The sequence below is a fragment of the Cibotium barometz genome, chromosome 27, assembly GCF_041138505.1.
Source record: "Cibotium barometz isolate CiBa-2024 chromosome 27, ASM4113850v1, whole genome shotgun sequence".
Taxonomy (NCBI): Eukaryota; Viridiplantae; Streptophyta; class Polypodiopsida; order Cyatheales; family Cibotiaceae; genus Cibotium; species Cibotium barometz.
This window is the reverse complement of record NC_141072.1, coordinates 5820016-5952515: the sequence shown is the minus strand read 5'-3', so window position 1 is coordinate 5952515 and position 132500 is coordinate 5820016. Positions and strand designations below refer to the sequence as shown.

The 132500-nt window shown below is 43.1% G+C and overlaps 2 protein-coding genes across 6 annotated transcripts; one reads left to right on the top strand and one right to left on the bottom strand.

The window, feature by feature from the left end:
• Window positions 1-20289: 20289 nt before the first annotated feature.
• On the bottom strand, window positions 20290-102864 carry LOC147623025 (uncharacterized). 5 transcript variants are annotated; one of them, XM_086821049.1, is made up of 5 exons: window positions 102434-102864; window positions 22439-24408; window positions 22223-22367; window positions 21999-22079; window positions 21511-21721 (listed from the first exon to the last, which is right to left on the bottom strand). In XM_086821049.1, the coding sequence occupies exons 1-2, from the start codon at window positions 102760-102762 to the stop codon at window positions 23325-23327; spliced, it is 1413 nt and encodes a 470-aa protein (XP_086677175.1). In that variant the 5' UTR covers window positions 102763-102864; the 3' UTR covers window positions 21511-21721; window positions 21999-22079; window positions 22223-22367; window positions 22439-23324. The 5 variants fall into 5 exon arrangements, with proteins under 5 accessions (XP_086677174.1, XP_086677172.1, XP_086677175.1 ...); XM_086821048.1 differs by adding an exon at window positions 20290-20572 and having other exon boundaries at window positions 21674-21721; window positions 21999-24408; XM_086821046.1 differs by having other exon boundaries at window positions 20290-21721; window positions 22223-24408.
• Window positions 102865-118227: 15363 nt separating this feature from the next.
• Window positions 118228-121176, top strand: LOC147623024 (uncharacterized). Its single transcript, XM_086821044.1, has 2 exons — window positions 118228-118486; window positions 118616-121176. The coding sequence occupies exon 2, from the start codon at window positions 118790-118792 to the stop codon at window positions 120764-120766; it is 1977 nt and encodes a 658-aa protein (XP_086677170.1). The 5' UTR covers window positions 118228-118486; window positions 118616-118789; the 3' UTR covers window positions 120767-121176.
• Window positions 121177-132500: the final 11324 nt, after the last annotated feature.

Genomic DNA, 132500 nt, shown 5'->3' with positions numbered 1-132500 from the left:
ACATTTATGGTTATGTAATGTTGAAAGAAGGCTTGCTGTTAACCATTGGATAATAAATCCCCATCAATCTATTACCCAAGGGGTAAAGCAAGGTGGAAAACCATTAGTGGGTTTGAGAAAAACCACAAACCACCTTTAATCTCACTAATCCTCTTCATAGTCTGTCTGCATAGATTAATTCAGCAAGAGATGGAGACTATACCTCTGATTTCAGTTTTGCAGAAGATTCATCATCCAAGTTTTCTATATTGGACCATGAGGGAGTGTTTCTTCAAAGAAATTATATAAAAAAAGAGAGAAGAGGAACTGTGCGCCTAATTCAACAAGGGTAGAGTTTAAAATTTTACATTAGATATATATATATAAATTCTCTTCTCCACCCTCGACAGCTGCGGCAGTTTTAGCACAAAAGGCAAGCGAAATTTCTTTTTTCTCTTGGACGGGTAGCGCCAATTCTCCGTTACGCGCAGCACGGACAACCGTGTAGGTGTAGTTTAATTTTCCTTTTTTTTAAAGCCTAGTGTATAAGCTTTAAAGCTTATATATTAAAAAAAACTAATAAAAAGCTTATAAGCTTTAAAGGCCAAGTGCTACACGTGGAGAGGCTTGTTTCAAAGATCAATGATATATACATATATATATATATACCTGTTCATTGGCAGCTAAGCTTGTTATAAGCTTTTAAGGCTTTAGTTGCAGCACAGCATACATATACATACATGTGTGTGTGTGTGTGTGTGTGTGTGTGTGTGTGTGTGTGTGTGTGTCTTTCTATCCTTTTAAACTGCCTTAAGGACTGGCCATCAGTAGCTAGCGGTGATAAAAGTTTTAGCTTTAAAATTAAGCTTTGTAATAAAATCTTTGATTAAAGCTTTTGAAAGTAGATTTGTTGTATTTGCCTTTTATCGAGAAAGAGAAGAGATTTGTTGTATTTGCCTTTTATAGAGAAAGAGAAGAGATTAGAACTTAGTTTAAAGCTTATAGAGCTTAGATCAAACCTTACATTAAACTTTAGTCAAAGCTATAAAAAAAATTAATCTTTGGGTATTTTTAAGAGAGACACTCCTTTTTTTGGGATGCTTTTATAAAAGCTTAAACAAGCCTTAATTAAGCTTAAATTATTAAAAGTTTCTAACTTCAAAGTATACGTTCAAGAGGGCCATACGACTTTAGCACAAGGTTCAAGCGAATTCAACACCATGGATTACAAGGAAACACAAATTTGAGCAAACTCAAGATCTTCAAAGCATTATCCAAGGCTCAATATCAAAACTCTATAAAATCAACAATGTCTCATACTTTTGTTAAGACTTACTTTTTGCAGATTAAATCAAGGCTTTCTATGAGCTTCTGACTTCTTACAATATACGGGTGAAAGGTAAGTAATAACTACACTTTCCAAATTGTATAAATTAACAATCCAAGTTTGATATTATATTGAAACTAACCTGGAGATTAATATATGCAAAATCTCTAATGATTTACCAGTTAAGTATTCACCTTGTGTAATTTGATAACTTGCATAAAATAAAATTATTAGTTGTCGATTCATTTTGTTCTAACTTATATTTTACAATCCAACCCAAGTAAGTTTCTCTATTTTCCATAATTTTAATCATCACAACAAAATTAAAACATTTGTGTCCTTCTAATAGTATATTTATAGCAAAGCTATCCAGTAAGTTGCTACCCTCTATAACTTAGTAAATAATTCCTCCAATATTTCTATGTAAGTTTTACCTTAAAACAGTGATTCGAGCACCTTTCAAAACATCATTGCAATCGAATATATGTAAGGTGTGTCTTTCTTACGCTTGACTCAACGTTATGATGGCTAACTTTCTTATTTATTACTCAAGTTATTTCAACTTCAAATGCAAATTAACCTTTTCAGTATCATCTCGTTTGACATTAAGGTAAATACATAGATTTAAACTTGTTTATTCTTTGCAATTATGCAAATGGATTATTGTTCTTTCTCTAGTAACTTTGCATCACTGCACCATTTAGAGAACTAGTAATAAGTGAGATGTATGCTCCTGCATATATGGGACATAGAGGAATTCAATCCATATTAGCTACATGTAAAAAATATTTCTTTTGACCTGACATGAAACATGACATTGCAAAATTTGTGTCTGAATTTATTATTTGTCGAAGAATTAAATGCCATCATGATAAATCTTGTATTTGCCCGTACCTATTTCCCAAGGTCCATGGGAAGATGCAAATTGGGATCAGTATTTGCATCTTTTGCAATTTGCATATAATAACACACCTCATACATGTTGCCATATATATAGGCAGTGATGTGTGTGAACACACTTAGGACCGCCGGGGCACTTTTTCCCTCTTTAGGAGGTTTTTTCCCCCGGCTTGTATATACGCCCATCCTTCTAGGGCTAACTTATCTTTGTACATTGACACAATCTTATACACTTTGTGTTGTGTGCATTCTTGCTTTATCTTCTCCAAGCTTTGTGTGCTTTCCTGCAACCCTAATTCCAACAATTGGTATCAGAGCAGGCATCGGCTCCCAGGGCTACGCCGCCAGCACCCTCCGACTCACGTTCTCCGATTGAGGTGAGTTTTCACGACAGCTTCCAGGTCCCTATACTCTGCAAAATAGCCCATAGGGCTGTGCGTTCTCAGAATTTGCATCTGAGGTCGTTTCGGGCTCCGTTTTTGCATTTCAAGTTCTGCACAGGTGTTCGTCATTTTCTGCAGAAATTTTGACAGTGCAGTTTTCTGCAAAACAGGCATACGTACTCTATTGTGGACCGTGCTACATAGCACGAGTTGTTTTCTGTTCAATCTTTGCTTCATTACAGGCAGCTTTTGCATCAGTTTCAGTCAGTGGCCATGGCTGATAACAGCAATGATGTATTTCGCATGTTGTCTGCTGAAGACAAACTGGATGGAGATAGCAACTACCCACTTTGGGCATACATGATGCAGCATGTTTTGGTTGCAAAAGGAGTGTGGAACATTGTGCAGGGTATAGATGTATGTCCAGGTTCTGTGGATGTAGGATCTGTTGAGGATGTTGCAGGTTCTAGCAGCTCTACTGTTGCTGCTGTTTTACCCACCGCTGAACAAGCTCGTTGGGATGGTAAAGATGCGCAGGCTCATGCCTTGATTGCACTTTCTGTCAAACGTAACATCACCCCACATATTCGTTCAGCTAAAACAGCAAAACAGGCTTGGGATATTCTAGCTGGTTTGTATGCAGGTCGTAACGAGGCAAAAATCGCTTACCTGCGTAAAGAGCTAGAATTGAAGATTATGCAAGAAGATGATGACATGAATGTTTTTCTTGCTGAGATTAAAGATCTCAAAGAGCAGTTGATTTCTGCAGGTGAGATTATTCCTGATCATTCTCTTGTGCAGACTGTTCTTGATGCTTTACCTGAGACATATCAGACTTTTGCTTCCACGTGGAGACTTCTTAATGAGGACAGACCCGATGCTGTCAAGTATGATACTTTAGTCAACAAGCTCTTGCAAGAAGCGCAGTCCAGGCAAAATAGGGCCAGGCAGCGTGCAGTTGATCAAGCATTTATTGCTGCCCAGCAGCAGAGAAGAAGTGGCAAGGCAGTCCCTTCCACTGTTTCTTCTCCTATTAGTAGGTCTGCAACTTCTTCTCCTTCCACAGGTAGCAACAATAAGTCTGAGAAGGCTCTTGATAAAGGCAAGAAAAAGACCAGGTGCAACTATTGTAAGGCAAATGATCATGTCATTAAGAATTGCCCTAAGCTAAAGGCTAAAGAGGCAAAGAAGAAAGAGTCAAATGCAGCCACAATAGCGGATGCTTCTACAAATGCAGATTCTGCAAATGTTGTGCAGGATACAGAATGGGCGTTTAGCGTGTATTGCCAGTATGACCCATCTGTACATGATGCATGTTTGGCAGTTTCTGTTGACTCTCATGTTTGGTATTTTGACAGTGGTGCTACAAAGCACATTACCTCGCATCGTGATATGTTCACTTCTCTTGAGGCTGTCCCTAATGGGAATACTGTCACATGTGCCAATAATGCTTCTTACCCAGTGAAGGGCATTGGTAAAATTATGCTTACTGCTGCAAATGGCAGCGCTTTCACACTTTCAGATGCTTTGTATGTGCCAGGGATAAAGAAGAATCTATTGTCTGTCTCTACGCTTGCTAGACTTGGATTTGTAATCAAATTTGTGGATAACAGATGTACTGTTCATGATTTGACTTCTGGTGATACGATTATTGTATCTGGCACCTTGTTTCGTGGGCTGTATAGGCTCAATTGTTATGACAAGTGTGTGGAAGATTCAGCAAATGCAGTTTCTGATGAAAAGGCAGTTTCAGATGCAAAACTATGGCATGCTCGTTTTGGTCATCTGAACTTTGCTAGTTTGCTGCATTTGCAGAAATTTGATATGGTTGCTTCATTGCCCCCTCTTGAGGCACCATTGAAACATGTTTGTGAAGGCTGTATTTTGGGCAAAATGCAGCGTTCTGCGTTTCCAAAGGATGGTTCTGTGCGGGCCACTCGCAAATTGCAGCTTATACATAGTGATGTATGTGGGCCTATGCAAACTCCGTCATTTGGTAAACACTTGTACTTCGTGACTTTCATTGATGATTACTCAAGGCATGCATGGATATATCCACTGAAGGCAAAGTCCGAAGTGTTTTTGTGCTTCAAACAGTTTTTTCTTATGGCTGAAAATGTATCCAATTGTACTGTGGGCACCCTCCGTACTGATCGAGGGGGGGAGTACATGTCTAAAGAGTTTGATGCATTTCTGGCTAGTCGTGGGATAAAACACCAATGTACAGTGCCGTATACCCCTCAGCAAAATGGTGTTGCTGAGAGGAAGAACAGGTCACTTATGGAGATGGCACGATGTATGGTCAAGAGCCAAGCTTTGCCACATGCGTTTTGGCTTGAGGCTGTCATGTGTGCTGCATATGTACTCAACAGGTGTCCCACTAAGGCCTTGCAGTCTATTACTCCATACGAAGCTTGGCATGGCAGGAAGCCTTCTATTGGTCACTTGCGTGTCTTTGGTTGCTTGGCCTATGCTTTAGTGCCTGTGCAACAACGCAGAAAATTGGATGATAAGGCTGTCAAATGCATTTTTGTTGGTTATAGTGCTGAGAGCAAGGGTTACAGATTGTATCATCCGCAGTCAAAGCGTATCTTGATTAGTCGAGATGTTGTTTTTGTGGAAGATGCTGTGCAGCCCTTGTTATCATGTACCAAAGAGACAAGTGTAAGCTCACGGGATGTATTTGATACGTTGTTGCCTCTCTTTACAGGTGGGAATTCAAATGTAAGTCCTAATGAGGCAAATATTCAGCCTATGCAGATTTCAAACGACATCATAGATCAGCCTATTTCTGATGCAGATTTACAGGATGTAATTCATGAGGATAGGGCTGAAAATGAGCAGGCTAGAGGTATGCCTAAATGGCTGGTGCAAACCTTGCGTGATAGTAAGATTGATGCACCTATGACTAGTCGTACTCGTTCAGGTTTTCAGCATGCCTCTTATGCATCAGATTGTTATGCTTTGGCTGTGTCTAGTATGTGTGAAGAGGAAGAACCTCTTTCATTTGATGAGGCACAAAATTCAGAAAATTGGTTGGCTGCAATGCAAAGTGAATATGATGCTATAATGAAGAATGGTACATGGTCTTTGTGTGATTTGCCTATTGGTAAAAAGGCCATTGGATGTAAGTGGGTTTTTAAATTGAAACGAAAGCCAGATGGTAGTGTTGATCGCTATAAGGCTAGACTTGTTGCAAAGGGTTATGCTCAAGAAAAGGGCATTGATTTTGATGAGACCTTTGCTCCCACTTGTCGTATGACTACCATTCGTAGCATTTGTGCATTGGCAGCTCATAATGGTTGGAATGTACATCATCAGTTGGACATAAACACTGCGTTCTTGAATGGAGATTTGCATGAGGAGGTGTATGTATCGCAGCCTCGTGGTTTTGTTCAAAGAGGGCAGGAAAACAAAGTGTGCAGGTTGAAAAAGGCTTTATCAGAATAGTCCAACAGAAAGCACTTTGTATGTTAAACGTGTGGATGGTGTACATCTAATCATTGCTCTCTATGTCGATGACATGCTGCTCACAGGACCAAATGAGAGTCATATTGCTGATTTTAAGGCTGATTTGAATGCCTCTTTTGAAATGTCAGATTTGGGGCATTTGCATCATTATTTGGGGATACAATTTAAGCAGTGTGATGGAGGTATTGCTTTGTGTCAGACAAAGTATATTGAAACATTGTTGCGGAGATTTGGCCTTGAAGACTGCAAGCCTATTGCTACTCCAATGGAGACAGGTTTGAAGTTGAGTCTTCATGATGCTGGAGATCACTTTGATGTCACACTCTATCAGACAGCTGTTGGTTGCCTCATTTATGTATGCATTACGAGGCCAGACATTCAGTTTGCAGTCTCACAGGTGAGCAGGTTTATGCATAGCCCAGGGTCTCAGCATTGGAAGGCAGTTAAACGCATCTTTCGCTACTTGAGTGGCACCATACATCTTGGGTTGTTTTATCCCAAGGGGGGATCGTTGCCGCCAGATTTACATGCTTTTTCGGACTCAGATTGGGCTGGTTGCTATGACACAAGAGTGTCCACAAGTGGTTTTTGTTTCATGCTCGGTAGCTCATGCATATCTTGGTTGAGCAAGAAGCAACCTACTGTGGCCACTTCTAGTTGTGAAGCTGAGTACAGGGTAGCTTTCACAGCTACGGTTGAGTGTGTGTGGCTCAGACGGCTTATGGCTGACTTGGGTGTTGGACAGGAGTCTGCCACCTCTATCTTCACTGACAATCAGAGCGCATTGGCAGTTTCGAAAAACCCAGTTTTTCATGCTCGCACAAAGCACATTGAGGTGCATTATCACTATGTCAGGGAGAGACTCTCAGCAGGAGAGATCAGCTTGGCCTATGTGCCAACACAGGACAACCTCGCCGATCTTTTCACAAAGGCGCTTCCTCGTGAGAAGTTCGAAGCTTTCCGCAAAGCTTTGGGCTTGCTCCCCTTTGTGGATTGATCTACTTCGGGCATGGCACTCCCCTATACATGAGTGCCAGCTCTCGTTCACACCATCACTCCCAGGAAGGATTTGTTGCCATATATATAGGCAGTGATGTGTGTGAACACACTTAGGACCGCCGGGGCACTTTTTCCCTCTTTAGGAGGTTTTTTCCCCCGGCTTGTATATACGGCCATCCTTCTAGGGCTAACTTATCTTTGTACATTGACACAATCTAATACACTTTGTGTTGTGTGCATTCTTGCTTTATCTTCTCCAAGCTTTGTGTGCTTTCCTGCAACCCTAATTCCAACAATACAACCATTGGCAAAGCTCCTTTTGAGATTGTCTATGGTAAGAAACTTCCAGCTCCAATTACTAGACTTTCTCATGAAGTTCCAGCGGCCAATGATTTTGCTATGACTCATAACCGAATTTTGGTTGACGCTCGTGAGTCTATTCTTAAGACTCAACAAGCTTACACTAAACATGCTAACAAGAATAGAAGACCAAAGACTTTTGAGGAAAATGATATAGTTTGGCTTCGCATAGAAAACCGCCATTAAATTATCTCCATGATTTTATGGGCCTTTTAGAATAATTGCTAAGATCAATGACAATGCTTATCGTTTGTCCCTTCCTGACCATTGGAATATTCATAATTCCTTTCACATTAGTCTTCTTAGACCCTTTAAAGATACACCACCTTCTACCCCTATTTATGATAACCCACCTCTTAGAGACTGATTACAGAAATTTTAGTTCCAGAAGCAATTCTTGATCTCGTAAGCAAACTACAACTCGCAATGACAATGTTTATGTCAGATATTTGGTCAAGTACAAGAATCTCAGTGGATTCCAAACCATGCCCTTGCTACACACTCTGCCCTGATTGACTCCTTTCATAGACAATTGCAAACCTTAGAGTGTTCACACTGTTGTATTTAGGCTTATGCATGTCCAATGTGGAGATTCATATTTTTGGCTCTTGCTTTTTCTACAAGGAAATATATTTAAATACACCAAAAGAGAACATGAGCCACTCTCATGGTGGGGGAGATTTAACCCATTGTTGTGTCGAGTGCATAGCTTTCTTCTATTTTTAAGCTTACGTATTTCTTTCAAGTTGATTTTTAAAATAGAGGGCCAACCTTGAGCTTCCAATACACACACACACACACACACACACACACACACACACACACATATATATATATATACACATATACAAACATACACACACACACATGCATATGCATATGTATATGTATATATATATATATGTTTGTGTGTGTATATATATATATATATATATATATACACATATATGTATATATATGTATACATATGTATACATATATGTACATATATGTATATATATATACATATATGTACATATATGTACATATATATACATATATATATATGTATATATGTACATATATGTATATATATATATATATACATATATATGTATATATATGTATACATATATATACATATATGTATACATATATATACATATATGTACATATATGTACATATATATACATATATATATACATATATGTATACATATATGTATATATATATATACATATATGTATATATATATACACAAACATATATATATATATACATGTACATATACATATATATATATGTATATATATATATGTTTATATATATATATATATATATATATATATATATATATACATATGCATATGCATATGCATACATACATACATACATACATATATATATACACATATACATATGCATATGCATATGCATACATACATATGTATATATATATATAACACACATACATAGACACGTGTGTATGCATACACATACATATGTATGTATGTATGTATAACACACACGTATGTGTGCGTGTGTACATGTATATATACATACATATGACAACTCCACACCTACCCCATTGGCATGGTTGGTGAGATTATAGGTAATATGCTACCAGCTGGTTTTGCAGAGCGAGAATGCTCACCATTGATTTTGAGGAGGATGCATTGCATGTTGTTGTAGATAAGCATTGTTTTTGTTAAAGTGGATAATAATTTTGGGCCTTGAAAGATTCAAATGAGTCTAGCAAAGGAGCTCATGTCATCTTTGATTAGAGAAGACACTATGGAAGGATCTGGTGTACTAGGGATGCCAAGCTAACCAACTTTCTTAAAGAGTTGGTGCCCCTTGTGGAGAACCAAAGGTATAGTGGTTTTAGAAATAGAAATCATGGGCAGCAAAACAACGACAAGAATCAAATGTGCAGATGGGTGGAAGAGGCAGGGGAGTATGTACGTATACACACACACATACATATGTGTGTGTGAGTGTGTGTTATACATACATACAAATGTATGTATGTATACGCATACACGTGTGTGTGTGTGTGTTATATAAGTACGTACATATATGTATATGTGTGTGTGTGTATGTATATGTCTCTGTGTGTGTGTGTGTGTGTGTGTGTATATGTAGACACACATGTACAAACACGTATACATACATACACATTTATATATGTATATATGTATACACATATGTATATGTGTATACACACGCACATATGTACACACATACGCACATGCACACATATATGTATACGCATATACATATATAGATGTATGTATATGTGTACACACACATATACATACATACATACACACCCACACCCACACACATATATACACGTACACACACACATATAAATACATACACACATATATATAATATATGTGTGTATGTATGTATGTATATGTATACACACATGTACAGACACACATATGTATACATACATACATATATGTATATGTATACACATGTATATGTGTATACATATGTGTGTGCATGCGTGTGTGTACGTGTACATATGTGTATGTATGTATCAATGTATATGCATATGCATACATGTGTGTGTACATGTGTATGTATATGTATATGCATACATGTATACATATATGCATACATGTATGTATATGTATATGCATACATGTGTGTGTACATGTGTATGTATGTATGTATATATACACATACACACACACACACACACTATACGTGTGTGTTATATACGTGTATAGATATATGTATGTATATATACACATACACACACACACACACTATACGTGTGTGTTATATACGTGTATAGATATATGTATGTATGTATGCATGTATATGTGTGTGTTATATACGTGTATAGATATATGTATGTATGTATGCATGTATATGTGTGTGTGTGTGTGTGTGTGTGTGTATACACACACATATACATACATACATATGTATGTATGTATGTATGTATATACATATATACATACACACACACACACACACATATATTTATTTATTTATATACAATATTATGTTTCTATACACACACATATATTTGTATGTATGTAGAGATAGAAATTACTTGAGTAGTGGATAAGTATTTGGTGAACTTTTTCAGTTAGCTTCCAGGGTTTTTTATGATTTGTATTTATCAATGGATGCTAAGATTAAGATAAGGCCACCAATTCCTCAAAGTGATAATGATATAGCAAGCAACTTACATAGGGGCATTACAAATCAATTTTTATGTTAAGAGTGTGAGAAGCCCACCAAAAGCAACTTACATAGGGGCATTATATTCATCAATGGATGCTAAGAGTGTGATAACCTCAAAGTGAGAATGATATAGCAAGCAACTTACATAGGGGCATTATAAATCGATTTTAAAAACTTTTAGTTTTTTTCCCCAACAAACCTCAAAATTTAAAAACTTTTTTTTGGGTGCAAAATACTATGGTTTTGACATGCTAAGTGGACTCATTAGGCCTCTTTTAGTCAATTTGAGTATAAAAATAATCATTTTTGGGTGAGTATTAAGAAACTTAAGCTTGTTTAGTAAGTGGATGAGCTAACATGTGAGTATGTAAATACAATATGTGAATCACGTTTGGTCCAAGCACCCTCTGTGGTCACCATGTAGTAGGTGTAGACTAGTCACCATGTGAACCAAGCTTGGTGTAGACTAGTCACCGTGTGAACCAAGTTTGGTCCAAGTACCCTCTGTCACCATGTGGTAGGTGTAGATTGGTCAACTTAACAATTTCACATCCATTGGGCCAATAATGCTAATCATAAAGAACTAGGGTATTGTTGTAGCTTTTGAACTTATCAAAGATTACATCAATCTTCTTTGGGATCAACAAACAAACAAGGCAACACCTAAAGAGATCCTTGGGCTTCATTTTCCAAAAAACACTCAAGTGCTACGATTACCAATGTTAAACACAACATATGATTAGAGGGAGAGCATGCTAGGATTACCAATGTTAAAACACAACATATGATTAGAGGATTTCACAAGCATTGATCTTAGAGAAGAGTACACATTACCAATCTAGAAGAACAAAATGGTGTAGTGACTTAAAATAAGAGTATGCCATACCAATCCATAAGAATGAATATGCATACCAATTTAAAGAAGGAAGGGTATATCTGCTACCCAAAGAAGAGTATGCATACCAATTTAATGAAGGAAGGGTATATCTACTACCCAAAGAAGTGTACATACACAAACCTCCCAAAGAAAGGGTATGTTTAATGTTAGAAGTAGAGTTCTCTCAGAGGAAGTTATATGTTGCCAAAAGAAGAGTATGTGTGCCAACCCACTAAAGAAAGGGGACTTCCATTGGAAGATAAGTACACATGTTCAACCAATTGAAGATAAGTACGTCCATTCTAAGTGAAAGAAGGATATGTCTTTTTGTCAAACCAATTGAAGATAAATCCTTCCATTCTAAGTGAAAGAAGGACACATCTTTTGACCAACCAAAGCCATGTAGATCGAGTTATCATTATGAATGTCAACCAATTGAAGATAAGTACTTCCATTCTAAGTGAAAGATGGCCATGTCTTTTTTACCAACCAATTGAAGCTAGTACTTCCATTGTAAGTGAAAGTAGGACACATGTTTTTGACCAACCAAAGATGTGTAGATCGAATTGATTTAATGGATACACCCACATCTTTTTTTTCCTTTTTTGGAATGACACACAAACACACATATATAGATTAGCTTGGATCATCTAAGTAAACCTAAATGTTATCATGGAGAGAAGACATAATCTAGAGAGGAGAAGGCCACATGCTTTCCCAATAAGAGAGGGACCCACTTCTGTCCACCCACTTTTGTCTACCGTAAAAAACAAAAAGATTAAACCCAACCTCCATGAGCCCATCAGATCTGGGCACTATGTAACTTAACAACACATGTTGATCATAAAAAACATGGAAGGCACTCCTCCTCTCTGGCACCTCTTTAAAGAAGTCCTCTTCCAAGTTGCTTAGAAATATCCATGTGTGGGGTTGCCTATTAGGCTAGATCTTGTTTAGTAATGTGGACCTAGTGGCATTGGGGGCTAGTATGACTTCGTCCAGCTGGTCTCTACACTTTGGGACAATCTTAGTTAGGTTTGGTGCTAGGGGGAATTGGTCCGTGAAATATTATTAACTGTACATAGGTTCATAAAGCTTGTGTTATAGGAATAAACATCTGTATGATTGTTTTAAGTTCGTAAAAGTTGGATTATCACCACTAAAATCACGGTGTAACCCAATATAGGGGATTTGAGCCTACTCCTCATTTAACATCTTAAAATAAAATACCTTCAACTACTCAAATTCACTTCCCAAAAAGGGCTTGTCAGACGTCAACATGACAAAAATGTGGATGTCTTCTAAAATAAATAACATGACCCCTTTACCACTCCCATTCCACTAAATAATGAAAACAAAATTTCTAAAGAGAACCAAATAACTTGTATCCACCAATGTCCACCAATGGGGTGTGTTACATCAATGAAGAAGATAAGCTTTTTTTTTAGGTTTTTCTTGACGAATTGTGTGAAGAAGAGTAGAGATTCCATGAGAATTCAATTCAAATATGAAAAAGATCTTTGCAACTATGAATTTTGATAGTTTTCTTGAAGATTTTTTGTCTATAACTTTCTCAAGACATTGTGATGATTTTTTTTTGTGGTAAAAACTAAGATTCCAACAACGGGGTGTGTTACATCAATGAAATAGAGCTATTTTTTTTATTTTTCTTGATGAACTGTGTGAGGAAGGCTAGATATTCCACGAGAATTTGATTCATTCAAATGTGTGACATGAACTACAATGATTAGGCAAATCAGTTTTGAACTGAGACTGAACCGAATTAGGCTTTACTCATAGAGTTTACCCTCTTTGTACAGATATTCCAATTCGATTCAATTGTGATTAAAATTTTTGGTGGTAAAAAAAGCTCTTCAATCTTTGATCATTGTAGTCTTGTATTTTTGAACCTATGTGGAGGTATTTTTAACCCTTTCTGGGTTGCGAGTGTGAGTGAAAGTGAGTTCTTTGTAAAGGCAATTTGAGGTCCTCTATAAAGGCGAATTTGAGACACTTTGTGGTTGTAAGGGCAAGCATGAATGTAAGTGTAAGTGAGAGTGCAAGTGAGAGAGTCATCTACAGAGGAAGATTTATGCTTGGGGGTCATTGGATGGGTTTGAGATCTTTCAAGAGTGCATGGTGTGCCTTCTACTTCTAACAATTCAAGTGGTCATGAATTGTCTCTTGGAAGGCATCTCCATCTTCCATGCTTTCTTTGGATATTGCAGATTTAATATGTTGAGAACTAAGGCTTCAAAAAGTGTGTGTGTATGTGATATTTTGCAAATTCTTTAGATATTGCAAAATTCTTTAGATAACGCAGATTTAATATGATGAGAACTAAGGCTTCAAAGTGTGTGTGGATGCGATATTTTACAAATTCTAAATTCAATTCTAAAGTCCACTATGTAACATATAATATATTGATTTGGAGCCTCACATGCCAAGTGGACTCAACCTTTCAAAGATTTAAAATTTAACACAAGTCTGTCTTACCTTGCTAAGCCTAGGCCTGGAAACGACCTTAACATGAACAACTTATAAACAAGTGGAACCTAACCTTGAGATAAGATGCTTTCTCACAAAGAATGAGTGAATAAGATTTAATGTAGCCCCTATGATGAGATTTTGTCATACATTAGGGGTTATGAATCCTAACCCTAAGAAAAGATGCTCTCTTAAGGCCTTGCATTAGGGGTTATGAATCCTAACCTTGAGAAAAGATGCTCTCTCAAGGCCTTGCAAAGAATGAGTGAATAGGATTAAATGTAGTCTATGATGAGATAGGACCTCACCATACATTAGGGGTTACGAATCCTATGGCTTTTGAGAGAAAAAAAGCTTTATTTCTTACATCTTCGTGCTCTAAAAGATGAGGGTGGTGCTAGTCCATGTTTTGGTACTGACCAAACCTTCTCATTGTTGTTGCAAACCAAACCTTCTCATTGTATTAGTGTGTTACCCACCACCTTTTTAGGTTGTTTTTTAATTACAATAGCATATTGATGGTTTGAAGCAAAAAAATTATTAAGGCCAAACATCACTTTGAATCTTCTTTTTGTGGACTTGTCCACATTGCATGTAAAATGCAATGGGGGACTCATTGTCCTCTCTTTGTTGTCTCTATTGATCTCTCTCTCTCTCTCTCTCTCTCTCTCTCTCTCTCTCTCTCTCTCTCTCTCTCTCTCTCTCTCTCTCTCTCTCACACACACACACACACACACATTTTCATTAGCAACAATAGGGATGCAACTACGAACTTCAAAGCCCCCCTCCCCCCCTTTCTCTCTATGTGGATCTGAATGTGGAGAAGGACATCCTTAGTCTCTCTCTCTCACTATTTTTCTACCACCCATTCCATGTCTATTGAAACATGGATAAGAAGCGTTGGATTGTTTGATCAAAATATTTACATTGGCAATAACCTTGTGGAGTGTAGATTTCATGTGATTGATGCAGGTGCACTCCAAGGCTAGGTAATACTTGGATTGATGCCACACAATACCACATCAATCAGCACGAATGCCTAACCATCCTAGCACTAAACACCAAGGAGGTACTTGCGTGAGAAAGAAGAGTCAAGATTTGAACACTCACCTTCGCAACTTCCCTTCGTACACCAAGGAGGTACCTATGTGAGAAAGAAGAGTCAAGGTTTAAACCCCCACCACTGACTGCCCTTCATATTGAAGTCACATCCTCTATATTAGCAGTCCTCCCATCTCCCCAATGAGTCTTTCTAACAAGGAAGTTTGGAGCTTCAACATAATCAACACCCCTTCTCATTAAAAATCTAAATGCCATCGATGGATATCCAACTCAAAGATGTCTTCAACCAAGGCTCCTTCCTCGACAGCCATTAAGAAAATTGATCAAGCCTAAACTGCAAAGTGCGCCCCAATTTTATACCATAGTCAAGAAAATCAATGATGGTTATAAACACCATTATGAGGTCTCCACAACACTCTAGATTCCCAAGAGGCTATCAAAGAGAATCAAGAGGCATTCTATGAAAGGGAACACCTATGACAATCCCACATTATAATAGTGATTGGTTTTCAAACAATTTCCTCAAGACCAAGGTTACTATGAGGGTAACACTAACTTCTAAATACCAAAGGGAGTTACACCTCGTGCCCTCAACAGTCCTCCCAAAGGAACCACCAAAGGCCACAACAACAAATGATATGACAGCCTCAAGCAAGAAGAAATGGCCACTTTGAGCTGTGAAGCTAAGTACAAGGTAGTTTTTACAACGATAGTTGAGTGACACTTTTTGGCTGATTTGAGTGTGTATGGCTCAGACACCTTTTGGCTTATTTGAGCATCCTCCACTTGTATCTTTACTGACAAACAAGCACATTGGTAATTTTGAGAAACCTAATGTTTCATGCTAGCACTAAGCACATTGAGGTGCCCTATGCAAGCGTCTCTACAAGAGAGATCAACTTGGTCTATGTGTCTACACATGACAACATGGTAGATTTGTTCATGAAGGCTCTTCCTCGTGAGAAGTTCAAAGCTTTTGTAAAGATTTGGGCTTATTCCTTTTGGGGATCAATCAAACATATCCCTGTACATCATCACTCTAGGGGGGTTTATAGACATGTGATGTGTGTGAACACAGTTTGCCGAGGCACATCTTCCCTCATTAAGGAGGTTTTTCCCCTTGTGCATGTGTACACACTCTTATCCACTTATAACGTGTACTTGGGCACATTTCCCTGTCATTCAATCTATATCTTTTGTAATTGGTCACATTTCCCTATCATTCAATCTATATTGAGTTATGTCTCTCTCTCTCTCTCTCTCTCTCTCTCTCTCTCTCTCTCTCTCTCTCAAGTCCATCATTGTGTGTGCTTTAATGTTGTAAACCCTAACGATAAATCTACAGGTCCTCCTCCAACACCTTGTTCTTGGGAATCCAAATGATAGAGTTTCCATCAGAAGCCTTGATCTTCTAAGAAATTCTTGGTAATCATTGTTGGTGCATGACACAGGTTCTTTGTTAGCTAGTGACACCCCATACTGAATGTCTAGCTATGTATGAAGCATCTAACATCTTAGTGATATAAAGTCTAATGAAAAGGCTCTCCAAAATCCGAAATTATAATCATGGCACATGTCTCAATTGGTGTAGACACACGCTTACAATCCTCAAGATTAAACCTTTTAAGCAATCTATATATGTCCTTGGATTACATCATGACAATCCCATCATCACATTGTAAGAACTAAATGCCTAAATAGTGATGCAAAACGGACTTATATCTGACATGTCAAAAGATGCCTCTAATTCAGTCTTGAAGGTTCAAATATGGTCTTAATATCAGGTCTTGTAATTAGCATGTCATCAATGTATAAAATGATGGCCTCCTCTTTTGTCTTCTTGACACATACGATGCTCTCTATTAGACTATTTGCAAAACCCATGTGCAACCAAGTATACATGTATCTTCTCATACCATGTTGTGGGAGCCTGCTTAAGGTCATACAAAGCTTTTTATAACATGTACACTTTGTTCTCCTCTTGACCATTCTAAAAATAACCATGAGGCTAAGATACATAAACCTCCTCATGCAAATCATCGTTCAAGAAGGCGGTTTTGATATCCAACTAATCCACATTCCATCCATGATGTGCAACATGGCAATAATACACCTGATGGTTATATGAGAAGTCGAAAAGGTCTCATCATAATTGATGCCCTTCCGTGGTTTTGATATCCAACTAATGCATACTTCATCCATGATGTGCAGCATGACATAATTAGAGGAGAAGTAGCAAAGTTCATTAATCGATGCCCTTCTGGTGAACCCTTTGCAACAATAAGCCTCACCTTGTACCATTGCAACACTACCATATGCCTTACACATGAGCGCATTTTGTATCAATGGTTTCCTTGCCTTCTTGCCATGAGGAAAATCAGCCAAATAGTGTCATTCTTGATGATTGAGTCGTACTCATAATGTATGGCATGCATCCATTTATCATCTTCATGTGCTTCCTCAAAGGAAACAAGTTCCTCATCGTTGCAAGTGTGGTGGCAATGAGAGCATGATCCACACAATAACCAGATGCATAATGAGAACTTGCATGTGTCCTATTGGACAGAGGACCTATGATCTTGCTATCTTGGAGGGTATATCAACAACCATCTTGGCACTCGTTTGGACGTTTGAATGGTAGTCACTGCATCATCCACAATAGTCTCATCTAAGGCATGATATGTGGGTTGTAAAAATGGGTTGACGGTGACCAAACTAATCATGCCATAGCTCAACATCTATCATCCTAGATGTGGTAACAAATGCCTCTCATTGTCACTCTTATCAGCATCTTGCCAGAAGAGGCAGCTGATCCACTTTTTGGCTTATAGCCATTGGCACTAGACGCTTTGCCTTTTCCTTTGCCATCAGCAGAGTAGCAAAAACATGATCACCAATCCTAAAAGCAAACCTTGTTCTGGATTGTTCCTCTTGCAGAACCAAGGAAACAAGCTCATCAAAAAAAAACATTTGTATTACCTTTCATGAGCAATCTGAGAGTGGTATAGCAAATCACTAGTACGAGTCAAGTAATGCATTAAAAATAGTGATAAGCGAGATGTCCGGAATGATCTCATCAATGCTACTGTCAAAGGTCTTTAACCTTCATCAAGTACTCATCCATAGAGGCACCCTCATCCATATACACAACAAATCTAACCGCTTCTTCAAATAGGCCACTCATTTGTATTACCTTTCATGAGCAATCTGAGAGTGGTATAGCAAATCCCTGATACGAGTCAAGTAATGCATTAAAAATAGTGATAAGAGGCAGCCTCATCCATATACAACAAATCTAATCGCTTCTTCATTTGTATTACCTTTCATGAGCAATCTGAGAGTGGTATAGCAAATCCCTAATACGAGTCAAGTAATGCATAAAAAATGGTGATAAGAGAGAGGTCCGAAATGATCTCATCAATGCTACTCTCGAAGGTCTTTAACCTTCATCAAGTACTCATCCATAGAGGCACCCTCATCCATATACAACAAATCTAACCGCTTCTTCAAATAGGCCACTCATGCCTCATTGTGCACTTGATAAAGTGTGGCAAGTGCATCCCCAGCCAACTTAGTAGTGACATACGAATGGATATGAGGAATGATGCTCCTCTTCATTGAGAGAGCAATGAGCGCATGTGCCTGCAGATTGCTAGCATCCCAACATCATTCATCTGCATTAGGGGATGTGGATACCTGTAAGGATCCAAATGTAGTTGTGCTCTAACCTCGTGCGGCTATTGCACAACTGGCGAAGGAGGACACACCTCATCACCAGAAATCATACCCCATAAGCACTTGGAAACCAGCAAGTGCCTCATTATGTATACCCAATTATGGGTACTTTGTTCCATCCAATTTATCATCAGATGCTGTGAGCATACCAAATACATCATTGTTAGCCATTATACCATGCAAGAAATATATGACCCACACACTACAAGTATCCAAACACGTTGCAAATGCAATGTCAATATGGTTACCAAGTAACCCCCACTGATGGCTATAAACCTGAATATGCATTGAAATTTCAAGTATAGGGATAGAAATTTCTACAAATGGTGGCCGCTTTTCTATGCGCACGCGGCGAGGACGGCGACAGGGCGGGGTCTATGACAAGGCAGCATTAGGCGACGAGATTATGCAGCGCTGGCTACAACTGAGCGGCATTACGCGACGGCTCTACTGGCTGCAGCTGGGCGGCGCTACGTATGCACAGTTATAAAGTAGCAACGTAAATAGCTATGGCGATTACTAACAGTGGAACTAGACAAATCTCTTCAATGAGGAGCACCTGGATAAACAATATTTGGCATTCTCTGTTAGCATTATTCATCTCCTGGTAGTGTGTGCGCCCAAGTTGTGTATCAGGGGTGCCCAGATTTATCCCGGGCAGCACCATATTTTTCCCTCTTCTCAAGGCCCTTGGTTGTAGGGTTGGTCACCCATTTTCACATGTTTATTTTGTCCAGTCGTGGGTCTTTTTTTCTAGAGCAAGTCGGCCAGCTCCAATACTGGCTATATAAGGCCACGCTCTTACTCACTTGTAGACATCTTGACAGGGGCTTCCAAGCCCGGGTCCTCCCTCAGGGGAGTTGCTCATCATGCCCTCACTTACGGGCACCACCCCTTGCACAGGGCTGCTGATTGTATCATTGCTTCTTTTTCATTATGCAGATTCGTTTTATTTCTTTGTGCCTATGTCTCATGCTTTCCGCTGCGTACTTTTGACATGGTATCAGAGCATCAGGTTGAAGCTCTTCTATAGAAGGCGTTCTAGCGTTTTTTTGAGAGAGAAGGATAACTGTGTTTTTTGCAGAAATGGGACAGCGGGTACGGAAGGTACACGTGCTACGTTTTCTGCAGATATGGGGCAGTGGGTAGGGGAGATACACGTGCTACATTTTCTACAGATCTGGGGCAGCCAGAGGAGGTGCTGAAGGTGCTGTGTTTTCTTCTTCCCTCTCTTCTTCTTGGTACACGTGATGCCGGTTGTTTACAGAAGTGTTTTGGTAGATAAATTATTGAAATCACCACTTACATTAGAAATTAAGTTTAAAGATTCATTACATAAATATTTCAAAAATCGATTACAAAATTACAAGAAAAGTACCACAAGATCACAAAATCTGGAAAAGCATCACAAGAGCATGACATTGCAAAGAACACATTTATTGATGGATGAATTTACATGTGGCACCAAAACATTACGTAAGTCAAGAAACCAAACCAACAGCACACTGACAACAAACTACAGAAAACATGCCTCTTCCTTTGTAAGACCAACATATTTACAAATGGATGGTGATAGCAGCACAAAGTCATTGCCATCCATGATTACTTTTTTAAAATTGTGTGTTCTCCCACACAGAGTGGTAAGATGCACTGTAGTCTAGCTATGCATGGGAGCCTCATCATCATTATCTATAATGATAGAGTTACTTTGACTTCCAAGTTGCATATCACCATGGGCTTCATTACTTGTTCCATTCTCATCTTCATTGATGTCTGCATGTTGTTACAATGGATCAAAATATCTACCACCAAGCATGTCAGCAAAGAAAATCTCGTCAATGTCCATTCATTGCATAAGGTGAGATAGTATATCCAAAATGATCATTTTGGAGTGGGAAGGCAATGGACAACAAATACTTCGATAAGTTTTTTTTTTTACATTGAAAAAATGAACATGTTCTCAAGAGGCCAAATCTCCCAAACAATAATCCCCACTAACTTTTTAAAACTTCTCTGAAAACTAAGAGCTTCAACTGAAATTCCTTAACAACCCTGCAAGCTTGTGGCACAAAAATGTAGGCAAACTCTGAGCTCAAAGTGACAACCTATCTGGGAGGCTGATTTGGATGATTCAAGTTTGAGCCAATGAAGCAAAGTTTTCTAGTCAAAAAGATCTACAACTCTCTAGTACATATGTTTTTCAATTTCTGGCTCTAATACGCTCAAAAGCAAGTCACGAAATGGAAAAAACGCTTTAAATGACAAAGAATTCTAACAAAACATGAAACCAAAGCTGGAGCATTATATGATTCTTCAATGTGTTGATTGCATATATGGTTCTTAATATAGACAAAACACCAAACATAATACTTGATTATTATGGTCTATGCTCCCTTCCTTTTGTTAGCTTCATTTTCTCTTGTATTATTGAGACGACATCTTTTGTGGCTTCTATTTAAATTTTCTTGACAGTGCAAGTGGTATATGCTATAAGATGCAAAAATAGATGGAGACAATTCTGTCAACTTCAACCTTCTGATGAAAGCATTGTTTGTCCTTGATCTAGCCCCCTCTTAAAGGAATTTTCCTTCGATTAACATGGTCAATGCAAGTCAAAAGTCATTTTGTGTTAGTCAAGTGCATGGTACAATAAAGAGCAACATAGCATAAAATACAAGCAGTCACCTATTGTGTGTTAAGGTGTGCTATTGTGTGGTCAATCTACAAGGAAAACCATTGGTGAAGCACTGATTCCACCTTTTCACAAATAGAAGGTTGAATAATCATCGTTGGGAAAGGGACTTTTAAAATGCAAGTCACTTTCCTACAAAAGCAAATGATGAACACAAGTGCCAAGAACCTCAAGTCAACAACACGCCTTTATTATGAAGTGCCACACTTACCATCTACTACTTGCATCATGCTCAGGTGGCCACCATCATAACTTGTACCTGTGCAAGTACAAAAAAAGTTAACAATGAAAGGGTCCACAAAAACAAATGCATGTGTAAACGTGCGTGTGAAGGCATATAGGATGTCTTCTTTCCTTGCTATGGTTTTTCTTTGTGTTTCTTAATGAAGATAATGTATACAAACACACGTATGAAGATGGTGTACACAAACACACATACATGTGTTTGTGTGTGAGTGTGTGCATGTGTGTGTATTTATATTTATATACAGATGAGATTTCTCTTTTTACAAATGCTACTAGACACATGCTCTTACCAACAATAAGGGAAGACAATATTGTTCAAAGTGTTCCCCATTCGTGACCCAATGTGGACAAGAACACGTAGAACCACCTCTCTGTTCTTCATGAAAGAAAGCAAAGTATAGAAACACCTTAGTACATATGGTGTATCTTTGCCATCTATCCTTGCGATTGTCCAATATAATTAATGCATTGTCAATGTAAATGTTATGCCTTACCAAGAGAAATGTGGCCTTACATGTTTATTATATTCTTCTGCCATGTACATATTCCCTCATCTTCATCGAAAGATTCGAGCAGCATTTTGACATGATTAAGGCAGCATTTTAGTTGTAAATGAATGCTTGAAGGTATTTAACCTTTGCTTATGTATTGCTTGACATCTGCAATAGTATCTTACGATCATTTTGGTTGAGTTCAAGAAAAAATTACGAGTTAATCCTCTTCTTTGTACCTCGATTTTTTTGGCAAGTTGGAGAGATGAGACCATTTCCATGGTGGAGAGGGGTTATGACATGCTGGCAAGGTTTTGCCAAGGTGGCACATGGTTGGAACATGGTGCCAAAAGGCGAGGACCGACAAAGTTGCATAATGCCAGATGCACCAACAGTAAAACTGTTTCCATGGGGATGTAACTTTACCCAGAACTATGAAGCAAATTATAGACCATTCAAAATCTTGAAGATCATTATAAAGTTGGGAAATACCAGCCCATCAGGGAATTTACAGATGCATTTCATGTCACTCCTGTGATGAAACATCCACTACAGCATTGCACAACATCCTGTAATAAAACAACCACTGAAGCATTACAACCGTAACACACATCTTTTCATCAAAAAAATTACGACATTAGAAACTTCAGAAAAATGTCACCAAAATTAAGCAGACTAAGTTGAACCAGAACATCCCTAGAAACTTAGAAAAATATGTCACCAAAATTAAGCAGCCTAAGTTGACCCAGAACATTTTAGAGTTGGTCCTCAAGTATAGGTCCTGCAAATGCATATGTACACGTACACACGCATCATATTGGAATATAGAGACTGTCTACACTGTTTAAGCAACATACTTAGCTAAACTGGGCAACCTACTACAAGTTCAGAAAGCTCAACACAGAGCGAAGTGGCGACATAGTACTGCATGCTAAGGAACAGTTAGCACGATGCTTCTGATGCTGCAAAGAGACCTCGCCGTTGAAGGGCAAAAAGCATCAGTGTTGTGGGTACTGCCTTTACAAAAGGTCTTAAGACCTGTCTGCCCAAAATGCTAAAAATATGCACACAATTTCCTTCACAATTTGGATACTTAAGGTCATGATATTAACAAACCCCCTTTTCTTAATCCCGCCTTCTATCATGTGACTTGACTCTCTCAGCCCTCTCTTCTTCTACATTCAGTGATTTGACTCTCTCAGCCCTCTCTTCTTCAATCTTCTGTGACTTCTTCCCATCCTCACGTTCCCTTACTTCTCTCCTACTCACATGAACCTCACCATCACTACCATCAAAGTAAGGCCTTTTCTTACTGTCAGTACCATGCCTTTCTTTCCTTGTATTTGATTCTGCAACTTTTGCATGCCTGTCCCGTGCAGAATGTTGCCTCCACTTCTCACGACCAATTTCATCTTGTCTCTTACTCACTTGGCCCTCCTCTTCACTGCTATCAGAGTAAGGTCTCTTCCTTTCATCTCTTTTCTGATCTTTCATATCTGTTATCCCATGACCCTTATGCTCCCCATCATCAATCTCATATTCCCTTTTACTTCTTTCATCTTTTTTGTAATCCTTTGAAGTTCCTTTCCTGTCACCATTACTCTCCCTCTCTCTCTCTTGTTTTCTTTCTAAATCCCACGTCTCCTTGTCCCTGCGGTGCCTATCTTCCCTGATAGTCCTGCCTTTCTCCTGTTTTCTTTCTGCCTCTTTCTTCTCCTTCTCCCTGCTCTTCCCATCTTTCTCTTGCCTTCTGTCCAAGCCCCTTTTCTCCTTCTCCCTGCCCTCTCTCTCTGCCCTGCTTTCCATACATTGTTTTCTTTCCAGCTCTCTCCTCTCCTCCTCCCTGCGAAAGAGTTCTTCCTCATGCTGTTTTTTTTCACGCTGCCTTTCCTCATCTTTCCTCCTTTTCTCAGCTTTTACCTCTTCTGCCTTTTTTCTTTCTGCCTCCGCCGCCAGTTTTTCCCGCACCTTTTCTTCACGCTTTTTTTGTTTCATTTCCTCTTCCTCTTTCATCTTCTTCTCCTCTTCCTTCAGCTGTTTCTCCCGCTCCCTCTCCTCATATGCAAGAATCCTTTCCTGTTTCCGCTGTTCTTGCAGTTCTCTGTCAAAAGCCTCTCCCTCTTTCACATCACCCAGACCAAGAGCAGATCTCATTATCTCGATTTGTCGTTCTTTCTTAGCAGCAATCTGGTGCGTGTTCTCTGGAACCCTTCAATAACACGCCATATGTAAACCTTGTCAGAGCACTTGTTAGGGACACTGAAAAAAATCACAAAACAGACCATTTCCAACAATCATACATGCTATATAAAATCTCTTGCAATGCAATCTTGCAGCATATACTTGAAAATTTATATGGAGAGCTAACAAAGACATTCAACATGGAACTCCTATGATGTAGACTTGCAGATCTTTGCCTTGAAACAATGGAGATCCTGTCGGAATGCACATCGGAAAATGAGACAACTACTGTGAGAAAGAAAACGCAGAAGTGTAGAGAGAGAGAGAAGCTGTATAAACTCTGCTATATACCACCCTAGGCTGCTGGTCGGCCAGCCCAAAAACAGCCAACAGTACCAAATCATGTCCACGACTGGGAAATAGCCAGTCAGCCAGCAAATATCAGTCGGCTAGGACAGGAGGAGTCGGCCACCAACAGAGGGCCCCCACGACCAAAAACAGGGAAAAAGACATGGAAAAAACGGGAAAATGGAGAAAACTCCTAGGCGTGCACACCCACAACAGAGGCCCTCACTAAATATTATGTACAGATAGGAGATGACTGCTAACACCCCCTCTCAGCTCCTAGATGTGGAACCAACCCCAGTGAGCTGGAGTGCTGCCATAGCATCGCTTGAGGTAGAGACTTCGTGAAGAGGTACACTGCATTGTGTCACCATTTGGTCCATAGAACGTCACCATTTTGGTCCATCTCCATTTCTGGAGCCACTTCTATGGGATTGTCACTCCATAGAGCGGCCAGATTTATATCATGTTCATATGTGGCCAAGCCAGTGCCCCCACATGAAAGGGTCAGTCATCTTGTGTCACATGGACGGGAACCAGTTTTGCTGCCACCGGTGTATGACCAGGATTGCGTCTTATCCATGGGATTGACACTCATGGTAGGACTGATATTTGTGCCGACCTTGTGTGGGATTGTCACTCCATAGGATGGCCCGTGCCAAGATGTGTGTTTTTCCTATGGGACTGTCACTCAATAGGAAAACAAGGACTTCACATTTCTATCACGCCAGTTTTGTGCCTGACAAGAAATCCTTGTACAAGTTTCATGAAAGGGAGATTTCATCCATTACATGTGCACATGCATTTATGTTTGTATGCATAAAACTTGTTTTCACATGACTTGTTTTCGTGTGTTTTCCAGCTATGACGTGCCAGTACACTAGATGGGGCACCCCTAGTGTACCGTGGGTGTGCTTTATGCTGACGAGTTGTTGTGGCGTGTGAACAAGTGGTAAGTATTGCCCTTTTGGCTTTTTCAAACATAAAATCCATGAAGTAATGTAAACCTTAACATTTATAAGGTTGGATGTTCACACACATTTAAAATATTGTCCGGACACTTTCTAGTGTGGGTGCCCAAGAGTTAACCTTTGAGTAAGGTTTAATAATAATTAAAGCATGTATTGCATGGGAAACATTTCCCCTACACATGTGAGTGGTTGATGGAAGGGGGCACCAATTGTATTAGAGGAGAGGAGACTAGATTCACCAACCAGTCGGCTGCCCCTTGTACTTGCCTGTGTGCAACCTTTGTACCCGCCTCCAGCCCTCCGCCTGGCAACTGTTGTATTGTACCCACCTGGCAACTGCTGTGTTGTACCCGCCTTACAGCTGCTGTGTAGTACCCGCCTTACAACTGCTGAATTGTACCCGCCTACAAGTACTGTTCTTGCTGCAACACTTGTACCCACTTGCAAGTACTGTGCTTGCCTACAGCACCTGTGACATGTGGTTGTTGCTGCCTTGTACACGCCTCCATTCAGCTGCCTGGTTGCTGCTGCTTGATCCCGCCTACAACATCTGTAGCTACTACCCCTGGACCTTCTGGTTACTGCATCAGCACCCATCTCCAGCCCTGTTGTTGGCCACTGCATCAACACCGCCTGGTTGCTGCATCAGAACACACCTGTGGCTACTTTTGTACCTATCATTGGATTGCTTCTATTGTACCTGATAGCTTCCACATTTGTACCAGCTGGCTGCCCTGTTTGTACCTACTGTTTGCACCAATTAGGGGGGATGATCTTCTCTCCTGAGATCTAAATTAAAATCTTTGCCAGGTACTTGTTTCTATATTTTTCAAATTCAGATAAAATTAAAGTTAAATGTTATTTTTCCAAGTCTTATGCAGGCAAGCATCACCACCAGTTTCCTTCACCATGGAAGGCCACTGGGATCGTGACTTTTCCCATGATTACCCTGGTCATGTGGGTATGAGGAAAACTGGGAGCAAAGCTTACTATGGAGCACCAAGTATCACTCCCTTTGCAGTGCTTCACCCTGCCAGGTGTTAGTACGAGCGTGCCTGTTGGTGCACAGTCCCGGAAGACCAGTGAAGGCAGGTGTTCACCCAGTGAAGGTGGAAGACTGCCTGTGATTTGGTCTACTCCGATAACTGATTCTACATCGACAAAATCTTATTGTATTTCACTTGTGCTCACTTCATGTTTTGGAGAAATCTGGCTATGAGGCCCGTGAACACTAGTACATATAAATACTCCAAGAAATACAAACTGTATTGAGAGGGGGGGGAGGGGGGAGGGCTCTTTCTGGCCCCAGTGATAGTGTGAAGTGTTCTTGGTCATTTTCAATTTTAACGTTGCTAATAATGTCCATTGTTGGTATTAGTTAGGTGATCTAAAAATGTGTATTTTGTCTTCCGATTTGTATGCCTCCGGTAAGAAGCGGTTACATTGGTATCAGAGCCCGGTCGTCTCTCTTTCTCAAGAGGAGACACGGTGTTTTGAGATCGGAAGCATACAGACACTTGACTCAATGGACAGCCAAGGCAACCCTTTGGAAGTGCCAAATTTAAAAGGTCAATCAAGTGCCTCTCGCGATTCCAATGCATTGCATAGAAGGCACAAGCCTCTTGAGAGAGTCTATGACAATGCTTTGATGGGACAGCCATCCCGTGGAAAAGAGCCTAAGCATGAGGATGCAGCCGACAACAACAAATCATGTCCACGACTGGGAAATAGCCAATCGGCCAGCAAATACACAGTCGGCCCGGACCAAAAACCAAGTCGGCCAGGACAAAAGGAGTCGGCCCACAACACAGGGCCCCCACAACCAAAAACAAGGAAAAGGACATGGAAAAAATGGAGAAAACTCCTGGGCAGGCACATCCACAACAAAGGCCCTCACTGCGTAATATGTATAGAGAGGAGATGACTACTGTCACCAGGAGGTGAAACTTTTTGCAGTTGATTTCCTTATTTACATTTCTTTTTAAATATATATATATATATTTTTCTTTTCTTTCTCTTTGGTTGCTGTTGCTTTTCCCCGGGATCTCTTGGAAGGGCTTGGGCCATTGCAATGTCAGAATGGGTCAGCCAGTGGGACTTTGGACCAGTGGTTGGCTAAGCCTGAGAACTGCACTGAAAGATGAATGACAGTGTCCAGGACATGGGCACTGAAAGATGAATGACAGTGTCCAGGACATGGCCATTGAATGAGGGTATAGGCCAGTTTACATTAGTAAGTGGCCGCCACCGAAATATGAATGTATCTTGAATTCTAAGCAAATTCTGAAGTGACCATAGTGGTCAAAGATGGTCAGGAGACCAGAAGGAATGCAGATGACATCATCCCTAAAATCTAGGGAACTGCTATTTTTGGCAGTGTCGGAATTGAAAAGTGTTCGCGTCAGTTTGTGCGGAATGTCAAGGGGACCAAAAGCTGGCAAAGGACTGTTGTGAGAATGTGAACCAGTCAGGAGATTTTTAGCCTGGAAGATTGCATGTGGAAAAGGCTTAAAAATGTGCCAAGTGTCAAATTTTGGTACATTTTCCTCATTGAGAAGAGGGAAGCGTGGGAAATTGGGAGAGGAGGCTCAATTTGCAGCCATCGTGGTGTTTTGTTGCAGGAAAAACCAGCATTCGTGGTGCATTCCCTTGCCCTAACTCAGGAATTGAGGGTTGAGCTTGCTCCCCACAGCCTCTTTCTCTCTTTCTCTCTCTTGCAGACTATGGAAATGCTTTCATCAGATAAAATCAGGTACAATTGTGTGAATTTCATGCTTTTATGCAAAGGCTAGTTGCCTCCTTGAACAGGAACAGGTGTAGTTGGTTCCTACACCAAAGCAGGGACAGAAGAGGGTAATAACCTCTTCAAAACAATGCTGTTTCAGCACTGTTTAGGTGCTGTTTTTGGGCTGTTATGCTGCCCGGTTGATGCCAAAATGCAGTAGGACTTTGCTTTAGTCCTTCAGGACAGTACAAGGGTTATTTTGGGCTGAAAACAGAGCTGAAAACAGGCCTGTGCAGAAAATTACAGCAAGCTGAATTGTGATGTTTTGGACTCCATTGGGTAGCTTGATGCCTATGGAAGTGTGCCTGTCAGTTGGGATTCATTCTGAGATGTTATGGAACAGTTTTACTGCAGTTATGCTGGCAAATTTCTCCTAGAATTTGTATAATTCAGCTGATGCAAGTAGAGTGCTTTGTTGCACTTGTGCTTTGTAATTTTCAACCTTTTAACAATAAAGAAATACCGCAAGGGGCGCCGGACTTCGGGGCCAATGTGTTGTTGAGCGAGGGAGCGAGGATTCTGTGAATGTGTGTCTCAGTAAGTCCAGGTTATTTGTGAATGAATTACCGCTTTATGTGTCCATAGACCGGTTTTATGGTTCCATTGCCGGGATAGGGTCCTCTTTCCTGCAAGAGCCCGGACACGGATTGGATTGGGTGAACAGGAGACACACATAGTGGGGTACAACAGATTACAGGTGAGAAAGAGTACGGTCTCTTTCTTTGGATACAGGTTCCCTTAAACTTTCAGTTGACAGTATGACAGACAAAGGGAAAGGCAAGCTCCCTGCCGAAGAGAGTTCCTCTTCTACTCGCAGACAGCATATAGAGGTGACACGTGCCCAGGTGTCAGCCTCTGCTCGGATGGAGCCAGTAGTACAGCCAGCCTTGTTAGAGGAAGAACAGGAACAAGAGGATTTATTTCATGCGCAGCTCCTGAGCATGGTTGGTACCTTTGAACAGTTGGTGAAGAATCCCAAGATGAAGAGGTATTTGCAGTCAAGGACAGGGGATTCCCAGGCTGAATCATCTCAGCATGCAGTTGAGAGGGCACATGAACAAATGCCAAGGATGCCACAGCATGTACAGCAGACACCAGTAGTGGCAGCTGATACAGTGCAGCATGTTACACAGGCACAGGTACATGTATTTAATGCATGGTTAGTTAGTACGAAAGGTACGGTACGGTACGGTACGATAAAATACGGTACTAATTGGTACCTTAAAATTTTTTGAGGTACGGTACGATATTAGTACGTTTTTTTTTTTAAATACTTCCTAAACTTAAAAATTGTAGACAAGAAGTTACAAAATAGTAGAACCATGAACATAATGTCATCATGCCATTAGAGTACAAAATTGCTACAAAAGGATAGGCCAAAAACTCATGGCATGGGCGACCGCCAACATGCGTACATACATGATACTACATACTACAATACATCATCGCTGGGCTAGAAGGAGATAGATGCCCAATGCCTAGAGAGCTATAACATATCAAAAGTCTACATCATCACCAACATCTGCATGATCATCAACATGATCACTACTAGAGTGTCCATCAAGAGAGTTCTCTGAAGAGGACTCTTCGAAGGTGGACGAGACACTCTGGGGATCATTCTCGCTAAGTAGGTTGCCATCATCATCAAACAAGGGCTCTCTAGGCAGTGGGGTATCATCATGAGGGGGCAATGGAATATCATCATGAAGGCGGGGATTGGAGCTCGAGGATCCCCGCCTCACATATGTGCGAAGGCCACCCTTTGCCGATGCCGAAGGCGGAGGCCTATGAACTCCAACTGCTCGGGCCCCCGTCCATGCTGACTCCTGGTGCTGCGAGTATCTGCTGCCACAAGCTCACTATAGAGCTCCATGAAGATTGCCTCGTCCTCCTCATCAGGCAATATGATCGCTTGCCTAATATGGCAATGGCAAGTGCACACGCTGACAAACAGCTCCCTATAGGCTGCAAATGGCGATGAATGGCTCTCTAGAAGACTGAAATTGCTCCACGCAACAGCAACAACAAAAACAACAACAACAACAACAACGACGACGACGACCCCAAAAAAAAAAAAAATCGTACGGTATCGTACGAATCCGTACGGTACCGTACCGTACAGCAAGTACGTACGATTTCAGTCGTACGACGTACGGAACTAAGCCTGATTTAATGGTCAGGAAAGTAATGTGCAAAGGGTCATGCCGACCATTCCTCCATTCGTTGCTTTCCAGCCTGGCTATTTTGGTGGTGGGTCTGTTTTCCAGGCCATGGCTAGACCGCCCACAGTTTTGCCAGGATTGATGTCAAGGGGGTCACCAGGAATGATGCCTATGGAAGCTGTGAACCCTCTTTATGCCAATATAGGTATGCAACCCGGATTTCAAACTTATTTTAGTCCAGTTTTGGGGCCCGCAGCACCTGTCAGTGTGGCTGAATTTTCTCAACCTAGTGGACAAAGAGCAATAAGGACTGATGCAGAAAAGGTGCAAAAGGATTACAAAGAAGGAGGTCAAGCAGTAAAGTTTGAGACTTTCAGTGGGATGCAGGACAAATTGAAAGCGCTGACTTTCATTCAGCAATTTGATGCAGCATACACTGGGGGTAACTTTACAGAGTCTTCTAAGGTACGGAAGGCTGCTACTTTCTTGAAAGGTAATGCATTGCAGTGGTGGACCTCACTGTTGATGCAAGGACAAGCACCTGCTACATGGGTTCAGTTTAAACAGCAGTTCTCTTTTGCCTGGCTTACAAATACTTTTGAAGTGGATGTTATGACAGCATGGCACAAACTTGATGCAGCCAACTGTGTAAATTTGGAAGAGTATAATAAGAAGTTTTGGGATGCACTCTTGCCAGTAACCTCCTACAGAACAGTGCCATTGTCAGAGCAAATAGAGAAGTATTGCTGTGGTTTGCCCAAAGAAATTAGGGATTATTGCATTAAGACCAATGTTTCTAACATGACTCAGCTCATTGAGAATGCAAACATGGCTAATGCATTGCTACAGGGAGGTTCACGTGGCTTTAAGAGCACAGTGAATAAGGAACCTCAGGGCAAACAGGAACCACTTGTGAAGAGGGATTTCCCACCTAGACCATTCTATAGAAAGAAGCCATTTGAGAAGAAGACTTGGCCGTCACAACCTCAGAAAAGTGTTGGTCAAGGCAAAGGACAGAAGAGGCCATTCTATGGCAAGTCATTTGAAGAGAGAAAGGCATTAATGCAAGCTGGGAAATGTTTCATCTGTGAACAAAAAGGGCATATGGCTGCAAAATGTCCACAACAGCCAGCAAAAGATGCCGAGGATAAAGAAGGGCCACTCAAGAAGAAGACAATGCCGAGTGCAGGATTGGTACCTGACATGGTTGGTGACCAGCCATGTGATAATGCTACAGAATTGTGCAGAGCATGGGGTAAAATCAGAGATGCTACAGTGCTGATTTTCTTTGACCCTGGTGCTCGAGCCAACTTTATTTCACCGGCATTGGCAGCCAAGTTGGGAATTCGTGCTGAAGAGATGGGACCAGTTGGACAGGCTGATTTGGCATGCCCTGGGCATTCAGTTCCTGTCACTCCTATACTTGGCAAACTTCGCATGCATATACAGAGTTATGTGGACACAGAGGAGTTTCTTATCATGCCCTTGGAAGGATGTGATGTCCTGTTGGGAATTCCATGGTGTCATAGGAAACATGCAGTGTTGGATGCTTTCAACAAGAAAATCACAATTGTACATAGGGACAAGACTCATGTTTTGGATGTGAAGCTGAAAGGAGAGTCTGTCCCAGTTATTTCTGCTTCTGCTATAACTTCAGTAATGAAAAATCATCTTTCTGCGTACTTGGTTTTTGCAAAGCAAGTGAATGAAGTTGAAACTGATTTGTCTACACTAGACGAAGGTAGAAAAGCTTTCTTGGATACATTCAGAGACTGTTTTTCAGAGTCTTTACCAGGAGAGTTACCTCCTGAGAGGCCAGAGGATCATGCCATAGATCTTATTCCAGGGTCTAGTCCGCCCAATAGGCCACCATACAGGGTTAGTGCAGCCCAGCAGAAAGAGATTATGACACAGGTTAATGAGCTGTTAGAGAAGGGACTAATTCAGCCCAGTAGTTCCCCGTTTTGTTCACCTGTGTTACTAGTACAGAAGAAAGACGGTTCATGGCGAATGTGTATTGACTACAGAGCCTTGAACAAGAACACGATCAAGAATGGATTTCCGATTCCGCGCATAGATGATATTCTTAATCGTTTGCAAGGAGCAGAAATGTTTAGCAGGATAGATTTGAAGAGTGGGTACCATCAGATTAGAATCAGACCCGAGGATGTGCACAAGACCGCATTTCGCACTACATTTGGTCTCTATGAGTTCTTAGTCATGCCCTTTGGATTGACAAATGCTCCTGCCACATTTAACAGAATGATGGACAGAATTTTCCGTCCTTACAGAAGCTTTGTGGGCACATTCTTTGATGACATGATAGTCTATTCAAAGAGTGAAGAGGAGCATAGAGACCATCTGACAGCAGTCTTTAATGAGCTGAAACACAACAGATTGCTCATTAATGGCAAGAAGAGTGAATTCTTTTTGAAAGAAATTCACTTCCTTGGGCACATTGTATCAAAGGATGGTGTCATAATGGATCCTGCTAAGATTGAAGCAATCGTTTCATGGCCAGATTTACAGACTGTGCATGATGTTCGCAGTTTTCTTGGCCTATGCTCTTACTACCGCAGATTTGTAAGGCATTTTGCAGAGATTGCTTCACCGTTACATGCGCTTGAAAAGAAGGCCATTAAATGGCAATGGACAGATAAAGAGAAATCAGCATTTAGATGCCTGAAACAGAAAATGACTACAGATCCTGTGTTGACATTGCCAGATTTGTCTAAGTCATTTGTTGTGCAGTGTGATGCATGTGGGAACAGCATTGGTGCTGTCTTGATGCAGAATGGCCGAGTCGTGGCATATGAGAGTAGAATACTCTCTGACATTGAGAAGAACTATCAGATTTATGAGAAAGAGCTGTTAGCTGTGATCCATGCACTTACCAGTTGGAAACACTATTTGCTTGGTGCTGATTTTGTTGTGCAAACGGATCATCAAACGCTCAGATACTTTCTCACACAGGCAAAGTTGTCAGAGAAACACATGCGCTGGGCAAATTTTCTGTCAATGTTCCATTTTCAGATAGTGCATGTCGAAGGCAAGAAGAATGTGGTTGCAGATGCATTGTCTCGCAAACCACAAGTGTCAGCTGTTTCTATTTCTTATCACCAAGAATTGGATGATATGAAAGAGCAGTATGCCAGTGATGAAGATTTTTCCAGAATCTATGAGCAGCTAATGAATAATCAACATCATGATCACTATGTTTTAAAAGACGGCTTTCTTATGATGCATGGAAAGCTATGTGTGACTAAGCAGTTAAGGCCGAAAGTAATGTTAGAAAGCCATGCTCCACCGTATGCTGGACATCGAGGCATTGATGCTACAGTGAAAGCGGTAGAGACTTTCTTTTATTGGCCAGCTTTGAGACGTGATCTTGATGCTTATGTCAGATCTTGCCTAGTATGCCAGAAGGTCAAGTTTGATAGACAGAAGGCACCTGGGTTATTGCAACCACTGCCTATTCCAGAGAGACCATGGGAAAGTATTGCCATGGACTTCATTTTTGATCTTCCAAGGACAACGACAGGGAATGATGGAATCTGGACTATAATATGTAGATTCAGTAAGCAAGCACACTTCATTCCTGTTAGAAAGAAGATAAAGCCCGAGCACATGGTTAAGATTTTCATGCAGAATATCTTTAAATACCATGGTATGCCACAGTCTATTGTCAGTGACAGAGACCCAAGGATGACTAGCTTGTTTTGGAAAGCATTGTTTGAGAATATGGGCACGACCTTGAAATTCTCATCTTCTTTTCATCCTCAAACTGATGGGCAGTCTGAAGAGGCTAACTCTACTGTCTTGGATCTGTTGAAATGTTATGTGTCAGAACATAAGGCAACTTGGGAGCATTATTTGCCATTAGTAGAGTATGCTTACAACAATACAGTGCACTCCTCTACTGGTAAGGCACCTTTTGAAATTGTTGAAGGTGGCAAGAAAGTACCTCCCATTCTGCAAACAAAGGATAAGATATTTGAAGCAGATCGGTATGTTGAGGGATGGCAAGAAGCGTATAAGAAGGTCAAATATGCCTTGGAAAAGTCGCAAGCTAAGCAGAAAAGAGCTGCTGACATGCACCGTCGAGAGCTCTTGTTTAAAGAGAATGACTGGGTCTTATTGCGTTTTGAAAAGGCACGACTGAGAAAAAGAAAGGGCAAGGAACGTCTGTTTCCTAAGCTAAGTATGCGATATTATGGTCCTTTCCAAGTCTCAGAGAAGATAAGTGATGTAGCATACAGGCTGAAATTGCCAGAAACCTGGAAAATACATAATGCATTTCATGTGAGCCTTTTGAGGCCTTTTATTGGCAATGTGCCAGAAGATATAGTGCCAGAGGAACAGCCTGAAGTGGAGGAATTGGATGAAATTCTGGTTCCTAAGCAGATTCTGGCCCATAAAGACAGAAAAGTGAAAGGACAAGTTGCAAGAAGATACTTGGTGAAATTCAGAAATTATTCACCAATGGATGCTAAATGGATGGATGAGGTTGAACTGGCTGATTCACCTCAGTTGATGCAACTTTACAAGGAAGCCTTCCTGTTAGAACCTGCAGTGGTTTAATATGCTTTTTGAAGCTGAATTCTGAATGACCTGTACATTTGTATTATATGTTTGGCAATGTACAGTTTTGACATTTGTTGTCAATGACTTAATCTATGAATGAACTTTCAGTGCTTTGAAGTTGTATCTGTTACGCTTCAAATGAATGATTTACATGTTGTGACACTAATAGTACAAGATATATGCTATCGCCCTGTGTTGCATCCGGAAACATGTATTTGAAAGGCTTGAACCTGCGATGGCACAAATGGTAGTGGGGAATTCCTATCATCGCCCCGTGTCATCCGTTGGCAGGAGATACATGCGATGACACTAATCACATGGGGAATCTTGTGATCGTCCTGTGTCATCCGTTTGCATGTGGACTTGCAATCGAGGTCGCTTGCTTCTTTCAAGAGGGGGGTATGTCACCAGGAGGTGAAACTTTTTGCAGTTGATTTCCTTATTTACATTTCTTTTTAAATATATATATATATATTTTTCTTTTCTTTCTCTTTGGTTGCTGTTGCTTTTCCCCGGGATCTCTTGGAAGGGCTTGGGCCATTGCAATGTCAGAATGGGTCAGCCAGTGGGACTTTGGACCAGTGGTTGGCTAAGCCTGAGAACTGCACTGAAAGATGAATGACAGTGTCCAGGACATGGGCACTGAAAGATGAATGACAGTGTCCAGGACATGGCCACTGAATGAGGGTATAGGCCAGTTTACATTAGTAAGTGGCCGCCACCGAAATATGAATGTATCTTGAATTCTAAGCAAATTCTGAAGTGACCATAGTGGTCAAAGATGGTCAGGAGACCAGAAGGAATGCAGATGACATCATCCCTAAAATCTAGGGAACTGCTATTTTTGGCAGTGTCGGAATTGAAAAGTGTTCGCGTCAGTTTGTGCGGAATGTCAAGGGGACCAAAAGCTGGCAAAGGACTGTTGTGAGAATGTGAACCAGTCAGGAGATTTTTAGCCTGGAAGATTGCATGTGGAAAAGGCTTAAAAATGTGCCAAGTGTCAAATTTTGGTACATTTTCCTCATTGAGAAGAGGGAAGCGTGGGAAATTGGGAGAGGAGGCTCAATTTGCAGCCATCGTGGTGTTTTGTTGCAGGAAAAACCAGCATTCGTGGTGCATTCCCTTGCCCTAACTCAGGAATTGAGGGTTGAGCTTGCTCCCCACAGCCTCTTTCTCTCTTTCTCTCTCTTGCAGACTATGGAAATGCTTTCATCAGATAAAATCAGGTACAATTGTGTGAATTTCATGCTTTTATGCAAAGGCTAGTTGCCTCCTTGAACAGGAACAGGTGTAGTTGGTTCCTACACCAAAGCAGGGACAGAAGAGGGTAATAACCTCTTCAAAACAATGCTGTTTCAGCACTGTTTAGGTGCTGTTTTTGGGCTGTTATGCTGCCCGGTTGATGCCAAAATGCAGTAGGACTTTGCTTTAGTCCTTTAGGACAGTACAAGGGTTATTTTGGGCTGAAAACAGAGCTGAAAACAGGCCTGTGCAGAAAATTACAGCAAGCTGAATTGTGATGTTTTGGACTCCATTGGGTAGCTTGATGCCTATGGAAGTGTGCCTGTCAGTTGGGATTCATTCTGAGATGTTATGGAACAGTTTTACTGCAGTTATGCTGGCAAATTTCTCCTAGAATTTGTATAATTCAGCTGATGCAAGTAGAGTGCTTTGTTGCACTTGTGCTTTGTAATTTTCAACCTTTTAACAATAAAGAAATACCGCAAGGGGCGCCGGACTTCGGGGCCAATGTGTTGTTGAGCGAGGGAGCGAGGATTCTGTGAATGTGTGTCTCAGTAAGTCCAGGTTATTTGTGAATGAATTACCGCTTTATGTGTCCATAGACCGGTTTTAACTACTAACAGATCTAAATACATACCCTAGAAAGGATGCCCCTTTCATAAAATGCAGCTGAACTTTGCTTTGAAACAAAGGAATATGTATTGAAAAACCTGGCATAATCATGCAAAATAAAAAGAGAACTTTTAAAGCTTGTAGATATATGTTGAAAGTCATGACAAAAACCCTGACACTATCATATGCTCGTAAATGTTGTCACAATTCGAGTACCTATATACGTGAGACTAAGTCTCGTACAGCATGTGCAACTGGTCAGATCACAGGTTCGAAGATGAGTTCATTCATGCTCTATCAAGGTGATGGCCTTCTAGCCCTGGCCCCTCAGCATGATGTGATATATAACCAACGAAAAGTTAATATTGTTTCCCAAACTTAAGTGTGATCTTAACTCCATAAACGCCTACTCAAAAAGCTTCAAATCATCAACTCTCATGCATAGCATAGCCCATGTGCTATGGCATCCCCACTAACATAATCGGCACCCAAGAGTGAGTGCAAGTTCATCGTCACATCTCCCTCTCTCATTTCTTCTCTTCTAAGTGTTAAATTGAAGTAAAGTTAAGCACTGTAAGTCTTAATTGCACGCCTAATCACTCAACTTCCACCAGTGCATGTAATATTGGTATCTAAGCAAAGGGCTTGAAGGCTACGCCAAGTCCAGTGCAAGAAAAAAAAAATCCCTTGTGGATAGTTTGTTTGCACTCCCGGAAAATTATTGAACCACCCACCATAAGCAAATAAGAAGAGAACGTGTAAGTCATCAGAGGGAGCTTCCTCGGACACAACTCCTATGGAGCCTATTGACAAAAACACCAGCTCCAATGCAAAGGTACTTACCACCCCTGTGCTAATGCAAATGATGCAGACAAACACGCTTCAAGAGCCACTAAAGATGTAGAAAACTTATGTGCTAGGGTTTCTAGAGATGGAAAAGAGTGTTGTGGAATCACACATACAGCCCACACGAGTCCTTGACTATTGCTCTCTATTATGTACAACAATAGAAGTAATACAACTTAAATTCACGTTCAAGATGTGGCTGAGGTGAAGACGTTAAATCACAGCCCATGCATTGCCTAAGATCTCCTTGATCAGCCTACAAGACACCCTCTATAGGCTTTGATCGCTAAGGAATGAACATGATTATGGTGATTTTGCTACTCACACATATATATATATATATATACATATATATGTATATATATGTATATACATGTATATACATATATATGTATATATATATATACATGTATATACATACATATATATGTATATACATGTATATACATACATATATATACATATATATGTATATATATACATATATATGTTAGAAGTCATCTCCTGTCTATTTGTATACACCAGGGCCTTTGTTGTGGGTGTGCCCGCCCTTATGAGGTGTTTTACCATTTTTCCACACTCCCCGTATTTTTTCCCTATTTTTCCCATTTTTCCTAGTGGTGGGAGGGCTGCCAGATGATGCCAGGAGCACCCCAGTGCTGGCCGACTGGATCTTCATCAGTCGTGGGCTTCAGGGCTGCTGGCCGACTGCTTTTCATCAGTCCTGGGCATCAGTATGCTGGCCGACTGCATTTATGCAGTCGTGGGATTTTTCTCCGGTCGTGGGCACTCTTGCTGCTGGCCGACTGCCCTATCTGGGATGTATATATAGCCCCTCAGCCCCTACCACTTTCTCATTCAGTTTTTCCGGGATCTTGTGTATAGAGAAGAGTTTACACACCTATCTCTCTGTGTTTCTTGTGCAGTTTATTTTCTGCAGTCTACTTGCTCTTGTCTACCCAAGTTTGGTTATCATTTCCGCTGCATATTCTGACATGGTATCAGGGCCCTGGGCTCTAGGAGATCTTGGGCGTTTTTCTGAGCAAGAGGGGGAGCAACAGGTTGCTGATTGGTGGACTGCGGGCAAAGGTGCTGGACAGCCACTTGCAGATTTTCAGATTTTTTCCCACCCACCCACCCTTTCAGGTTACTCTCCGCGATGGCAGATTTACTCGAGATGGCTGAGAAGCACGTGAAGATTCCGACTCTCCCCACGTTCCCAGTGGATCGTCAGTTGGACGGGTCCAATTACGGCATCTGGAAGGTCATGATGGAGTCAGTTCTGGAGTCATATGACCTTGCTGATTTTATTATCATAGGGGTGCCACGGCCGGAAGCTGAGGAAGGGGAGTTATTATCGACGAGGAAGGACCGAGAGGCACAGGCACACATGTGGGATCGTGTCAACGCCAGGGTCCGGTCGTTTATTTTCCTCAATTGCACACCACAAGTGATCAACCATGTGAAGCATATGACGCTGGCGAGAGGCATATGGGAGCACTTGGCTTCTTTGTATAACAGGGTGTCACCCATGAAACGGATATCCTTGGAAGTGCAGATGCGGGTTATGAACCCTGCAAAGTCTTCGACGATGCGGGAACACATTAACAAGCTGCAGGCCCTTCAGCAGGAAGTCCTTCAAGCTGGGAAAGAGATATCATCCGAAGATATGGCCATCACGTTACTTTCCCACTTGCCTGGTCAGTATTCTGCCTTCTATTCCTCGTTGATCACGAGTGGCAGGCTCAGCACCATTACTTGGGAGGAGCTTGTGCCAATGGTCTTGGACCAGGAGGAACGTTTCACGAACCCTCCTCACGGCGGAGGTTCGGAGGCCTTAACTGGCCAACGGTCGAAAGGCCGTAATACCAACAAGGACAAAGGGAAGGCTTCACCGGAGAAGTCTTCTGAGAAGAAGCCTGATCCAGAACGAGAGAAGCTGAACGCCGAAAGATCTTGTAATGATTGTGGCAAGAAAGGCCACTACTGGAGGAAGTGCCCTAAGCGGACAGGGAAGAGTGCTGATTCCTCAGCCTCAGCTGCGAAGACTCCGGCATTTGTGCACTTAGAGATGGTGGACTCCGATGCTTCATCATCTTCGAGCGAGGAGGCAGTTGGCTTCACCGCGAAGGATACCCGAGAATGGATTCTCGACAGTGGTGCTTCCAGGCACATGACTCCATCCCGTGACTTCGTTCTGGATCTGAAACGGCAGTCAGGTCGTATCTTTATTGGCGATAACTCCACTATTCCGATACATAGTGAGGGCCGGATGGAGATTATTCCCGACGGCAAGGGGGGCAAGCATGCTTCCCGTGTTCTTTATGTCCCTGCTCTGGGTTTTCATCTTCTGTCAGTGCATGAGGTATGCAAGACTGGCTTTCGGGTGGAATTTGAGGAGCATTCAGTTGCTCTAAGGGACCGTGAGACAGGCAAAGTTGTTTGGGAAGGCGGTGTGGAGAATGGCATCTACAAGCTCTCTGCACTCTCCTCATTGACAGGCTCTCAGGTCGGAGATCTGTGGCACTTTCGTTTTGGCCACTTAAATGTGGATGCTTTGCGGCGTGCCTTCCGGGACCAGATGGTGGTTGCCTTGCCAGATGTTGGTAATAGGCAAGGACGCTGCAGTTCTTGCATACGTGGTAAGCAGCACAGGGAATCCTTTCCGAAGCAGGCTTCCAGGCGGGCTTCGAAACCATTGGAGTTGATTCACACTGACTTGTGTGGACCACAGCAGATACCATCCTTGGGAGGATCTCTCTACTTCATGCTGCTGCTTGATGATTGTACCAGATTCACGTGGGTCTACTTTCTTTCCCAGAAGGACCAGGCTTTTGCTCGGTTCAAGGATTGGCACGTGATGGTGGAGAAAGAGTCTGGATTTCAGGTCAAGACTCCCAGAGGCTGACAAAGGAGGTGAATTCTCCTCGGCTGTATTTTTCCGGTTTTGTGCAGATCATGGCATCAAGAGGGAATTGGCCAATACCGGATCGCCTTCAGAGAATGGAGTTGTTGAACGTAAGAACAGGACTGTGGTGGAGATGGCGAGGACCATGCTGGAGCATCGTGATCTTCCTCGTCCACTTTGGGGTGAGGCTGTGGCAACGGCTATCCATACCATTAACCGCTCTCCGACGACTTCTGTACCCCATATGACTCCATTTGAGGCATATTTTGGCAGGAAACCCGATGTCTCGCACTTCCGTGTCTTTGGGAGTGACGCGTATGTACATATTCCGAAGAAGCAGAGGGGGAAGCTTGACTCCAAGTCCCGCAAGCTGGTATTTGTGGGGTATAACTCTCTTTCCAAGAGATACAGGTTGTATGATCCAGAGAGGAACGAGATTGTTGTCAGCCGGGATGTGATCTTTGACGAGCATGTTCCAGCATCCACTGTCGAGGAGCTGCCACTTCTTGGAGATCCAGAGGAGTCTAATGATGATCCCCAGTCTACTACTCCAGTTGATCCACCTCAGTCATCACAGGAGGTTGAGCCCGTAGCTGGAGTTGAGCCCCCGCGACCACAAGAGGCTCCACGATCTGTTCGAGTACCTAGGTGGTTGTTAGACACCCTTCGGGAGTCGGGTGTCACGGAGCTACCCTCCGAGTGGACCACAGAGGACGGCCCTCGAAGATCACATCGAGTCCGAGATAAAAGCAACACGGCGGAGCTTCTTCAGGTAAACTATGCTTTGATGTCTCGTATCATGCGGGACAAAGAGCCCACTTCCGTAAAGGAAGCCCTTTCACAGGATACTTGGAGGAAAGCCATGCAGGTGGAACTTGATGCCATCGAGAAGAACAACACTTGGGAGTTGGTACCGAGGCCGTCGAAGCGGTCAGTCATTGGTGTCAAATGGGTCTTTAAGACCAAGTACGCGTCTGATGGGTCGGTGGACAAACACAAAGCCAGGCTTGTGGCTAAAGGTTATGCTCAGCGGCCAGGCATCGACTACGAGAATACCTTTGCACCGACAGCGCGGATGACCACGATTCGGACCATTCTTGCCCTTGCTTCTTCTCAGAGGTGGCCCGTGTACCAGATGGATGTAAAATCTGCGTTCCTTAATGGTGACCTGCAGGAGGAGGTGTACGTTGAGCAGCCTCCAGGCTTTATTGTTCCAGGATCGGAAGGGATGGTTTACAGGTTACGTAAGGCCTTGTATGGTCTTAAGCAGGCTCCCAGGGCTTGGAATCAAAAGATTGATTCCTTCTTTATTCGGACTGGATTTCAGAGATCGGTTGCAGATCCGAACCTGTATCTCTTTCAGGAACGCGGCATCGTCACACTTATCATCCTTTATGTGGATGATCTCATTCTCACCGGCGGTCATGTGGAGCACATTGGAGTGACGAAGGCTGCCTTGTCAAAGGAGTTTGAGATGACCGACTTAGGCTTACTCCACTTCTTCTTGGGATTGGAGATCTGGCAGACCCAGAGGGGGTTTTTCGTCTCTCAGCAGCGGTATGTTCATGAGTTGCTTGAGGCCTTTGGGATGGAGAACTGCAAGCCTATTACTTCACCGATGGACCCGAACACAAAGTTAACCGTCACAGATCCTTGTGAGCCAGTTGATGCCTCGCAGTACCGGAAGTTGGTTGGTTCATTGATCTGGTTGCTGAACACCAGATTGGACTTGAGCTTCTCCGTGGGGCTGTTGAGCTCTTTTATGCAGACGCCATTGAAGACTCATTGGGACGCAGGATTGCGGATCTTGCGGTATCTGCAGAGTACGAAGGATCTGGGACTCTTTTACACAGGAGGGAATGGAGTCAAGCTCCAAGGTTGGAGTGACTCAGATTGGGGAGGAGATCCAGACACGAGGAGATCTACTTCAGGATACACTTTTACCCTCGGCTCAGGAGCAGTTTCTTGGAGCAGCAAGAGGCAGCCAACTATTGCCCTTTCTTCGACAGAGGCAGAGTATCGGGCTGCTTGTGGTGCTGCTTGTGAGGTTGTATGGCTGCGGAGGCTGCTAGGCGAGATTGGGTTTCCACAGAGGGAGCCCACAGTCATCCAGTGCGATAACCAGAGTTGTATAGCTATTGCTCGGAACCCGGTTTTCCATGCCCGGACCAAGCATATAGAGATATAGTATCACTTTATACGTGAGGAGATCTTGGCGGGTGACATCTTGCTACTTTATTGTTCGACGGAGGACAATGCGGCGGACCTCTTCACGAAGTCTCTACCTCAGGCTACGCTCAGGCGGCACTCCAGCTCCCTTGGGTTGGTTTCACAGCCAGGAGCTGAGAGGGGGTGTTAGAAGTCATCTCCTGTCTATTTGTATACACCAGGGCCTTTGTTGTGGGTGTGCCCGCCCCTATGAGGTGTTTTACCATTTTTCCACACTCCCCATATTTTTTCCCTATTTTTCCCATTTTTCCTAGTGGTGGGAGGGCTGCCAGATGATGCCAGGAGCACCCCAGTGCTGGCCGACTGGATCTTCAAGGCTGCTGGCCGACTGCTTTTCATCAGTCCTGGGCATCAGTATGCTGGCCGACTGCATTTATGCAGTCGTGGGGTTTTTCTCCAGTCGTGGGCACTCTTGCTGCTGGCCGACTGCCCTATCTGGGATGTATATATAGCCCCTCAGCCCCTACCACTTTCTCATTCAGTTTTTCCGGGATCTTGTCTATAGAGAAGAGTTTACACACCTATCTCTCTGTGTTTCTTGTGCTGTTTATTTTCTGCAGTCTACTTGCTCTTGTCTACCCAAGTTTGGTTATCATTTCCGCTGCATATTCTGACAATATATACATATATATGTATATATATGTATATACATACATGTATACACACACACACACACACACACACACACACACACACACATATATATATATATATATATATATATATATATATATATATATATATATATATATATATATATATGTATATATGCATAGACTAGCCTGCTCATAATCTGTCGGCCTGCTTCTCGGACCTACCACATCATCACTTGTTCGACTACCTGTTATCTAATGTCTGGTTGGTCTATGCTTGGGGGTAGGTGTGTCACATTCTCCCCCAATGTCCTGCATCGCATGGTCTCTTGATAAGCTCTCAACAACAGGCGAGACTTGTTTGTGAACTAATCCTCATCAAACTAGACTACCCACTGGATTGGATAGCCCTTGAACTTGAGGAGATATTGTAGTTGCTTCCAACAAGAACCCTCCTTGCACTGGTACCAAGACCTCCTGGAATCCTCCATCATCCACCAACTCAGGTTCATCATCCACATCCTACTTCACGCAAAAAGAAAAGAAAAGACGATGAACTTTTTCAAAGACTCCTTGAAGTTCAGGTCCTTCACATATATTGCCTTAACTATGGCAACTTTCTACGGTATGTACACGGTGTGGCCTTCGACTCAACCGGTCAGCTACCACATTCTCCTTACCAAGCAAATAATCAATATGAAAGGTAAACTGAGAAAGAAAATGCCACCACCAAAACTCGCGGCAAGAGTACAAGTTTTGTTGTTACATGCGGAAGCTCTGAGATGCTTCTTTCAACCCTAAACACCATCTAGAACATGCGGATGCAAAAACGTAGACAGAAGAGAGAGAGAGAGAGAGAGAGAGAGAGAGCTGAAAATTCAGTATTTCATATGGTACAAAAAGATACATAATCCCTTGCAGCCATGGGCTGCCTTCTGGAAAAGGTAAACAAACCCTAACCCTAGTCTATGTCTAGACCCTATATTGTGGAGCATCTTGTGGAAGGCCACAGGGGCTGTCGGCGAGGGAACATTCCTATTGGCTACAGCATTTATAAGATTTATTTGTCCAAGAGCTGGCCGGCCAACAATCGGCCAATCCATGAGGTGTTCTCAAGCCTATATAAGACTTATGTGCTCATTGTTTCATTCATTCAACTCCTTTTGAGTTTGCTCCAAAAATCTGGTTCTCTTCTGATCTTTTCTTCTTTATCTTGTTACCTCCTTAGGGTTAGCCTCTGAGATAAGCATGTGCATGTGTGTGCACATGACATCCCCCTTTGCTAAGCTTGATGACGAGATTCCAATCTACTTCTTGGATGACTGTCATCATCCCATTCTATTCCCGAAGTCCCTCTGTCATCCTTCCTACTCTAGCAACCTTTTCACTGAATGCCCGACCCGGTCTCCAAATCCACAACTCTAAATAAGATCTATGCATCAGTTCCATCCAGTCCTCATTCCGTTCCTGCCCTGTCTCTGAACACGTCTTGGTCTTCATTCCTGAGAAATGAGTCTAGCACTCTCACTCCACCCCTTGCAAGATCATCCTTCCTTGGAACCGTTGCCCGAAAGCCTTTCCTAACTCACAGGACTGCCATCCCCTTTGGGCTTTGTGGAACACCACCAACCAATCTCCTGGAAGTTCTCCCGGTCTTGTGTTCCTTGCCTTGGGCTTCGTACCTATGCACTTTCCTGTACCTTGGACCTGTACACCTTCATATGGGACTGAATCAATGTTTAGCCTTGTTGAGCCTAATGCTCTTATACCAATGTTACATGCAGAAGCTTCTCGGGAGATCGGTAACTTTAATGCTCAAAAATCAGCACACTTGTGTCGCTCGCGACGAAATTAACACACAAAACTGAATGTAGATGTGCAGAAAAATAGAGAGAGAGAGAGAGAGAGAGAGAGAGAGAGAAGAGGACACAGTATTGGGTCCCGAATACCCTCTGTAGGGCCCCCACCACAAATGGTGTATTTGCTTTTATTAGAATGAATGCAAAATCTGAAAATAAAAGACTGAACCTAAACCTTCTTTTGGCTGAGATAGATCTCTGCCCTTGACCTTCAAACCTTCACCCTTGCGTTAGCTTCTCCCTTGGCTGTCCTGGCCCTTGAGTAGCTGCAGCACCTTGTGAATTATGAGATATCTAGGACTGAATCATGCCATGGGTATTTATACCCCCTCAGTATGCTGGTCAGCTGGTTTTAATCCAGGCGGCTAACTAATAAAAGCCTCACGGCTGCATAATATAGCATTTAATGCTAGAAAACCATGCACATTCAGATCTGGCTGGCTGGCCAGCATGCGCATCTGACATTGGCTGCTGGGCAGCCTCTGTGGGCTGCCCCACACCTGGCCAACAGGCCTTTAAGGGCTGGATGCCCTGTCGGCTGCCTGTCCAGAGGCCGTAGGGCTGGCCTACAGCCCTGCCAGCCCATCCCATGGCTGGTGGGCACAGCCAAGGCCCTCCTGGCCCTTTGGGGGTGGTTCTACACCTCCCCCATGCCCACATAACTGTTCTTGGGGCAGCCCTATGGGCTGGCCCCATTCTTACATACAAACCCTACCTGTCTACACAGCGGTTTGGCATCCGGTGTCATACCAGATACACAGAACCACTGACATCATTCCAAAGGGAGACTCACAGCGCGGACTCGCACTGTTTCATGTGCATGACAATGCACACTTGACCTTCGACGCATGTGCTCTTGACAATGCACACCTGACCTCGGACGACTAGAGTGGAACCCTGGCCGACTCGTCCTGGACTGGGCTCACATGGGACCAGTTTTCCACTCCAAGTCCTGCACCTTCTGTACAGATATGTCTACGTGGCATCCAAGTGCAGGATGCACGTGACATTCCTCCCCTTCTGCTTAACATGACGCAAGCTGCATAGCCTCAAAATAATCCGTCAATAACGCCGGATAGTCGTTGAAGAACTCTTTGTCAAGCCATGCCGCTTCGTGGGTCCCTCGGTCCTAAAACTTTGTGAGGAATTGTCTGTCTTCGACCTAAGCCATGATTGAAGCGGTGCAAAAGGATCTGTTCTGGAACCATAACTTCAGCTTCATCGATGATATCTGGTTCCGCCTCATCTTTAACTTCTGAAGGGATCGGACCTGCATATGGTTTTAACCAACTGACGTGGAACACATCGTGCATAGTCCAACTCGAAGGTAGCTTCAACTTCATTGAAACCTCGTTAACCTTTCTCTGGATGGGAAAAGGTCTGAAGCTCCTAAATGACAACTTTGGGCATTGCTTGCCCACTTGTTTCAACCTTTGCTTCATAATCCGAAGATAAACCCAATCACCTTCCAAAAACTTCATATCCCTTCGGTCTTTATTGGCATGTCGAGTGTAGACCTCCTGCGCTTTAGCCGATCTGTCTTTTACTGACTCCAAAAGACTCCGTTAATCGGTTCGCTTCAGTTACTGAAGACGAGGTTCTGGTCAATAGCGACTGGAATGGTCTTCCAAACGCTGCCTCATATGGAGTCCTGCCAATAGCAGAAGAAAAAGAATCATTCAAAACAGCTTGAACTAAAGACAAATATGATTCCCACTTACCTTGCTGATCGTGGGCATAACACTTCAGCACATCAAAGGCCAACTGGTTGTAGATTTCTGTCTGGCCGTCTGTCTGTGGGTGAAATGCACTAGAAAAATTCAATTTCGTACCAAAGTTATCAAACAATGCCCTCCAAAAATGAGGGGTAAACTTGGCATCTCGGTCTGACACTATGGTCCTAGGAATCCCAATCGTGTACCAATGCCGAATGAACAAATGGGCAACATCCTCGGCCATCACATTGGCCCTGCATGGAATAAGCATAACAAATTTGCTAAATCTATCAACTATAGTTAAGCACTGAGTATTATGCATACTCAAATTGAGAGACAGATTCGTGACAAAATCCATCAAAATATCTTAAAAAGGTCCCTCAAGAATTAGCAAGGATTGTAACAACCCTATCTTCTTCCCACGAGGGGCTTTCACCTTTTGACAAATATCACAATGATGTACATATCAAAACACATCTCACCTCATCTTTGGCCAATAATATTGTTGTTCCAACTTCTCCAAAGTCGAATTCATGTCCCTATGATTACCAGTAATGGACGTCATGGAAAAGAGCTTCATGACACATAGTCGGTCTTTGTAGAAAAGCCAACCATCGCATCGTACCAACTGTACCAACCACTGTACCGACTGTACCAGCCATTGTACCTTCTGTACCGGCTGAATGGAAAGTTGTACTTGCTGTACCAGCTCTATTGCATGAAGACCCGTGGTTTTTGGGAAAGAATAGTACCCACACGGAGGTATATGGATTATGTTGTTGGCTCAGCATTTCTACAGCCTATGTTCCGGCTTGGTAGCCTCATGTTGGGCTGTGTTATGGCATTTGTATATGGATAATCCGGCATCTCCCGTGGGGAGAGTAAGGCCCTCAAAGCTTGTACATGATATTATTCTCCTTGGGTAATAAAATACTCCAAGGGGGGGGGGGGGGTCGGCCCATTCCGGCCTCTATGCAGTGTCAGTGTCACACATACTTTCAGCGTTAGTGGATGTTTTGTCCAGCTTTTATGTCTCATGCAAAGTGATGATGATGGATATATATGTTAAGGTTGTGGCCATGTTTAAATGTTTTAATATGCATTGATGGTATCAACAAGTGTGTCAAAGGCCCTAGTCCCCCGGGCACCCGCCGCGAGTTATATTGGTATCAGAGCATAGGCTTTCTTGGAAGTAGAGGCTTCCTTGTATCAATAAGGAAGAGAAAAGATCTCAAGTGGGGACCACACTTACCATCATTGCTATTAAGCATGGCTAGCCACTTCAAAGCCTATGAAGCAAGAGCATGAGCAATAGACAGCTTGGTCTAAGGATTTATGAATTCACAAAATTTTATCTTGGAAGTGTGGAGTTGGCTTTATGTGCACACATTTAGCACTCTTTCCATATAGATATTGTGGATTATATTATCAAGCTTACAGGCAAGCTATATGGAGATATATCTCAGGATATCTTAAGGATATGGTGACGAGATATTTCTTTTGGCTTCATGACCAACCTAGCAAAGAAAAGCTAAGTATACTTTGAGTTTGCAAAGTTAGTGCTTTTACTATGAAGTGTTTTTGATGTTCACTAACCCTTGTATAGCCATGCAAGGAGAAAGGTAGAGTTGTTTGCCTTGAGATGGTTTCAGGGAAACATTGTTTATGGCTCCCTTTATTGGGATGATTATATCTATGGAGATTTCTTTCTTGGACGAGATTTATATGGATATTGGGCTTCACAAGCAATTTCTATGGACGAATCTGTCCGAGTTTATAGAGAAGAAATCTTTGGATATCTCATGGATATGATGCTTTTTATGGATAAAGTCCACCTCTACTCCAAGGTGTGTGGTTAGCACAGAGTATGTGGTAAGAGGTATGGTATACAGGTCTATGGATTCCTGGGCTTCTTTTCTAGGGATTTGGATCTACCCTCAGGTTTATGGATTATTCTTTTTAGCTCCCTTTATTTGGGATGCATTGGACTTACGGAACTCATGGTTCACATACCTTGTGTAGTGTTCTCTTGTCCTACGTGCTCTCCTGAAGATTGTTTCTACCATGTGTGGGTGGAACAATAGAGAGCAAATGGAAGGGAACATGGGCACTTCAGAGGGTAGTGTCGAGCACAACATACCGTGTGTAGTGTTCTCTCGTCCTACGTGCTCTCTTGAAGATTGTTTCTACCATATCTGGGTGGAATAATAGAGAGCAGATGGAAGGCAACATGGGCACTTGAGAGGATAATGTGAGTTGGTGGCTGAAATGCCTACAAACTATTAGTGGCCGAAATGCCTATAAACTATGTGTAGCAGAAATGCTTATGAAACACTAGGTTATCTATGCCTGCGAGTGATTGTTTTATCTTATATTACTTGAGCCCACCTTTCATCCAAGGTGTGTGGTCAGAGAACCAACACGGAGTGCAAGTGGTAAAGTGGACATGATACCTGGTTGGCAAGGGACTTACGTGTACGCCAAGGGTCATGTGGATTGGCACATGTTTGAGCTTGGATTATGATATCTCGACTTATGGGACTGTTTTGTCTCGCCCATTTATTTGGGACATGGATTTATTCATCTTTATGCCATATTACAATCACTATCTCCCCATACAGAGGCCAAGAGGTTCATTGTTCATCTCACCATGCATGTGGATTCATGTTGGAATTGTGAGAGGGCAATTCGATGAACACTCCACCATACACGTGGATTCGTATTGCGATTGTGGAGTTAGTGTTTCATTGTTTCCACACCATGCTTGTTGATCAGAGTTGAGATTGTATGGAAGAACATGGGAACTGTTGGGATTGGGAGAAAGGATTGCAAGAACTACGGAGAACCAACTTTTCTGTCACCATGGTTTGTGCTCTTGAATGGCACTAGTTTGTGTGCATAGCACATGTTTCTGTGCGAGGCACTCTTGTGCATGGCACTTATTTAAGTGTCTTAGCACTTGGCTAGTGATTTTCATTGGCATATGATTATCTCATTGATATTGGTGATTGAGACACAATTGGCTCTTGTGCCTGTGTCTAGCATATCTTCCACGGAATTCTCGCCCGTTTATTTTGGGACATGATTTTGATATTGGTATTATGAAGACTTATTTAGTCTCTCACCCATTTCTTTGGGACATCAATTCTTCAGTTATATTAGATTTTTGAGACTGTCTCGTCTCGCCCACTTAATGGGACATGATTATATCTTGAATATATGGCTTGAAGCTTAAAGTTGCGGACAACTTTTAAGAAACTGGGGAGGATGTCACCAGCTTGGACATTTCCCAATATGAAAGGGATTTGGTGGACTCTAGGATGTCTAAATATTTGGAAAGTACAAGCTTTGGGAATGGGGGATTACCCTAGAATACAAAGGACCACACTCCTAAAATTTAGGAGAGTTGCTATTTTTGGCCCGACTCTGATGGAAATTCTGTTCGCGTCATTACATCTGGAATTGAGCAGATACAAGAGTTGGCAAAGTGCCTATGACAGAATGTCTACCAGTTGGGATATTTTTAGAGATAAAGTTTATGGAAGGACCCATCTCTTAGATTGGGACATGTGGCAAGAAAGTGGACCAAAGTGAGACAAGTGGCCTGACAGTTGTTAGAAAGTGGATCGAAGTGAGACAAGTGGCCTCACACTTGTCACTTCAGCTATTGGCTCTCTTGCTGCACACTAACCTTTACCACTGTTACAGGCTACCCTAATGATGGCTACTCTCTTTCTCTCTCACTTGAAGGCTGCCCACGAAGAATACCGGCTGTTGGGGACTGTTTTGGAGGCTTCCATCGCGAAGAAATACTGAAGGCAAGGGTATTTAATCATTTATTATGATTTCTAGCCATTGTACTTGTTGTACCAGCCTTTGTACCTACTATACCAACCATTGTACTGGCTGTACCAATCCTTGTACTTGTTGTACTTGCTGTACCACCCACTGTACCGACTGTACCAGCTTTTGTACGTGATGTACCAACCACTGTACCTGCTGTACTAGTCACTGTACATGCTATACCAGCATTTGTACTTGCTGTACCTGTTGTACCAGCCACCGTACCAGTTGTACCAGCCATTGTACCTACTGTACCAACCACTGTACCGGCTGTACCAGCCATTGTACTTGCTGTACCGGCTGAATGGAGAGTTGTACCTGCTGTACCAGCTCTATTGCATGAAGACCCGTGGTTTTTGGGAAAGAATCAGTACCCACACAGAGGTATATGGATTATGTTGTTGGCTCGGCATTTCTACAGCCTATGTTCCGGCTTGGTAGCCTCGTGTTGGGCTGTGTTATGGCATTTGTATATGGATAATCCCGCATCTCCCGTGGGGAGAGTAAGGCCCTCAAAGCTTGTACATGATATTATTCTCCTTGGGTAATAAAATACTCAAAGGGGGGGGGGGGGGGGGGGTCGGCCCATTCCGGCCTCTATGCGGTGTCACACGTGCAAGCTCCAGTTTCAGCATTAGTGGATGTTTTGTCCAGCTTTTATGTTTCATGCAAAGTGATGATGATGGATATATATGTTAAGGTTGTGGCCATGTTTAAATGTTTTAATATGCATTGATGGTATCAACAAGTGTGTCAAAGGCCCTAGTCCCCCGGGCACCCGCCGCGAGTTACAGGCTCCCCCTGTACGAACAAGGATGACAAGTTGAAAGGACCCAACTATGCCCATTGGAAGCTTCAAATGCAGATCTGGTTCATCCACAAGGGTTTGTGGGATATTGTTCCGGGCACTGAGAGGAAGCCCGAGCGTCCTCAAAACTCTAGGAGGTGGACTCAAGATCAAGAGGAAGAATTCGTTGCGCAATTACAAGACTGGGAGAATCAAAAATTGAAGGCACATTCTGTGCTTGTGCGGACCATCACGGAGGAGGTCTCACCGGCCGTGCAAACTCTCACCAGTGCTCATCAGGTATGGTCTAAATAGGAGGATCTCTCTGCTCAAGGTTCGTTGATGAGGGTAGTTACCTTGCAAGGGCAGCTCTACGGTTTGTTATTCCCTGAAGGCAGTTCCATGCAATCGTTTCTTATGAAGGCCAAGGTTATCCATGACCAGTTACTGGCTATGGGTGCCACTTTGTACTCTACTCAGCTGGCTGCACTTATCTCTTCACCAAGCTTCCCCTGGACTATGATGTGATTTCTCGATCTTTGTGGTGCCAGGTCACATCCACTCGGTTGGATTTTGATGATCCTAGCTCCCTACTTTTAGAGGAGTCGTCCGTTCTTGTTTCACAGGGTAAGTTGAAGGTGTCAGTCAACAGTTCTGACCAAGCACTTTCCATAGTTCAGACGAAAGGTCGGAGTCGTTGCTTCTCTTGCGGGAAGAGAGGACATCTGTCCAAGGATTGTTTTTCCAAGAAGAAGGACAAGCAAGGCTTCATCTCAGAGAAGGGACAAAGACACGACACGTGACAGTGATACAGATTCTAGTACCACTTCTAGGGCTCCCAGGGCACTTCCAGCTCAAGAGGACGTAGATGGTGTACTTCTCTAGTACACATGCAATTTCCCCCCATGTGCTTCCAACCAGAGGAGGCTTGTGGGCGAGAAAAGGGACTGATTACAGCTCCACTTACTGGTGCATGGGAACCGTGATTCGGAGTTCCAAGCATTAGACATCTAGCAGGACATGGTTATCTTTTGCATAGCAGAGATTATGAACTAGATCTGTTCCGAGTTCATTGTTCGAGGCTTTTGAGACGTGATGTGTTCACCGTCCACTATTGGGGATTATGGGCGCGGTGTGTCCAGCAACTCATAGTCACATGAAAACGCTTTTCTAGAGTGAGAAACTCCAAAACCCCAAAACGCAAGAAACATTTCGAAACGTTTCAGAAACTCCTGATTTTTTTGGTTTCTCAAAAAAAAAATGTTTCTCAAAGTTAAAAGTTTCTATTTTTTGGAACCTTAGCAATGCAAAATTATATAGAAAAATATCGAAAACCTTAGCATTTCTTAGCCGAAGGCCGAAACGTCAAAAACCCCGAAACGTTTCTGGTGACTATGCAGCAACTCATCATCTATTCTTAGAGTTCACTGCACACTTGTGTGGGAATTCATGGCCAAGCAAAGTTCCTTGCTGTTCGTGGTGGCATTTTTGTTTCGAGGAAACAGGTTGGTGGATGCTCTCTCCGAGGTGATTCTAGTATTCGCGGTGCTAGAGGGTCCATGGTTGCATCTTCATCAGCTTATCTTCTTCCGACTCTTGCACACTATGAGTTGTAGAGGAGGTGTTAGAATTTATGCATCTCAGTGTATTGGGGTTGTACCTATTTTAGGGCATTTCATAAATTTCTCCTTGATTTAGTAGGTCATGAGCTGGTTGGACTGTAAATTCTAAGTGTATTTGGGGTTGTACCTATTTTAGGGCATTTTACATATTTCTCCTTGATTTAGTAGGTCATGAGCTATTTTAGAGCATTTTATATATTTCTCCTTGATTTAGTAGGTCATGAGCTGGTCGGCTTGTTTTGGTACAGTCGGCCAGGTCATACATGCACTATATAAGGAGTTCCCCCATTTCTCACTTCAATCATCCATTCCCTTGCACAAGTTCAACATTTCCTTGTTGGCCAATTGCCATTGTAAAGCTTCAAGCTAATATAAAAGATGATCTTGTCCACAAGCTCTCTCTACTCTCTCTCTCGTCTTGTTTATGCTTCCGCCTGTGCATTCTCCAACAGTTACGTCCCGACAGGCCTAGGATTAGGGCAATGTAATTGGTGTGGAACATTTGGTCGAACACAATGCTAATCAATACACTTAAATACAAAATGTAATTTAGCGAATTGACAAGAGACACACAATGAGCCATGACGATCGACCCCTCTCTCAAATAATGTATATTTATCTTGGAAGAATCAAGTACATAGCATCACCGATATTCATAGTTGTCACGGTACGAAAATACGATACCATACGGGAATTTTTGGTACGATATAAAATTTTCGGATACCGTACAATAAAATACGGTTTGTTTTTTTTTTACACTTACAACCTATGGAGCTTCAAGCTTGAATGTGAGGGAAGGTTGGAGGGGAGAGGAGTCTACAATGCTCGAGGAACCAGAACATGGAGATGTGTCTCTCCCAGTTGGATCTCCCGATTGTCTCCAAAAAAGAACCTAGATGGGTAATGCAATACCAAAGGTCTCCAAGTGTAGCGTTTATGACTAAGGGACCATCCTTGCACAAATACCAACAGTGCATCTAGGGTGATAGATTTAGGAACTCCTCTCTAGATCAAAATGGCCATGTCCAAATCTTCTCCCTCGTACATAACTTGAGAATCTAACTGTCTAGCCTACCTATACCAAGGATCTCCAAGTGATGTAGCAAGATTCTCTTATCCTACCAATCAAGTGTACACTACCAGTCTACCTTGCCAGATTTTTTAGGTCTCTCAACTACCCCATATGGAATACTGAGTGGACACGAAAGTTGCGAAGTATTGCATGCATTTGGGATCTTCGTTAGGCAGGGTTTCTATATTTTTTTTAAGCATTTGGAATTTCTTTTTTGAAGTTTTCTTTTTTGGGGGAAGAGGGGGGGGGGGGGGGGGAGGGGCTCGTACCGTACGAACCGTACGGAACGAATGGGTTCGTGCCTGTACGAGAAACAACTATGCCGGTATTCTAATGTCACGTGCATCCCGCACTTGGATGCCACGTAGACATATCTGTACAGAAGGTGCAAAACCTAGGATGGTAAACTAGTCCCATGTGAGCCCAGTCCGGGACGAGTCAGCCAGGGATCCATCCCAATCGTCCGAGGTCACGTGTGCATTGTCCTGCACATGAAACAGTGCCAGTCCGCACTGTGAGTCTCCCTCTGGAATACAATGATTCTGTGTATCTGGTATGGTACTGGATGCCAGATCATTGCGTAGGTAGTTAGGGTTTGCTTTTAGGAAAAGGGGCCAGCCCATAGGGCTACCCCAAGTCTATGTGTGGGCATGGGGATAGTGTGAAACCCCCATGAGGGCCAAGAATGTCATGTTGGAATTAGGGTTGCAGGAATGCACACACAACTTCAAGAAGATGAGGAAGCTTGAGCACAACACTGTAGTGTATTATGAGTGCCAAAAATGAAAGATAACAAGCCCTAGAAGATAATGGGCGTATATACAATGCACGGGGGAAAAAACCTCCTAGTGAGGGAAAAAGTGCCCCGGCGGTCCTAAGTGTGTTCACACACATCACTACTATAATATGGTAACAAATCCCCCCTGGAGTGATGCGGTGAACAAGAGCTAGCACTCATGTATAGGGAAGTGTCTAGCTATGTGGACGAATCCACAAAAGGGAGTAAGCCCAAAGCTTTGCGAAAAGCTTCGAACTTTTCACGAGGCAGAGCCTTTGTGAAAAGGTCTGCAAGGTTATCCTGTGTTGGCACATAAGCCAAACTGATCTCTCCTGCAGAGAGTCTCTCCCTGACATAATGGTAGTGCACCTCAATGTGCTTCGTACGAGCATGGAACACTGGGTTCCGCGCAACTGCCAATGCGCTCTGACTGTCAGTGAAGATGGTGGTGGCAGATGGCTGCCCAACACCCAAATCAGCCATAAGGCGTCTGAGCCACACACACTCAACCGTAGCTGTGAAAGCTGCCCTGTACTCAGCTTCACAACTAGAAGTGGCCACAGTAGGCTGCTTCTTGCTCAACCATGATATGCATGAGCTTCCAAGCATGAAGCAAAAACCACTCGTGGACACGCGTGTGTCATAACAACCAGCCCAGTCAGAATCTGAAAAAACATGTAAATCTGGCGGCAATGATCCCCCCTTGGGATAAAACAACCCAAGATGCCGAGTACCACTCAAATAGCGAAAGATACGCTTCACTGCCTGCCAATGCTTAATGCCTGGGCTATGCATAAATCTGCTCACCTGTGAGACTGCAAACTGAATGTCTGGCCTCGTAATGCATACATAAATGAGGCAACCAACAGCTGTCTGATAGAGTGTGACATCAAAGTGATCTCCAGCATCATGAAGACTCAACTTCAAACCTGTCTCCATTGGAGTAGCAATAGGCTTGCAGTCTTCAAGGCCAAATCTCCGCAACAATGTTTCAATATACTTTGTCTGACACAAAGCAATACCTCCATCACACTGCTTAAATTGTATCCCCAAATAATGATGCAAATGCCCCAAATCTGACATCTCAAAAGAGGCATTCAAATCAGCCTTAAAATCAGCAATATGACTCTCATTTGGTCCTGTGAGCAGCATGTCATCGACATAGAGAGCAATGATTAGATGTACACCATCCACACGTTTAACATACAAAGTGCTTTCTGTTGGACTATTCTGAAACCCATGTGCAGTCAAATATGCATGTATTTTTTCATACCAAGCTCGTGGAGCTTGCTTTAAACCATATAAAGCCTTTTTTAACCTGCACACTTTGTTTTCCTGCCCTCTTTGAACAAAACCACGAGGCTGCGATACATATACCTCCTCATGCAAATCTCCATTTAAGAACGCAGTCTTTATGTCCAGCTGATGTACATTCCAACCATTATGAGCTGCTAATGCACAGATGCTACGAACAGTGGTCATACGACATGTGGGAGCAAAAGTCTCATCAAAATCAATGCCCTTCTCTTGAGCATAACCTTTTGCAACAAGCCTAGCCTTATGGCGATCCACTGTGCCATCAGGCTTACGCTTCAATTTGTATACCCACTTAGTGCCAATGGCCTTCTTGCCAGGGGGCAAGTCACATAAAGACCATGTACCATTCTTCATAATAGCATCGTATTCTGCTTGCATAGCAGCCATCCAATTTTCTGAACTTTGTGCCTCATCAAATGAAACAGGCTCACTTTCATCGCACATACTAGAAACAGCCAATGCATAACAATCTGACGCATAAGAGGCACCATGAGAGCCAGAACGAGTGCGACTAGACAAAGGGGCATCCAACTTGCTGTCACGCAAAGTCTGCACCAGCCATCTAGGCATGTTCCTAGAGCCCTCAATCTCTTGTCTCTCATCCTCAAGTGCATCATGCACATCTGCATCAGATATAGGCTGATCTGTGCCATCATTTAAAACCTGCATAGGCTGAAAAACTGCCTCATGAGGTATTGCACTTGACTGTGCACCACTGAAAAGAGGCAACAATGTATCATAGACATCACGTGAGCTGATATCTGTCTCCTTAGTACATGAAACCAAGGGCTGAACTGCATCTTCCACAAATACAACATCACGGCTAACCAAAATGCGCTTTGTCTGTGGATGATACAAACGATAGCCTTTGCTCTCAGCACTATATCCAACAAAAATACATTTGACAGCTTTGTCATCCAATTTTCTGCGATGTTGCACAGGCACTAATGCATATGCCAGGCAACCAAAAACACGTAAATGGCCAACAGATGGCTTGCGGCCATGCCAAGCCTCATATGGAGTGACAACCTGTAATGCTTTGGTGGGACACCTGTTTAGTACATAAGTGGCACACATGACAGCCTCAAGCCAAAAACCATGTGGTAGACTTTGACTCTTAACCATACATCTTGCCATTTCCATGAGAGACCTGTTTTTTCTCTCAGCCACACCATTTTGCTGTGGTTTATACGGCACTGTACATTGGTGTTTTATCCCACGCTCAGCCAGAAATGCATTAAATTCTGAAGACATATACTCCCCCCCTCGATCTGAACGGAGGGTGCCCATCTTACTTTCTGACACATTTTCAGCCATAACCAAAAACTGTTTGAAGCACAAAAACACTTCGGACTTTGCCTTCAAAGGATATACCCATGCATGCCTGGTAAAATCATCAATGAAAGTCACGAAGTAAAGGTAGTTTCCAAATGATGGAGTTTGCATGGGACCACAAACATCACTGTGAACAAGCTGCAATCTGCGTTCAGCTCTCACTGATCCATCTTTGGGAAAGGAAGCACGCTGCATTTTACCCAATATGCAGCCCTCACAAACATGCTTGACAGGTGCCTCAAGCTTAGGCAAAGAAGACACCATTTCAGATTTCTGCAGGCGCAGCAAACTTGCAAAATTCAGATGACCAAAACGTGCATGCCACAGTTTTGCATCTGAAATAGCCTGCGTATCCATAATAGCACATGCTGAATCCTCTACACATTTGCCATCCATATTGAGCTTATACAGCCCTCGACATAGTGAACCAGATGCTACAATGATGTCACCACAAGAGAGATCATGAACAGTACATCTGTCATCCACAAATTTTACAACCAAACCTGTTTTGGCAAATGCGAAGACTGACAGCAGATTCTTTTTGATCCCTGGCACATACAATGCATCAAAAAGTGTAAAGGTGTTGCCATTTGCAACATTCAGCACAATCTGTCCAACTCCTTTAACGGGATAAGAGGAGTTATTGGCACAAGTGACAGTATTCCCTGTGGGAGCAGACTCAAGGAAAGTGAATAAACTGCGCTGCGAGGTGATATGCTTAGTGGCACCACTGTCAAAGTACCATACATCTGAATCTACTGCAGACATACATGTGTCATGCAAAGATGGGTCATAACTGCACTGCGCATTGAATGCCCATTCTGTATCTAGCACAACATTAGCAGATTCATTGTTAGAAGGAGAGGCATCTGCAACAGCCATACCAGCCTCTTTCTTCTTAGCCTCTTTCGCAGCCAGCTTAGGACACGCTTTGATGACATGATCATTTCCCTTACAGTACTTGCAAAATGTCTTCTGTTTGTCACCCTTCTTCTCATCTTTGTCTTCCTTCTTTGGTTGCGCAGCATTTGCAGATTTCTGCTTACTAGAAGAAAAGCCAGCTTTACCTTTCCCGCTTCTCTGACTAGCAACGAAAGCTTGATCTGCGACACGCATAATATTCCTATTTTGCCTTGACTGGTCTTCTTGCAGCAAAACAGAAACTAACTCCTCAAATGATAAGGCATTGGGATTGCCTTTCATCATCAAGCGAAGAGTGGAAGCAAAACCCTGATAAGAATCTGGTAGACCATTCAAAACAGTCTGCACAAGTGAACTGTCTGACAGGATTTCATCTGCAGAAATGAGCTGCTCTTTGAAATCCTTGATCTTTGTCAAAAAGCTATCCATAGAATCACCTTCGTTCATATGCTCACTCTCCAACTGTTTTCGGAGATAAGCAACACGAGCCTCATTTCTTGCCTGATACAATGTGGCAAGTACATCCCAAGCATCCTTAGAAGTCCTGCAGGAGCGAATATGTGGGATAATGGTACGTTTGACAGACAGCGCAATCAAGGCATGAGCCTGCGCATCTCTACCATCCCAACGAATCTGCTCTGCTGAAAGTGGTGGTTCTCGAACAGCTGCTACAGCACTTGTGCCTGCACCATCATCAACAGTACCTGTTTCTGAGGTGTTTGCAGCATTCCCAGCCACAATAGGACGTGCATCAATACCCTGCACAATGTTCCATAACCCCTTTGCTACCAATACATGTCGCATCATATATGCCCACAATGGATAGTTGGAGCCATCCAACTTATCCTCAGCAGCCAACATGCGGAATACATCATTGTTGTCAGCCATGGCCAATGACTGTACTACTAGATGTAAATGATGTCTGTAAGAGGTAAACCTGTATAAAATCGACCTGTGCTATGTAGCACAGCCCAAAACAGACGAATGGGCACCTGTCCTGCAGATTTTAATCTTGACAGAAAATCTGCACAGTAGGACGATTTTGCCTGCGCAGTACTTGGAATGCAAAAACGGAGGGCGAAATGACTTCAGATCAAAATTCTGAAACTAACGAGCGCTACGGGCTCTCCCACGGCATATACTAACCTGCAGACGCTCGTGAAACCTCGTTGCAATCGGAGGAGATGAAGCGGCAGGTGCCAGTGATGCTGCCCGGGAGGAGGAAGCCTGCTCTGATACCAATTGTTGGAATTAGGGTTGCAGGAATGCACACACAACTTCAAGAAGATGAGGAAGCTTGAGCACAACACTGTAGTGTATTATGAGTGCCAAAAATGAAAGATAACAAGCCCTAGAAGATAATGGGCGTATATACAATGCACGGGGGAAAAAACCTCCTAGTGAGGGAAAAAGTGCCCCGGCGGTCCTAAGTGTGTTCACACACATCACTACTATAATATGGTAACATGTCATGTGCACGCTAGGGACAGGCAGATTGGCGAGCTAGAGTATGATATGTTGTGGGCGGACATATGCTTTTTGTTCCGCTATTGATAGCGTGTGCTTTTTGGGCGTTCCCTCTCTATTTATTGGAGGGAGGGGTACCAGTTGGGTACACACCGACGGATGGAGCACAGTAGTGCAAAGCGCGTGGAGCAGGAGCACCATCGCGCAAGAGGCCGACGTCCTTGGGGGACAGCCCCAGGTGGTAGAGGACACCGGACGAGGACGATGGCATGGCACTCACGAGAGCATGACGCTCTAGCTCGTGGCTCGGTGGGGACAGCCAAGTCTTGTGGGCTTGCCCACGGCTGTCATGGTTGGGTGGCGAGTATGCCTACACCCAGATATGTTTCTTCCGCTTTGTCTTCCAGGGTTAGGGTTCGTTGCTTTGACAGTGGTATCAGAGCCTCTCCGGGAGGAAGAAGCGTGCGGGACACCGCTTTGCCTTCTAGGGTTAGGGTTCGTTGCTTTGACAGTGGTATCAGAGCCTCTCCGGGAGGAAGAAGTGAGCGGGACACCTTCGGGTGAGTTCTTTCTATGTTTCTTGCAGCGTACATGTCATGTGCACAGTGTGTATCTACCGTGTGCTACACGCACGCAAGACTAGCTTCGAGGTTTGGGGAAGCTTGGAGCTAGGCAGGTTGATTGACGAGCTGAGTTCGGGATAAACTAACGGGCGGGCACCCAAGTATGGACGGGCGGGCGTCCAAGTGTGGACGCCCGATGACCGGCCAAGAGCCTATAAAAGGGTGGCCAAGGTTAGTTATTGGGATATAGAGTCTCGCGAGTTTGTGAGAGCTCTATGGTCTTGGAGCCTGGATCTAGTGCAGACGTGCACCTGCTTTACGCAGCCAAGGCCGGCGGCAATCTCGAGGCCCGCGAGGGTAGCTTCGTGGCGGTATGGGACATCGCGAGGAGGAGTTGGTCGGTACGTCAACCTAGTTAGCTGAGCTCGTGGCTCGGTGGGGACAGCCAAGACTGTGGGCTCGCCCACGACTATCATGGTTGGGAGGTGAGTCAGGCCTGCACCTCCTTGTTGTTTGTTTGTTTGTTTGCAGGTTTCGAGTCTCGTACCAAGAACGATCACGAGGAGATCCTTGGGGATTTGACAGTGGTATCAGAGCATGCCTCGTGAACGAGCAAGTCGATAGGTAGAGAAGATGAGGTCGAAGAAAGGTATGTGTTCAAAAAAGCTTGCTGTTTTTCTATGCATACTGTTGTTTTCAAATTCAGTATATTGTGTTTATCATCATAAGAACCCGTCATGATAGCGATTGTGGTCTAGAAGGATCGATTTGCTTTGCAAAGAAGAGGAATGATGTTTGTGCAGTCACACGAACTGCAGAGAGAAAACAGAAAAAAAAAGCACGTTGCTTTGGCGAGAGAGAGAGAGAGAGAGAGAGAGAGTACGAGAGACGGTTGTGGCATGCTGGTCGAACCGGGCAAGGCTGAAAGTCAGCCAGGTGTACGAAGGCGGCCCTGCTGGCGGGCGCCTAGGGCTGTGTAGGCAGGCGTCTAGGCTTGCGTAGCCAGGCGGCCAGGCCTGAGTAGCTAGGCGGCCAGGCCTGAGTAGCCAGGCGGCCATACGCCTGGGCCTATGCAGCCAGGTGGCCATATGCCGGGCAGTCGAGCAAGCCAGGGCGCAAGCCAGCGCAAGCCGCCTGAGCATAGGCGGCACCGGCAGGACCCCGAGGTTGCAGCGAGGTGGCCGACGACGACAGGAAAAGCACACGCCTCTAGCTCGGTGGGTGACGCCAGCAGCACTAATCCAGGAGGGAAGGAGAAAAAAAAAACAAAAAAGCATTCGACGCTTTTGTTTTTTTTAGATTAAATTTTTTATGAAAAAAAGTTTAAAAGCCCCTCTAACGATTAAAGGTGTTGTTTTTTTTTTAGAAAACAGAATATATATATATAAAAAAACACAAAAGCAAAAGCTCAAGAAGCTTTTAAGGCTAGCTATATAAACTCCTTAAGTGGGCTTCTTGCCACACATCTCTCAAGTTTTCAAGCTCTCAAGTTCCCTTGCACTTTCATTGTGCAAAGATCAAATTTTCTCTCCACTTGTCCTCTTCACGATGTCGACCCAAGAATCAGAGTTGGAGCCCCTTGTTGAACGCGAAGGCTTGCCGGCTACGGAAGATACCGATGCCGATCTTTTTGACGATTGTGTGTCAAAATCAAATTTCCAAGAGTTCAAAGTAGCTCTCGAAGCTTCTTCGTCGGAACGTCGGGCACAAATCGCAGCCCAGATGCAAGCTTTGCAAAACTCCATCGCTCTTTTGACCACTGTCCTCTCTACTCTATCGGGTATGGATACCTTGGCTTCTGCTTTGGGCCCCAACATTACTCCGGAACCGTTCGGGGGCGAGCAAAAGCAGTGCACCAAGGAGATCGTGGACACTTGGCTACATAAGTGGCAAGTTCACTTTCAGTTTCATCCATATGATGATGGAAAAAAGATCCAGTTAGCAGCAAGTTTCCTCTCCGGCAAAGCTTTGCTTTGTGGAAGGAACTCAACCCTAAGCCAACAACTTGGGCACAATTCGAAGACGTCTTCAAGAAGGAATTCTTCAAGAAAGAGGATGATCATGATGTTGTTGCCCGGTTTTCAGCTTTGACCATGACTCGCAGCACCTCGCTTATGAGGTCTACCTCCAGAAGTTTAGGGACTTGCAGATGAAAGCTACAAAGATGGATCCCACTACTCTTTTGGGGTTCTTCGTTAGCTGGTTTACCAGACTCATACCGTTTACAGGTTAAAAATAACAAATGCAAAACATTGGACGAGGCCATTCATTCAGCTCGTATCTATGATGATACAATGGTCTCTTCCAAGTCGAAACCCGTTACCGAGCAGGGGAACAAGCATTAAAAAAAAGTTCTCCGCACCTATGGCTAACACGACAAAAGGAAAGTCTTCGGACCAACCTTCGAAGAATTCAAGTTCGACACCAGCAAAGAAGAAACGACTCCTTAGGGCTTTAAAGCTCAAGAAGGAAGGACGACGTTTTATCTGCGAAGAAAAAGGACACATGCGTAACGAGTGCCCAAAGCAAAAGGGTGCAAAGACAAACACACGACCCAAGCCAAAGGCAGCTAACCAGTTGTCTTTGACGAGTACGTCAATTACTGTACTTTCTCGCCCTAGTACTTGTTCTGATTGTCTGTTCAATTCTAAAGTATTTGGCTTGCATGATCTTCTCCGCGTTTATGGAGAAGTGAATGGCCATAAGATTCACATTCTTCTAGACCCTTACAGCTCACACAACTTTGTTAACTACAAACTTGTGCAGAAATTGAATCTTGATACGACACCCAGCGATCATGCCTATAAGGTACGCTTACCTGCGGGAAGGCAAGTATGGGATCGAAAGGTGGAGATGCTTTCAATCCAGATTCAGGACTACAAAGATACTCTGGAATGCTATGTAATGCACCTAGAAAATGTAGACTTGTTATTAGGGATTGAGTGGTTTAAGACTCTTGACGTCCAGATAGATTGGTCTAGTCATATTTTTTCTTTTCAGCATAGGGACACCACGTATAGTATTTTAGGTGATTGTATACATCTCTCTCAGGGACCTCTTGTAAATACAGTTGATTTTGGAAATATAATGGATTCTTCTTTGTATACCGCTTTCCATTGTGTATTGATCCACTTTCTTCATTTCTCATACCTTCCATGGATGTCAATGAATTAAGTGTGTTTGAAAGCACAGAATTACAGAAGATACTTGATTCGTTTCAAGATGTATTTCCTAAGGAATTGCCATCGGGTTTACCACCTGAACGGGCAGTAGATCATCGTATTGACTTGATCCATGGTGCTCATCCTGTCAGTATTCCACCTTACAGGATGAGCCAAGCCGAGGAAGATGAGTTGGCTAAACAACTCGAAGATTATTTAAGGATGGGCCAGATCCGTCCAAGTAAATCACCTTGGGGTGCACCTGTGTTGCTTAGGAGAAAGAAAGACAACACTTGGAGAATGTGTATAGATTACAAGAGATTGAACAAGCTGACCATTAAGAACCGTTATCCTCTCCCTAGATCAAATGACCTGATTGACCGGTTAGCAGGAGCGAAATATTTCACGAAGATCGATTTACGTACTGGCTATCACCAGATACGTATTCATGAAAGGCATGTCGAAAGAACCGTCTTTCGGACTAGGTATGGCCATTACGAGTTTCTCGTTTTACCTTTTGGGTTAACCAATGCTCCAGTCACTTTCCAGCAAATGATGAACGATCTTTTTCGTAAACATTTGGAAAAATTTGTGGTGGTGTTCCTCGATGATATTTTGATATATAGTCGTACTCTTGAGGATCATGTTAGACACCTCATGATTGTCTTATCTATTTTAAGACAAAATCGACTATATGCTAAATTAAGTAAATGTGAGTTTTTTATGACCGACATCATTTACTTGGGACACAAGATCACTCGAGATGGATTGAGCATTGACTATGACCGAGTTCAGAAGGTTCTAGACTGGCCTATACCGCGAACAATGAAACAACTTCGTTCTTTTCTCAGTTTTGTAGTTTTTTCTTCGGAAATCTGTGCGGGAGTACTCTCAGCTCACACTACCGATGACCGACTTATTGAAAGGTCGTGGACGTAAGTCAAATCAGCCAATCACTTGGAATAACGATTTGGATATGGCCTTCAGACTTTTGAAAGATAAGGTCAAGGAAGCACCTATCTTAGCATTACCCGATCCTAGTCGGCCTTATGTTCTTGAAACTGATGCCAGTAACTATGCTATCGAGGCTGCTCTATTTCAAGATGGTAGACCGGTTGCTTTTGAAAGTAAAAAGCTAGACGACACTCAATCTCGTTGGCCAACCCTTGAGAAGGAGCTTTATGCTGTGATTCATGCTCTCAAGGTTTGGAGACATTATTTATATGGCTCCAAGTTTGTGGTATTGACTGATCATCAGTCAATCAAGTATATGTGTGATGCGGATGATTTGAGAGGAAGGCAAGCTCGTTGGGCGGAGTTAATGCAAGATTTTGATTTTGAGATCCGTTATCGGAAAGGGTCCATGAATAGTGTTGCAGATGCACTTAGTCGAATTAGAGAGGTGAATTCTTTGTCGTTCACCGAGATTTCTACTGACTTATTTCAGTCATTGAGAGGACTTTGCAGGACTTATAGTTATTTTGGTCCATTTTGGCAGAAGATCCAAGACGGGAGCTCATTGATTGACCAAGACTCAATGACTGGGCAGTCTACCATTCAAGCTGCAGGAGGCCAGTGGATGATTCGGAATGGTTTACTATTCCGTAATGACAAAATTTGTGTACCACAGATCCCGGACATTAGGTCCAAGATTCTTAAGGAGTGTCACGACGCCCCTTCTACTGGACACCCTGGGATACACAAGACGCTATCGTTAGTGAAACACACTTTTTATTGGCCAAAGATAAAAGGGTATGTATAAGATTATGTTCTCAAGTGTCAAATTTGTCAGGCAAATAAAGTTGAACGCTTTAGATAGGCTGGGTTGTTGCATTCTTTGCAAATCCCAGGTAATAAATGGGAAAGTATTTCCATGGATTTTATTACCAGATTGCCAAGAACACATCAAGGCCACGATTCTATTTGGGTTGTGGTAGATCGCTTGACAAAAATGGCTAGATTTTTACCGACTCGGAAGACTATTACAGCTACGCAATTAGCACGGCAGTTTATCGAGCAATTGTTTAGACTGTACGGGTTACCGCAGGACATAGTCAGTGATAGGGACTCTAAGTTTACAAGTGATTTTTGGAAACTTGTTTTTGAGAAGTTGGAAACAACTTTGAATTTGAGTTCCTATGATCATCCTCGATCTGATGGCCAGATTGAAAGAGTGAATCAGATTTTGGAGGATATGCTTCGAGCATATGTATCCAAGACAGAGTTCATGGGAGGATTATCTTCCTATGTTAGAATTTGCATATAACAGTACTAAGCATACGAGTACAGGTTTTAGTCCTTTCATGCTTATGTATGGTTTTCAACCTAGATCACCTGTTACAGTAGGATTCTCAGGACTTCAGCATGATGCAACACGTAATTTTTTGCAAGATATGCAGGAAATGTTACAAGTTGCGAAGGAATCTATTAGAAGTGCTCACGACCGAGACAGATTTTATTCTAATAGACATTGTTCACCCAGAGAGTTCTCTCAAGGAACGATGGTGTATTTGCGAGTTCCGAAAGATTTCGAGACTTTACAGACACGTCGATCTCCGAAATTATCCCCTAGATATTGTAGACCATTTCGTATTACACGACGGATTGGTTCCGTTGCATATAAATTGGATTTGCCTTCTCATGTGAAAGTTCATCCTGTATTTCATGTCAGTAGACTTAAGGAAATACTGGGTGGAACAAATCAGTTAGTTACTCCTCAAGAAATTATAGATGTCGAGGACATGGCATTTGTTCCGCACGAACCTGAAAAGATTCTTGGATTTCGTGAAAGAAGATTGTGTAATACGCTTATCACGGAATACAAGATCAAGTGGAAGGATCGTGTTGAGGAGGACGCTACATGGGAGACATTGACTACTATTCAGAGAGATTACCCTGGCTTTTTAGTGAGCTCTTAGAGGAAGAGGAGTATGTAATGTGCACAGTGTGTATCTACCGTGTGCTACACGCACGCAAGACTAGCTTCGAGGTTTGGGGAAGCTTGGAGCTAGGCAGGCTGATTGACGAGCTGAGTTAGGGATAAACTAACGGGCGGGCACCCAAGTATGGACAGGCGGGCATCCAAGTGTGGACGCCCAATGACCGGCCAAGAGCCTATAAAAGGGTGGCCAAGGTTAGTTATTGGGATATAGAGAGTCTCGCGAGTTTGTGAGAGCTCTATGGTCTTGGAGCCTGGATCTAGTGCAGACGTGCACCTGCTTTACGCAACCGAGGCCGACAGCAATCTCGAGGCCCGCGAGGGTAGCTTCGTGGTGGTATGGGACGTCGCGAGGAGGAGATTGGTCGGTACGTCAACCTAGTTAGCTCAGCTCGTGGCTCGGTGGGGACAGCCAAGACTGTGGGCTCGCCCACGGCTGTCATGGTTGGGAGGTGAGTCACGCCTGCACCCCCTTGTTGTTTGTTTATTTGTTTGCAGGTTTCGAGTCTCGTACCAGGAACGATCACGAGGAGATCCTTGGGGATTTGACAGTACATGTGTAGGTTTATTGCAAGATAGAGAGAGAGAGAGAGAGAGAGAGAGAGAGAGAGAGAGAGAGAGAGAGCTGGCGGGTGTGCAAGAAAAAGCACCATGGATGCACGTGGTTTTTATGCCCTGGTTGCTGTTCATTAAAAATAAAAATAAAAAAATAAGCCATGTTTGCCCATGATGGCTGCGTGAAGAGCTCCTCGGGATTTGTGTGACATGAACTGTCCTCGATTTGCTACTGCGTTGCTTTTGCTCAGGTGACTGTGGGCGGGTTGGTGGCATGGTGGCCGGCCTAGTGGTGGCCAGCCAACCTTGTGTGGCCAGCAGCCAACCCACGGCTGTGTGGCTGGGCTGCAAGGCGGCCAAAGGCCAGCCCACAAGGCGGCCATGTTTAGGCCTGTGGGCGGCCAGCCCAAGGCACATAGGGCAGCCAGGTGGGACGGCCAGCGAGCAACGGGCCAGGTAGCCTGGCGGCGTGAGCGAGCAACTAGCCAGGCAGCCAGGCGGCGCAAGCAGGCCGAGGTGATGGGCACAGCCAGATCTGGAGGGGATTCCTGTGAGGATTATGTTGTTAATCTTGCATATTGTGTACTAATTACTACTTAAGTAATTATCTTAGAACAAGAACCTTCAGGAGAACACTTGAGACAAGATTGAATTGACTTGTTGTTATTAAACTGAGTACAATAGGTCTCTTATATAGGAGATGAAGAGACACATTTGAAGAGGCATGTCCTTTGATGGAAGGACATGACCTTAGACGAAAGGGTACAACTTTTAGGCTAAGGGATGTGTCTAGTCGATGTAGAGGCACAACCATTCATTAAGGGATACAACCATTCGTCGAAGAGATGTGGCTATTCGATGAACACATTTGAAGAGGCATGTCCTTTGATGGAAGGACATGACCTTAGACGAAAGGGTACAACTTTTAGGCTAAGGGATGTGTCTAGTCGATGTAGAGGCACAACCATTCATTAAGGGATACAACCATTCGTCGAAGAGATGTGGCTATTCGATGAAGAGGTACATCCTTTGACGAAGAGGCGCAACCAGTCGAGGGTAGGGGTTCCCTTTGGCTGGTAACTCTTTGCATCTGCAATAGTAATCAGCAATGAAGAGAGAATCTGATACATAAACACGTCACAATCGTGACATTCCCTCCCATTTAAAATAAAACCCAGGGGTGGTTGTTGAGACTCTGGAAGAAGGGAAATGATTGAATTGCTTCTGCATCCAAAGCTCTAGCTGCTAGATCCCATGTCATGGCATTATTGTTGACCATAACAATCTTGCACATACCAAACTGAATATTAACTGCATCTGCAACTTGTCTCATCTTTACCGAAAGTATGAGAATCATATCTGGAACTCTTTTGTTAACATCATTGGTAACTTCAAGCTTTGTCCAAGAAAAGACTGAATCTTCATCTGCCTTTAGAGAAACCATAAGCAAACTGTCTTGATTCTCCAATATCAAGGATTGTGTCACCAAACTTTGCATTTGGTTAGTGACCATCATTTGGAAATCTGAAAGGGATTCCATTGGCTTGTCTGTAACACGGATGTCTTCAAGGGTTGTCGTAGATGAAGAAGAGGTATTGTTTAAAGGCTCTTTCATCTGCAAAGATAGTGCATCGAGACTAGGACAAGTATTGTCCAAAGAGGCAGTGACTGAAGTCATACTGCAAGAGTCTGTATGAGAATTATTCTTTGTACCATTCAAGGTAAGAACTGGAGCCTTCAGACTTGAAGAATCTTCATTCACCATTGCAATTGCATCGGTTATTGTGTAAGAGACAAAGACTTCATTCTGCAGGGGCGGTGACAAGGCTTTTGTTTTTGCCTGGACCACAGCCAAAGAAGTTGTGTGCATTTGGGATGCCACACATGAACCAGAACCTCTTGAATCGTCAGCTTTATCAGCGGGTATTAAGGCTTCCAGAGTAGGAGGAGCATGGCATGGCTCGCAAGGGGGAACTTGTCCAGCGTTGTGGCATTCACGACCGAGTACTCGACTAGGGTCGCAAATATGTGCCACTATGTGAGCCCACTGCGAAGAGATTGATGACTCTTCAAGGGGAGATCTTCTGAAAGCTTCATATTGCTGCTTTGGCTTCTGCTGATAGTGATTCAAAGACGGATCTTTCTCATAACTGTTGTAATGTTGAGAATGTTTGCGACGAGCATGCAGAGGCTCGAACGAAGTTATTTCATGTCTGGTGGTCTCCACAGAACTGTGCTGAGGACAAGAAACCTGTTGTGGGTGTTGTACGCCGAGAAGTTGCTTGTCGGGAGCTTGAGGAGGCTTTGGCTCTCCAGGGATCAAGTGTGACGAAAAAGGAGCCAGAGAAGGCTTCAAGAGTAGTTGAAATGCCTTCATTTCATGCCCGAGAAGGAAAATCGGTGAAGAAAATGAGGATTTGAGGCCGCTTTCAACACTTTATGCTTGTTGTAATTTCTGGACAGCAACAAAATTCTGCACTGCAGGGTTTGGTGGAAGCCTTACATGCCAAGAAAGTCATTGCCAAGACAAGAGGGGCATACATGAAGAGGGCTGCATCCGGGGGGTTGGGGGTGCCGGTTCACATTAGTGTACGCCCGTTGGTTTTTTTTTTTTTTAAGATTGTGCTGATCGCTGGCCGTGGGGTACTCCTTTGTTTTTTTTTTTTTAATAATCTCTGGCCGGCGGCTTGGGCTTCCTTGCGCTGGCGGGTTTCCTTGCGTGCGCTAGCGCTAGTTGTCGTTGCTTTACGTGGCTGGTGGAAGCCACGTATATTAAAAGGCTTAATGTAAGCCTTAAGTTATAAGGCTTTTGGTTTCGTTTTTTTTTTTTTATATGAAACGTCACGTTTTTAAAAGAAAACGTGAAGAGGCAGGATCGAAAGGTGGCGACCCTGCGTGGAGAGAAATGCAGCCCGAAAAGACGCGATGAGGGCCTCCAGTAGAATACAGGCATACTACAAGCACTTTGATGTGAGTTTCTGCTTCTCTGCTTCTCTGCTTCCCATCGTTTTTTTTTTAATAGAAAATTGGGAAAATGCTTAATCAAGCAAAATTGGCAAAATTGGGTAGAATTAAATGGGGCATTCTCTCCTGCTCTTCCATTCAACACTTGCTACACCCAATTTTAGGGTTTGGACGGGCTGATTTTAGGGTTAGGGTTTGGACTGATTTTAGGGTTTGGGTTTGGGCATCTCACAGGGCGGAAAAAAGTTTGCTGCTTGTTTACATTACTGTGAGCAAGGATTCACGCCAAGTCCACCATCGCTCTGCTTCTTCCATACAACACCGAAAGGAGAGGTGGATGAGGGAGTGTCGCGGAGAGGGTGAGGGCTTCACAACCCACGGGTAGGAAAAAATTTGCTCTGATACCACTGTGAGGATTATGTTGTTAATCCTGCATATTGTGTACTAATTACTACTTAAGTAATTATCTTAGAACAAGAACCTTCAGGAGAACACTTGAGACAAGATTGAATTGACTTGTTGTTATTAAACTGAGTACAATAGGTCTCTTATATAGGAGATGAAGAGACACATTTGAAGAGGCATGTCCTTTGATGGAAGGACATGACCTTAGACGAAAGGGTACAACTTTTAGGCTAAGGGATGTGTCTAGTCGATGTAGAGGCACAACCATTCATTAAGGGATACAACCATTCGTCGAAGAGATGTGGCTATTCGATGAAGAGGTACATCCTTTGACGAAGAGTCGCAACCAGTCGAGGGTAGGGGTTCCCTTTGGCTGGTAACTCTTTGCATCTGCAATAGTAATCAGCAATGAAGAGAGAATCTGATACATAAACACGTCACAATCGTGACAATTCCCCTCTCTCTATGGCACAGGTAGGCAGTCAGGAAAGCAGGCGAGTTGCTTTCTCAGGCAGCAGTTTTTTTTTTTTTAAGCAAGAGTTTTTTTAAAAACTCACCTGGCCATTAAGGAGGAGGATTTTTTTTTTTAAGCAAGGGGGTTTTTTCCTGATCAGTCCAGCAACGAGTGGGTTCCCACGAACCCTTTCTTCTCTCGAATTTTTTCTTTCCCTTGTTTTGCAAAAGTTTGGACTGTTCTTCATAGATTTGGGGGTTAAGTTTTGACTTTCGTCTCAAGGTGAAACAAGACAAGCTCGTGTACGGAATAAAAGGTGTACTTGCACGACTCGATGCACATGCTTTGTCGTATCCTTGATTTGAACCTGTATGTTAAGACGTATGCGTTCGTACCACACATGCTATATGTAACACGCGGAAGCTCTGGGGGTCTTCTTTCAGCCCTAAACACTCCTGGAAACCATCTGATGCAAAACACAGATATGGAGAGAGAGGAGAGAGAGAGAGATGTTCTGGAAATTCAGTATCTTAATATGGTACAAAAAGGTACCTCCACTACAGCCATAGGCTGCCTTATACAAAAGGTGGTAAACACCCAAAATCTTGTCCTACCCTAGGACCCTATGGACCCAATCCCTAGAGGATTGAATGAATCTACACAATGAGCTCCTTGGCCTTTTATACCCTCTTGGACTTCTTGGAGTGCTGGCTGCTAGCCGACCAGCAGTCGGCTAGCCCATTGGACAAAATAAATCATAAAATCTATAAAAGCCTATGCACCTGCAACCGCCTCAGCCGACAGCTCCTAGAGTCCTATCTGGATCAGCCGACAGCTCTGCCATGCAGCCAACAGTGCATCCTTGTCCTTCTCCAGTCCAATACTGCACCTTGTGCCCCAAGTCCTAGCTCTATCTCGTTCATACCCTTTATCTGGCTGCCTCTTCTGGACCAGCACCTGAGAATGTCCATGGCATCTTTCATGCACATGACATCCCCCTCTGCTAAACTTGATGACGGGATTCCAACCTATTCTTGGGTGACTATCATCATCCCAATCTTTTCCCGAAATCCCTCTATCATCTTTCCATCCCTGGCAACCCTTTTCTCTGAAACCCCAGCCCGGTCTCCAAAACCACTCTGTCTCAGGATAAGGATTATGCATCTGTTCCATCTAGTCCACGATCCATTCTTGCCCTGACTCTGAACACTGTCTTGGTCTTCATTCCTGAGAAATGAGTCTGGCACTCACATCACCCCTTGGAGGATAAACCTCCCTTGGGACCGTTGCCCGAGAACCTATCTGGCTCACAGGACTGCCATCCCCTCTGGCTCTGTGGAACACCACCAACAAACCTCCTGGAGCTCTTCCCGATTCTGTGCTCCTTGCCTTGGGCTTCGTATCCGTGTACTTTCCCTTACCTTGGACCTGTACACCATCATATGGGACTGAATCTGTGTTTAGCTTTGCTGAGTCTGATGCTCTGATACCAATGTCACACGCGGAAGCTCTCGGGGTCTTCTTTCAGCCCTAAACACTCCTAGAAACCATCTGATGCAAAACGCAGATATGGAGAGAGAGTAGAGAGAGAGAGAGAGAGATGTGCTGGAAATTCAGTATCTTAATATGGTACAAAAAGGTACCTCCACTACAGCCATAGGCTGCCTTATACAAAAGGTGGTAAACACCCAAAATCTTGTCCTACCCTAGGACCCTATGGACCCAATCCCTAGAGGATTGAATGAATCTACACAATGAGCTCCTTGGCCTTTTATACCCTCTTGGACTTCTTGGAGTGCTGGCCGACCAGCAGTCAGCTAGCCCATTGGACAAAATAAATCATAAAATCTATAAAAGCCTATGCGCCTGCAGCCGCCTCAGCCGACAGCTCCTAGAGTCCTATCTGGATCAACCGACAGCTCTGCCATGCAGCCAACAGTGCATCCTTGTCCTTCTCCAGTCCAATACTGCACCTTGTGCCCCAAGTCCTAGCTCTATCTGGTTCATACTCTTTATCTGGCTGCCTCTTCTGGACCAGCACCTGAGAATGTCCATGGCATCTTTCATGCACGTGACATCCCCCTCTGCTAAACTTGATGACGGGATTCCAACCTGTTCTTGGATAACTGTCATCATCCCAATCTTTTCCCGAAATCCCTCTGTCATCTATCCATCCCTGGCAACCCTTTTCTCTGAAACCCTAGCCCGGTCTCCAAAACCACTCTGTCTCAGGATAAGGTCTATGCATCTGTTCCATCTAGTCCACAATCCATTCTTGCCTTGACTCTAAACACTGTCTTGGTCTTCATTCCTGAGAAATGAGTCTGGCACTCACATCACCCCTTGGAGGATAAACCTCCCTTGGGACCGTTGCCCGACAACCTATCTGGCTCACAGGACTGCCGTCCCCTCTGGCTCTGTGGAACACCACCAACAAACCTCCTAAGAGCTCTTCCCGATTCTGTGCTCCTTGCCTTGGGCTTCGTATCCGTGTACTTTCCTGTACCTTGGACCTGTACACCATCATATGGAACTGAATCTGTGTTTAGCTTTGCTGAGTCTGATGCTCTGATACCAATGTCACAAGCGGAAGCTCTGGGGGTCTTCTTTCAGCCCTAAACACTCCTGGAAACCATCTGATGCGAAACGCAGATATGGAGAGAGAGTAGAGAGAGAGAGATGTGCTGGAAATTCAGTATCTTAATATGGTACAAAAAGGTACCTCCACTACAGCCATAGGCTGCCTTATACAAAAGGTGGTAAACACCCAAAATCTTGTCCTACCCTAGGACCCTATGGACCCAATCCCTAGATGAGCTCCTTGGCCTTTTATACCCTCTTGGACTTCTTGGAGTGCTGGCCGACTAGCAGTCGGCCCGCCCATTCGACAAAATAAATCATAAAATCTATAAAAGCCTATGCGCCTGCAGCCGCCTCAGCCGACAGCTCCTGGAGTCCTATCTGGATCAACCGACAGCTCTGCCATGCAACCGACAGTGCATCCTTGTCCTTCTCCAGTCCAATACTGCACCTTGTGCCCCAAGTCCTAGCTCTATCTGGTTCATACTCTTTATCTGGCTGCCTCTTCTGGACCAGCACCTGAGAATGTCCATGGCATCTTTCATGCACATGACACTATATATGGAACGATAGTAGAAGCATAGTACTGTATCTTGTATTGCTCGTATACGAAGTTGTTCTTGATACACATGGGAGTTTTTACTCCAAGAACTTCACGGACACAGAGTTAGTCATGGCCTTGTACCATGCAAGACATAGACCTAATACCCTACAGATATTGGAATGACCAATGTTTTCATTGTTGGGCTTTGATAGGCAAGACTTATCTACATATGTAGGATTGAGGAATAGTTGACCACACATTGACACTGTGGCTACACAGATATTTGATAGAGGGCATCTAGATTAAATTTACGTGTTGGGATTCATTGTCAGATTGCATGACAAGATGGTTATGCGACAATACCCAGTATGTACGTTTTCAACCTTACAATCCTTAAGGTTTTGATGGTCCTCTACATAGCACGCAGGAGTGTGTATAGATACACGCTATTCCAAGTATACCCGCCTATTCTTATACCAAGACTATTGAATCATGGTTATTCAAGAATTTGCGTGATGCGCATAAGTTTTTGGAAGCAAGGTTTGGTTTCCAAGATTTTCTAGGTTTAGACAAATGCTTTGACTGGGATGCTGGTCAAGGTTGTTCTTCTTTGTGTACACAGATGTTGTCTAATCCCTGGACCGAGTTATGATCACTGATCTCCTTTGGAGTTCTTCCTTTCGAGAACTTGTTTCAGTTTGTGGCACATGGTCAGCCATTGGCATTTATTGTTTCTGATAGATCGCGACAAATCCACAAACTGGTGTTTTGTAGTAATCGTAGCACGGGTATGGGGTGTATCATGGTGGTATGGGACGCCATGATCCACATGTTACGGGGCTACGCCAGATTGTCAAGACTTTACTCAGACTCTGCGCCTACAAACACAAGGCTATCTCAATATTTTTGAGGGATAGATGCTTTACTTTTGATACAGGCAGTTATGATAGATGCTAGCTTGAAGCATAACCAGGTTTGTTGGAACAGTTGTTCCTTTCTTGTCCAAGGTGCTCATAGACTTTCTGAGGTCTGTTTGGGAAGTTAGACTTCCGAGGTGACGGCGGACAGATTGATGATCTTTTCCAGAAGATCGGTTCTTCTCTTGTTTGGGAAGATACTACTGTTGTGTTCCACTTGGTTCAGGCTTCAGTAGTAGGTTTTGGGTTTTCCCAGTTTTGTGGTTTTTTCTGAACTAGATTTATAGAGGACATCAAGATGAAAGCATGGTAGTCAAATGGAAGATACTTTTGGTTTCAAGATAATTCTTTAGGACAGTGGTTGCTTACCTCTAATACTGGTAGCATTTTCAGCTTAGAGTTACCCAGATGATCCATTTGCTCCCGATTAGGTTTTTGTGACTAGGAATTGACACTCATGTGATGTTACTTGAGCAGGTCGATCTCTTAGTCAGATTGTCCTTGAGACTATTGGTTTCGACCAATAGAGGGTGTTTCTCTAGTGTTGCGCGTGTGACAACTTCTCCTTGAGTACTTTTTCTTGAGCTCAAGAGTGAGCTCTTTTGAGGAAGGGGAGTATGTCATGTGCACGCTAGGGGCAGGCAGATTGGTGAGCTAGAGTATGATATGTTGTGGGCGGACATGTGCTTTTTGGTCCGCTATTGATAGCGTGTGCTTTTTGGGCGTTCCTTCCCTATTTATTGGGGGGAGGGGTACCAGTTGGGCACACACCAACGGATGGAGCACAGTAGTACAAAGCGCGTGGAGCAGGAGCACCATCGCGCAAGAGGCCGACGTCCTTGGGGGACAACCCCAGGTGGTAGAGGACACCGGACGAGGACGATGGCATGGCACTCACGAGAGCATGCCGCTCTAGCTCGTGGCTCGGTGGGGACAGCCAAGTCTTGTGGGCTTGCCCATGGCTGTCATGGTTGGGTGGCGAGTATGCCTGCACCCAGATATGTTTCTTCCGCTTTGCCTTCTAGGGTTAGCGTTCGTTGCTTTGTCTTGCTTTTCATGGCTGTTTTGCAGATTTCCCTCACGGAGAGTGTCATGACCCTGTGAAAATGGAACAGCACAAGTGTGGGCATGGTGGTTGGTAAGCAAGACATATTAAATGATTCATATTTGGGGTGCCCGGACAAATGTTATGATATGTGGACATCTTCAAGTGTGAAGGGGGACCAAGAACATTAATAATATTTTTAATGTTCTAACCATGGGTGGCCCCTAGGCATACGTGACCCTTAGAAGTTTAATAAACTTGAGAAAGGGGCTTAGGATATTTTTGGAGAGAGGGGCAACTCCACTTTTGGTACACGCCTCTCTCATCTTTCTCTCTCTCTTGCTTTTGGGAAGGCGTGCAAGATACGTGCGTGGAGGAGAAGGGAAACGTGGTCAACTGGCTGCTGGTTTTTGGCTGCATACAAGCAGGCCGTACAGTCTAAGTGGAGGCAGGCCGTACAGCACTAGTGGAGGCTGCCCGTACAGTTGGCTGCTGCAGGTACGGTCGGCTACTGCAAGTTCAGGCGGCGCAGGCAGGTACGGACAGCTAGTACAATCCGTATTGTTCGCAACTGTACATAACAGGTTGCAAGCGCTGCTATATGACAGCAAGTACAGACTGCTGAGCAGCATCTGGTTCAGGCGGCGCAGGCGACCAGGGTACAGACAGCAGGCGGACAGGTTCAGGCAATTGCAGGTACAATCCGTACAGTCCTGTACGGACAGGTACAGTCAGTTATTGCTGACTTGTACGGACAGGTACAGTCGACTTCCATAATATTCAGTCCTGAACAGATTGCAGGTGGTGCACTGCAGGCAGTGCTTTATCAAAGCATACTTGGTGCATCAGTCAGGTGGTTGCAGAGAGGAAAGTACAGACAGTCTTGGTCAAGTACAGACTGGTACGATCAGTCCCACTGGTGCAGAACCACGCATTGAATTGGTAAGCTCTGAACTTGTCCATCTTTCTTTCTTTCCACTGGCTTATGTCTGCTTCTGCAGAGTTGTGTCATCTGGCCCCTTGTGAGAGGAGGGGTATGGCAGTTTGAAGGGTGGAAACAGAGACTGGACAGTGGATGTATATTTGAACTGAGTTGTGGAACCATGTTCATGGAATATGCCAGATGTGTGCTCAAGGCTGCCCTGCTGAATAGTCTTGGTTGATCAGAGGGAAGCACAGTGTGTTGCTTTTGTGAAATCGTTTGGCAGGTGTAATGGATGTGTTTATGCAACTCACACAAAGTGAGAAGTTTGCTGAATTTATGAGATCCCGTTCTGAGCCTGAAAAGAAGAAGAAGGTGCGTTCTAAGAACCTACCTCAGGGTCATAGTGGTGCCTTCCCACAGGATCCATCTTTTGGACAGTTTCCGAACATGCAACATGCTTTTGGTGCCAACTCACAGAGTTCCTTTTTCGGACAGCCATCTATTCCTCAGCAGTCTATGCATCCAGGTTATTTTGGTGGTGGCTCTATGTTCCAATCCATGACTGGGGGTTATCCTCAGGGAGGCATGGATATGCCAGGGACTTTTGGAGCTAATTTTCAGCCTGGTATGCAAGGGAATATGTATGGTGGTATGCAGTCCGGAATGCAAGGAAACATGTTTGGGGGCATGCAACCTCGAATGCAAGGAAATATGTATGGGGGCATGCAGCCCGGTATGCATAATGGTATGTTTGGAAACATGGCTGGAATGTATGGCATGCCAGGTGTGGGAATTGGTAATGTTGACCGTATGATGGGCATGAATGCTGGAGGTAGCAATCTTGTGAAGCCACTTCCTTATGATAATCTAACGCCTATGGTTAAGGCAAAGGATTATAAGGAAGGGGAAGCTGCTGTGAAATTTGACACATTCAATGGGGCCAAAGATAAACCAAAGGCACTTACCTTTTTACAGCAGTTTGATGTTGCTTTCTCTGGTGGTAATTACACGGAGTCCTCTAAGGTGAGAAAAGCTGCGACTTTTCTCAAAGGCAATGCATTGCAGTGGTGGTCTACTCTTCTTTTGCAAGGCATAGCACCATCTACTTGGGTACAGTTTAAGCAGGTGTTCTCTTCCGTATGGCTCACATCTACTTTTGAGGTGGATGTAATGACAGCATGGCACAAGTTGGATGCATCAAAGTGTGAAAATCTTGAAGACTATAATAAGAAGTTTTGGAAAGCCTTACTCCCCGTTACTTCTTATCGTGCAGTGCCTTTGTCTGAGCAGGTGGAGAAGTATTGTTGTGGGCTGCCCAAGGAAGTGCGTGACTATTGCATAAAGACTCGAGTAACAAATATGTCACAGATGATAGAGAATGCTATGACAGCAAATGCGTTACTCACTGGAGTCTCATCTGGATTTAAGGACAGTAAAAGCTCAAGCAAGAAATCTGAAAAGTCGAGGCATGCTTCGCATGATGCAAAAGGGTCTACAGAGAAGTGGTATAAGAAGTTACCAATGCCCAAGAGAACTCTTGAGGAGAGACAGGCTTTGATGGATGCTCGGAAATGTTTTTTCTGTACAGAGGAGGGACATATGTCTTTTAATTGTCCTAAAAGAAAGTCCCAAAAGGACTCTGACACCAAAGGAGAGCCCAAGTCAAAGAAACCAAAACCTTCTGTAGGGTTAGTTCCTGATCTTGTTGGGGAACACCCAGGTGGTGAAGAGACTGAGTTGTGTAGGGCATGGGACAAAGTGAGATCAAAATGCCTTGATTTTCTTTGACACAAGTGCTAGAGCCAACTTTATTTCACCGGATTTGGCTGGCCGATTGGGGATCCGTGCAGAGGAGATGGGGCCTTTATATGAGGCTAATATGGCTTGTCCTGGGTATGCAGAACCCGTCACTCCTATTATTGGAAAGCTCAGGCTTCATTTGCAGGGTTATGTGGACAGCGAGGAGTTTTTCATCATGCCACTTGATGGATGTGATGTTTTGTTGGGTATGCCATGGTGCCACAGAGTACATGCGGTGGTGGATACATACAATAGGAAGATCACTTTGACTCATAAAGGGAAAGAACATGTTTTGGATGTAAAGTTAAAAGGGGAAACTGTTCCTATTGTATCAGCTTCGGCAATTTCATCAGTAATAAAAAAGCATCTTTCCGCGTACTTGATTTATGTAAAGGATGCAAAAGATGATGAGTCTAAATCTAATTTGTCTACGTTAGATAAGGACAGGACTGATTTCTTATGTGGGTTTCAAGATTGTTTTTCCGCATCATTGCCAGGAGAACTTCCTCTAGAAAGGCCAGAAGATCATGCCATTGATCTAATTCCGGGTAGTACTCCACCAAATCAACTGCCGTACCGTGTTAGTGCAGCCCAACAAGAAGAAATTATGAGTCAAGTACAGGAGCTCTTGAATAAAGGGTTGATCCAGCCTAGCTCATCACCCTTTTGCTCACCTGTACTCTTAGTGCAAAAGAAAGATGGTTTTTGGCGCATGTGTATTGATTACAGGCCACTGAACAAGAATACCATCAAGAATCGATTCCCCATTCCGAGGATCGATGACATTTTGGACCGCTTACAGGGCTCCACAGTCTTTAGTCGGATTGACTTGAAAAGCGGGTATCATCAGATACGAATTAGACCCGAGGATGTGCATAAAACAGCATTTCGAACCACTTTTGGGTTTATATGAGTTCTTGGTTATGCCCTTTGGTTTGACAAATGCACCTGCCATATTTAACAGAATGATGGACAGGATTTTCCGGCCTCATAGAGCGTTTGTGGGCACATTCTTTGATGATATGATTGTGCATTCACACACTGAGGAGGAGCATAGAAGGCATTTGATCATTGTGTTTGAAGAACTTCGGAACCATAGGCTGGTTATTAATGGCAAGAAGAGTGAGTTCTTCTTGCAAGAGATACACTTCTTGGGGCATATTGTGTCCAGGCTTAGTTCCGTACGTCGTACGACTGAAATCGTACGTACTTGCTGTACGGTACGGTACCGTACGGATTCGTACGATACCGTACGATTTTTTTTTTTTTGGGGTCGTCGTCGTCGTTGTTGTTGTTGTTGTTGTTTTTGTTGTTGCTGTTGCGTGGAGCAATTTCAGTCTTCTAGAGAGCCATTCATCGCCATTTGCAGCCTATAGGGAGCTGTTTGTCAGCGTGTGCACTTGCCATTGCCATATTAGGCAAGCGATCATATTGCCTGATGAGGAGGACGAGGCAATCTTCATGGAGCTCTATAGTGAGCTTGTGGCAGCAGATACTCGCAGCACCAGGAGTCAGCATGGACGGGGGCCCGAGCAGTTGGAGTTCATAGGCCTCCGCCTTCGGCATCGGCAAAGGGTGGCCTTCGCACATATGTGAGGCGGGGATCCTCGAGCTCCAATCCCCGCCTTCATGATGATATTCCATTGCCCCCTCATGATGATACCCCACTGCCTAGAGAGCCCTTGTTTGATGATGATGGCAACCTACTTAGCGAGAATGATCCCCAGAGTGTCTCGTCCACCTTCGAAGAGTCCTCTTCAGAGAACTCTCTTGATGGACACTCTAGTAGTGATCATGTTGATGATCATGCAGATGTTGGTGATGATGTAGACTTTTGATATGTTATAGCTCTCTAGGCATTGGGCATCTATCTCCTTCTAGCCCAGCGATGATGTATTGTAGTATGTAGTATCATGTATGTACGCATGTTGGCGGTCGCCCATGCCATGAGTTTTTGGCCTATCCTTTTGTAGCAATTTTGTACTCTAATGGCATGATGACATTATGTTCATGGTTCTACTATTTTGTAACTTCTTGTCTACAATTTTTAAGTTTAGGAAGTATTTAAAAAAAAAAACGTACTAATATCGTACCGCACCTCAAAAAATTTTAAGGTACCAATTAGTACCGTATTTTATCGTACCGTACCGTACCGTACCTTTCGTACTAACTAACCATGATTGTGTCTAAGCATGGAGTCCGTATGGATCCATCGAAGGTGGAAGCAATTCTTAATTGGCCAGATTTGAGGACCGTGCATGATGTACGCAGCTTTTTGGGATTGTGTTCCTATTACAGGCGGTACATACGGTATTTTGCTGAAATTGCTTCGCCCCTTCATGCCTTAACAAAGAAGGCAACTCCGTTTAGATGGGCTGATCACGAAATTACAGCCTTTAAAAAGCTTAAAGAAAAGCTTACTTCGGATCCAGTATTGGTATTACCGGACCTCCGAAAGGCTTTTGTTGTCCAATGTGATGCATGTGGAAACAGCATTGGGACAGTTCTCATGCAGGAAGGACATGTGATAGCCTATGAGAGTCAAATATTGCAGAATGCCGAGAAGCATTTACAGGTTTATGAGAAAGAGATGTTGGCTGTAATTCATGCTCTTTCTACATGGAAACACTATTTGATTGGGGCTGATTTCACTATGCAGACAGATCATCAGACCTTGTGTTATTTCCTCACGCAAACTAAGCTTTCTGAGAAGCATATGCGATGGGCTAACTTTTTGTCTATGTTCCACTTCCATATTGTCCATGTGAAAGGCAAAAAGAATGTTGTGGCAGATGCTTTGTCACGCAAGCCACAGGTCTCAGCAGTTTCACTTGCTTATCATCATGAGCTTGATGAAATGAAAGAGCAGTATGCTCATGATGAGGACTTTGAAAGGTTGTATGATCAGATGTCTGAGGATCAGCGGCATGATCATTATGCTCTCAGAGATGGGTTTTTATTGATGCATGGTAAATTGTGTGTTACCACGCAATTGCGACTCAAGGTTATGATTGAAAGTCATGCTCCACCGTATGCAGGTCATAGAGGTATTGAGTTGAGACTTTCTTTTATTGGCCAACCTTGAGAGGAGATGTTGATGCTTTTGTTAAGACAATGCATCATATGTCAGAAGGTGAAGTTTGACCGTCAAAAGACACCAGGGTTACTTCAACCTTTACCTATCCCAGATAGACCATAGGAGAGCATTGCCATGGATTTTATATTTGATCTTCCACGGACACAAACGAGGAATGATGGCATTTGGACTATTATATGCAGGTTCAGTAAGCAGGCTCATTTCATTCCCGTGTGTAAGATGATCAAAGTTGATCATATGGTGAAGTTGTTCATGGCGAACATCTTCAAGTATCATGGCTTGCCTTCGTCTATCATTAGTGACCGTGATCCACGAATGACGAGTTTATTCTGGAGAGGGTTGTTTGACAACATGGGTACAACTCTCAAGTTTTCATCCACAAACAGATGGTCAATCGGAAGAGGCTAACTCTACGGTGTTAGATCTTCTTAAGTGTTATGTGTCAGAGCACAAGCAACAATGGGAAAAGTATCTTCCTTTGGTGGAGTTTGCATATAAAAACACTGTCCATACCTCGACGAGCAAGGCGCCTTTTGAGATTGTGGAAGGAGGGAAGAAGGTACCACCCATTTTGCACACAAAGGATAAGATCTTTGAGGCTCATCAGTATGTGGAAAACATGGATGAAGCTTATCGGAGAGTTAAGTTGGCACTCCAGAAAACTCAGCAAAAGCAAAAGAAAGCAGCCGACCGTCACAGAAGTGCTTTAGAGTTTGCATTGGGTGATTGGGTTCTTTTGCGATTTGAAAAAGCTAGGCTCAAGAAGATGAAGGGTAAAGAGCGCGTATTCCCTAAGTTGAGCATGCATTATTATGGACCTTTTCATGTATTGGAAAAGATTGGTGAGGTGGCCTATCACTTGAAGCTACCAGATCACTGGAGGATTCACAATGCATTTCATGTGAGTCTTCTTAGACCTTTCCGTGGGGATGTGCATGAGGATGTATCAGATGCGGCTCAGCCGGAAGTTGAGGAACTTGATGAGATCCTTATTCCAGAGCAGATACTGGCACATAAGGAAAGAAAGGTACGAGGTAAAGTTTCCCGTCGCTGTCTTGTGAAGTTCAAGAACTATTCACCGATGGATGCGAAGTGGATGGAGGAAGGTGACTTAACAGATTCACCCCAGGTTTTGCAGCTTTATCTCGATGCCTTTGAGTTGGAGCCGACTCTTGTTACGGCTCAATTGTCTTAGAAAAAGGAGAGTATTGTCAGAATACGCAGCGGAGACGATGACCAAATCTGGGAACACGAGCAAAAACGCAGGCAGAAAAACAGCACAAGAGAGAGAGAGATGTAGGCGTGTAACTCTGCTCTATATACACAAGAAGATCCCGAGAAATGATACATATAAGGTATGGGGGCTGGGGTCCTATATATACCTCCCTGGGAGTGCAGTCGGCCAGCAGATAAAGTGCCCACGACTACTGAATAAGTCCCACGACTGCATAAATGCAGTCGGCCAGCATACAGATGCCCACGACTGATGAAAACCAGTCGGCCAGCAGCCCTGAAGCCCACGACTGATGAACATCCAGTCGGCCAGCACTGGAGTGCTCCTGGCATCATCTGGCAGCCCTCCCAAGCCTCAGAAAAATGGGAAAAAATAGGGGAAAAATATGGGGAGTGAGGAAAAATGATAAAACACCTGATAAGGGCGGGCACACCCACAACAAAGGCCCTGGTGTATAAATCTAGACAGGAGATGACTTCTAACACCCCCTCTCAACTCCTGGCTGTGAAACCAACCACTGGGAGCTGGGGTGCCGCCTAAGCAAATCCTGAGAGAGCGACTTCGTGAAGAGGTCCACCGTACTGTCCTCCGTCGAACAGAACTCTAGCAAGATGTCATCAGCAACGATCTATTCATGTAACGTGCGGAAGCTCTGGGTAGTCTTCTTTCAGCCCTAAACACTCTTGAAGACCTCCTGATGCAAAAACGCACCATGATGCAAAAACGCAGGTAGAGAGAGAGTAGAGAGAGAGAGTGAGAAGTGCTGGAATTTCAGTATATACTATGTACAAAAAAGGTACAGATCTTTGCAGCCATGGGCTGCCTTCATAAAAAGGTTCCTAACCCTAAATTCTGTCCCCTATGGGACCTCTAAGTGACTCACACCCCTAGTGGGTGGAATGACTCAAACATGGAGCAAGTAGCCCCTTTTATATGGGCTTTTTGACACTTTATGCTGGCCGACTGCTGGTCGGCCAGTTCATGTCCAAATAATCCCCTTTTTGCCCAATCCGACTGCTGCTGGTCCTTGCCTTTGATGCGCATGCTGCCCACCATTCCTGGTGACGTCAGCCGACAGCCAACATCCTCTTTTCCTTGCAGCCGACAGCTCTAGTCTGGGTTCATGTGCTTCAGCCGACTGCTTCCCTCCATGACCCCACTTGTCCTGCTCCATGCTCACCTCAGATGCTACACCTGAAGCTCCTATTTTCTGGCTCTACTGGTTCATAGTCTTTTTCTGCTTGCCTCTTCTGGATCTAGCCCTGGAAATGTCCATGGCATCTGCGATGCACATGACATCCCCCTCTGCTAAACTTGATGACGGGAATCCAATCTGCTCTTGGATGACTGTCATCATCCCAATCCTGTTCCGAAGTCCCTCTGTCATCATCCATCCCTGGCAAACCTTTTTCTCTGAAAATCCGGTCTGTTCTCCAAACCACTTTGTCTCTGATGAAGATCTATGCATCTGGTCTTCCTCTAGTCCACAATCCTGCCCTGACTCTGAACACCGTCTTGGTCTTCGTTCCTGGAACTGAGTCTGGCACTCTCACATCACCCTTGGAGGATCAACCTCCCTTGGCACCGTCCCCTTAGAACCCATCTGGCTCACGGAACTGCCATCCCTATCTGGCACTGTGGAACACCACCAACAAACCTCCTGGGAGTTCTTCCCGATCTGTGTTCCCGCCTTGGGCTTCGAATCCGTGTACTTTCCTGTACCTTGGACCTGTACACCATCATATGGGACTGTATCAGTGTTTAGCTTTGCTGAGCCTGATGCTCTGATACCAATGTAACGCGCGGAAGCTCTGGGTAGTCTTCTTTCAGCCCTAAACACTCTTGAAGACCTCTTGATGCAAAAACGCACCATGATGCAAAAACGCAGGTAGAGAGAGAGTAGAGAGAGAGAGTGAGAAGTGCTGGAATTTCAGTATATACTATGTACAAAAAAGGTACAGATCTTTGCAGCCATGGGCTGCCTTCATAAAAAGGTTCCTAACCCTAAATTCTGTCCCCTATGGGACCTCTAAGTGACTCACACCCCTAGTGGGTGGAATGACTCAAACATGGAGCAAGTAGCCCCTTTTATATGGGCTTTTTGACACTTTATGCTGGCCGACTGCTGGTCGGCCAGTTCATGTCCAAATAATTCCCTTTTTGCCCAATCCGACTGCTGCTGGTCCTTGCCTTTGATGCGCATGCTGCCCACCATTCCTGGTGACGTCAGCCGACAGCCAACATCCTCTTTTCCTTGCAGCCGACAGCTCTAGTCTGGGTTCATGTGCTTCAGCCGACTGCTTCCCTCCATGACCCCACTTGTCCTGCTCCATGCTCACCTCAGATGCTACACCTGAAGCTCCTATTTTCTGGCTCTACTGGTTCATAGTCTTTTTCTGCTTGCCTCTTCTGGATCTAGCCCTGGAAATGTCCATGGCATCTGCGATGCACATGACAATTCACGAACAAAGTGCCTCTGGATGACAATGGGTTCCTCCAATGGAAGCCCAAACCTGCAATGTAACCTCCTCCTGCTCCATAAAACTGCTCCTGGGCCATAAGTAGATCTCTCGTGTCCTGATCTCCTCCCCAAACCGAGTCACTCCAGACGTGGAGTCGGACTCCATCAATCAATCCCCCTCCTGTGTACAAGAGTCCATGACCCTTCGCATGCCGCAGAAACCACAGGAAACGCAATCCTGCCTCCCAAAGAGACATCTGCAACCATGAGCTCAACCGCCTCATCAGGAAGCTCCTGTCCAATCTGGTGTCCATCAACCAGATCAATGAACCATACAGCTTCTGAGTCAAAGAGACATCACACTGCTCACAAGGATCAACACCTATTACGGTGCACAAGCAAGTCCTGGAAACCTTCTGAAGACCACGCAAGGCCTTCTGAAACCTGTCAACCACCCCTCTGAATCCGGAACCACAAAGCCTCGAGAAACCACCTCCTTCTGCAAGTAAGCACCTGTCACCTGCTTGGCTTTCCGAAAGGTCCCCGTGGAAAGAACATCCTCAACTACTGGAAGTTCTGTGTCCCGAACACTACGATACATCAGAGCATAAGTGACCTGTTCAGCTTCCTCTGACTCACGAACACAAGAACTACCAACATCAGTACTGGAAAGTTCCTGCCAACTGCTGCCATCTACTGGTAAGCTATCCACCACCTGGTCTCGGAAAGCTCGTACCTGCAGCGTATCCACACTTGAGTAGCCATTACCAGACTGCCACTCATCACAATCCTGAGGACCTGGGAGAGAGAGTGCTGAAAGTTTGTAAACTCCATTCTCCACTCCACCTTCCCAAACCACTTGGCCTGTTGCTTTGTCCCGGAGAGCAACAAAATGCTCATCAAACTCCACCCGTACGCCAGTCTTGCAAACCTGATGCACTGACAACAGATGAAAACCAAGTGCCGGAACATACAACACCTGGGAGGAACGCTTCCCCCCTCTGCCATCGGGAACTATCTCCATCCTGCCCTCACTGTGAACTGGGATAATGGACGTATCCTCAGTAAGTATATGACCAGAAAGCCTGCAGAGATCCTGTAAACCGGAACGGGAAGGAGTCATGTGCCTGGAAGCACCACTATCGAGAATCCATTCCCGAGTATCCGTTGCGGAGAGTCCTCCAATCGTCTCCCTGTCTGAAGAAAATGAAGCATCGGTGTCCATCACCTCCAGGTGCACAAAAGCCGGAGTCTTCATGATTGCTACTAAGGAATCTTCACCCTTCTCGGTCTTCCGCTTGGGACACTGCCTCCAGTAGTGGCCTTTCTCGCCACAATCATTACAGGTCCTCTCTGCCTTCAATTTCTCGCGGTCAGCGTCGGACTTCTTCTCAGAAGACTTCTCCGATGAAGCCTTCCCTTTGCCCAAGTTACGGCCTTTCGACCGTTGGCCAGTTAAGGCCTCCGAACCTCCACCCTGAGGAGGGTTCGTGAATCGTTCCTCCTGGTCCAGGACCATGGGCACAAGCTCCTCCCACGTAATGGTGCTGAGCCTGCCACTGGTAATCAAAGAGGAGTAAAATGCTGAGTACGAAGAGGGCAAGTGTGACAGCAACGTTATGGCCATGTCCTCTGACGATATGTCCTTCCCAGCCTGAAGAACTTCCTGCTGAAGAGCCTGCAGCTTGTTAATATGCTCCCGCATCGTCGACGACTTTGCAGGGTTCATAACCCGCATCTGTACTTCCAAGGAAATCCTCTTCATGGGCGATACCCTATTGTAAAGTGAGGCCAAATGCTGCCATATACCTCTGGCCAGCGTCATATGCTTTATATGATTGATTACCTGTGGTGTGCAGTTGAGGAAAATAAACGAACGGACCCTGGCGTTGACACGATCCCACATGTGTGTCTGGGCCTCCCGGTCCTTTCGGATCGACGGTAACTTCCCTTCCTCTACTTCCGGCCGTGCAACACCAACAACGACGAAATCGGCGAGGTCGTAAGACTCCAGAACGGATTCCATCATCACCTTCCATATGCCGTAGTTGCTCCCGTCCAACTGACGGTCCACCAGGAACGTGGGGAGTGTTGGGATCTTCACATGTCTCTCGGCCATCCCAAACAGATCTGCCATAGCGGGGATGTACTCTGAAAAGGGTGGGTGGGTGGGAACAAAGAAGAACTAAAACCTGCAAGTGACTGTCCAGCAAATCAGCCCGCCTTCCTCTTGCTTCTCCTCTTCCCGAACAGTCCAAAACAGTCCACCAATCAGCCACAAAACAGTCCCCCTCTTGCTCACACAAATCCCAAGACCTATCTAGAGCCTAGGGCTTTGATATCATGTCAGAATACGCAACGGAGATGATGACCAAATCTGGGAACACAAGAACAAAAACGCAGGCAGAAAAACAGCACAAGAGAGAGAGAGATGTAGGCGTGTAACTCTGCTCTATATACACAAGAAGATCCCGAGAAATGATACATATAAGGTATGGGGGCTGGCGTCCTATATATACCTCCCTGTGAGTGCAGTCGGCCAGCAGATAAAGTGCCCACGACTGCTGAATAAGTCCCACGACTGCATAAATGCAGTCGGCCAGCATACAGATGCCCACGACTGATGAAAACCAGTCGGCCAGCAGCCCTGAAGCCCACGACTGATGAACATCCAATCGGCCAGCACTGGAGTGCTCCTGGCATCATCTGGCAGCCCTCCCAAGCCTCAGAAAAATGGAAAAAAATAGGGGAAAAATACGAGGAGAGAGGAAAAATGATAAAACACCTGATAAGGACGGGCACACCCACAACAAAGGCCCTGGTGTATAAATTTAGACAGGAGATGACTTCTAACAAGTATGTCATGTGCACAGTGTGTATCTACCGTGTGCTACACGCATGCAAGACTAGTTTCGAGGCTTGGGGAAGCTTGGAACTAGGCAGGCTGATTGACAAGCTGAGTTAGGGATATACTAACGGACGGGCACCCAAGTATGGACGGGCGGGCGCCCAAGTGTGGACGCCCGATGACCGGCCAAGAGCCTATAAAAGGGTAGCCAAGGTTAGTTATTGTATTAGAGAGTCTCGCAAGTTTGTGAGAGCTCTATGGTCTTGGAGTGTCACCAATTGGCCGACCATTTGGTCCATTCCTTGTTTTTGCGTCTCGTTCACTTGAGGCCAGGCCGGTGTCTCATGTGAAGAGGCCAGTATTTTGCTGACATGGACGGGAGCCAGACTGGTGCCACCCGTGTGTTAGCAGGATGGTGTCGTATGGACGGGAGCCAGATTAGTGCCACCCGTGTATGACCTGGACTGTGTTCGATCCATGGGACTGTCACGCCATGGAAGAGCCAGTATTCGTGCCGTGTTTCGCCTATGGGACTGTCACACCATAGGGAAACTCGTGCCTGGAACTGTGTCTTACCTATGGGACTGTCACTCCATAGGAAGACCAGGATTTTATGTTTTTATGTCGTGCCAGTTTTGTGCCGACAGATATTTTGTACATGTTCCATGAACGGGAGCTATGTCCATGTTATTATTTGCACATGCACACATGTTTTGTATGCTTGAAACTGTTTTCGCATGACGTGTATTCGTGTGTTTGCCTGCTTGACGTGTTACTTACTGAGCGGGGACGCCTGCCAGTGAGTCGTGAAGTTTGCCCTGTATTCTGACAAGTTTCAGTGCATGTGAACAGGTGGTAAGTATATGGTACATGTTGTTTAATGTTATTTAATTCTAACCCCTTTGTTTTATAAGGTTAGGGGTTCACACTCATTTAAAAGTGGGCAACCCCTTTGGGCACCCACTTAGGGGCCAAGGTGGGGAGCCTCACTTTTAAGTGAGTGTGGGGGTGGGCATGGTCACCAACCCCCACTAATCCCCCACATGCATGCGTGGGTAGCTCTAAGGTTATCTTCACTTCAATTTTTATTAAATATGGCTCTCCATCAAGCGTAAAGAACATCGCTTCTTCCTGGCGTTGCTTCATCACCCTTCGTAAGCTTCCTGGCGGCTGGAGTTTGCTACGCTTGCTGCTGTACGGCTGCTCATCCAATAGGCGGCTGCCTGCCCTGCACAAAGACGACAGCACCCACTACTCAGCCTGCTACGCCTGCCCCTCTACAGGCGACTGAACCTGCTGCTGCTGCAGGCGGCTGTCTTCCATCTGCAGGCGGCTGTCTTCCATCTCCTCCTTACTGCTGCGCCTGCCCCTCTACAGGCGACTGAACCTGCTGCTGCAGGCGGCTGTCTTTCTCCTGCAGGCGGCTGTCACCTCCACAAGGCCACACAGCTGCAACTGTTTCCCCAGGCGGCTGAATATTATCAGGCTGCGCTACCCTTCTTCACTGTTTTCAGACGTGGCCACTTCCACCAGGACTGTTGTGGCTGCTCTCACAGGCGGCTGTGGTCTCTCGTGGTGGTGCTTGTTCTGATAGTTCTACACGAGACTACTCCTTCTTCAACAAGGGTGGTTTCATCCTCAGCAAACCACAAGTATTGGTTTCCTATCAACCATCTACAAGTAAGTGATTTTCAGATTTGAGTAAAGCATTTAATGTTTAAATCTGATAAGGAATTCATCCCTCTACGGCCACACCCGTTCGGTGCCGGGTTGTCCAAGCTCTATTGGAGAACCACGGTCCAAAGGTGCTGAGATCGGGAGAGCCAGGCGTTAGTACGAGAGCGCCTGTTTGTGCATGGTCTCGGAACACCAGTGAGGCGCTCTCCGCGGAGTCCAGTGAAAGCACAGGACCGTAGTGATTGGACCACACTAGTGGTCGTTCTGCTTCGAGTTTCTACATCGAAATCCGAGCCTACTTGTTTGGTACTGTTTTCATATGTACATGGACTTTATCTGGTTCTCAAAACCCATGGAGCATTGTATTCTTTAAATACTCCCAATAAATATATCATATATTGAGGGGGGGGTCGGCCCGTTCCGGCCCCAGTGCTGGTGTCCATCTTTCCATTTCTGTTCATTTAAATTCAAGTTGTTTTAAAGTTGTCCATTTCAAATTTGTGGTTTTAAAGTTGTGCTTTTAAGCGTGTGGGTGTCCAACGGAGTCCTTCCCACTTGACGGGATCGGTTTCATTGGTATCAGAGCACGGTTGTTTCCCTCTTCCTAGTGGGGAAACGAACCTGTGTACTGGACATCCCGCTTTTAGCAAACTTTGAACACAATGGACAGCCAAGGCAACCCTTTGGAAGTACCAAATTCGAGGGGTCCTTCTAGTGCTTCTCGTGGGTCTGATGCCCTGCGTGGTAGGCACAAGCCCCTTGAAAGGGTTCTTGATAGTGAATCCAAGGGTCAACTGTCTCCAGGAAAGACAGTTATGCTTGAACAAGACCCTGATGCTATGAAAGCTGAAATGGAACATATGAGAAAACGTTTGCAGGCTCAAGAGCAAGAATTGAAGTTTTTGCATGAAGATCCACATTTGCAAAGTGCTATTGAAGCCAGGAAGGCTGATGCTATGGTTGATGTAACGTTTGAATCAATGGCTCGTGAAGTGGGCAAGAAACCAAGGGAGTTGGCACTTGCCTATCTCCTTCGCAAAGGAGATATCAAAGAGGGGGATGACGGGGAGCTGATTTTCAGAAATCCACCTCGTTTGAAGCATGGAGATCCCGCATCTCAGAGGCTGAAATCTTTTATGCAAAAGGAAGAGGTGACTGTCACCTCTCGACATGCATCCTCTCCCCAAGGCACTAAGCCTGACAGATTTATGTATGCCAGTGCTCATGGAGGGCACGAAAGTCACATGCATGCAAGATATGTATCTCATGGTGACAGGTCTACTTCCAGAAAAATTTTGCCTTCTGAGTTGTCTCATGGAGAGACCATGCCAAATGCAGGTAAGTCACATGCATCTGAATTTCGAGTTCGTGGAGCACATGCCACCGTGCCCCATGAAGCTTCTATGACGGCCCATGGAGCCCATGCAGATAGGGCTACCCCGTTGGATAAGGGGAAAAGAAAAAGAGAGGACCATGAGCCTCATGCCACGAAGCTCAAGGAGTTCAAAGCAGGTGATAAATCTGTCAAATTTGATGTCTTTCATGGTGAACATGATGCTTCTAAGGTGTTAGCGTTTGTGGCACAGTTCGACATTGCTTTTAGCGATGAGGACTTTACAGAAAAGTCGAAGGTGCGCCATGCTAGCATGTTTCTGAAAGGCACTGCTGCCCATTGGTGGATCACCGAAAAGATCACCAAGGATCCCATCTCTACTTGGAAGGAATTCAAAGATAGATTTTATGCTCAGTTCTTGCCACCCAATGCAGAGCAAACTCTCACTCAAAAGTGGGACAGGCTGGAACAAAAAGACAATGAGAGTGTGCAACAGTATGTTAACAAATTTTGGAAAGTGTTGCTGGAAGTGACTCCCTTCATGCTAATCACAGAGGATGAAAGAAAGAGGAAGTTTCGTTCTGGATTGCAACCTGCTTATAGATCGGGTATTGAATTGCACCCAAAACATACGTTGCAACAACTCACAGCTTCTGCCCTTGCTACAGAGCAATTGGTGCTCAAGATCAAGCAAGATCAAGGAGGTTCCAAGGCGAAGGACAAGGCTGCCCCAAATCAGCAAAAGGGCGGACAGCCATCCAAAAAGAACTTCCGGGAGCCTTACAAGGGTGGTAAAGCTGAAAATTACACATCCAAAGAACAGGGCCCAAGAAAGAACAAATTTGGATTAACCCCGGAGCAAAGAGAGCAATATGCTAAGGATGGAAAATGCTTTTCTTGTGGTAGCAAAGACCACATGTTTCGGCAATGCCCAGATCGCAAATCAAAGCACGAGGACAAGCACACCAAAGCAAATGTTCATGCAGTTCCTGATGTGCAAGGTAATACAGGTCATGATGCAAAAGAGCGTATGGTTTGCAAGGCTTGGGGGCAAATCAAGGATCAGCCCGCACTTTTTATGTTTGATGACTGTGCAACTGACAATTTCATCTCTATGCAAATGGCAGCTGCATTGGGAATTGAGGTTGAAAACATGGGACCTCAGATTGAAGCCGAAGCTGCATTTATTGGTAAAGAGGTGCAGGTTACCCCTTTGATTGGGAAGTTGCGTATTCATATACAGGGCTATCTTGATAATGAGCATTTTCTAGTTGCTCCTCTGAATGGATGTGATGTATTGTTGGGCAAGCCGTGGCACCATAGGCTTGAGCCCCGCAAAGACTACAAGTCCAATATGATTTCTTTTATGCATAAAGGCCGCATGCACTTTATTGATGCTGGCAAAGAAGGGGATTCCATCCCAGTTGTATCACACATCCAAATTAATAAAGCAATGAAAAAGAGTCTTTCAGCGTACTTGGTTTTTGTGCGTGATAGTCTTGTGCCAAATCAACAAAATGTGGATGTTATGTCTAATGATAGGCTGAATTTTCTTAATGCATTCAAAGACTGTTTTGCTGACTCGTTGCCAGGAGAATTACCTCCCCAAAGGCCCGAAGATCACCGCATAGATCTTGTGCCAGGTAGTTCTCCACCTAACAAACCCGCATACCGAGTGAGTGCTGCACAACAAGAGGAAATTATGAAGCAGGTAAACGAGCTTTTAGAGAAAGGTTTGGTTCAGCCCAGTTCCTCACCTTACTGCTCTCCTGTGCTTCTAGTTCAAAAGAAGGACGGATCATTCCGTATGTGTGTGGACTATAGAGCTTTGAACAAGCTTACCATCAAGAACAGATTCCCAATTCCACGTATTGATGATATCTTGGATAAGCTTGATGGCTCAGCTTGCTTTAGCAGACTTGATTTGAAGAGTGGTTATCACCAGATACGCGTGGTGCCACAAGATGTCCATAAGACTGCATTCAGGACAGCCTTCGGATTATATGAATTCTTGGTAATGCCTTTTGGTCTCACCAATGCTCCTGCTACTTTTAATCGTATGATGGATAGGATATTCCGACCCCATCGCAAGTTTACAGGAGTCTTCTTTGATGATATCTTGGTTTTCTCCAAGAATGAGCAGGAACACAGAACTCATTTGGTCACAGTGTTCGAAGAGTTGCGGAAGCATAAACTTTTCGTAAATGCCAAGAAAAGTGAGTTTTTCCTTTCAGAGATTCATTATCTGGGACATATTGTATCCAAGGATGGAGTTACAATGGATCCTGCAAAGATAGAGACTATTCGGAATTGGCCCGAATTGCAAAACGTACATCAAGTACGTAGTTTTCTCGGATTATGTTCGTACTACAGGCGTTTCATAAGGCATTTCGCCATGATTGCCACTCCTCTACATGATCTCACAAAGAAGAAAACTGCTTTCAAATGGACTTCAAAGGAACAGGATGCTTTCTTGCAGCTCAAGCATGCGATCATATGTGGTCCAGTATTGATTGTTCCTGACTTGCACAAGTCATTCGTGGTTGAATGTGATGCTTGTGGTGATTGCATAGGAGCTGTCCTAAATCAAGAAGGGCATGCAGTTGCATACGAGAGCCGTCGTTTACATGATGCTGAGCTTCATATGGATATCTATGAGAAAGAGCTCTTGGCTGTAATTCACGCCTTAAAGATTTGGAAACATTACCTTCTTGGGGCTGAATTTGTAGTCAAGACAGATCATCAAAGCTTGAGATACTTTCTATCTCAAACCAAGCTTTCAGAGAAGCAGATGAGAATGGCAAATTTTCTTTCCATGTTTCATTTTCAGATTGTGCATACTCCAGGAAAGAAAAATGTGGTGGCCGATGCACTTTCTAGGAGGCCTTATATTGCTGCAGTCTCAGTGGCCTCTCATGGAGATCTATCTGCTATGAGAGATTTGTATCATTTGGATGCTGATTTTTGCCATATATGGACTGATTTGATGGCTGGTCATTCACATGCCTCTTATGTAATCAATGAGGGTTATCTCATGAAGGATAATTGTCTATGTGTGGTGAAGGATTTGCGTTCAAAGGTTATGGACGAATGTCACGCTCCACCATATGCTGGTCATCGAGGTATTATGCCTACTACTCGCATGATTCAGAGGTATTTCTTTTGGCCAAGCATGCGTAAAGACATTGAGGCTTATGTGCGTGCATGTATCACTTGCCAAAAGGTGAAATTTGATAGGCAAAAGCCTCTAGGTTTGCTTCAGCCATTGCCTATTCCCTCGCAACCTTGGGAAAGTATCACGATGGATTTTATTATGGATTTGCCTAGATCCCAGCATGGGAATGATGCTATTTGGACTATTGTGGACAGGTTTAGCAAGCAAGCTCACTTCTTGCCCGTCAAGAAAACCATTAAAGCTGATCATATGGTAAAGCTTTTTCTTGCTAATATTTTCAAGCATCATGGTATGCCTAAATCCATTGTTGGGGATAGAGATCCCAGGACTACAAGCCTATTTTGGAGAGCTTTGTTTGATAATATGGGTACTAAGCTCCAGTTTTCATCAGCTTATCATCCCCAAACGGATGGCCAAAGTGAAGCTGCAAATTCAGCCGTGTTGGATTTGTTGAAGTGTTATGTGGCAGATCAAAAGAGTGCATGGGAGAAGTATCTTCCACTTGTTGAGTTTGCCTACAACAATACGATCCATGCTTCCACAGGAAAGGCTCCGTTTGAGATTATTTATGGCAGAGTGGTCTTGCCACCCATCCTTCGTACAAAGGATGAGATTTTTGCAGCTGATGAATATGTTCGTGACTTGGATGTTGCCTTTGGTCAGGTGCGGACAGCCATTGCAAGATCTCAGCATAAGCATAAAATGGCTGCTGACAAGCATAGAAGGGACATGGAAGTCAAAGAAGGTGATTGGGTATTGCTGAAATTTGAGAAGGCTAGGCTTCGGAAGAGGCCAGGACGAGAAGGATCATATCCTAAGCTTTCTCCTCGCTATTATGGACCCTTCAAGGTGATTCACAAAATCAATGAAGTGTCCTACAGGCTTGCTTTACCTAGTCATTGGAAGATTCACAATGCTTTTCATGTGAGTCTATTTCGGAAATATGTGGGGCCAGATCCTGATGAGCCTGTCACAGAAGATCCGCCAGAAATTGAAGAGCTTGAGGAGATCCTCCAGCCAGAACAGATTGTTTTTCACAAGGAGAGAAAGCTACCTGCAGGAAAGCTTTCCAGGAGATACCTTGTGAAGTTTAAGAATTATTTGCCTATTGATGCCAAATGGGTAAATGAGGATTATTTTGCAGATTATCCGCAATTGTTGCAGGCATATCTTGAGGCTTTTAAGTTGAGGTCAACTCTTTAGAAGCCCGGGGGGATGTCACCAATTGGCCGACCATTTGGTCCATTCCTTGTTTTTGCGTCTCGTTCACTTGAGGCCAGGCCGGTGTCTCATGTGAAGAGGCCAGTATTTTGCTGACATGGACGGGAGCCAGACTGGTGCCACCCGTGTGTTAGCAGGATGGTGTCGTATGGACGGGAGCCAGATTAGTGCCACCCGTGTATGACCTGGATTGTGTTCGATCCATGGGACTGTCACGCCATGGAAGAGCCAGTATTCGTGCCGTGTTTCGCCTATGGGACTGTCACACCATAGGGAAACTCGTGCCTGGAACTGTGTCTTACCTATGGGACTGTCACTCCATAGGAAGACCAGGATTTTATGTTTTTATGTCGTGCCAGTTTTGTGCCGACAGATATTTTGTACATGTTCCATGAACGGGAGATATGTCCATGTTATTATTTGCACATGCACACATGTTTTGTATGCTTGAAACTGTTTTCGCATGACGTGTATTCGTGTGTTTGCCTGCTTGACGTGTTACTTACTGAGCGGGGACGCCTGCCAGTGAGTCGTGAAGTTTGCCCTGTATTCTGACAAGTTTCAGTGCATGTGAACAGGTGGTAAGTATATGGTACATGTTGTTTAATGTTATTTAATTCTAACCCCTTTGTTTTATAAGGTTAGGGGTTCACACTCATTTAAAAGTGGGCACCCCCTTTGGGCACCCACTTAGGGGCCAAGGTGGGGAGCCTCACTTTTAAGTGAGTGTGGGGGTGGGCATGGTCACCAACCCCCACTAATCCCCCACATGCATGCGTGGGTAGCTCTAAGGTTATCTTCACTTCAATTTTTATTAAATATGGCTCTCCATCAAGCGTAAAGAACATCGCTTCTTCCTGGCGTTGCTTCATCACCCTTCGTAAGCTTCCTGGCGGCTGGAGTTTGCTACGCTTGCTGCTGTACGGCTGCTCATCCAATAGGCGGCTGCCTGCCCTGCACAAAGACGGCAGCACCCACTACTCAGCCTGCTGCGCCTGCCCCTCTACAGGCGACTGAACCTGCTGCTGCTGCAGGCGGCTGTCTTCCATCTGCAGGCGGCTGTCTTCCATCTCCTCCTTACTGCTGCGCCTGCCCCTCTACAGGCGACTGAACCTGCTGCTGCAGGCGGCTGTATTTCTCCTGCAGGCGGCTGTCACCTCCACAAGGCCACACAGCTGCAACTGTTTCCCCAGGCGGCTGAATATTATCAGGCTGCGCTACCCTTCTTCACTGTTTTCAGACGTGGCCACTTCCACCAGGACTGTTGTGGCTGCTCTCACAGGCGGCTGTGGTCTCTCGTGGTGGTGCTTGTTCTGATAGTTCTACACGAGACTACTCCTTCTTCAACAAGGGTGGTTTCATCCTCAGCAAACCACAAGTATTGGTTTCCTATCAACCATCTACAAGTAAGTGATTTTCAGATTTGAGTAAAGCATTTAATGTTTAAATCTGATAAGGAATTCATCCCTCTACGGCCACACCCGTTCGGTGCCGGGTTGTCCAAGCTCTATTGGAGAACCACGGTCCAAAGGTGCTGAGATCGGGAGAGCCAGGCGTTAGTACGAGAGCGCCTGTTTGTGCGTGGTCTCGGAACACCAGTGAGGCGCTCTCCGCGGAGTCCAGTGAAAGCACAGGACCGTAGTGATTGGACCACACTAGTGGTCGTTCTGCTTCGAGTTTCTACATCGAAATCCGAGCCTACTTGTTTGGTACTGTTTTCATATGTACATGGACTTTATCTGGTTCTCAAAACCCATGGAGCATTGTATTCTTTAAATACTCCCAATAAATATATCATATATTGAGGGGGGGGTCGGCCCGTTCCGGCCCCAGTGCTGGTGTCCATCTTTCCATTTCTGTTCATTTAAATTCAAGTTGTTTTAAAGTTGTCCATTTCAAATTTGTGGTTTTAAAGTTGTGCTTTTAAGCGTGTGGGTGTCCAACGGAGTCCTTCCCACTTGACGGGATCGGTTTCATGGAGCCTGGATCTAGTGCAGACGTGCACCTGCTTTGCGCAGCCGAGGCCGGCAGCAATCTCGAGGCCCGCGAGGGCAGCTTCGTGGCGGTATGGGACGTCGCGAGGAGGAGATTGGTCGGTACGTCATCCTAGTTAGCTCAGCTCGTGGACTATGGGCTCGCTATGGGCTCGCCCACGGCTGTCATGGTTGGGAGGTGAGTCAGGCCTGCACCCCCTTGCTTGTTTGTTTGTTCGTTTGTTTGCAGGATTCAAGTTTCGAACCAAGATCGATCACGAGGGGATCCGTGGGGATTTGAAATCTTTTGTTTGTTCGTTTGTTTGCAGGATTCGAGTTTCGAACCAAGATCGATCACGAGGGGATCCGTGGGGATTTGAAATCTAGTGTGATGGCCGTACGGACGCAAGCCCTGTACGAGCGGACGTCCGGCACGAAAACACCACGTCTTTGCCGCACGCGGCCACTTCATGGCTCATGACGGCTCCACCGGCCCGTCGAGCGTGTCTCGCGTTTTTGCCTTGCGGGTCTCACCGATCACTTGCCCTTCATGCTCGGCTCGGCTCCAGGGGCCTCACTCGAGACTTGCCTTCCATCCATGCCCTGCCGGCCTATGGTCCATCGCGGCCCGTCGGCACGGCCCGGCCCGCCGGCCACGACGGCGGCCGTTTTCCCACCGTTCTCGGTCCCGTCGGCTCATTCGGTCCCGACCCAGTCAAGGTTGGGAGGGCATCCCCCGGGCACACGGCTCCCTAGCAACCCCGCTCGCAACACGGGAGGCCTAACGTGCCTACCCGATGCGTGAGTGCGTCTAGGTGCCTACCATGGGTCCATGCTTTGCCCCTCCAAGCACTTCCTCCCCATATAGATGCATTATATTCGGGGCGGTCTAGCATACCCCTCGGGCACCATGTCCCTCCGGATAGAAATCCCACGACGCGTCACGGTAAACGGCCGAAAACTGACGGACGCGTCCGGATCCCCTCGTGATCGATCTTGGTTCGAAACTCGAATCCTGCAAACAAACGAACAAACAAACAAGCAAGGGGGTGCAGGCCCGACTCACCTCCCAACCATGACAGCCGTGGGCGAGGGACCCATGAAGCGGTATGGCCTGACAAAGAGTTCTTTGAAGACTATCCAGCGTTATTGACGGATTATTTGGAGGCTATTCCGTCAAGTTAAGCAAAAGGGGATGTCACGTGCATCCCGCACTTGGATGCCACGTAGACGTATCTTTACAGCAGGTGCAAAACCTAGGATGGTAAACTGGTCCCATGTTAGCCCAGTCCAGGACGAGTTAGCCAAAGATCCATCCCAGTCGTCCGAGGTCAGGTGTGCATTGTCCTACACAGGTGTCCAAGGTCAGGTGTGCATTGTTCTGCACATGAAACAATGCCAGTCCGCGATGTGAATCTCCCTCTGAAATGATGATAGTGATTCTGTGTATCTGGTATGGTTCTAGATGCCAAATCATTGTGTAGGTAGTTAGGGTTTGCTTTTAGGAAAAGGGGCCAGCCCATAGGGCTACCCCAAGTCTTTGTGTGGGCATGGGGATAGTGTGAAACCACCCCCATGAGGGCCAAGAAGGCCCTGGCTGAACCCCCCAGCCATGGAGGGGATATAGGCAGGTCATAATAGGTGCTATGTTACATATATATAATGTGAACCCCCCAAGGACACAGATCCGACAGCAACAGCACCTCACCAAATTCAAGGACCAAAGTACACATGAGGCCATTTGGCTTGATGCGAGTTTCTTCAAGAAGGACCCACGATTGTTGGTAGACTATTTGGATGTCATGTGCATGAATATGCCATGGACATTCTCAGAGATTATTCAAAAGAGGCAGCCAGAAAAAGACAGTTAGAACCAGAATTTAGGAGCATCAGGTGCAGATGAAAGCAGTAGGTTGAACTTGGAGGACCTTGAGGACTTGAAGGGGGTACTGTCGGCTGCAAGAGAGTCTGTCGGCTGTACCAGAACAGTGTCGGCTGCAAGCGCATCATTATAGAGCAAGACATCCAGAAGGCGCAGCCCGACCAGGGATTTATTGGAATCCATGCCCAATCGACTGGTCCGACAACAGTCGGCCAGCTCATCTATGGTTCAAGAAGACTATATAAGGCCTTGAGTGCTCATTGGTAGAATCATTCATTCCTTTAGGGAGTGGATCCTTAGGGTCCTTAGTCTAGGACAGTTTTGGGTGTTAATCACCTTTTATTCAAGGCAGCCTAGGGCTGTGTGTAAGAGTACCTTTTTGTACTATAGCAATATACTGAATTTCCAGCATCTCTCTCTCTCTACTCTCTCTCCATATCTGCGTTTTGCATCAGCATGTTGCCAGTAGTGTTTAGGGCTGAAAGAAGACTCCCAGAGCTTCCGCGTGTTACATTGAGGCTCAGCAAAGCTAAACACTAAATCAATCCCATATGATGGTGTACAGGTCCAAGGTACAGGAAACTACACAGATAAGAAGCCCAAGGCAAGGAACATAGAATCGGGAAGAGCTCCCAGGAGGTTTGTTGGTGGTGTTCCACAAAGCCAGAGGGGATGCATAATTGTACTACAAGTGCCAGGTTTTGAGTTAAAGATGCATGTTGTGCGCCCCAAGGACGAGTCGCGAATTGCCATCTATGTAGGCTAGGGTCTGTCCGTTAGTCTCCCATGCAGGACACTCATGCATAGTCCCGCACAACTGTGACCCACATGAAATTGACGTGATGTGCGAATGTCCAAAAGTGCTTATTGGCCTAAAGCCAAGCACCATAAATTTTATGATTGAGTATCGCAGGGCATATTTGAAGCCTGCTTGCTTTTGCTTCACCCACTCCTGCTAAAGAAAGTGCTGAATCTCTCCTGCTCCTTCTGCAATCCATGACCTCTTTAATCAGCCCTTTTCTGTTGCATAAGAGTTTTTTCTACTGTCCCAGTCACACCTGACTCCCCTTCTCTTGCTAAAATCAGCCCTGCAACTACGTACCAGAACCTCAACTCATAACGTAGCCTACACACACAAAGTTCTCTGCTCCCGAGTGCAGAATTGCTCCTTTTCAACCAGGATACTCAGCCTGAGAGGAAGGTGAAATCATCAACCAAGGGAAAGTACAGAAGTCATTTTCAGATCAGATCGGCTACTGCAAATTTGTAATCATTTCAATTTCATCAATTAAAGCAAATACACCAAAAGGTGGGGACCGGAAGTTGGTTATTGGGACCCAATACTGTGTGACATGTCACTGCAATCTTCATCTCTCAATTCTCCTCTTCCAAGTGTTGAATTAACGTAACGTAAAGCACACACCTAATCCCTCAACTTCTGCTAGTGCATGTAACGTTCATGCATAAAGATACGTAGTAGAAAAATCTTCATAGATAAACCAACAGACTGAGGTTCTCTCACTTCTCCAAAGGCAAACTCCGCACTATTAAAGTTAGCAATACTGAGAACAGACACATACACACAGTAGCTGGTTAGACAATTGCACTGATTTGCACATATACAGCGTGCTTACATATCGAGTCTGAATTCACACAAAATAGTACATACAAAATTAAGTCACTAGCATCTGCAATGATGTGCACAAAAGACATCCTCTTAAGCCCCACAATCACATGACGCACTGTTCACACACAGACTCATCCTTTCACACGGTATATCGGAGCATGCCTACTACTGCAGATTTGACACATTTGTCTCGAGCTCTATCTTCATTGATACTATGACTTTCATGATCGAAAAATATCCATGCTTACAAACGAGGAAAATAATAGTTACACTTTTCCACCAAACTAAATGTCTTAACAGGCATCTACTCCCACCACTAGATGGTAGTGCCAAAGTTGGAAACATTGCCTTTCAAAACGTCCAAAGTATCCCATACAGAGAAACAGAATACCCAACCAAGCCTGCTACAAGGAGTAATCAGCAAGGAGAAAGGGAAAAAGGACTAATGGCAAGATACGTAGGCATGACATCGGAAAGCTAACATTGACATGGGAACCCTCTACATCGAAACAGAAACCCTAAAAAGTTCAGGTGATGGAAACAGAACCCTACCAAAAGCAACAGAAGAATTATAGAAAACCGAAACCCTAAAACCCCAGCGATGATGAAAGAAACCCTGGCCGTGGCAACCAAGAAAAGCCTAGTGCTGCATAAAAATGGAAGAAAGACGTGAACACATACCTTGTGGAACTGTTGAGGTCCCGGCTATCTGGTGCAGCCTCCATAGCTTTGCGCGCCTCTTCGAGCTGCTGCAGGATCTCTGCGTCTGTGTAACCCTGCTCAACTAGAGTTTCTTCGAGCAAGGCGAGTTTGAGCTCTGTCTGGCGCTTGAGATCGTGCTCCAGGATGTCCTTGTTTGCCTTCCTGGTGACCCCGCCGGCACCCTGCCCGTCCTGGAACTCCTTGGCCTCCACCTTGACAGGCCTTGGCCTGATGAAGAACTTGTTGGTCTGGATGTAGCCACTGGTGCCAGATCCACGCGGGGTTTGCAGGCCAATCCCATTATACATGGCGGGCTAGGGCTATGGCGTTACCTGCAGGCTGCAGAGGCACAGCATATTAAGGGAACGATTTAAGGATTAAGGGATTCACAACGCATAGGTGGATAACTACCTAAAGGTTATTACATCCAGCGTATTCACTAAACCTTAGGTGAATTGTGTACCTTTACAGGTGGCAAGTATGCAGCACATTATCCTCCCTCCTGTGTGTGAGAGAGAGAGAGAGCAACGAATAGACTTGAACCCACATGGGTCCATGTCATCCCAAGGAGCCATTTATATAATATTAGGATGGTGTATGTGTCAACTATCCCGATCATTTCCATATGCTCCTAGAAACATAAAATTGGGTTGGGTTCACCAAATCCTGGATGTAGGTGGGCCTGCCACATTTGCAAGGTGTCCTTGAGTGTGGGAAAAAGCCAAGCCACACGTGATGTTTTATGGGTTCTTCTTTTTTATTGTGAGGGAAGTAGGGGCCTTACCAGCGAGTGTTATGACTATCTATTCCAGAGGGAGTTGTGGCCCTCCCCTTCTCAAAGGAGAGAAATACAAATTTTTACTCATGGTGGGGAGCTCTAGGGTCGTCATGTTGTCAGCGGAGTTAGTTGAGCAATCTACTTTTCTTACCTCCCCAAAGGAGAAATATTATACCCGTGGTGGTGGGGAGCTCTAGGGTTGGCATGTTGTCGGCTAAGTTAATTGAGCATTTTGCTTTGCTCACCCACTAGCTTCCTATGAGGAGGATTTCCTCTTTGATTACACCTACAGACTACATGAAATTTGTAAACCAAGGGGTTGGATATAGTGAGAAAACTTGTGTGAAGAAACACCCCAAGTTTTGAAATTTTTGCTTATCATGGCCACTTGAACACACGTACTTGTACAACACCCTGAGAAGTTGGCCTAGGGATACCCATGCTTCCCACCACGACACGAGGTTGTGGCTAGCATCTAAGCTAAGTAGAGCTTGCTTTCTTTTCATGTCAAGCCAAACTTTAAGAGGTGGGGTTTCTGGTAAGGAGTCTTCTCTAAGATTCAAGGTCTCGAAAGACATGAACGAGTGGTGGTACAGGTTATCTTCATTAACCAAGGCTACTTATGGATCTTTCTCTTGTTCATTCTCTAGGCAAGCCTCACAAATATTGGTATTATAAGTCCTTTTATTTGTGAGATAGACTCATTGGTTGAGAAGTTTCGACCCATGGGGTACACTTTCCATGTCCCAAGGTTAACCTTTAATGTTTCACAGCTTGTTTTGAATGTAGATGTGGTCATTGCTACAATCGTGGATTAATCTAAACTCGTACATGTAGGGACATCATCCAAGGATAATGTTATATATACTTGGTTGCTGGTTAAAGTTCATTACCATGAATGTTTGTCTAAAACTTAACCCCATGGTTTTGATTTTGAGATCTCGGACAAGACCCAAGGGTTTTGTGATCGCTCCATTTGCCAACTTGACTATTAGGTTGGTTTGGCCTAAGGGTGCTTTACCCCATTGTTTCCAACAATGCTTCATTATGATGCTAACGCTCGCACCAACATCCAAAATGGCATGGAATTCTCTACCTTTATAAACTATAGGCGTGATTGCATTTGTGGCACCACTCTCAAAATAGCACCCAAGTATATTAAGTGGGATTTTGCAAGTCTAAGCTGTCTTCGTCCTTGGTGCACAACACTATAGGTTTCTTCGTGAGATTTGGCATGAGTTATCTTGACTTGTCCATATTTTCTTTAAGTCATCCTTACATTCTAGTCATATAGATCCTTCCAAAGGCTTAGGCTTAGGCTTGTGTATAACAATATGCCAATAGGAAATTTGATTTTAGAGGATAGGAAAGGAAATGACTCGGGCTATGCTTGGTGTAAGGAATCTCAATTTCATTTCTTCAATGCGAGGGATATTTTGCTAGCACAAAAACACTCTTTCAGTTGATGAATCCTTGTCGGATTCATCTTTAGAGTTCTTGTTAGATTCCTCTATGCAGGGTTCTCATATATGGCCTCAAGCACTTGTGGAGGTTTGTTGATGGGTTTCATGGGTAGGGGCTTGATATGTGGGATTAATGTCTTTTCTCTTTCACCAAGGGATAGGTGGCAAAAGGATTTCCTTTTTATGCCTTCGATGTAAATAAAAGAGGAGGTACACTCTTTGCATCGATAGCATCGGCATATATTTCTCTTAAATCACTTACCATTTAGTCCTTTAGCTCCTTTCAAAGACTTTCAAATTTCTTTGTAAAAGCATCCAACATGTATATTTTAGAAGATAAAAGAGATGATAACCTTGCAATATCCCCAGACCTTCTTGCACTCCCATATTCCTTTATAGTAAGCTTGGCTCTCATAGGTGGTTGTAGGTGCTCAATTATCTCTTCCAAAGCCTATTGCCATCCCTCATCAACATTCTTGCCACGAGATCTAGTTGAGCAGTTGACCTTTATTAAGCAAGTTCCACGACCTATAACATATAACATTTATTTAAACGTAGGTTTACTGTGGTTGAACATTTGTTTAGATGTAGGTTTACTATGTGGCTTCACATGATGTAGTTCGAGTAGGATGTTGAAGAGTTAATTTAAAGAAGAGACTTCTAGGGAGAAGCTATTTTGTTTTCTAAAAGATTTACAACTATAATACTCCTTCAACAGTGAGATACTAGCAATATATAACATTTGTTTAAATACAGGTTTATTATGTTGCTTCACATGATGTAGTTAGACACCTCCATCAATAGAGAGCTACTAACAATGTATAACATTTGTTTAAATGCTAGTTGAAATGATGTGGATTTGCATGATGCAATTAGAGGAGGATGTTGAAGAGTTAATTCAAAGAAGAGACTTCTTAGGAGAAGCTATTATGCTTTCTTTACAAAAGTTGGGCAGACAAAATATTTATAGCTATCAAAGAAATGTTCAATCCCAAGATTAAAACATTGATTGAAAATCAACTACAATATTCAAAATCATTGAACTATAAAATAACAACTCTTCACCTTTATCCTTGTTAATAGAGCACAAAGTACCTTCATGTAAACTCAATTCTGTATCAAACATTTTTTTTCATTTCCATCTTCAAAACTAGCTTAATGTTGGACACAATGATCTACATTCTCTAAATTGCAAAAAACTAAGCTTTTCAGTTCAATCAAGTGACTTTTTAGAAGGAATTTTAAATTTATTAATGCAAAACTAATTCTCATAGTGTACGACACACTATTATGCTACATTTGTGATTTGCACCAGTATAAACAATTGTGTCACATAAACAATACAACGAGTTTGTAATTTTAGTTTATGTATATAATTTTTTGTTTGTTATCTAAAAACTGTTGCACATCAATTCTCCATGTATAAATAAAGAAGGGTCAGAGACAAGAAGGGACAAGTATATTCCAACACTTTTCTATTATACCTAAAAACAGGAAGTTGCATGGTAGAACATATGACAGAAGTAAAGAAACATGCCATGATTACCTTGGAGAAGCTATAAAATATAGTTTGAGTTTGATATTTCATCACAATGTAGAAAACATTATTAAGAGACTAAGGTTTTGTAAAAGGGGAGGAGAAGTGTGTGTGTGAATGGACTTATGGTCCACTAGCTTACCTATTTAAATGTGGAGCTAGAAGGCATTTTGGTATTGAGCAAGAAGCCTAGTTGTATTTTGAGCAACTTAATAAGCAAGATATTTTCTTGTATTTTCTGTCTCTCTCTCCTCCACACAATGATCTAGCATGAGCACCACGAAATTCTAACATGGTATCTAGAGCTTGGCAAGATTAGGTCACTTTTGTGGTGTAGAATATGTCAATTTTATCCCTTTTTCTTTTGTGGAGCTGAACCTCCTGCAAGTGGAGGAGCTCTAGCAACTCGTGGAGGCAACAACTTGTGGAGCTTTCAACTAGGAAAGTGTTATATGTACATTATGTGTGCTATGTTATATACACATTATGTGTGCATATACTAGGAGGCTAACCCACATTAGGCTTGTGAGCATGGGAGCATGGGAACAAGCTCTAGTGGAGCATGGGTTAGGACTAACCTTAAGGGTTAAGGTTAGGGTCAGGCATCCAAGGGTCACACATGGGGAATGGAAAGTCAAGAGTCACTTGAGGGCCCTCCTATATAATAGGGGCATGGGGCACACTCAAGGGAGCTTGGGAGCTTGGAGGCTTGAAGGCTTATGCTATGGTCTCTGGTGTAGAGGTCCATATCTACTCATCTACCATTTCACACTATAGCTACATGCTATTGGATTGGAGTTATACCTCTTGATGGTATGGAACATCAAGGTAGAGGTATGATGTATTTCATTATTATTCATGTGTGCATCCCTTAGGCTTGGGGGTGGTTGGGTGGTTGAGTTTATGCCCGATTTTATGCATGTTTATGCATAACAATTATCTAGAGAGATCTTAGGATTTTAACAGTGGTATTAGAGCAATCTCTATTTAATTGTTGTTTATTTTTTTAGTAAATTTTAATATTTACTAATAAAAATATTATTTTGGTTGATTTGTGTTGATGAATTGCACGTGGATCATCGATATGGTGATTGGAATGTGTGTTACTACAATTCAATGGACGAATCGACGTTGCGGGGGAATTTCGTGAGTTTAATGCTACTTTTTTCCTATTTTTTATGGTTCAAATCAAGCATTAATGGAATTTTTTATAAAAATGCCACATATTTTATGGTGGATATTTTTGGTAGAATGGATTCCCTAAATTTCTAGAATTTTTAGAAATTTTTCCTAATTTTAAAGGAGTTTTTTGAGCATTTTTATGATTAAAAATGTATTTTTTAATTCATTTTTGCGGGTTTTTTCCGCGGATATGCGATCAAATTTCTGCCGATTTTCTACTGAAGTTCAGTAGGGGACAGTGTGTTGATGCATGAAATGCTCTCTCGTGTGCGTGGGACTCTCTCCGCCTCTCAAATCTGATTTTTCCTTCTTTTTTCGTGAAATTTCTCTTAAAAAGGAATTCTTTAAATTAAACATTAATCCTAATTAATGTTAATTATGATTAGGGATTTAATTAAAAAACCTTAATGAAAGATTAATGTTAACCTATCTGTTAACAGAGAGAATTGAAGGAAGAAGAAGGAGAGGAAAGAGGGGAGAAGAAGGAGAGGAGGGAGTTTTCTCCCTCTCTCTGTTTTTTTTCGCGCAGGCGGCCGGGGAGGGGGGGTGCACAGCAGCAGGGTCGGCGGAAAAAAAATGCCCCCCCTTAAAAAATCAAAATCCATTAATAAGCTTAAAAATCTTATTTTTTTTTATTTTTTTTAAAAATGGAGTTTTTAATTTAAAAAAAAGCTTTTGGCTTGGAAAAAAAAGGCAGAAAATGTGAAATTTGAGGAAAAAATCTCTGAAATTTTTTTGGGAAAATTCTTCTTGAAACTTTTTGGCTTTTCATCTTCCGGAAAACCTTTGGCTTTCTGTTTTCCCGAAACCTTTTGGCTTTCCGAATTCCGGAAAAACTATTGACCTTCCGTATTCCGAAAACTTTTGACCTTTCACATTCCGATTTTTTTTTTGGGTCTTTTCATTTTCCCAAAACTTTTGGCTTTCCGTATTCGAGGAAAACCGTTGGAATTTGAAAATTTTTTGACCGTTCGTATTCTAAATGTGTTCGGGGTAATTTAAAAATTTTAAAAAATTCTTAAAAATTAGTAAAAAATTAGACAAAAGGTTATTTTAAATTTTGGGAAAATGTGGGATTGGTGTTTGGCATGTGGTGTGTCCATTCGGGCGCCCGTGACCATTCAAATTCCTTCAAAAATATATTTTTTGACCCAAAAAATTAACAAATCCATTAAAATTAAAAATTTTCATTGGATTTGAGAATTGTCAGGTGGAATTGGAAATTTCGTATACGATGGGATTCTAAGGAAAAATTAGGAATATTCTAGATATTATTTTTAGAAATCTTAAAAATTGATATTTTTAAAATATCAATGATATTTTGGCAAATTAAATTGCTAAACATTTTCTTGAAAAATATAGGTTCGGAATGCCATAAGATAGGTTTGGTGAAATTTAAAATTATCATATTTTGAGGCCCTAGAAAATTAGGAAAAATTAGAAAAAAATCATGATAATTCTTTTTCTCGAGAATTTAATATTTTCGAGGGTTATTTAATGTTGAAGTACGTTTTCTCGTGCTAACATTAGATAGATGCGGGTTATTTGCATATTATTAATACGATTATACCTCGTATTAATGGATATTTATGTTTGGATTAATTATAAACGATGTATTCATGATTTTTTACCATTGTTTAGTCATTCTTTTTGGACATGTTCCTTAATTTCTTTTGATGGCTATAATTTACGTTCAAAGTGTGTTTCACCTTTGACACTTTTCCATGATAATATTTTGCACTTATTTAATTGTGGATTGTGCTTAATTTCTTAAGCCTAAGACAAATTCTATAATGGGTTAGTTGATCGGTTTGTTTTGGTGGATTTTTATTGGATGTTTTCCAAGTTTTATATGGACTCATCAAGTTCTGCCTAGATCACTTGTGTCTAGGGGTTTTTTATTGAGTGCTATACACATGTGTTTCACTTGTTTACTTTGGAGTTTTGCTTGAACGACACCACGTTCATATACTCCAGGGATTGATGAGTTGGCCACCAATTTTAATGCTTCTTTTGGCATGATTAATGTCCATTAGATGGTATGCATTGATTTTTATGATCAACTATGGTCTTTATGGATTCGAGGAGCTTCTATGCTTTTATCCATGGTTTTATAAGGATCTTTTGATCTTTTGAATAATTACATGTGCTTTGAAGGTAGCATTTGCCTTCGTTTTTTGCACGTAATTTTGGAGTATATTTCTTGTACTCTTGTACATATTCCAACTCGGATACCTAGTTGCTTATATATCTAGGTGAGTTATTTTTCTGCCCTAGCTTTATTGTGTCTTGGGTAGTTATCATTAGAAAGGTGCTAATAATTCAATTTCTTTTCCAATGATGTACTCGGAAGGAGTTATTCCTTGATGTAGTCTCATGTATATAGAGACAAGTTTTAGTATGTGAAAGTTTGGATAAGGCCATCTTATTCCTTTTAGGATTTTTATTCATATTTCCTAGACGGCATACTAGGGAGTTTCAAATTGTTAAGGCATGTATGGGTGGTATCATGGTGGTATGGAATGCTAGTGATCCCTCACATATATTATCTTATGGGATAATTTGGGCTCAAGATTGTTGCTTTGCTTACATCACTTAGCATGTTGACCTCAACAATCTTATTTTCTAAATTCACTAGAAGTTATAGTGTGGGCATTCTCTAGATAAACATCTTTTATCTATAGCCTATATGTTTTGATGAGGGTAATCTCATCGGCATTTTCACTTGTTGAAATCTCTTTCTTTAGAGTTCAAACAAGTTTATCTTGTTGTGTTCGGATAAGGAAATTTGGATTCTTCCTTTGTTGGCATTTCTTTCTCTAGTTTTGTACTTTAGGTGATTTATATAGTCAACCTGATTGTTTACGGATGGACATATGTGACTCATCGAGATGTTGATGACTCTCTATGTTGATATGGGTAACTCGGGACATTGATAATTCCATATGAAGATGTGGGTATGTCGGGGCACTGATGAATCCCTGGTTTCTGCTGTTATAATGCCATGCTTTCCTACTTTATTCCGAAAGGTTTACAACGAGGAAGTTACTTGGAATGTGAATTGCTCTGATCATCCGCAGTCTGATGGGCAAACAGAGCGTATGAATCAGATTATAGTGTATATGCTTCGTGCATATGTCTCTAGAAAAATCACCATATTGGAAAAAATATCTTCCAATGATGGAATTTGTTTATAACAGTTTTAAATTTACGGCTATTGGTTTTTAGTCCGTGCATACTTATGTATGGGTATCAACCCAGGGCACCTATTGATGTCGGTCATAAGGACATCGAGCTTGATGCATCGAGGGATTTCTTGCGTGATATGTAGAAAATGCTGACCAAAGCTCGGGATTCTATCAGGAGTGCTCATGATAGGGCACGGTTTTATGCTGATAGGGGACGCTCATCTCGATCTTTTGAACCAGGAGCGTTGGTTTATTTTAATGTTCCTAAAGATTATCAGACTTTGTCAATGGAAAAATGCACGAATTTATCTCCTAGATATTGTGGTCCATTTCGAGTTATACATCGGATTGGCACCGTTGCGTAAGAACTAAATCTACCTCCAATTGTTAGAGTTCATCCAGTCTTTTATATTGATAGATTGAAAGGGAAACTGGGAGGTGAGGATAACACAGTTACTCCTCAAGAACTCGTTGAAGTCGAAGAATTATCCTATGTTCCACATGAACCTGATAATGTTCTTGAATTCAGGGAAAGAAAACTTTCTAGTTGACTAATCCCTGAGGTTAAAATTGGGTGGAAAGATAGGAAAATTGAGGATTCGACTTGGGAGTCGGTTGAGATTGTTCAGCGCAGTTCTCCTTCTTTTCATTGCAAGAGTGCAATGTTTTGAGAGAGGGGAAGTATGTTATATGCACATTATGTGTGCTATGTTATATACACATTATGTGTGAATATACTAGGAAGCTAACCCACATTAGGCTTGTGAGCATGGCAGCATGGGAACAAGCTCTAGCGGAGCATGGGTTAGGACTAACCTTAAGGGTTAAGGTTAGGGTCAGGCATCCAAGGGTCACACATGGGGAATGGAAAGTCAAGAGTCACTTGAGGGTCCTCCTATATAATAGGGGCATGGGGCACACTCAAGGGAGCTTGGGAGCTTGGAGGCTTCTTGGAGGCTTTTGCTATGGTCTCTTGTGTAGAGGTCCATATCTACTCATCTACCATTTCACCCTATAGCTACATGCTATTGGATTGGAGTTATATCTCTTGATGGTATGGGACATCAAGGTAGAGGTATGATTATTTCATTATTATTCATGTGTGCATCCCTTAGGCTCGGGGATGGTTGGGTGGTTGAGTTTATGCCTGATTTATGCATGTTTATGCATAACAATTATCTAGAGAGATCTTAGGGTTTTAACAGAAAGTGAATAAGACCTCCAGGCGCTTGAGCTTGTACAGCCAATCGACAGATCCTTCTTCTCCTGGACGCGACATTGCCACCTGAGCAGACTGGCGTCGTTTTTGTGCACAGCTGATGCCGTACGCAAATTCGCCATGTGTAGGCGTTGGTAGCCCTAGAGAGCTTATGGCTTTTGAAGCCCAAGGTCCCAAGATCCTACAACTTGAATCTTAGCCCTAATGGCGGGCTGAATCAACTGTGAGAGTGAAAAAACCAGGCTGCTCTCCTTGAAAGCCATTGAAAGCCATTGAAGCTTCCATTAAAGCTTCAAAATCAAGCTTCTTTTTGCTCTAATCCTCTCCTCTTAGCTCTAATCACTTAAGTGCTCTTGTGAGGGCTTGTCTGATCTTATTTTGAGTTTGAAGTGGTGGGCACACACCATGAGGTATTCATGAGCCTCATTCTCATCAAGCTTCATCAACATCTTCATGAGCCTCATTCTCATCAAGCTTCATCAACAACATCGTCAAGTGCACAAAGCTTTTCAAAGTGTGCTTATAAGCAATAATAGTATTGATTAACACTAATGAGGCTTCTAATCCAGCAAAGGGGAGTCATTCCAAAGTATTTTTAAACACTAAGAGTGTTCTTAAATACTAATGGTGAATCTAATCACCAATGCAAGTGTCATTAGATGCTAGAAATGTGCTCTTAAGCACTAATTGTATTTTTTAAACACTAACAGTGATTTTAATCACCAAACAAAGTGTTCATTGACACTAATGAAGCTAATCTCCATCAGAATTAGTGGTTGGGCACAAACCCTAAGTGCTAAACCATAAAATTTATCATCTTAATCTCCTTTTTATGCAACATCCTTGGCTTGATTAAGGGTTGTTGCACTCTCATAAGCCTTTCTCTTTCTACTTAAGCCAAAATATCAAAATTTTTGGTTTTTTCTTTTTCATAAATCAGCCCATTACTCTCTAGTAATCTCCTTCAATACCCAATGTCAAAGGACAACACCCAAATTAAGAAGTTCTCAGGAGAGGGCTTCCACACTTGGCAAGTCCTTGTCAAGTACAAGATGATGTCCAAAGGTTTTTGGCCATTCATCTCCGGCACTAAGGTTATTGATCGAACTAAGACTGAAGATATTGATGAGAGGGCACAAGCCATTATCATGCTTCATCTTGATGAGGCTCTCATTCACTATGTGGACCAGCTTCCGATGACTGCAAAGGAGAAATGGGATGAGCTTGATAAGCTCTATGGAGCTCATGGTAAGAATTCCAAGATCTCACTTAAAATTGATTTTTTCAGCTTGGAACTCAAAGAGGGAGATGGCATTGGAGCCTTCATCTCTCACTTGAAGGGCCTTATGGCTCATGCGAGAATGGATGAAGATGATGCAATGGCTGTTTTACTAAAAGCAGTCAAGAAGGTGTACCCCACCTTAGTCACCACCTTGAAGAACATACCTAATCCCACCCTTGAAGGAGTCATTCAATCTTGTCTTGATGAAGAAAAGAGGCCAAAGGGAGGAGCTGAATCTTCAAATGCAACAACTTCATTGAGTATCGAACAAGCTTTGTCACATCAAGTGATCAAAGTAAGATGTGTCCATTGCAAAAAGGTGGGTCATTTGGCAAATAATTGTTGGATCAAATATCCCAACAAAATGAAATGTAACAAGTGTAAACAAACGGGACATATCACTTCTAAATGTCCTAACAAAGAGTCAGAGGCTAACTTTGTATCAGCCTCTAACTCCACTGAGAAATTGTTTTAAATCTCAATGTAACCACACCTATATTCCTAACCTTGTACGCCTAATGTTATAAAGGCAACCTATGTCCAATACCACCTATTCCAATTTTCTTTCATAGTTGGTATTGAGGGGGGGTATTAAGAGACTAAGGTTTTGTAAAAGGGGAGGAGAATGGCGTGTGTGTGTGAATGGACTTATGGTCCACTAGCTCACCTATTTAAAGGTGGAGCTAGAAGGCATTTTGGTATTGAGCAAGAAGCCTAGTTGTATTTTGAGCAACTTAATAAGCAAAATATTTTCTTGTATTTTGTGTCTCTCTCCTCCACATAATGATCTAGCATGAGCACCACAAAATTCTAACAAACATCACATTGGTTGGTTGTGAATTATCCATTTGATGCTTTAGAGATCCTCAATAGCAAAAATCTTATGAAAATATACATGATTTGTAAATTGATTTATTCTTTTACTTTTTTTAATCATATAAAAGGCCCTGCAGTTTTTGAATTTAAATATTTGAATTACTTTTTTTAGTTGAGTAAAAGCCTTACACTTGTATTTTATGTCATTTTTCAAAAAAGGGGTGACATGGTATACACACCCTTTTTCAAAACGGTCATTTTCAAAAAAGGGATTACAACATGGATCTTTTAGTGAAAAGGGGGTTACACATTTGAAAAAATGGAGCTACAGGGTATACATAACTTTATTAAAATGAGCCAAGAAGTGTCCCTAAATGTCCAAACCCACAAGATACGACCCATTTTTCTTGCAACATTATTTTAAGATTTATGGAACGATAGTCTATTTATAGGGAATAGGGGTCTATTTATAAGTGAGGGAGGCCACCAACCAAGTCCAACTAGAAGTATTCTTAGAGAGAGAGAGAGAAAAAGAGAGAGAGAGAGAGAGAGAGAGAGAGAGAGAGAGAGAGAGAGAGAGATGCTTTCATATTTGATGCAAAAGTGGGTATTATAGCTCACATAGGTCGTATAAAAGTGCTACTATTGTGGCAAGTCTCTTCCTTGCGTGGTCAGCTCATTTGGTGGAGAATGACTCAGCGATATATTGGATGAGGGTACTCCGAGCTACACCTGTGGTTTGGAGTAATTAGTGAGGGAAAGCTAGTACATCACATGGTGGCCATGTGGCCATTGTAAAGTAATTTTTGGTAATATATCTTATATTACAAAGAGAGAGAGAGAGAGAGAGAGAGAGAGAGAGAGAGAGAGAGAGAGAGAGAGAGATGCTTTCATATTTGATGCAAAAGTGGGTATTATAGCTCACATAGGTCGTATAAAAGTGCTACTATTGTGGCAAGTCTCTTCCTTGCGTGGTCAGCTCATTTGGTGGAGAATGACTCAGCGATATATTGGATGAGGGTACTCCGAGCTACACCTGTGGTTTGGAGTAATTAGTGAGGGAAAGCTAGTACATCACATGGTGGCCATGTGGCCATTGTAAAGTAATTTTTGGTAATATATCTTATATTACAAAGAGAGAGAGAGAGAGAGAGAGAGAGAGAGAGAGAGAGAGAGAGAGAGAGAGAGAGAGAGAGAGCAATGGGAGGTTAAGCACAATTCCTCAAATTCACCAAAAAGACATTATCTCAATTTATGAAAAATCAGGTTGATTTCTTGGTTGTTGCCTCATAACTATAAAAGAGGTAGCTGTGAAACATTACCAAAGGTAACTCAAAATGAGCATGTGATGCTTTGGACAAGGTTGCTATCATACATCCTTTTCATATATTTTGATCAACTTAAATTGAATATCTCATTTGTGCAACCTAGAGAATATAGCCATATGTATTCTACAGACTAAATCGTGCACACAAGCTATTGGAGAACCATTTGGTTGGTGGCATAAGTTTTCACACATCAAGGCTACTATGGAGCACATATATCTCAAAGGACAACCTCAACACAAAAAGGTTTTCATTATAATGAAAGATGTTTCCATACCATAAGGTCCTTAGAGAATAGCAAAAATAAGCAAAGATTGTACTAGCTTGTTGACATAACTTTTGATATAACAATCCAAACCAAGATCCTATTATAAATGTGCTCAAAAATTTATTAAAAAAAACCATGGGAAGAACCTCTAAAGCTTAATCCCATTTTATTAATGTACCAAGGCAAGTAGTCATTTAGTCACATGGTGTTTTATACAATGTACACAAAAGTAAGTGAACTAACTCTTTTCTCTCATGCATTCTCTCCATTCTGAATGTAAGGTGTTGGTTTTTTTTTTTTGGTGTATTTTTGATATGGCAACGTGTACCTTGTGTCAAAAGTATGCATACTTTATCCATTTCCATTTATAGGCATAATGTATATCTATAAAGCCTCAATGAAAATGTATTTTTGTGTATTTTTGATATGGCAACGTGTACCTTGTGTCAAAAGTATGCATACTTTATCCATTTCCATTTATAGGCATAATGTATATCTATAAAGCCTCAATGAAAATGAAATCAAGTAATGTGGTTGCTACCATGGAAACATGGTAGAAAATCTATATGGTAGAGGACTAAAAGGAAACCTTTTGCTAAAAAAATCTTAGTACCTCTCTCTCTCTCTCTCGGGAATAATAAGTGATATATATATATATATATATATATATATATATATATATATATATAAAGGTATGACAACTGGGATATGACACCATCACTAATGGGAGCAACGAGCTAGACATGACTGAAAAGCCTAACAAAGTACATCATGAGGGAGACCTCCTCACACACATATGTCTACAACTTCTAAAATATCAAGTTGTGTCATAACCCCCTATTTTCTTCTTTGACCTAATCTTACTTACATAGTGTAGTTGATGTCTTTGAACATTATTATTATTATTATCCAAGAACACATCTCCGTCCCTTCATAGAAAATGAGGACTTTTAACCCCTTTTTATCAACAAGCTTTGCTAGGAGTTTGAACTTTTGCAAGATCGGGTGGTATTAAGCCATCACCTTGTCAGAAGGGAAATCCTCCTGTTGTGGGAGGTCTTCCTCCCCGAACTACACACTTGATCTTTTGCCAAAAGGATGCGACGACTCCATTGGCCTAAGAACACCTACTATCCCCCCAATCTCAACTCTTTCCATCACACTTGTGGTGTCCTCCTTTGGCAATCACCCATGCGACACAATTGTCCTGGGTTCACTTGCTATCCCAATATGAACTCTTTCTATCACACTCACACACTCATGGTGTCCTCCTGCGAAGAAGAACAAGAGAGAACTTGAAAGGTGTCTCTAGTTTTTGAGAAACCATAATAATAATACCAGTTTTTTTTTGGTTATATTCAAACATTGTGAAGATGAAATGGCAGCAAAGTAATAATAACTATGAGAGTTGCAAAGTAGTTGTTCGCTCCATGAGGCATCCTTTTACACGAAGTGACAAATTGATTGTGTGTGGTGCAAAATGTTTTTTTAATTCGGGGCTTCCTATGGAGTTCACAATTGTATTTCTTGTACAAATGTTAAGCATTGTGTGTCCGTAGTACAACATAGCAAACTATGAATAGTTATGTGGGTATATTTATTCTATGGGTTATGTAAGCTTGTGGAAACCTTCTAGTTCTCTTAGAGCATGATGGCCCTTAGGTATGATAGGACATTTTCTATCTTAGGTATGATAGGACATTTTCTATTTAAGTGAAGGAGAAGTTTACAATCAAGATCATAAATATGTTAAGGTGCATGCATGGAAGTTGCACCTTTCAAAGTTTGGTGACATTTTTGATGAATTTTGCTAGCCTAGATGTGATAATTAGGAAGCATGAAAGAAATGCCTTGTTCCTTTATTAGGAAGTAATTTTTTGAACTGAGTGGTGTCATTTTTGAGGCATGTGAATCATGGTTGAGTAAAAAGTTTAGATTGTGTGGAAGGGGATGTGGCCCCAACAGCGTGTATCAATCTTGCATCCTACATCAAAGGGTGTGCAAGCACACTATTTCATGTTGGAAGCAACCGACCTTTGGCCATACATGTTCTTCTAGGACAAATCTCATTTTCTCATCTTAGACAAGACTTTGAAAGGGGTGCCATGGGTATCACCATCTCACTTGCTCCAAACACTTGGGCCAAATGTGCTAATTTTTGGCATGCCTAGGTAAGACTTCACCTCTAAGTCTCTATAGTCAAAGGAGACCTTTCACTATGCACATGGTGTTTAAAGACTTGTATTTTTACACCTCTGTCCCTTCTCTCTCTCTCTCTCTCTAACCAATGAACCATGGCAGACACTAAATATCCTAGTTATAATACCTCGTATGAAGTATAAACTTAATGTTTGAGTCATATTAAATATGGATAGGGTTTATGGCGTGATGAATTTAATGATTTGTTGTTGTTTTGAACACTCCTTTAAATAAAGTAATCTTATTGTCCCATTATGTTGGTACGAAGATTTTACATAAATGGTGTAGTGAAAAGATAGAATTCTCTTCAGGTTATTTGTAGGTAGGAAGTTAGTAGGGGTTTTGTAGGTAGGAGTAGGTAACCCCACAAGAGAAATGGTCTAATACATTAAATAAATATATAAAAATATGAATAATATATACAATTATATATATATATAGAGAGAGAGAGAGAGAGAGAGGGAGAGAGAGAGAGACACACATATATATATGTGTTGCAAAAACAATATGCAAGCCATTGAAACCAGCAAGCGAAGCTGACCCATTCGCCATCGCCATAGCCAGAAAGGAAAAAAATTCCAAAAGGACAGAAGAAAACCCCACCATCCACACACTCTCTCACTCACTCTTTGCCCCCTTTCTGAGATGCTTCCTCCTCCTCCTACTTTCTCTTCTTGATTTCTTCTCTCACAACTCTCCCTTGTTGTTTCCCAACTTTTCCCTTCTAATTTGTCTACTCAAAAGCATCGCTTGATCGGCTTCTCAAATCTGATCGGTAAGCCCTCCTTGGGTACTATGCTAATGATGCTTTTTTTTTTTGAGGGAAGGGGGATTAATTGGGCGATCAATTATCGTTGATTTGATGGTCGGTTTTAATATAATTTATATTTGTGTGTAATGTCAGATATATATTGAAGAATTGGCAGCGGCAAATCTTGTCTGGAATTTGAAGGGTTTTCTAAGAAGAGAAGAGAAATCGGCAGGGCTTTGAAAATCTATAAATACAAAAGATTCTCTTAATCCAGATTAAAATCCGGGTTTGAAGAAGAGAGGACAGGTTTCAAACAAGCAAACAGCTATGGCTGCCAAAGAGATAATTAGCGACAATGATAACAATAATACACACATAAGAGCAGATGGGTATGTTAATCCCATGGGAAGCTGTGCGTCTGCTGGGAAAAAGAAGGTCTGCAAGGGAAGATCACCCTCCTCCAACCCTTGTTCAACAAAAACCCCTCGCCCTTCACCATCAACAAGGCGTTTTCAAGACATGGCTAAGCAGATCATCTCCACATCAGCAAGAAGCTCCAGCACAGGTAGAGATCGCCGAGGCCGGACCATGCCTACAAGCTCTCAATCCATGGCAAGAGGATCCAGCACCAGTAAAGAACCTCACTCCATTGTCGATGCCTCAGCTGCTGCTTCAAGTCATTCACATCACACAGCATCTAGCGGCGTTATGAACCCTGGCCATTCACCTCACACAGCATCAAGTGGCATTTTGAACCCTGGCCGTTCACATCACACAGCATCAAGAGATGCCAACATTGATCCTGATTCATCAAGAGGTGTTTTGAACCATGGCCATCCACCTCGCACAGCATTAAGGGGCACCGACATTGATGCTGCACCGAGGCAATCCCAGCTTCTCTGCCGTGGTGAGTCCAAGATCCCTTCCTCACTTCACAAATTAAGCAGCACACCTTTGAAACCTAGTGCTATGGCTGGATCGACATCAAGGAAGCCCACGGATGGTTTCAATGGTCGATCAACATCAAAAAAATCCACCAACCCATCGAGAAAAATGGATCCTGATGATGACCATAGAGCTGCTAGTTCAGAGCAGGTTGCAAGGGTTACAGAAACTTTCTCAAAAGGCCAGTCTTCCCCTTCTGATACCAAGGGTTTTGTGTCCGATCAGAGAGTAAAACAGCTCTGCAAGGATTGCAAAGCAAGTACATTGGAGTCGGTCTGCTTCTTTGCGAATGATGGGAGAATTGCTGCTGCTAGGACAGGTGCTGCATTCGTTCGTCATTTCCATTACTGTAACTCACCAAGATGTGCTGCCAATCCGAACTACCATCCATTCTCATCAGCTCCATCGAAGAAAGTCTTGGTGTCGAAGAGACGATCCCCTCTCTCGCAGGCTACAAGAAGCAAATCAAGTACTCTATCTGGTCTAGGAGATTGTCGCAGCGTTTGCTCTAGTACTGCTTCGTCTCTCCATGGAGATGATTGGGATGCACAGAAAGGTTGCCAAGAATCCAAACAATCAGGAATTCATCAGAACACTGTAAAGAAATGGTCAGAAGATGAGGATAGTCGGTTGGCTGACATAGATACAGATTCTCATTGTGGCGTTTCTGTAGATCAGAATGGCTCCGAGACCTGTGGATTCTCTCCTTCCAGAGACCAACTCTCAGTTTTGATGCAAGGTGCTGAAGACCAGCAGAGCTACAGAGGAAGTGGTAATGCAGAAACCGGAACTTGCTACAGCATGCCCTCTGCACCACACATTTTATCTGATCCACATGATGATGAGAAGAGCGCTGTTAACAGGGATGAAGGTGAAGAGTTGATTGAATCCAAGTCCTTTTTCTATCATGGAGACAATGAGTATAGCTGCAGCGATGATGGCACAGAGGTAGCAACAGCTCCAAAGAGCTCAACCAAGAGCGCATTGGATGATCTTTCAAACACTGATTTTGAGCAATCGATCGGCGCCAAATCATCGCAAGCAAGATGGTCCAGCATGGCAAAGATGAGAAGAAAATACCTGAATTCTTTGAAAGAGCAAGAAGCTGAGATGGTGAGGCTCAGAAAGCAGGAAATTCAGGCCAGGAAGCAAGCTGGGGATTGGATGCTGGATTGTGCCATGGAAGAGGTTCTCCACAAGCTGGCTCCCAATGGGGAAGCTCGAGTGAAGGTGCTTGTTGAAGCTTTCGAGACCATTATGCAGCACAGTGACTCTGAAGGCTCCCAAACACATAACCAGGATCATGCCCTTAAAGGACATGACAGCGTCGAAAACAATAGTGAATCCATGCATCGTTGACCTGTACCCTCCACACCTCTCTACACAGGTATGAAAAGATGGTGAGCCAATCTTGAGTTTTTTGGTCTCCTCATCAACTAGGAGGTTTGCTTGTTCAAGTAGTGTTTGTGTGCATATTAGAAGATTCCCTTCATCATGTTGGAATTGATAAGACTGTTTATCTCATAAAAGCCCCCAAGGATGGGGGTATAACCTTTTTGTACAAGTATGGGGCATCACAGAAGGTAGTACAGCATGATATACCATTTTAGGGTAATTTTGTTTTGCCTTGTGCATAGAAAAGCCCCTTCAGCCATCATCCTAAACTTTATAGGGGTTATACATGGAATGACAATTGCCATTCTAGTGTGATTGTGTTGGAAACTTGGATATAGACTGATATATGGATATTTTTTTTCTTTGGTGTATAATGAATTTCTTCCTTTCCAAGCAACACTAGTGTGGCATGATTATCTCTTCCTCTCCACTCTTTATAGATTCAAAGACTGATATCACATGGTATATGAAAGAAAACAATTTGGTTACCATGTGATTTGCCCTTTGAGTATAGGTGGATGCCATTGCTATTGATAACAAACAAAGAAACCAATGAATCTCTATCTTATGCACTTCAATACTTGTGCTATATAATGCTTGCAACCTCAATAAGAATTAGCTATAGAAAGCCATAGTAAATTTAAATGTGTGGTACGTCCAAGATGAACATTTCACACCACCATCTAAGGATTAAAGCCGTGAAAGGCCTTTGCTTTTTGGTGGTGCTTCTAGATCCACTTAGAATTGTTTTGATCACCACTTGGGTTCCACATCCCAACGACAAAGTGCCCCTAGAAAATCTCCTCTAGCCATAGGGTGCGTCTATTTAGCGAGCCAAGAGCAGTGAGCACAGAGCAGTGAGTTGAAATAAAGTCCTTGTGAAAGTGAGCAAGTAGGGGCATGGTATGATGTTAAGCGAGTATGTAATGTTAAAGAGAAGAGTGAAACCATAGTGCAACTCTATAATGAACAGAACAAAGAAGACTAAAAAAGTTTAAAAATGACTATTGCAAATAAAGCATTTTCAAATGAATGGTGCAGATATAAAAAATCTCTACAAAACTCATACTACTTGGCTCGTTAAAAGACGTTGAATTGGTCATTGAGCTACTAATAGAAACAAACTATTGTTGCAACCACATGGAAACCACAGCGACGAGAGAGCATAGAAATCAAGCCATTAAAATGCAAGTCTATAATGAACAGAACAAAGAAGACTAAAAAAGTTTAAAAATGACTATTGCAAATAAAGCATTTTCAAATGAATGGTGCGGATATAAAAAATCACTACAAAACTCATACTACTTGGCTCGCTAAAAAGACGTTGAATTGGTCATTGAGCTACTAATAGAAACAAAGTATTGTTGCAACCACATGGAAACCACAGCGAGACGAGAGAGCATAGAAATGAAGCCATTAAAATGCACACCAATTTTAATAGCCATACCACTGACGCAACAATATAATACTCTTTAGAAACCATAACCATAGGATTTAAAATTTTTATAATCCAAATAAAAATTATCCAACAATCAGCTATATGCTATTGTAAAAAACATTAACAAGCATAACATCCATCAAGACATTACTTCCAATAGTCTCAAAAAAATGATTGTCTCAATTAAAAAAAATACTATCTCTAATGGCATTCTGATGTAGACATGCGATCCTCATAACTGCAAGAGACAAAAAAAATAAAATAAGCTTTATCAATACAAAATTATTCTCTACTAACATATTTATCTTTTTAACATGCATATCTTTGCTGAGTATGGTTCTAACAGGTGATCATAGATCCATCCGCTCATCCTTGTCTATCATTATGACATTGCGATCCATAAATGCTGCCTAGCAAACAAATCCAAAATCGTGTCCCCAAGACGACTGACGGAGACGATGTATTTGCTAAGCCGCTGACCTCTCTGACAATCGCCCTGCCATGGTCTACCCTTTCTCTTCACAAGATCCTCCGATGGCACTCTTGAAAACTCACACAAGCCATTAACCATATGCCATAAAGATCACCGAAAATCATTTTAAATTCTACCTTGATTTGAATGCATACATACATGTCAAAGATAAGATCTTGCCCTACATCAAGATCATCACCTAGTGCCAAATCCCTTAGCTGATCCCCATGCATCACAAAGCTTGTAGCAGGAGAACAAAAATAGCCAATATTAGACAAGTGACCTACAAGCAAAGACACATTGGTTGTTCATGCATTTTCACCTTAAATGGGACAAAGAAGATTTGCACAAATGACAGCCCCAAAGAGAACAACACCAATACCTAGGTAGTAATCATTTGCCCCATCTTCTTCCCAATAGGTGGAGTACACCTCACACCTTGTCTATGATAAATGCCAAACCCAACGCTCTGTGCAACCTGCTCAATGGTCACTCCTTCTTCCATAGTGTAAAGGCATGCAAAGAAGCCTCGATCCGAGAGACAAGAATCAACAACTTTAAAAGTAGAGTCATACATGCCATCCCCAATCTTATTCCAATATGGAACCTTGTTTGCAACACAACCTCCAATGATGATATTTGAGGGGAAGTCTGCAAATATCAACTCCACACAGTAATCGGACCCTCTACTCTTGACATTCCCTACTGTGCAAATAACATTCAAGGTACATGGTTTCTTTCAAGGTCCAACCACCACGGGCAGAAACGAGACTCCATGCTTGACATGGCCTGTTCAATGACAAACATGGGTAAACACAACTCACCCTCAATATGAACATGTTTCTCAATCATGGATTCAATATGACAAATTCAATCACTTACTCTTCCAAGCTTCAAATCGGCATACATATAAGATTGATTGTCAACACAAAGCCACACACTAGCAAGAGGGGGTAAAATATCCAATTGGTGCTCCTCAATTTCAGAAAGCAACCATCTGCAAGCCAAAGCCCAAATGATAAAACAACACACAGAAAGAAGTATGCATGTTTTTTAACAAGGAATATCTGGGTTATGTTGTAGGAAAACCTGTAAACGACTCGCTGTGCGATACTTTGTAGGCCTGGTTGATGGTCAATATCATGGCTAAATTTTATGCCTCCTTCGTGCGCTTTGAAAGCACTTTTGAAGTACTTTCTTCTACATAGAACAACAAAAGAGGTGAATCGGCTCTCACCTGGCAACCTGACTCGATCAGCATTTTTAATATCATTTTGGATTCTCAAACCCAGCTCCGTGATCTGAAGCCAGTAGGAGTACATGTGCAGCCATTCCCTAACCTTTGTCTTATCATTTGGCATACCCTCAAGTGATCGCACTGCAGCCTGAGAGTTGTCCAATAGCTTGACAATGTGAGCCTTATCTGTGTCTCTGATGCATGCAGAACCTATCATATTGAAAGTTTTCCTCTGTGGCCACATGATTGGTTGATGCGTGCCATGGGAGGGAGAGCACTGCACACCAAAAGGCCTCACCGTTGGTGGGATCAACAATCCTTGCATATTTTGATGTTTTTCCTCTGTAGAGAACTTCTATCTTTCGAGTCACATTCTCCCTAGCAGACTCGGCAAGTGGTCCATTTGATGCCTCATCAATTTTTTTCTCCATCTTGTCCTTGAACAAGAGCCAAGTCATAATCTAGATTGGCAAATGAAGCCAACTGGGCCTTCCTCTGGCAGACGCACTCTGCATCTCTCTCTCAACCCACAGCTTGTCCTCATTGTCCAAATGTGCCATGAGAGTTGTTAGGTCGGACTCTCCTAATCTTCTTAGTTGAAATAGACGATCACCAAATGTGGTTGGCACAAATGCATAATCATGCGTCCTATAAAACAAAGAAAAAATATGTTAATATTCTTGAGTACAAACAACTTACTTGACATAGAAGGAGACTCTGATAACAAATTAACTTACTTGTTCAACCTAGACAGTGAAAACATAGGCTCACCCACATCCCTCCGCTCGAACACATAAAATTTACAGAGAACACAACAATGCATGGACAAATCTCCTTGAAACCCTATAATAAAACACAAAATTAGGAAGGACAAAGAAGCATAAGAAACTATAACATCCCAATGAGAACTCACCTGTAGAAATGCAGTCCATCCAAGCATTGTGTCGATTATTACCATCAAGAATATGCACCATTTTTCGGCTCAAATATGGACCCCAATCGGGGTCAAGTTCAAGAGATTCCTCAAATTGTTGATTCACAGTCCTCCAATGCTCATCCCAAGATTCCTCCCTCTCTTGTGTCAATGGTGTCTCCTCCCCTTCCAAGTCCATAATTGATACTGTGAAAGCTCCCATGCTCTCAATGTACCCACCTAGTTTTTTGAAGCTTCGAGTAAGAGACTTATCTATTGAGGGAGAAACCTTTCGGATTGCCTCCATCTGGATCATCCTACAGAGAGGAACACGTGGAGGTGGAGACCTAAATTTGACTTCTATCCTATCTAAGAAGGCTTGTGGAGTAGATGTCTCAAGAATCTTCCCAAAAATATCAACCTTATTTTTTTTCTGCTTGCTTCCTTCAGTTTGGGTTGTGACAACTGTTTCTTCTTGATCCTCTAGTGGATGTGTGTTCTCTTCCCCCTCGATCTCTCTCCAGTATCCTCAGTATTCTCACCTTCGTCCTCATTATCACCACCTTGAGTATTCTCACCCTCATTTTGATCACCTTTATTTTCCTCAATTGCCCCCACTACATTTTGTCCATCCTCCTCATTTCTTTCATCACTATGTAGATGCTGCCTATCCATATCCACCTCCAGGTTAGTGTCATTTATGATATGTACCGCCTGCTCCGTAGTAGGGTTTGAGGAGGCGGCCTGCTCTAAAGTGCTGGAAAAATCAGCTTGCCTCCTTGTGTGTCTCGAGGATGAGCTCTCACCTGGGCCAACCTACACACTCTTTTTCCGCTTAGCAAGAGGTAACTCATCCATTTTTGCACAACAAGAACCTTTCAAGCAAGATGCTCTAGTGAAATGACTCAAACTCATTTGAAAACCAGATAGCCATGCAAAAATACAAGAATAAATCGTCAAATAGTATTCTACTCGTATTGTATAATTAATTGATTATTTTAACAGCAAATTCAGTACTACGACACAAACTTCAAAAAAAGGTGGCACATTCACTAAAGAGATTAAATTCAGTACTGCAACACAATCATCAAACAAAGGTGGCACATTCACTGTCCAACAAAATGGCCAACTCATTAATGAACATAATATCTTTGAGATTATCATATGGAGTGCTTTGGCCCAAATTCCAAGGCATTCAATGCCGTATTGAATATTTAAAAAAAATCTTCATTGGAAAATATTTACAGAGCCCTTTTCAAGTGTTCAATTCAAGGCATTCAAATTTATTGGAAAATATATAAAGATTCGGTAGCCCAAATCTCAAGGCATTCAATATTGAGTACTAATAAACTTTAGAAGTGATATTTCGCAATCCAACACTTTTTTAAGGACAAACTTTTTTCTTTTTGTGCTATTGTTCTTTAGATGCACATGTTTGCTGGTCTCCTCTCTCGACTGTGTGAGCCGTTTCTCAACCAAGAAGACATCAAATGTGAGTTTTTTGAGCTTCTTATATACACAAAGTCTATGCATAATATAGACAGTAGTAAGAGAGATAGTCTATGCATTGTGTTTGAGACAGCACCATATAGATAGCATGTTCTTATACTACTCTCTCTAAATTTCTGCCGCCGAGGGGATCCAAGGGGGGCCGGCGGCAGCCATTTAGGCCCCCCTTGGCAGGGGAGTTTGGGGGCAGCGCCCCTGAAGCTTGAAACGAACTCAAAATCGTGATGATTTTTTCAATGGTTGGCAGTAAAACATCCTATTATTTCAATGGTTGGCAGTAAAACATCCTATTATTTTGTACACTCATTCATTCAAGAAAAATAGCAAGAAGTAACGTCGCACATCTCATACTGTGTGTGGAGTGTGGCGGGAGCAAAACATCCTATTATTTCTCAGCGCATAAATTCATTCAAGAAAAATAGCAAGAAGTAACGCCGCACATCTCATACTGTGTGTGGAGTGTGGTGGCAGCAAAACATCCTATTATTTTGTGCGCTGAGTGCACAAATTCATTCAAGAAAAATAGCAAGAAGTAACGCCGCACATCTCATACTGTGTGGAGTGTGGCGGCAGCAAAACATCTTATTATTTTGTGCGCTGAGCGCACAAATTCATTCAAGCAAAATAGCACAAATTCATGGACGATACCTTTTTGCGTCTCTTTGTTGGGGAGAAAGATTGGAGTGGGGAGAGGGCCCTGCGCATGAGATCAGCGTTTCTTTGTTGGGGAGACGTATGATGCTTCATGATCGCTTCTCTGCGTGTGTGTTTGAGGGAAGATGCTTCTGTGCCGACTACTAAAAGCCTTAAGTAATTGCTTCATAAGAAGTAGCCGACTACTAAAAACCCTAAGTTAGGCATTGGACAAATTTTTTTATCCTAACACTAATGAATTTCAACACTAAAATTTAAGGGTTTGGTCAATATTTTTCTGATTTTTTTAAATCTAGCTAGCACAGTTATGCTATGGCATCCAACTGGTAGAGTTTTTGAAATCTAACAGGAGATTATGAAAAAGCGCAAGAACTAACACAAAGCAAATGTGTGTGTGTGTGTGTGTGTGTGTGTGTGTGTGTGTGTGTATACATACACACACACACACAAACATATATACATATATACAACATGTACTCTTTTTAATACCCTTCATTATGACTATTTTTGCAATAAATATTTTTATTTGCTTCTACCCATAGTCTTAAAATGAGCCTGGTAAAATTGTATTATGGCTGGTATATGCTATTGATTAGAGCAAGAACATCTAGTATTAAAATATTTTTGGCTAATATTCAATGTAAATTCCTTAATTGTTGTTGTGATTGCATTATGCAGGGAGGCTCGTGTTTTCCTCCATTCTACAATGGGTGCATGCATCCGAGTCCCCTTCTCGAATGGCAAATGTCTTGTGTCAATTAACATGATCCGGGGGAAGCTTGGAACTATTGGTGGGATAAATGTGGAGGCCTTACTTGAAATTGGAGGAGAGTATGAGCCCATTTGTCCTTTAAACTTGTATGCACGGATTGGAGACGAGGCATATTTTATCCTGGAGCATTCATTGTCCTCTGTATATATTGCCAAATCAGAGAATTATTTTGAGACCCCAGAACAAGGCCCCTCAACTATATTTCCTCCCGGTTCTCGAAAGAGTACTCCAATGTAAGTGGCATTAACTTTGACTTTGACATTTTTTGTTTTGCATTGTGCATTGAATTAGAGAGCATTGTGCTTTGCAGTAACTTGGACACTGAAGAGATAGAAGAAATCAATGTCCAGGCACATGGGTCATTGCAAGAGGAGGTAGAGGTCTCTCCTGTGGAAAAGTGCTTTCAACATTTGGAAGAGGAAGATGTTCAGTTTGATAGTGCGGTCTCTTGCTTTCAAATAATCAGCATGTTACCTCCTACTGATGTCTTGCACACTTTAATCCATGATTGTGATTACAAAGGAAAGGTAAAAGTGCTTCCAGGTGTACCCAGAGTTCAGTACTACGTACGAGCTTGAAGGTGGGAAAGGTATGGAAGAGATGGAGCAAAAATACGAGGGCAACATTTGGACAAAGCCACAAATGCAAACTAGGGCCAATAAAACTTTTGTTCTTAGGAAGAGCTTCTGCGGGGGAACCTTCCAGTGCATGAATGAGCACTGCTCCTTTAGGACACGTATGAATCAACCAAACAAACTCCATTGGAATGGGCAGCTGATAAAATCTCCAAAAGATGGGAATTTAGCAATTGGGAGCTTTGGGAACCTTGAGTGTTTTTTCTGCAAGCATGTGCCAATGTGTCTTAAAGAATGTCCTGCTTGTGTCTATTATTTTATGCCAAAAGAATCAATGCACAGCAGACTATTTATTCATTATGGCAAACATACACACATGGTTTCCAAGGGAATGTGCCGAGCATCGATACGAAATATCAAGGCCTTTGTAGCACGTGCAGTGGGCATCGACCACCAGAACGCTGGGCCCAGAAAGGTACAAATGATTGTGGCAAGGGAGGTGGTTCTAAGAGCGTTCACTGATGATGACAAGGCACAGGGAGAATTCATGACAGAGAGGGAGCTGCAGGAGATGTCACAAGAGTTGCAAAGTTTGATAAATGTCAAAAAGTACGTAGGAAGTGCAATTTAGCAAAGAATAGTATGTAATTATCATCTTTAATACACTAAGTATGCTTTATGAATGCAGGGTGAAGCAGATGGTAATGCAAACACAAAAAACAACACGGCCTCTATGTGAAGGATATGAAGCCATTCTTAATCTAAAAAGAACATGCCATTTTGAGTTCTTCCATGGTTCTCAATTCCCATTGCAATCCACCACTACTACTGAGCGTTGCTTTATCTTTAAGATGTCTACTCTACTGGACCTGGTTCTGGGATTGACATTGTTCGGCGAATGGACAAGGATGGTAATGGGGATCTTCATCAAGCATGGGTCTGCTTTGATCATGTGCATCGAGTGGATACTTGGATGGCATACAATGGGAGCACATGTTTATGACCACATGTAAGTTACAAGCGGTAGAGAGCATTGCTTGTTTTGTGTCTTTAATATAACTCTGTTTCCATTTGCGGCATGCAGGATTGGTGAGCTGTTGACAATAGCAACTTGTGAATTTAGAGAAGAGGATGGATGCTCAAGTCATGTTTTGGGAAAACATGAATTTGGTAATGGTGGAGCACACAGGGAAGGTAGCAGTTTTTTTTGGGGTTTATTGCAGATGAGGTTGGCGCTAACTGGAATGCAGTGAGACGTGTCTTCAACGACGGCAAGGAGATGATTGAAAGGGAAAGGTCATGTTTATGGCATTGGGAAGACAACCTTCGTGTCCACACGCAGAGGTACATCTATAGCCCACATCAAGAAAAGCACAGGGAGATGTGTGAGAAGTGGAGGACTGCCCTAAACAAAGAAAGTGCCCTTTAGCAATTTCGCAGGATACGAGCATGGTGGGCAACTGGCAAGGCAGCTGATAGAAACATCCCTAAGCTTATTAGCCGGTTGAGTTGGTGGCACTATAGGGTTAGTCGATGGGGTCATTTCATTTTAAAGGTAATGTTTGTAAGAGATTATTCATTGTATTATTGTGTGCCTCCTACTTATGTGCACTGCATTGTTTTTAATCAATTTCTACCACTCTCTTGTAGGATGGAGAGCCTATTGTCAATGCTCTTGTCCCAAGGACAAATATGTCGGAGACCAAGCATGCAAGCTGGTTGGCAGGGGAGGGGTATAGGCAAAAGATTAGTCTTTATGATGCTTGTGTGACAGATCTAATCAATGCTTACTTCCAATGTGCCAGACAACTGGCTTTCTTGGAAGGAAAATACACAGGTTGTGGGCCTACATTGGAGCTTTTGGTTGAGAGAGCTCTTTCTATCGATAGAAAGCAAGTCCATCCCCAATAGCTACCTCACGAGCAGTGGGATGATGCAGTGGCAGGGACCCCTATGTTTTCAAATAGGGTAAAATTCAAGGGTGAGAATAAAACTATTCATGCCAAAAGGCCACTACACGACTCGACAGAAGAAAACTTTGGCAACTCTAGCCATAGGCTTGAGTTTAACTATGTGACAAGAGAGAGGTTAGAGCCTGCAATAGAGGTCGATGAGCAATGCAAAGTTTTAGAGAGCCTTGAAAGTGATGTGCATGATACAAATTGGGCCTTGCGGAGGATACCAACAGTGAATCGAGTTGAGTGCAACCACTGGGCATCGGGAAAAAAGTGTAGCTCAAAGTTGCGAGGGGGTGATGTCAGTCCTTGTTTTTGGAGTGATTGTCAACTATCCTCCTAGAAAAGGAGAAGTATTGCTATTTTTGTAATACAGATGTTAGGCACACTTGGAAAATTACAAAGACAATATTACATCCACCACATGATGTCCCTTGTGTTTGGCCCATTGCTAAAGGTACCAAGTTACAAGTGAAAGAAGCCTGCAAGCTTATCAGAGCAGGATATGACATTGGTATTCCTCTTGAGTTTTTTCTACAAAAGGAGCTTGCAAAAGGCACTAGCGAGACAAACAAGGAGGTGAAACAATTTCCATATTGAGACGAGGAATTTCAAAGGCTGCATTTGGTCAAATCACTGCGGCCTTAGATATGCATGCAAAAGTTGTAGGCAGCCATATACATATAGAAGGGGTAAAGGAAACATTTAGTATTAATCCATTGACCAATGGGAGCCAAGACACACCTCTGATAGAGGTCACTATTCAGAAGAATCCAATGTGTTCATGTGTGGAGTTCAGAGATAGAGTGGCCAAGAAAAGACCATATCTTGCATGCAAGCACATATACTTTGTGTTCTTAATGATTCTTGGACAAGATGTGAATAACAATATGCGTATTCATCAAGTTTGTATTTCTGAGAGAATTGTAAAAGACATGCTAACTAAGTCTATTAGAAGTCATCCTCAACAGCTTTAGGAACGTGCAACCCACTTTAGTTGAAATATGTATGGGGGTCATGTCATACCAGCTGAACCGTAGTACGAGTTTATTAGTGATTGTTTTGGAAATGTTTTGGTTATTTTATAAATTTTCCTGTCTATTGTCTTTTGTTTGCTAATGGCTCTCCAACATTGTGAATACTATAGATTCAACATCTTTTTAGCGAGCCAAGCAATATGGGTTTAATAGTGATTTTTTGTATTTGCACCATTGGTTCGAAATTTTTTTTATTGCAATGGTCATTTTAGAACATTTCATGTCTTCTTTGTTTGATTGCTACAAAATTGCACTGTGGTTCCACTCTTCTCTTTAACATTGCATGCTCGCTTAACATCATACCATGCCCCTACCTGCTCACTTTCACAAGAACTTGAGCTCTACTCATTGCTTTGTGCTCGCTGCTCTTGGCTCACTTTTTGACCACCCCCCTAGCCATATACATGGCCCAATAGGGGAGTCCATACAAGCATCTAGCCTCTTTGGTAGCCAAAACACTAAGATGTCTACAAATTATATGGCCTCGTTTGTATTTAAATTGGTATTTTGGGCATTCACCCTAAACCATGGAAATTCCTCATAAAAAACATAAGCAAGCCACATCTTGGGCACCACATAGAAAGGGTGGGGCATCACTTTCCAACACCCCCTTCCTTCAAGATCCACCCAAACCTATTAAGTTGCATACTGAGCCAATGAAGATGCTCCTCCCTTTGATCCTTGCTAAGACCTTTGGTAAATATATTTGTGTAAATCTCTATTGCATGAGACTGTTGCCCAAAATGAACCTCTTTGAGCATATAGATTTGGTTGAAAGGAGGTTGTGGTTGTTATGATTTTTGCCTAATTACATTTTATGCGAGTATATTCTTTGCCATGAAGCATGGAGAACTTGGGTTGTCACAATGTTGTTGTAGTTCTACACTAGTCCCATGTTCTCAAGAATTCACATAAGTAAAAAAAGATAATTTGTACAAAGTCTACCTTGTTATTAAGTGCATGGAGTCTAGACCATGCACCTAAATCTAAGTTGCAGAAATTAATAAGGGGATTTCTAGTAACATGTACTTGTAAGTGCCTTTGCTCAAGTTCTCCATAGGCTCGTTAAAAGACATGCTCAACTCATAAAGATGATGTCAAACCTAGTGTAAGAAATGCATTTTTTTCTCTCCCCA

Coding starts and splice junctions, on each gene's coding strand:
- LOC147623025 (XM_086821048.1), bottom strand. CDS start 102,762: ATGTATAATGGGATTGGCCTGCAAACCCCGCGTGGATCTGGCACCAGT. Junction 24,409..102,433: donor GACCTCAACAGTTCCACAAG/GTATGTGTTCAC, acceptor GTGTTATTGAAG/GGTTCCAGAGAACACGCACC.
- LOC147623024 (XM_086821044.1), top strand. CDS start 118,790: ATGGCTGCCAAAGAGATAATTAGCGACAATGATAACAATAATACACAC.